At 43.8% G+C, this 136,875-nt stretch overlaps 1 protein-coding gene across 1 annotated transcript; it reads right to left on the reverse strand.

Moving 5' to 3' along the window:
* Positions 1–13,215: 13,215 nt before the first annotated feature.
* On the reverse strand, positions 13,216–57,153 carry IKBKB (inhibitor of nuclear factor kappa B kinase subunit beta). Its single transcript, XM_075207065.1, has 22 exons — positions 57,002–57,153; positions 53,916–54,015; positions 50,404–50,498; positions 44,162–44,279; positions 41,606–41,675; positions 39,093–39,181; positions 37,834–37,923; positions 36,678–36,802; positions 36,126–36,233; positions 35,398–35,527; positions 29,024–29,218; positions 27,241–27,355; positions 26,611–26,734; positions 24,726–24,877; positions 23,347–23,408; positions 22,501–22,610; positions 22,087–22,136; positions 21,897–21,996; positions 21,148–21,295; positions 20,399–20,487; positions 19,657–19,747; positions 13,216–14,004 (listed from the first exon to the last, which is right to left on the reverse strand). Exons 2-22 carry the CDS (start codon positions 54,012–54,014, stop codon positions 13,936–13,938), a joined length of 2,229 nt encoding a protein of 742 aa, XP_075063166.1. The 5' UTR covers position 54,015; positions 57,002–57,153; the 3' UTR covers positions 13,216–13,935.
* Between the last annotated feature and the right edge of the window lie 79,722 nt (positions 57,154–136,875).

The following is a 136,875-nucleotide window of genomic DNA, read 5'->3' on the forward strand; positions in this document are numbered from 1 at the left end:
AATCTAATTCTGACCCAAATGCTGTTTTAGGATACTGTCCCATCTCTGTACTCCCATGCCCCTCAAGGCTTCTTGATAGGCTTACCTGCTGTCTCCTCACACAACTTATTGGATCCTCTTCAGTCAGGATTTCGTTCAAAACATTCCACAGTTGATAAAAGTGGTCAATGATTTGATCACTGCTTAATCTAAAGGCCATTATGTCTAGTTCTCCTGGATCTCTCTGCTGCATTTGACACCGTTGACAACTCTCTTCTCATGCAAACACTACATTCCCTGGGTATTCAGAACACTGTCTTATTCTGGTTCTCATCCTACCTATCTAATCGCTCTTCCAGTGATTTCTCTGGATCCACCTCCTTTATCAGTTGGAGTACCACAAGGCTCAGTCCTAGGTCCTCTGCTATTCTCGATCTTTATCACTTCTCTTGGAAAATGAATAAGCGCCTTTGAATTTCAGTATTATGTCCAAATTCATCTATCCTCTCCGGTTCTCTCACCATCTGTACTGGTCCGTGTTACTGAATGTCTTTTTGCCATGTCCTCTTGGATGTTTTCTCGTCACCTCAAACACAATCTTTTAAAAATTCTCACCAACCAACAGGAGTTATCTACCCGTCATCTCTATGTCTGTTGGTAACACAACAACAGATACTACCTCTCAATCTTGCTGCCTACATGTGATACTTGACTCAGAACTGGCCTAAGTTCCCAACATCCTATCTGTACCCGAATCCCATTACATACATCTAATAAACATTTCCAGAATCTGCATTTATCTCACACAAGATACTGCAAAAACTTTAATTCATGCGCCCATTATCTCCCACATTGACAATTGCAATTGTATCCTTACTGGTCCTCCCCTAACCAGACTTTCCCCTCTACAATTTATTTAGAATGCAGCAGCTGGACTAATTTTCCTTGCAAAATTACTATTTCTCCACTGTGTCAGTCCATTTGATTGCACATATTTTACCAAATGCAAGATGAAATATTTCTACTAACGTAAGAGCCATAAAAAAATGCACTAACATATTTGTCTTCATTTGTTTCAAAATATCTCCCGACTCGACCCTTCCTCTGAGCATCTCATCAACACTCATTACCTGCTCCCATTCCCGGTTACAGGGCTTTTTTCGGGTTGCACCCAATCTGTGGAATCCCCTCCCTCACCTCTCATCCTCCCAAGGTTATTCTACCTGATTACCTTCCCTCTAAACAATTCACAAATTACATGTATTTTCTTTCTATACTTAAACAACCCTCTGACTCCTAACCTCCCAATTGTAAAGCGCTACAGAATAAGCTGGCATTTTTAATTCCAATTTAGATAGCTACTTTGTGTTTAGATTCTAGTTTGTGCACCAATATGGCAGCCATTTATAGATTTTAGTCGGCTCCACAAATATGGCTGTCTTCCAACTCATATCTGCAAGAAAACACGTGCAGTCACCATTGCTTTGCAAAAAAAGGGCTTCACAGACAAGGATATTGCTGCTAGTAAGATTGCACCTAAATCAACCATTTATCAGATCATCAAGAACTTGAAGGAGAGAGGTTCAATTGTTGTGAAGAAGGCTTAAGGGGCCCAAGAACATCTAGCAAGCATCAGGACCGTCTCTTAAAGTTGATTCAGCTGCGGGATCGGGGCACCACCAGTGCAGAACTTGCTCAGGAAAGGCAGCAGGCAGATGTGAGTGCATCTGTACGCACAGTGAGGTGAAGACTTTTGGAGGATGGCCTGGTGTCTTGAAGGCCAGCAAAGAAGCCACTTCTCTCCAGGAAAAACATCAGGGACAGACAGATATTCTGCAAAAGGTACAGGGATTGGACTGCTGAGGACTGATGTAAAGTAATTTTCTCTGATGAATCCCCTTTCAGATTGTTTGGGGCATCTGGAAAAACGCTTGTTCGGAGAAGGAAAGGTGAGCACTACCATCAGTCCTGTGTCATGCCAACAGTAAAGCATCCTCAGCCAATGGAGTGGACTCACTAACAATTTTGTCTAAGAACACAGCCATGAATAAAGAACGATACCAAAACATCCTCTAAGAGCAATTTCTCCCAGCCATCCAAGAACAGTTGGTGATGAACAATGCCTTTTCCAGCATGATGGAGCGCCTTGCCATAAAGCAAAAGTGATAACTAAGTGGCTCGGGGATCAAAACATCTAAATTTTGGGTCCATGGCCTGGAAACTCCTTAGACCTTAATCCCATTGAGAACTTGTGCTTAATCCTCAAGTGGCAGGTGGACAAACAAAAACCCACAAATTCTGACAATCTCCAAGCATTGATTAGGCAAGAATGGGCGGCCATCATTCAGTATGTGGCCCTGAAGTTGATTGACAGTATGCCAGGGCGAATTGCAGAGGTCTTCAAAAAGTAGGGTCAACACTGCAAATATTGACTCGTTGCATAAACCTAATGTAATTGTCAAAAAAAGCCTTTGACACTTATGAAATGCTTATAATTTTACTTCAGTATACCATAGCAACATCTGACAAAAAGGTCTAAAAACACTGAAGCAGCAAACTTTGTGAAAACCAATATTTGTGTCATTCTCAAAACTTTTGGCCATGACTGCACTTGTTTGTACATGCGCATTGTAGTTATATATTGGTTTCACATAACACTTCACAGGAGGCTAACCATGTTGCATATATAGGGGCTGGGGAGCAGGGGGGCCGTGCCGGTCCATTAGTGGGCTACCTTGGGCAGGGTCACTGGGCCACCTGCATTTTTTCCCTGAAAAATGTTCCTAATAGGCTGAGTCTTCCTCCTGAGTCAAGCCTTGCCCCCCCCCCCCAGGCTAACATTTGCCAGCCCTCCTCTATACATATGTATTTTATTTCACTATATATACCTCCTCATCCCAGATTGTTACCTCCCTGATGAAGTTTATAATATATAGATGAAATGCGTTGGGTCTATTTGGACACGTACTTGAAACAGATTTTATAGAACATGTTGTAACCTCAAGGTTTGAAAAAGGGTGTTTTACAACTGTTATATGTATGCACATTATCTTCTTTATACTATTTTTAAGACTTGCACTGAAATATACTACACTATGTGCCCGATTCATTTCTAGACATATGCCCATTTGCGTAAAGTATCTTGTGTGAATTCACATTGGGCATACCCAAAACCCAAACTTACGGAATTTATATCCGCATAAATGTGACACTTACAGCTTGAGAGGCAGGATGGGGGGAGAGAAGGGGTGGACTAACGTAGGTTATGAACAGTAAGTGCATGTTCACGCAGATGCGGTTAATTCAAATCCTGTGTTTGGCACAAGTACAGATGTTTTTAGCTGTATCCTTTGCATCTGTCACAGGGCAGGTGTAACTGCCAGATGATAGTGATGATAAACACGGCATTACCGCCACAATTCTGAACGGATGAGTGGGACAATGTTTACTCGCTGTTTACGTGGTGTGAAAAGTCTGTCTTCATTTACTACTTTTCATGCATGCGTCTCAGTAGCTAGCACAGAAAAAATGTACACATTGATGAATTATTTATTTAGTTTGTGATTTTAAATTAGTTTATTTTTATTTTTTAAATTCTCAAGTATATGGATTATATTGGAAAAATTATAGTTAAATTAGTTTTTGTTAGTTGCTGGTTATTATATTGTTACCAGTTGTTATTTTAACACCCCGTTTCCCAGTTACTATGTATGAATCAATTTGTGTGTGCGGGCTGCAAATTAATTCAGTACCTTGTATTCAGAGGTGCGCATTGCCTCCACCTTGGTCTGGTTATCGGATTGTCTTCATTGGGTCGTGTCCTGTTTGTAGCAACACTAGAGGAGACCAAGGAACCCTCTGCCCCCCTTCACTTGTCCACAAGTACATACAAATGAGTATTATTATACAGAACTGATCTTTAAATGCCACACTGGCACAGTTATTGGTGAGAAACTTCTAAAGGGATTTCTGGTATTCTTTTAGGAAAAATATATCTTGGATTTTAAACAATTTCATATAATAAATACACAATGTTATCCAACACCTATCTTGTCCTACAAATATATTCCAGCATCTCTGGTATTCTACAGCCAAGAGATAGCTCTTTTATGCTACAACATCTGTCTAACTAATACAATCTAAGGTATACACCAATTTCAATATGAGTCATTTAAACACACACATATATACACATTATATATATAATCACACGCACACATTTTATATAGAAGTACAGTTCTGATTAAGCAAACACAAATAAGACAGCTTTGTATTAAAGTGATTTCAATATCGGCCTCTCCCTCTTTCTACTCAAATGTTGAAGACATTTTTCTGACCTATTGAGGTTCTTCAATATTCCCAGTAGATTATATAATTTTTTATTACACCCACATTAAAAGGTAGTTTTCGCCTTTCACATTTCCTCATTTTGCTTTCTGTTATGAAAGTAACCATGCTATGGTATCCATATAATATGCTCCTTGTCAGTCAAATTATTGTTAGGAACTCCTCCAGCCGGTACAACAAAACCCGAAGTCTACTCCGAAAGCCTGGTGTTCACTGGAGCCCCTAGTGGTGGGTACAGACTTGGCCGCAAGCGGAGGGTCGAGAGTTGTGTACCGGCTAAGGAGAACCCAGGAATAGAGAGTAGTGGCGGACAGCAGCGTGGGGTTCAGGCAGGGTCTGTGCCGGCAGCAGACAGCGTATCCACAGGACAAACCAAGGTCAGAGGTCACAAGCACAGGTTCGGAATCCAGGGACAGACGAAAGATCAGGGGCACGAGCAGAGAATCAAAATCCGGGTTCAGGCAATTGGTCAGGGTCAGAAGCACAGGTTCAAAGTCCAGGAACAAGCAAGGGTCATACACGGGAAATCTATAATAGGTTAAACACCAAGCATGGAGGTAAAGTAGCAGACAGCAGGACTGTAAACAGGACGCTATAACCGGCAGTGATGCTCAGTCCTCACTGCCCTAAATACTACTGCTAGCCAATCAGAGGCTACCTCTGAAACTACTCACAGCCTTTGCCTGATTAATAGCCTACAGGCTGCGCTCTTGTCCGCGCATGCGCCCAGCTATTTGTTGCGCCCAGAGCGCCTAGGCACAATTCTCGGCGTCCGGCCGTTGTCCTGGCAATGGTCGGGCCGAATTACCAGAAGTGATGTCCCAGTCGTCATAGCGACGGCCGGGACGCCAGAGGAAGAAGGAACTGAGTCGTGGCAGTGCCCGTGGCCGCCGCGGCTCGTGACAGTACCCCCCCTTGAGGAGGGGTCAAGGAACCCCGACATTCAGGCTTTGTGGAAAACTTCTCGAAAAATTATTTAATGAGTCTCCCAGTGTGAAGGCGCCTCTGTGGTATCCATCGCTCCTCAGGGCCATAACCCTTCCAATGTACAAGGAATTGAATTTGGCCTTGAACCTTCCTTGAGTCAAGGATTCTTTCGACAATGTATTCGTGGTCTCCGGTCACAATCAGAGGCCAGGGCCTGTTAGAGGAAGGCTGACTGAATTTGCTGGGAGCAGCAGCTTTCTTTAGAAGAGAACAATGGAATGTAGAAGGTATTTTTAAAGAAGGTGGTAGCTTAAGCCTGAATGCTACTGGATTTATCCTTTTTACAATGGTAAATGATCCAATGTATCGGGGGCCCAACTTCTCACAGGGTTGTCTTAATTTGATGTTTCGTGTGGACAACCAGACTCGATCCCCCACCTTCAACGAACATGGAGCACGATGGCGGTCAGCAAAGGCTTTGGATTTTTGGGAGGCTTGAGTTAGTGCAGAGTGCACCTTTTTCCAAACAGACCTCAACCTGGCAGTAAAAGCAGGTGTTCCGGAATCACCACTGGGAACAGTAGAAGCAAAAGAATTAGATTTTGGGTGAAACCCGAGGTTACAGAAGAATGGGGATGTGTGTGTAGCGGAATGGCAAGAATTGTTATAGGCGAATTCCGCCCAGGGCAACAGAGATGACCAATTATCGTGAAACTTGGAGACATAGATACGTAGGAACTGTTCCAAGGACTGGTTGGTTCTTTCCGTCTGACCATTTCACTGAGGGTGATAAGCCAAGGACAGACTGATACTGATTCCAATGGAATTACAAAAAGACCTCCAAAATTGTGCAATAAACTGGGACCCTCGATCCGAGACTATGTCTTCTGGAAGAACGTGGAGACGGAAGACATGTGTAAGAAACAAGGTGGCCAAGGTCCTGGCATTAGGTAGTTTGGGTAATGAAAAGAAATGCGCCCTCTTACTGAATCGGTCCACGACTACCCAAATGATGTTATGACCCGTGGATACTGGAAGGTCAACAATAAAATCCATGGAAAGATGGGTCCAGGGCCTGCTGGGAGTAGGCAAGGGTAACAGTAGACCAGGAAAACGGTTTCTAGCAGATTTGTTTCGGGCACATTCAGGGCAAGCACGGACATAAGCTTCCACATTAACAAATAAAGTGGGCCACCAAAGCCAGCGGGAAAGAATTTCAACTGTCTTATGAATTCCAGGATGACCCGCTGAACGGTTGTCGTGACTCTCCATGAGGACGGATTTTCTTAGGTGAACCGGAACAAATAATTTGTACGCAGGGGTCTGAACTGGATCAATTTTCTGGAACTGTCGAATTGTGGCTCCCAGATCCTGGGTTAGTCCAAGATGAATAGAGCTCGAGGGGACAATAGACAGCGGGTCAGGAGACTGAGGATGACGTGCCATAAAACTTCGAGACAAAGAATCGGCTTTAGGGTTTTTTGAATCTGGGCGAAATGTGATGATGAACCTAAATCTGGTGAAGAACAGGGCCCAGCGTGCCTGCCTGGGATTCAGGGTTTTTGCAAAAACTTTCTAGAGAGGAAGGCACAAGGATGTAATTGTTTTACTCTGTGGGTCTTTCTGCGAGAGAATTGCACCACCACCAACATCCGAGGCGTCTACCTCCACAATGAACGGAAGTTCTGGGTCAGGGTGTCTAAGAACTGGTGCAGAGTATAACGGACTTACCTGATCCCCGCCGCTCCGTCCTGAAGCCGCACTTCCACATCCAGGACCACGTGACCTCACCCGGAGGCGGTCACATGACCTCAACCTAGAGGCGGGGATTCTGAATCCCTGTCAGGATAAAAACCTCACTCTGACACTCGCTGAGTGTCAGAGCAACACTTACCTGTTCCTGGCTCCTGCTCTTCGTGGATTGCTGTGTCTTCCAGTCTCCAGTGTCTTCCTGTGTGCTGATCTCTGCCTGCTTGACTACCCTGGCTCTCCTATCCCTGTGTACCGACCCGGCTTGCTCACCATTCTTCTGTTCTTGTGATCCGTGTACCGAACCTGGCTAGTTGACTCCGAATTGCCTTCTGATTCTGCCTGACTCCATTCCTGTGTACCGAACCGGCTTGTCTGACTCCGCTACCTCCGCTCCACCCCGCTGTACTACATCTTGGGGCGAACCTGAGGACCGCGACCTGCGACTCCTGGCAGCGAAGCCCACCCAGCCTTGCGGCGGTTCTTGGCGAACACCGGGGAGATCGTTAGATTCTGCACCTCAGGTAAGCCAGTGCTAATCAAGATTAGTAGTAGAAGTATCCAGAATCTGTTACACAGAGATGAATGCAGCTTTGAGAGCTGAAAAACTTGCCAATGTTTCTGGGGGCCACTCAGCTGGGTTAGCTCCTTTTTGGGTGAGAGCGGTGATAGGAGCCACCAAATGAGCCAAAAACCTTAGATAATAATTGGCGAATCCAAGGAATCTTTGGATCGCCTTCAGGTTAGAAGGGAGGACCCAATCTTGTATCGCCTGGACTTTAGCAGGATCCATTGCGAATCCTGATGAGGAGATGATGTAGCCCAGGAAGGCCACTGTGGACACCTCGAATTCACATTTCTCCCATTTTGCGTACAGGTGATGTTCCCACAATTTCAATAGAACCTGGCGGACATGCTGACGATGCTGAGATAAGGACATGGAATAGATTAGTATGTCATCCAGATAAACGACTGTTTTTCCAAGGAACTCCCGTAATACATTGTTGATTAGGTCCTGAAAGACTGCCAGAGCGTAGCATAAACCGAATGGAATTACAAGATACTCATAATGTCCCGACTGAGTGTTGAAGGCAGTCTTCCACTCATCCCCTTTTTTGATTCGGATAGGATTGTAGGCCCCTTGGAGGTCAATCTTTGAGAATATAGTGGCTGCTTTGAGCTGGTCGAACAGAACAGAAATCAACGGTAAAGGATACGTGTTCTTAAAAGTGATGTTATTCAGACCACGGAAATCGATGCAAAGCTTAAGGCTGCCATCTTTTTTAGATACAAAAAAACAACCTGTTCCTACGGGTGATTTAGAGGGGCGAATGAATCCTTTCTTCAGGTTTTCATCCACATATTGCTCCATAGCCTGAGTCTCAGGGATGGATAAGGAATATAGACGCCCTTTGGGCAACTTGGAACCTGGTACAAGATCAATCGCACAGTCATATTCTCGATGTGGTGGAAGTGAATCAGCGTTCCTTTTGCAGAATACGTCACAAAAGTCCTGATAGGGTGCAGGCAAGAAGCGGAACATTCTGGGCTCCAACGGATGATCTCCCCTCTTTTCCAATCAATAAGAGGATTATGGCTGCGATGCCAAGGATACCCCAGAATCAATGGAGCAGAGGGACAGGTAATTAGGAAGAATGAGAGCTCCTCCGCATGGAGGGCTCCTACAAACAACCGAACCATCGGAGTCTTTGCGAATATTCTACCCCCAGGCAAGGGGTTACCATCCAAACTGCAGGTGGTAATGCTTGATCCCAACTTGATATCCGGAATCTTGAGCGTCTGAGCCAAATGGATATCCAGGAAGTTACCTGCTGCACTGCTATCGAGGAAAGCTGTCACATCCGCAGATTTGTCACGGAAGACTAGACGTCCAGGGACCAACATAGTTTTCCGAAGAGACAATTTGAAGGCCTAAGCGCACCTCTTCGCCAGCGCTTAGGCTTTGGCGTTTCCCGCCTTTTTAGGACAGGAACGAACTAGGTGACCTAGTGAGCGTCTTCTGGAGCGTTCCTCCGGAGGCATTCGATAAGTACCCATCTGCATGGGTTCCGGGGAATCCGGCAAACTAACACTAGAACTGGGTGGTGAGCCAGGAGGTATTGATGACTCCGTTCAGATTTTCTCACCCTGATTCGACGGTCAATTTTAATGACAAGCTGCATCAAATCTTCAAGCGAGACGGGTACCGGATATTGAACTAAGGCGTCCTTAATTTGCTCGGTAAGGCCTAACCGGAATTGACTCCGTAGTGCCGGATCATTCCAGGCACTATCTGTTGACCAACGCCGGAATTCCGCACAATATTCCTCAGCGGAATGACGTCCTTGCCTTAATGCCTGGAGATGAGACTCAGCTGAGGCCACTCTGTCAGGGTCGTCGTATAGCAACCCGAAGGCCTGGAAGAAGGCATACACGGTTTGTAAGGCTGGACTTGTGGATGGAAGAGAGAAGGCCCAAGACTGAGGATCGCCCTTGAGTAGGGAGATAACAATTCCTACTTTTTGCTGTTCGGAACCAGAGGAGCATGGTCTCAGGCGGAAATATAACCTGCAACTCCCTTTAAAGTTGTGAAAAGCAGACCTGCTTCCTGAGAACCGGTCAGGCAAATTCAATTTTGGTTCTGGCGGCATGCCAGTGGAGGCTTGCTGAGGCTGCAGATTCCTGGAAGCCTCTTCTTGAGCTGCCAAATGCTGGGATAGACTCTGTACAACTTGTGAAATCGCCTGGATCTGGTTAGCCAGGATCTGGGCTGGAGAAAGATTCGAGTCGCTGTTGTCCATGGCAATATCTCTTCAATCTTCACTGGCCGGTTATAATGTTAGGAACTCCTCCAGCTGGTACAACAAATCCCGGAGTCTACTCTGAAAGCCTGGTGTTCACTGGAGCCCCTAGTGGTGGGGACAGACTTGGCCGTAGGCAAGCGGAGGGTCGAGAGTTGTGTACCGGCTAAGGAGAACCCAGGAATAGAGAGTAGTGGCGGACAGCAGCGTGGGGTCCAGGCAGGGTCGGTGCCGGCAGCAGACAGCGTATCCACAGGACAAACCAAAGTCAGAGGTCAGAGGCACAGGTTCAGAATCCAGGGACAGACGAAAGATTAGGGGCACGAGCAGAGAATCAAAATCCGGGTTCAGGCAATTGGTTAGGGTCAGAAGCACAGGTTCAAAGTCCAGGAACAAGCATGGGTCATACACGGGAAATCTATAATAGGTTAAACACCAAGCACAGAGGTAAAGTAGCAGGCAGCAGGACTGTAAACAGGACTCTATAACCGGCAGTGAGGCTCAGTCCTCACTGCCCTAAATACTACTGCTAGCCAATCAGAGGCTACCTCTGAAACTACTCACAGCCCTTGCCTGATTAATAGCCTACAGGCTGCGCTCTTGTCCGCGCATGTGCCCAGCTATTTGTTGCGCCCAGAGCGCCTAGGCACAATTCTCGGCGTCCGGCCGTTGCCCTGGCAACAGTCGGGCCCAATTACCGGAAGTGACGTCCCGGTCGTCATAGCGAGGAAGAAGGAACTGAGTCGCGGCGGTGCCCGCGGCCGCCGTGGCTCGTGACAATTATCTTTTTTTTCAAATATTATTTAGACAAAAGAACATTGTGATCAACTTCTCACAGATATGGTGCAGTCTCTGCTCCCAAACTGTCCCTATTCTCACCCTTGTCTATTTAATACAGTTCTGCAAAGGGTGCAATTTAACTTACTTCAGTTCTCCCCACAATAACACTAACAGAATGTAAATCAGTCCAAGTGCATAGACACTAAAATAAATATGTGTAATTGTCAACTTTTCTCTCCTTCTGTTCCTTGCTTACAGGCAGAATGATAAGGATGCTTTCTTCAAAAACACAAACAATTGTGCTCTGCTAGTTTAGTTTTCCCCCTGCTTCACTGTCACAGCCCCCGTCAGGCTGACATATGTCTAGCTCTCCTCCGTTCACCTTCAACTGCCTTCTTCCACTACTTTCTCCACCTTCGTTCTTTTGTGCACGGGCTCTCCACGCTTCCCATTCCTCTTTCAGTTCCCTGGCCTGACGGAAGATTTAGTCTCTCTCCAGCAGTTGGGGACACCACTACGCATGTGCAGATCAACATGTCCACCGGCGCTACACTATTTTAATGTATGTAAAAGTTATGTTCATTGAAAATAGGCATGTAGTAAACATAGTGCAATTGCTTCAAAAAAACTACTTTTGGATTAGAATACAGGCAGAACTAGACACAAGTTGCATGCTCTTTTTAAACACAGAAAAAATATTCTCATTTAGCATTCCAACTTGAATCAGGCGCTATGTTTGATTTATTGCTTTTTCCTGGTGTAAGGTAATTAGCCCTCCAAATAAGGGAAGGGGGCGACAAGGACCAAAATTGTGTAACACAGATTGCACCTTGTTATTATTAAGTACTTAGATGTGTTGAAATTACTACACTAGAAGACACCTACTTCACATTATCTTCTTCATACTATTTAAAGGAGCTGTCTGCTTTAGGACGTGTCCTTCTTAATTAACTGTCCCCTATATATAATAACTAGAGAAGGGGAGGCTGTCTATCCATACCACTCAGTAAAGCTCTATGACCGCTGTTCCATAGAGCTCTATGGTACCACGAGGGATTGGTGTAGTAATGATACTTTTCCCCATAGCAAAAAAAAATACAAATCTGCACTTGCTGCTTCACAAAACATGGGGAGGTTTATTTTATTCTTGTGTTGTCATTTAGAAGGGGTTGTCCAAAACTGGATAGTGTGAATGTGGGAGTAATCATCTAGGATCAAGGTGAATTTTCAGTAATGGGTGGTGTTATCCTTCATGTACAGAGGTTTATGCATCAAGGTCATACAAGTGAAAAAGCATTTGTGTCCCATTGTGCATGTTACATGGAAATAGTGTTTTACTTTCACTTTTGTAACTAATTCCAGAAAAAGAAAATAAAGCATTTTTACAATTTACATTTAAAACAGTTATATCAGTCAGGAATGAGGCTTTAAATACCTTCCTATGGTTAACAACTGAGATACAGATCTGATGAAAACAAAGTATTAAGACTATAGTATAAAGCTATTCAAATGATCAGGTACCTCATTTCTTATAGACCATAAGGATGTGCCCACAGACACTTTTAGGCCCCATGTACATGGGAAATGGGTACTGGGCACTTACAATAAAGATTTAACAGGTCTCTGACCCTCTCTCTGTTGACTGAAAGTTGGATACTCAGAAGGCCACCCCGGCTAACATGGCTCACAGGACATTGTTCCTGTGTATCTGGGAGAGTCCCCTTCCAGGAGCTGACCCTAGTAGGGGTTTAGGGGAAGGCAGACAGTACCCATCCCCTTTGGCCATCCTCCTGAAGATATCATCCAATGAGACCAAGAGCCAGGGGGACATCCTTGCAGCATCTCCCAGGGCACCAGAGATAGGACTTTTAAACCCTCAACTTTTTCCTATCCTATGGTCAGTTCCAATCTGCAGTTCTGATGTGGCAGTTGTTGGAGTAAGGAATGGCTGAGAGGGAGGCTGGCAGCTGATTGCATCCAGAGCATTGTACCCAGGGTCGGCTTGTTAAATAGACACCATATGCTGTATTGTTTCCCTGTTTGTAGAACATTGCATTGGCAGTGTAACCAACTTAATATTCATGAAAAGTGATATGTGTAGGAATAAGAACCCCAGTTTAATGATATTTGTCTAATGTTAGTACTGGGCACAGATTATTACGTACTGGGCTGGGGTCAAATAAGCCCAACAATGCTGACCTGGTGTTGGATTCTCACTTCGTTAAGTCTGAGTACATGGTTAGTATGAGTAAAGTTAGTACGGGTAAGAGAGCAACAGCGGACTCTGGTATTGTGACATTACAAGACAATCCAGTATATCGGTCTTAGGATCTACGATTGGCCTTTGTCCAAGCTGTAGACACTCGATGGCAGCTTCTTGTAGTGTATCAGTTCACACAGCGCTACCACAAAGGATTTTGCACTTTGTAAATGACATCCAGCGCAAAACAGCCATTTGTGAGTTGAACCAATATTCATGAGTTTACAGACTATAAATTTACTAGGAACCAATGACATCACTGGTTCCTAATGAATTAATAAGCTGCATTGTCCTTAATATTGGATCCACTTGCAAGGTGTATAGGTAACACGTGCACATTTACCAAATTGTTTACTGATAGTTCATACTATAAACAATGAAATACACATTTTTAATAATAAAATACATTTATTCCTAGACATATCATAAAATGTTATTTTTAACATACCATGCATATGGTATACGCACACCCTATTGTAAATTATTTGGATATTAGAAGTAACTGAGGCTTTCTGTGACCATATTAATGCTGTAGGCTGGGTGCATTTATACAGGTCACGAATAGTACAAAAAAAATCCCAGGGTAAAAATACTTATTGTTTTGTTGAAAAAAAAAAAAAAAAGGTTATGCTCATTAAAAAAAAAAAAAAAATCACAATTTGCAGTAAAACTATACTTGAATGTGAGGCATGGAAATTACATATTGTTAAAAATATTTATTTAAAAAATAATCTAATTGCAGTACCCACTAACTGCCTGCAGATGACACTATACAATTTATTAAAAATACAGTGACTGAACCTCTGCATACACCATATAAATATCATTTTCACAACACGCTGCCAGGCAGTGCTATAGGACTTACTGACAATTCATCAGTATGTTGTGAAGGTGCAACTCCCAGTAATTGGAAGTGGTTTCATTTTTCTTTTTTTAATTAAAATAAGCAAAACTTTACTTATCCTCTCTAAATGATTTATATTGCCGATGGTAGGAAAGGTCGTGTTTGGCCAAGTGTAATGTGATATTAAACACTGGGAGATTTAAAGGCACAGATTTTAGGTTGTAATTTTCCATTGATGCAGGTCAGCATCACGTTGCTGTAATCTGACAACCTCCCAGTTCCTCTTCTTGTGGGGGCAGCCAAGACCAATCAAATGACTGTAAAGAGGAGACATAAAGACAGACAGAATGGTAAGATTAATGCTGCAGTCATATTCCATGTCAGGTTTCTGCATAAAACAGCTGGGATGAGAGATATTCCATCCAGGGAGGTTTACAGACATGAACTGGCAGAAGGAAGAGAACACCATGTACCCGCCCGAAAAAAGGTAGCTGCTCTGGTTAGAATTCTGTTCATGACATTCAATGAATGTCAAATATCCTCATATAACACACAAGGAACACTAATGAACTATTGTACAAACAATGGACATTCTGTGAACAGCCGAACAGATAATTCCGCACTACAGCAAGATCACTGGTTCCTAGACAAACAACAGGCTGCATTCATCTAGATACTGGTGCGACCACAAGGATGGCTGCCTCCTAAATAACACTGAAAATAAAATATTTGGAAACGTTGTCAAGGAGGGTCTTACATTCAGCACAGCACTGTAAATGCAGAATACAACTCAGTAGTTATTCACAGAAATAATGTGCAATGAATGTCATAGTAACAATTCTTTAAAAATGGACACTGTTCCTTGAGTTCCTAGATGAGTTGCTGTGACTGATCGTGTGTTACTATTATGGGTTACTATAAAAAGGGTAACATGAATATTGTGGCCAAACATGAATAGAAACATAAGATTTTTACTCACCGTAAAATCCATTTCTCTGACTCCATTGGGGGGCACTGCGATACATTGGGGTATAGTAGTGGGCTCAGGAGTCTTGTCACTTTAACTGCTAAGTCTTTGAACTCCTCCCCTACTTAACCCCTCCTCTCCAGAGAGATCCTCAGTTTTGAATAACCAAGAGTGAACGTAAAGGAGGTAACATAACCTGGACAGGTCTTAAATTATAAAGAACCATAACCAAAGTTTTCACACACAGAACTATATACAGAGCAAGGGAGGGTGCGCAGTGCCCCCCAATGGAGTCAGAGAAATGGATTTTACGGTGAGTAAAAATCTTATTTTCTCTTCCCTGCCATTGGGGGGCACTGCGATACATTGGGGATATACCAAAGCTTCCTCAAGGGTGGGAATGCTCTGGACCAGCTGCACGCATAATCCTGCTACCAAAGCTTGCATCAGCCGATGCACAGCCTTAAAGTCTATAAAATTTAGTGAATGTGGGGACGGAAGACCAAGTCGCCGCTCTACACAACTGCATGGCCGACGCGCCGTGCCTAGCCGCCCAGGCGGCACCTACTGCCCTAGTAGAATGTGCCCTTAAAGTCTGCGGAACGGCCAGAGAAGCTGAAACATAAGCCTCACGAATCGTGGACGTAATCCACCGAGCAATTGACTGCTTTGAAGCAGGCCAGCCTCTTTTATTGACGTCATATAAAACAAACAGATCTCTGGTCTTTCTGACCTGCGCATTACGATCTACATAACTCTGTAGAGCTCGCACCACATCCAAGTACTGCATAGACCCTTCTGAAGAGTCCCTGTTTACTTTAAAAGCAGGGACAACAATTTCCTGATTTAGGTGGAATCTAGAAACCACTTTAGGAACAAAAGACGGCTTGGTCCGAAGGACTGCCCTGTCAGCGTGAAATATAAGAAAAGGAGGGTCACAGCGAAGTGCCCCAAGCTCAGATACTCTTCGTGCTGAAGCTATAGCCAACAAAAAAAAAAAAAATTGCCTTCCACGTAAGATACCTCAAGTCAACAGAATGTAAAGGCTCAAACGGAAGTTTAGAAAAAGCACAAAGAACCAAATTGAGGTCCCAGGGCTCGACAGGATGACAAAAAGGAGATTGTATGTGCAAAACTCCTTGCAAAAATGTCTTGCTATCCGCATATGCAGCAATCTCTTTCTGAAAATAGACAGAAAGGGCGGATATCTGACCCTTGAGGGAACCAGGCCGCACACCCTTCTAAATACCTTCCTGAAGAAAAAGCAGGACACGTGAAATCTTAAATCTAGAAGAATGAAATCTCCTAGACTCACACCACACAATATACGTCTTCCACACTCTGTAATAAATAGAAGATGATGCAGACTTTCTGGCCCTAATCATGGTGTTTATGACCTCTAGAGAGAAACCCTTAGCTTTAAGTATTAGGGTTTCAATAGCCAGGCCGTCAAAGCCAGCTGACCCAAACCTTGGTAAAGGAATGGACCCTGAACCAGAAGATCTGCCTGCATGGGAAGCCGGAATGGAGGAGCTCCTGCTAATAACAGCAGATCTGAGAACCACGCTCTGCGTGGCCAAAAAGGAACTATTAGGATAGCGGGAACCCTCTCCCTCTTCACCTTCTTTAGCACCCGTGCAATCATTGGAATGGGCAGGAAAATGTACACCATCCGGTACTGCCAAGGGGCCGACATGGCGTCTACTATTTCTGCCGCTGGGTCTCGAGCTCTTGCGCCGTAGCGCGGCACCTGATGGTTCAGACTGGACGCCATCATGTCTAAAACTAATGCCGGCAGTTGTGCTGGTAACGTGAGCGCGAAGCTTCACTTACCTGCGCTAGGATCCAGAGTGAGCAGAGCTAAGTCCTACTCACTCTGCTGGGTCTTGCCTGGGATCCTGCGCCGCACCTAAAGGGAATAAAAATAAAAACATGTAACCCTAAAGACTAACAGAGTATAGGCAGGAGCCTATACTCAAGTGACCTTGACTCTCCAGTCACTTACAAAAAACTGAGGATCTCTCTGGAGAGGAGGGTTTAAGTAGGGGAGGAGTTCAAAGACTTAGCAGTTAAAGTGACAAGACTCCTGAGCCCACTACTATACCCCAATGTATCGCAGTGCCCCCCAATGACAGGGAAGAGAAACATGTGACTTTAAGAGCCAATGGGCAAAAGAGGGACCGGTGCCAGTGAGCAGAGGAGGGACCTGTGCCAGGGAGCAGATGTGGGACTAGTGCCAGGGAGCAGATGTGGACCAGTGCCAGGGAGCAGATAAGGGGCCAGTGCCAGGGAGCAGATAAGGGGCCAGTGCCAGGGAGCAGATAAGGGGCCAGTGCCAGGGAGCAGATAAGGGGCCAGTGCCAGGGAGCAGAACATGGGCCAGTGCCAGGGAGCAGAACATGGGCCAGTGCCAGGGAGCAGATGTGGGACCAGTGCCAGGGAGCAGATGTGGGACCATTGCCAGGGAGCAGATGTGGGACCAGTGCCAGGGAGCAGATGTGGGACCAGTGCCAGGGAGCAGATAAGGGACCAGTGCCAGGGAGCAGATGTGGGACCAGTGCCAGGGAGCAGATGTGGGACCAGTGCCAGGGAGCAGATGTGGGACCAGTGCCAGAGAGCAGAACATGGACCAGTGCCAGGGAGCAGATGTGGGACCAGTGCCAGGGAGCAGATAAGGAGCCAGTGCCAGGGAGCAGATAAGGAGCCAGTGCCAGGGAGCAGATAAGGAGCCAGTGCCAGGGAGCAGATGTGGGACCAGTGCCAGAGAGGAGAACATTGACCAGTGCCAGGGAGCAGATAAGGAGCCAGTGCCAGGGAGCAGATGTGGGACCAGTGCCAGGGAGCAGATAAGGAGCCAGTGCCAGGGAGCAGATGTGGGACCAGTGCCAGGGAGCAGATAAGGGGCCAGTGCCAGAGAGCAGATAAGGGGCCAGTGTCAGGGAGCAGATAAGGAGCCAGTGCCAGGGAGCAGATGTGGGACCAGTGCCAGAGAGCAAAACATGGGCCAGTGCCAGGGAGCAGATGTGGGACCAGTGCCAGGGAGCAGAACATGGGCCAGTGCCAGGGAGCAGATGTGGGACCAGTGCCAGGGAGCAGATACGGAGCCTGTGCCAGGGAGCAGATGTGGGGTCAGTGCCAGGGAGCAGATAAGGGGCCAGTGCCAGGGAGCAGATACGGAGCCAGTGCCAGGGAGCAGATAAGGAGCCAGTGCCAGGGAGCAGATGTGGGACCAGTGCCAGGGAGCAGATAAGGGGCCAGTGCCAGGGAGCAGATAAGGGGCCAGTGCCAGGGAGCAGATAAGGGGCCAGTGCCAGGGAGCAGATAAGGGGCCAGTGCCAGGGAGCAGATAAGGAGCCAGTGCCAGGGAGCAGATGTGGGACCAGTGCCAGGGAGCAGATGTGGGACCAGTGCCAGGGAGCAGATGTGGGACCAGTGCCAGGGAGCAGATAAGGGGCTAGTGCCAGGGAGTAGATAAGGAGCCAGTGCCAGGGAGCAGATTTGGGACCAGTGCCAGAGAGCAGAACATGGGCCAGTGCCAGGGAGCAGATGTGGGACCAGTGCCAGGGAGCAGATAAGGAGCCAGTGCCAGGGAGCAGATGTGGGACTAGTGACAGGGAGCAGATAAGGGGCCAGCGCCAGGGAGCAGATAAGGGGCCAGTGCCAGGGAGCAGATAAGGAGCCAGTGCCAGGGAGCAGATGTGGGACCAGTGCCAGGGAGCAGATGTGGGACCAGTGCCAGGGAGCAGATAAGGGGCTAGTGCCAGGGAGTAGATGTGGGACCAGTGCCAGAGAGCAGAACATGGGCCAGTGCCAGGGAGCAGATGTGGGACCAGTGCCAGGGAGCAGATGTGGGACCAGTGCCAGGGAGCAGATAAGGAGCCAGTGCCAGGGAGCAGGTGTGGGGCCAGTGCCAGGGAGCAGATAAGGGGCCAGTGCCAGGAAGCAGATAAGGGGCCAGTGCCAGGAAGCAGACAAGGGGCCAGTGCCAGGGAGCAGATGTGGGACCAGTGCCAGGGAGCAGATGTGGGACCAGTGCCAGGGAGCAGATGTGGGACCAGTGCCAGGGAGCAGATGTGGGACCAGTGCCAGGGAGCAGATGTGGGACCAGTGCCAGGGAGCAGATAAGGGGCTAGTGCCAGGGAGCAGATAAGGAGCCAGTGCCAGGGAGCAGATGTGGGGTCAGTGCCAGGGAGCAGATAAGGGGTCAGTGCCAGGGAGCAGATAAGGGGTCAGTTCCAGGGAGCAGATAAGGGGTCAGTGCCAAGCAGCAGATAAGGGATCAGTGCCAGGGAGCAGATAAGGAGCCAGTGACAGGGAGCAGATGTGGGACCAGTGCCAGGGAGCAGATGTGGGACCAGTGCCAGGGAGCAGATAAGGGGCCAGTGCCAGGGAGCAGATAAGGAGCCAGTGCCAGGGAGCAGATAAGGAGCCAGTGCCAGGGAGCAGATGTGGGACCAGTGCCAGAGAGCAGAACATGGACCAGTGCCAGGGAGCAGATGTGGGACCAGTGCCAGGGAGCAGATGTGGGACCAGTGCCAGGGAGCAGATAAGGAGCCAGTGCCAGGGAGCAGATAAGGAGCCAGTGCCAGGGAGCAGACGTGGGACCAGTGCCAGGGAGCAGATAAGGGGCCAGTGCCAGGGAGCAGATAAGGGGTCAGTGCCAGGGAGCAGATGTGGGACCAGTGCCAGAGAGCAGAACATGGACCAGTGCCAGGGAGCAGATGTGGGACCAGTGCCAGGGAGCAGATAAGGAGCTAGTGCCAGAGAGCAGATGTGGGACCAGTGCCAGGGAGCATATAAGTGGCCAGTGCCAGGGAGCAGATAAGGGGTCAGTGCCAGGGAGCAGATAAGGGGCCAGTGCTAGGGAGCAGAAGACGGGCCAGTGCCAGGGAGCAGAAGACGGGCCAGTGCCAGGGAGCAGAAGACGGGCCAGTGCCAGGGAGCAGATAAGGGACCAGTGCCAAGGAGCAGAGAATGGAATGAGGTCACATACAATACTCACCATGAGACTAGTGTCTCGCTCTGTCAGTAAACTCTTCATAGAGGACTCGAGTTGTACACACAGACTCCGTGACTCGAACAGAAGGTCCTCACTATGAGAAGACAAATAGTTCAAGTACACTGGAACTGTTCTCTGCATACTAGCTGTCGGAGAACTACAAGTCCCAATATGTCCTGCTACCAACTGAGCGTTTGAGGGAGATGCGGATTGTCTCCTTTATTGTGTGTTATACAGCCATCTTTTCAGTCCACACAAACTGCCCACAACCCGTCAGGTCTTCTTAAACTACGTCTAATTAAACTACATTATTAACTTTTACTGCAGCTCATTCCACACACGTCAGTCCCTTTAATGGTGCATGACACTGAAATGACGTGCTGATGACACTCACAATAGTTTCTTGTTTATTACATTCTCACACAAAGTAAATAAGGATAATATGAGATGGTTTATTCAAACGATATTATCTAGAAAACCCCTGCAAGATTTCAACCAATTTTTATCAGAATTCTGCCACCGGGCGACACTGTCAAAATAAGTACATTATTATTATTATTACTACTATTATATGAGGTTTTACTACAAGTACATTCACAAAAAGCCTAATAACTGCCTCACTGTTTATTGTGTAGCTATACAACAATATTAAACTGTGATTAAATCATTTAGGTTTCCCTTGGTAACATAATCTATCTGTGTGCCCCCCCGACAATACATTCTATTCTCCGTAACGGACACTCACCTCTTCTTGGCACACTCCTGGTTTAGACTCTCTGGCAGGGCGGGAGGTTGCGGAAGAAGCGGAGCACTTACTGGACCGCGCACTTTACTCTGAGCAGAAATGACAGCAAAACATCACTATAAGGAGTAATGGACTTTTTTTTTTTTTGACAGAACTCAAGATATAGGGCATAGTGAGTAACTCACTACAAGCCATTTACTAGTTATCGGGCACTTTCTGCAGTGTACTTCAATGGTCTTACTAACAGGAAGTCTGCTGTGCATGTGACACACTCCTACGCTCAAACCTATACAAGTCTTGATAGACACATTTCCATACATTTTGTATAAAGCACCTTGAAGTTTACGTTCAGTGGTCTCTGTGTAATTTGCTTTGTTCGTCTACTATCTAAATAATAGCTTGTTAGACATTTCAGAAACTTCTTAGAGCTACAGGCTGCTAATTATGAGAGCTTTGTCTTCTATGCAGACCAGGCTTCCTCTCTATGTACCTGCTCATACTACTATTTATAGTATACAATGGAGAGTTCATGTCAACAACGCGTTTTCAGCTAAATAACAAGGGTACATACACTATCTATCCACTTCTCTTCTGTCGTTCTGTGGGGACTTGTACATGTACATGTATAAATGCTACATTAAGCATTTTAATATTGGATCATCAAGTGGTTAGGGTTACGTAGTTCTTTAAATGTCTATATGTTCATGTGAGTAGCCTACAACACAGGAGTGCTGGGATGTCCTACTTACACAAGCGATCCTCAGGAGGTCCCACAGCTCCTGTTGTCTCTTCTCTTGTCTCTTCACCACCATTCTCTCGTCTTCTCTCATAAGGCTCATGACTTCCTTCACCCGAGGGGCCAGCTCCAGGGCTTTCCTCTTGCATAGGACTGTCTTACTGTAGAATAGTGGAAATGGATATATTAATGAATAAAACATACATTATAACTGAAGGTGTCTGTCAACAATCATCTCTATGCAGCAGTTGACGGCATATGTTCCGTAAAGTGCACAATATGTAAAGGAGAGGGCGGCACAGCAGGGAAGCGTGCACACATCATAATAAGAAAGGACGAGTATGTCAAACTGTAGGGAAGAGGGAGCGTGATGCACATCAATATGAGAAAGACGAGCATGCAGCAAACTGAGAAAAGGTAAGGAGTCACATAATACTGTAGAGAAGGTGAGAGGTGTGGTAAGGAAGCACAATAAAGGAAGATAAGCGCACAGCACGGCAAGGAAGGGGATAGAGTGCAGCACTGTATGGAAAAGGGAGCATGCCACACAGCTCTGTAAGGAAGACACTAGAGTGTGCGCTCATCGCTATTGGATAGGACAAACATGCAGCACAGTAAGGAAGGGGTTGTGGACCACACAGCACAATCAGGAAGGGCGAGTGAATAGTATGGAAGCTGGAGCGTGCCGCACATCACTATACAGACGTGTAGCACAGTAAGTAAAGGGAAGTGTGCCAAGTACCACAATAAGGAAGCACCTACCTGAGCTGGTCATATATTAACGCAACTCTCTTCTCAAAGCTCTGGATAGCCTGGAGAAGGAGTCTCACCATCTCATGGCTGTCCCCTCCAGTCCTCTGATCTGCAGAGATACATGTGACGATGGGAGATGGTCGAGACATTTCTGGGGTGCAGAGAACAATTATCAAAGTATTATGGGGCCTCTACTTACCTCTGGGCCTTTCTCGTAGCTTACGATACAGATCCTTAGCCTGCTCCTCTCTGTTGATACACACAGACAGATATGTTGCAAATGAAGTAAATTACATGCAACCCGATATGATGTATGGTGAACATGGGTTTGTATAATACATAAATTTGGGGACTTACACAAGTTCTTTCTCTTTCATTCCAGTGAGCTACTAAGACTAACACAACACACTGCTGGTATACATAGTAACTGCACAATACTTACAATGTTCTAATTAGAATTCAAGAAATTGTTTTACATGTTTTATGATGTATGAGCCTTAATAAAGTTTGGGTTGTAAAAGCAATATATATGAGATTAGCCTCATATTAGGGAATTCTAGAAGACGAATAACTATTTCCAGACTGCTGACATACATGAGAGCTGATCACTTACATGTCGTCAAGGGTTCCCCGATGTCTCCTGCCCAGCGGGTTTCTCTGCAAGTCCACACTGTCTGTTTGCAAGGCCATCATCTTCTCCACTAAAAGCTGCACCTCCTGCTCCTGTACAAAGCAGTTATTAAAGGGACATTACAGTTAATAAACCAAGTATCTACGAGGGTTTTTATTAAACGTACATGGTTTTGCTTGGTAAAGCTGAAGAAGCTTTCTACTAGATAAGATTCCTGACGTCCAGTCATTCAGCTACGCTCGCTTTACTATGGAGTTATACTCAGCCTGATGGGCTTCAGCTTGTCAGTCTAGGAAACTGCTGCTTTTAATGGAAATAATATAGCAATATATTCACAAACAAGTCTAATGTGCTTTTTAACACTATAACAAAATGAAATATTTGATGATAAAGATGTGTATAAAGTTAATGCCAAAACTGATTTGATAGATAGAGGTTGTGCACAAGAATTTTTTTTATTTAAAAGCATGGACCCTATTTATCAGTTTTCCAATGTAATAACTATAATATATGCTTTCTTAGCATGTGAATTTACCTTTATTGTGCTGGCGCCTGAATTCAGCAGAATTCCCCTCCCTTCTCAAGCTATGTGTCCAGCATTCCGTGTGTCAGTACAAATATATATACCCAGCATTCCCCATGTGACAACAAGCTTATGAGAACTCAATAGGAAATGCCATGGACTGCTATAAATGTAGTCCTTTAGCACATGGTGGTGAGTGCGTCATAAAAAGCTGCTACAGCTGTCCAATCGGGTGCTACCGTTACACCAACACAGACCGCTTCATTTTAAAGTTCACCAGACACCTTTCAAAAAATCTCACTCACCCTCCCGCACAGCTCGACAGCCTGCTCCATCTCTCTCCACGTTGACAGCAGCTTTTCAGAGGCTGAAGAGAAATATTAGATCATGTCGTAATCACCATCACCTGTTATTTGCAATACACAAAACTCCAAAGCGCCAGACAGATGGCAACAAGTCATACATAAAATAAATCATCCATTAAATAAGTCATACAAACACGGTGCATATAAAGTGCATACATGGTTGTCAAAGAAGGTGCAGACATGAGACAGAGGGTAGAGAAGACCCTGCTCACCACAACTTAAGTGTAAAAGGCTAAAATATGCTAAGTAACATTTTTATTAAGTAAAAATAAATAATGTAGTGACCTATATTTATAGGAACTTCTTCTGTGACATAAACAAGGTCAATTTAGACGAGAAGTATATAACCTACGACCTTCAGCTGTAGCTAAACTGCAAAGTGTTTTCTACTTTAGATCATACACAAAATTAAGACTTTGTTTCTGTGTATATTGAGCTGCTAGATAAATGCATCTATAGTACTCCTGACTCCTACAATGGTCTCAAACCCTACGTGGTTTGTATATGTCTAGTGTAAATATTTAAAAGATAAGTGTAGGACTTTATCTAGTGTCTATGAAGATGTTGGTAAGCTCAATTCGTTGCAGTAGCCATTGTTAAGCTTCTTCCCCATATTGTGTTTCTCTCCATCTATCCTGTAAATCTTATTAAGGTATGATAATCCCCTTGCGATACAACAGTTTAGGGGTGTGACCTAGTGGCAAGGAATGGGTGTGATGTCATTATAGGCGGAGTTTGATCACACTAGGGGCGTGGTCAGGAACAGAAAGGACTAAAAATGTTACATGGACTAGGACAGGGTTTCCCAAACCCAGTCCTCAGGGCTCCCCAACAGTGCAGGTTTTCTGGATCACATGTGACATAATTAGGACCACCTGTGGATCTGTTACAATGTGTCAGTCAGTGATGAATACACCTGTGTTCCAGCAAGGAGATATGGAAAACCTGCACTGTTAGGGAGCCCTGAGGACTGGGTTTGGGAACCCTGGACTAGGAGAAGAACTTGCAGATGTAACCTTAAGTTTGGTCAGACTGCACAGAGAGATAACAAAACTATATTTAGCATATACATTTATTGTCCTAGGCAAAACTGAATAAATTACATCTTTGATGATACAGTCCTTTTAAACTGGAAAAGACACTATAATTCAGAAACGTAATCATTAAATGGCCAGAGTAACGTCAAATTGTCAGTTCTCCATCTCTGTGACTAAATCAACAAAATGGCCTATTCTTATACATCCCAAGTCCGCACCAGGATAATATACAAACCCTGTAGATAAAATAATACAGTATTATACCACAGAATGAGAACTTACTAATTCCAAACTCCATCTGTTCACTGTATTTTTCTAGATCAATCTGGATACTGCTCCGGTAGAAATCAAGTTTGGCTTTTAGCTGCTCACACTCGGAGGTCATCAGATTCTTCTTTTTGGAAAGCTCAGTGTTATATCGCAGAAGGTTCACCCTAAAATACATAATTCTTCCATTACAGCATAGTCTACGTGTCTGACTGTGTCCTTCCTGCTATAAGAACATCTAGTTCCAAACATTCTTCCACATTTATTACAAGAGTCATTTACAGTATCAGGCGTATTCGATAAATGTTACTAGTGCATTGAACAGGATGCTTGCTTGACAGGGGGGGGGGGATGCTTTTGTTTCACATCAGCTTTCCAGATTCACATAGTTTCAGTTAATAAGTACAATGGGAGGTGCAATATTTCCTAAATACAATGTAGTTGCTCATGTTCATATATATCTATACAACCAGTGAGGTGTGAGGCTGACACGCCAGGGGTGGGGACAGACATAGAAGACTGTTTTTTCTAAAAGGAGAAGCATTATTAAAATAGGACAGGTTTTCTCATGTATTTAACTAAAGAAACAAAACAATACTTCTGTTTGTTTGGTATTCTGCCCCAGCTTGCAGCTGTCACTATATGTATTTTGCAGTTGTGGGTCAGTCTTCCTGTTGTTTAAAGCCCATTTAGCTGAAGAAATTCCATCGTTTGCTGTGGACAGAACACATTTAGGGGGCGGGAGCAATTTTTCTACCAGCAAAACCATTGGATTTAATCACCAAGCAGTATTTTAGAATAAACAATGAAAGGTTTAAATGAACGAAGGGGTGGTTCTTAAGTGAAAGCAGGTTGGACTTTGAAATTATGTTTCACTCTTTCCACCACGCACAATTTTTTAGGTATATCTGCAAAGCCAGGAGGAAACTGATATTCCAAGGCACCCGGAGGACAGCAAGCGTGCGGATTCAGTGGGCCAATTGGACAAACACTTGTGCAAATAAAAGGTCCACATTGTACACAGCTCATACATGAGCCTTTATAAGTCTACAAACTCGACACTAAACACCCACATTAATAAATCTCAAAAAACCACCAGATCATCAGAGTTCCAGTAAAAGAAAAGACTTTTATGTACAAATACATTAGGGGTCAATACAGAGAACTTTCATGGGAACTTTTTGCCCCAAGGACTATACAAAGGACACGTGGTCACCCCCTAAGGTTAGAGGAGAGGAAATTTCACAACCAGCAAAGGAAGGGGTTCTTTACAGTAAGGGCAGTCAAGATATGGAATTCATTGCCAGGGAAGGTTGTGATGGCAGATTCAATAGATATGTTTAAGAAAGGGTTAGACAAATTTTTAGCGGAAAGGTGTATCCAGGGATACGACCATTAATTAAAATGTAGGATAATAGTGGATATATGGTAAAAATAGGACCGCAATATTGAGTCTGGGGGGATTTTCACAATTGAAACAGATTGGCGGTTGCTTACTCTGGATCAATTTCAAATATAAGTGCAGGATCGCAGGAAAACCAAAATAGGTTGAACTTGATGGACTGGTGTCTTTTTTCAACCTCATCAACTATGTTACTATGTTACTTTTCTCACAGAAGAACCGAGACAATGGGACGACTTCCATCTTCATCAACTACCAAACCTATAAAAACTTTCCTAAAAAAGCTCAAAAATCAATGCAGCTTTTAGCAATCAAACTATCACAAGAGCCCCTATCCATACCAATAATAGCACATAGATTAGCAGTTGGCCGAGCCTTCATTTGCCCCCAAAAATCAAAGGAAGAACGGGCAAAAGACTAAATTCACTTTGAACATGGCATAGTGGTGGATGCCCGAGGTACTGGCATGAATCAGTTGCACAATCCCTAATCTCTCACATAGTGGTACGTTGTCCCATCTGCAGCCGGGCACAGTCCTCTTTCAATGTGCGTATTGTCTGCCACATCTGTCCCCAAACTCTGCGCATCTGGACGTACGTCAGGGGATGCTTGGGGTTCTGCACTGGAGACAGAAAGATGACGGAACAGTGTCAATACCCCTCATTCTGTACCATGGGACTAATCAATCAGATTAAAATAAAATATGAATCAATACTAGCCTTTTTATTTCCACTTTCTCAAAATGCTTAGCAAACTATCACCGTAACTGATTGCAGTTTGCAAAAATAGACATGTGTTTAAATATTTTAGAATTTATTATTATAAATGGAAACTACCATGTCTTGTATAGTCAATGTAAAATGTACAGCCATAGACTGTAATAAAACACTGCCCTATTGGGCAATTTATAATGGTAAAGTGGGAGAACACTTTCTCAATACTACCAATAAACAAACATACCTTGGATAAATAAAATAAAAAACGTATTTATATATCATGAAAAGGTTAAAAATGATCGGGGCTTTCTTCTTTTTTTACACTACACAATGACTTGTCCTACTGGTGTTGTTGCCATTTCCTCCCATCCAGGATTTGGCTTGGGTGGTAAATAAATACGAGGATACTCACACACATATGCGACACCTTCGGGGTGGGGGCGATGTGATATCTGGGGTTCATACACTGTTTTCCGATTATCAAAGAGAAAGATGAGGTCATTCTCCCCGTTACGCCCATCACTGACCTGTGGTAAAAGCAAAACGGTCCAGGTTAGGGGTCTTATGCACAGTCAATAACCACACTTACATCTTGCATCCTCATCATATGCATCAGAGCTCCTTAATGTTATTTAGCAGGTTTAGCCATCTATAAAGTTGCCCTGGCTGTGGTGGATGAGGAACTCTTTCTGGGGGAGATTCCCTTCAGCTCGATGTGTGTAGAACAGTCCGCAGAGACACATCGCCTCGATGCTGACAAACCTCCGCTCATTTATCCCTCACGCTCCATAGCGGTGCGCAGAAAAACGAGAGGCGATTTCTTACAGGCATACTGGTGGAAATATGCGCATCTGACATTGAGGTGATCCACTTTGCGCTAAATTGTATCTCCCCCTATGTGTAAGAACAGCCTCACTTTGCTTTCTACAAGTTAATTGATAGATACAGAATTGCATATAAGCAAAGGTTTCTGCTGACAGTAAGGTGGTAGAGAAATGATGTAAATTATCATCGTCTTACAAGCAATGTTGTTAGCACACTGTCTGTTTGCAGTCACTGAAGGGAACAGAAAGCATACGGCAATGACCACTGAGCACAAATTTCAATTATCATCAAACAGTTTAACAGTAATAAGTCCACAAACAATCTAATGCTGGATAGAATAGTTGGTAGATTTGTGAGTAAAACAGTTCCCACCTCTATAACTGCTTCTCCCTGCATTACCTGTTTTTGCTTATAATATGACTTTTGTTACTACATAAATTCTCTTACTGCTTTTTCTGATTTAACTCATGGCAAATGTTATCTTTGGATAGATTTCTTTTGTTTATCTTGTTTCCTTCCACTGCTCATGTTGCCTCTTACAAACGAGTTATAAATCAGACTTCAGCCAGCAGGCACTATATTTGCTGGTTCGCATGTGTCTTATTTCTAAGCGTAGCACTAGGATTAGACCAGAACTAAACCAGACGGATACTGAAAACATTCTACCCACAAATATCAATGAAAGTAATTACTGCCTTCTGCTATTAATACTTATGCTGTCAGGTCCAACTATTTGATTCTTTCTGTCACATATGTGACTGCTTATCTTTATACAAACATACACAATAGGGAGGGATTCAATTCGATGCCTTCAGACATTGCTACAATGTCCGGCTACGCACACTGACGTACAATATGGTACGGAATCTCCACTCATTTTCTCCTCGCAACCTGTGGCTCTCCAAGTCCCAGCATGCTCTACCAGCAGATAGCCAGACAATAGTTGACAAGATATTGGGACTTGTAGTTTCACAGCACCTGGACAGCCATAGGTTGGAAGGATCTGTCCTCTTATCTCCCAAACTAGCAGGAGCCAGCACAAAGAGGGAGAATGGACAGAATCCCGTCCTCTTGCCAGTCCCTCAAGATAAATCCAGCCAATGAGCATCAGTCTTGGGCTAGATCCTCGCTATACCCAGAGTGCTCCAGCATAATAACCAGGGGGCCCAGGAAGATGTTTGTGATAAAGGTTGCTGGGAAATATGGCTCCTTCTAGACGGTCACTGCTGAGTAGGAAGGAAGAAGCTACCTACTGCTTTTTTAGTGTTACTGTCCCTTTAACACTACTGTTTCTTTACAAACCTCATGTTACCTAGTGTTCTATTATCACGTGTACAATGTAAAGCAGTCTGAATGCTCCATATCCTCACCATGTTATCTGACACATATTGAACGACAGGCTGGTGGGGATTCAAGGCTAGACCAGAGGCTTGTAGTAGTTCCTGCTCCTCTTCTGGGATCCCCGTATCTTGCTGCAAGCGGCTCTTTAAAGACTGCAGGTTCTCACCATCTGACACTGGATACGTGTGCAAGCGGCCAGACACCATGTTCAAAACAGATAGCAGCTGACAACAAGAACAACACATATATATACGTATGCACAGAATGAGATGGAGGTAAAGATGTAAGATGGAATAGGATCATCCTGTTAGAGAACCTGTGAGATGGGGACCAGCAAAAAGAACGGCAATGGGCAAAAAAGGAGTTTTGCTACTCACAGTAAAATCTCTTAGTCCATTGGGGGACACTGCGACAATGGGGTACAGTACATGGTCAGAAAGTGTTGGGAGTATAGCTCCACCCCTACTATGCTCCTCCTATAGGGAAAATCCTCAGGTTTTTTTTTAATAACAAAGCCCAGGAGAGAGGGCCTAACAAGGTCAAACAACAAACACCAAAACAGTTAAACAAGCAACCAACAAACAATCAAAGCAAAGGGAGGGAGCACAAAGTCCCCCAATGGACTAAGAGAAATGGATTTTACAGTGAGTAACAAAAATAATCTTTTCTCTGGCGTCCTACTGGGGAACACTGTGACAATGGGGACATTCCAAAGCTGCCCCTAAAGGAGGGACTGCTCTGAAACAGCTGAGCGTAAAACCTTGTGCTCAAAGCTGGCATACTGCAGTGCAAAGTCCTGTAACTTGTAGGATTTCAGATGTCCACATAGCAGCCTGGTACAACCGTTCGTCCAGTACCGTGGTCGAATGAGCTTTCAAGCCCACCATCACTGGCCCAGATGGCTGAACGTATGTTATGATGAAACTAGGTATTAATATTCCCTTAACCAGTCTCGTTTATCACAAAATGTGGACGTAAAAAACATATAATTTTTCTAGCCCTCTGGTTCCCCCTATTTATCAGTCAAATTTAAAGTTATATACTATATATCAGTGGTTCCCAAACTGTGCGCCTAGGCTCCCTGGGGTGCCTTGGAGATCTCACAGGGGTGCTTCGGCCAGGGCCAGTGGTAAGCAAGGCGGGGCACTACATGGTAATTATTTTGGCTTAGGGGTGCCTTGAAAACATTTTGGAGAACCTAAGGGTGCCTTGAACTGAAAGAGTTTGGAATCCACTGCTATATATTGTATTTTTAAGTGGTCATATGTCTGGCAGCATGGTTTTCCTATCTTGTGTATACCTGCAGACTACTCCACTGTTTCAGTCTAAGCGAAATTATTGATTATTGTCCACTATTCCTGTATGAATGCTAATTACACCAGGGAGATAGGGAAAAGGTCCACAGATAGAGATCTTTGTTTACTTACAGACATTGTGTATTTAAATGTAATGTGTCTGGATTGTGATTTCTCCTGTTTAAACAAGCTCTGCTGTATAGCCACAAAACAATCCCTAATTATAACAAGAGTGGCTCATCTGCTATCCCTTTGTCTGTATGTTTACCTGTGAAAATGTAAAACACAGAAAAGGACCAGGAAGGTCCTGAATCTCCTGAGAAGGTCATTTATGACTTTAAAAGAGAGCTCCCGAGAACAGCAAATGGGCATTCACTACCCAGGAAAGGGACATTCGGTCCCTGGAGTACTACCTTTGTCCTGATCTACTCTCTCTAGGTCTTGGGGAGCTGTGTGTCTGCCAAAAAGCAGAGTGACAGTGACTCAGGACCGCTGCCTTGCTGGTAGCCAGGAGACGTTTGGATAGACGGCACCCCAAATGTGGCTAGGATACGTTTGAGGTATTTTCATTATACCTTGTATGTTGACTGTGCCAGACTGTGGTGTTATTTGTTCCAGGTTATTATTTAAATATTATTATTGCTGTTTGGCGCTACCATTTTGTTAAACAAACCTGTTTATTTTATGTTGAATATTTGCCTAGGTGATTTTGAACCTTGAATAGGTACCGGGTAGGCAGGCTGTGCAGCATAGAGCGATACATTAAACCCGGTACCATCACATACGTCAACTGAATAGTCAAAGTGATCCAAAAAGCAAGAGACAGACTAAACCAGGCCTGTGCGCATCTTACAGAACAAAGAAATTGGTAGTACTGCAAACTGAAGCAGTACAGTCCACATAACACCGAAGAGCCTGGACCACATCCACAAGCAACAAGGACGTATCAGAAGACTGTGACCAAGCAGAAAAAAGTTGGAACAACAATCTCCTGGTTTAAGTGAAACCGTGAGACCACTTTAGGAACAAAAGAAGGCTTAGTGCGAATGAAACACTAAAAAGGGGGGATTACAGCACAACACAACACCCCACCCCAGGAACAGAAGAGATAGTGAGTAAGAATGCTGCCTTCCAGGTGACATAACAGAAATTCACAGACTGCAATGGCGTTTATCATGGTCTGAGCAAAAGAGTAAGAGAAACCTCTAGCCTGAAAAATCAGTGTCACAAAAGCCACACTGTCCAAGCCAGATGACCCAAATAGTGCCAATGAAGAGGGCCCTGAAAGAGAAGATCGGGGCGGAGAGGGAACCGGAATGGTTAATCTACGGCGATCCGAAGGTGTTCTGAGTATCACGCCTGGCGGTGCCAGTCTCTCTACTCTACAGCTTCTTTAGTACCCACGAAAACATGGGAATCGGAGGAACCCAGCACAACAGACGAATCTGCCATTAAAATATAATGGCATCGGTATACTCCATGGCGGGACCCCTGGACTTCGCGCAGAAAGAAGGCACCTTGAAATTCAGACGGGATGCCATGAGATCTATATCCGGCTGCACCAGCTGGGTAAACACGCCCCCGTGAAGAGACCATTCTCCAGGGTGAGGTAATCTGCGTCCCAGTTTCCAACTCCGGATAAAGATGGCTGATATCACAGGAACATGATGTTCCACCCAGGACATGATTCTTGCCGTCTCCTTGAAGGCCATTGCGCTGCTGGTTCCCCCCTGATGGTTCAGGTAGGCTACCGTTGGGGCATTTCAGGGGCTTGCTCTGAATCCTCTAAACATGTACAAGCGTCGTATAAGATCACCTTGAGTTTCAGTAAATTCAGGCGTCTGTAGTCACCAGGATCCACTCCCAAGACTGGAAGGACCGACCCATGGTAAGATGCAGCCGATTCAATCACCAGATGAGAAATTGGTGAATGGTCACAAACAACCTGATGAACTCTCTGTCCAGATGAAGAGGGGATTTTGACCACTTCCGAAGAAACTCTCTCTGGAACATCTGAGAGTGGTTGAAAGGTACCGCTTCAAACACAGATACCATAGTTCCCAGCAGCTTTATGCAGCGCAGAAGTGACATGACCATCCTTGCCAGGAGGGACCTGGTTTTGGTCAGAACCAAGAGAATCTTGTCCTCTGGAAAAAACACCCGCTGACATCTTGCGTCGTAGTCAAGGCCATGAAACAGCATTCTTTGTGCGAGGATTAAGGAAACCTTGGGAAGGTTGAGGATTCAGCCATGCGCCTCCAGAAAAGTCATTGTCAGGTGAAGATGGTGGAGCAGGACCGAATGAGACAGGGCCTTTAACAACAGGGTGTCTAGGTAAGGAACAACCGTGATGCCATGAGAACGGGGACGACCCAGTATCACCTTTGTAAAAACCCTTGGGGTGATAGCTAGACCAAGGGGTAAACCCTGGAACGGATAATGTGCCTCAAGGGATTCAAAGCGAAGAAGACACAGATACCTCTCCCAGATGGGAACATGGAGTTTAGCATCCTTTATGTCTAAAGAAGAATGGAACTCCTCACATTCCATGCCCGATGATGGAGCGCAATGACTCCATTATGAAGCTCAGAACTTTAACCCGTTTGTTGAGGGTTCTGAGGTTCAGGACCGGACGGTATGAGACGTTTGGCTTCGAAACCAGAAAGAGGTTGGAGTAAAACCCCAAACCTCTTTCTAGAGAAGAAAATTGAATAATTACTCCCAAAACCAAGAGTTTCTGGATTGCCTACCGGAGCGCCCTGCGCCGGACACTTGCGGAAAGCAGACCCGTGGTAAAGAATCTACAAGAAGGGCAATGCATACAATCGACAACATAACCCTGAGTGACAACCCCCTTGGACCCAGGCATGGGGGAACAATTGGTCCCGAAACTGAATGAGAGAGCCCCCTACCACAATCCCATTGCTGGGAGTCCAGTCATGCAGACACCGTCTTGTAGGCCTGGAATTTCCGCGGTTGGCAAATCCTCAGCCCCAATGAAAACTTCCCATTGAGGAAGTATACTGACCCCTTGCAGGAGCTCCCCCGTGATCTACTGAAGGAATGAAAGGACCGAAAACTGGGTTGTTTAGGTTTAGTGTGGCTGATCAACAAAAAAAGAGCTTTTACCATCCGTGGCCACCTGAATCATCTGGTCCAACTGGGATCTGAAGAGAATCACTCCATCAAAGAGTAAAGACTTTAGTGTACCCTTTGAGCCAGTGTCCGCTGACCACAAGCCTAGCCATAAAGAACTCCTGGCTACTATAATGAGCGCAAAGAGTTTAATGGAGAGTGAATCCAAAGATGCTTGACCTAAAAAAATCCAAAGCATCTTTAAGGTGATCAGCGAACACAAGCAAGTCAGTCCCCCGCTGAAAAGACTGCCTGCCGCCACATAAGCTTTGCGAAGTAGAAAATCCGGCATTCCGGAGTGAAGCAGTGGTTCTGGTTAGGCAGGCAATGGGGTCAACTGCATGAGAAGCACCCCATTTTGCAGACCCCTCCAATGGCAAGGGGTAAAGGGATTGAAATTTTCCCGGCATATGTAACTTCCATCCAGGTTTCTGCCAAGCTTCCAAAATGAATTCCAAAAGCCGAGGAGATGAAGGGAAACAGATCACCTGCTACTTTTGCAGCTTAAAAAGGGAGAAGCCAGTAGCATTTGAAAACTCACCATCCATTAACCCCAAAGTTTGCTGAACCCCAAAAACTAGGTCATCCATGCTCTGAGCAGTGAAGGAATCTTCAAAACTATAAGAGTCCTCCTCGCTAGACTCCCTAAGCAACTCACCTTCCTCCTCGGAAAAGAGGTTAGAATCAGAAAAATGTGTATGAAACATCTCTGGAACATGACATTTACTTGTCATCCTATGTGGGGTGTAAAGGAGGCATTCCAAAGAGGATGACGCAATTCCAAAGAGGAAAACCCTCTAGCAAGACCCGGGAGAACTCAGCAAGAGACACCACCAATCTAGCCTCAGCCTGGGACATCCCACCAGAGGACAGTGCTAGCTGTGAAGGCGGAATATATGTGATGCTGTAACAGAACGAGAAGGGTCATCTACTTTAGTTGAGACATTACCCGAGTGAGTTTGGCAATGGGTGTTGTCAAACTGGTTCTTCCACAGCCGCCGATGCAGTCGCAGGCAACCGTTGTTCAAGGAACGCCACCTCACACGTTGCACACAGGGCCTCAGGGTCTGACTGTCCACAAGCAAATTTACTATTACATTTTGCACAAGTATAATGAAGCACAGACTTTTCAGCTGAACCTTTAGTCTTGGATGTCCCTTCTCAGTCAAAATGGCAAAGAAAAAGAAAAGAAAAACAGATAATTTCGGTAAACACAGAACTTGTAAGATACAGACAGACTGGTTACTGACACCTATATAGTATTTATAAAGACAGAGATATATAGGTTGGCACTCTTATAGGAGTAGGAATATAGCAAATTGGACAGATTAGAAAGCCTATAAGTGCAGGAGAGAGGTGCAGTGTGTTGGAGGTGAGGGAAGCCCGCAGGCTACTCACCCCGGCTCAAGGACCCAAAGAGGAGGATGCCCGCAGGCTACCCACTCCTGGCGAGACATCCTTGAGTCCAACAGTTTGCAATAAAATACAATAATGAAAATAATGTGAAATAAAATAATTAAAAGTTAAAAACACAGAAATTCAGGGCAGAGCCCTAAAAGCATGCCCTATTCCAAAGGACACTTAAACTAAACTGAGGATAGTTCCCTATAGGAGGGGCATAGTAGGGAGTAGAGCTATCCTCCCAGCACTTTCAGATTGAAATGCCCCTGACTCCAGGACCACCTACTATACTCCATTGTCGCAGGGTCCCACAATAGGACGCCACAGAAAGTGCGTTTGTAGAGAAAGTGAAAAATCTCTACCCAGAAGAGAAAATATTGAAAGTAAAATGAGACAGAAATAACTCACATAGGAGCCAATGAATAAAGAGTAACATAATACAATTAAATATATATATATATATATATATATATATATATATATATATATATACACACATATATATATATATATATAGGCTCCAGTGATGACACGCCTCATCAGTCATTGTCTTGCAGCTTTTGCTCACTCACCTTGAGGCTAAGAATGGAGTCCAGAGCCTGGAAACAGCCAACTTCTGGGTTTTGTGGATCTGTGCCCCTTTGTCTTGCGTGCCACATTAACATGCACTGCAGCCAGCGTTCTAATTTACCAGCCAGAATCCTGAGGCACAGAAACCCATGTTACAATGTATCCCCCAAAAGATATCCACCTTACTATTCACCCCCCCCCCCCCACCCATGTTACTATTCCTCACACAGCTGCGCAAGCATAGGATACATACACACTAGTATGTATATCCCAAGTCACATCCACATTGCTTGTACCCAACAGAACTCCACTTTACTATGCATAGAGACATAAACATTGCTATTTAATTACCAAGAGACATCCACTTAACTATTTATTTCAGGAGAAATGTCCACATTACGATTTATAACCAGAGAGACATCCACCAAATTATTAGTCTTGGTATTATTTATGGCCTACACTAAGCTAGAGATGTAACCAGATGATAGGCAACCTTAATGAAACGGATAATAACCAAGTGGTTAGATAGAATCTTCTTGTCCAACATCTTTTTCATACAGTTACTTGTGCACCATAGTTCATACATATCCCCTTTACGTCTCTCGAATTACACAGGTAGAAATGACCATAAATGGACCCCCAGTTCCTGACAAACTCCTGAACAGATAGAAAGGGGTAACGTCAGGAGTGAGGAGAGTGTAGAGTCTCTGGCAAGGTAGCACAGTCTTACCCATTGAGGTGATTGGGCAATGGCAGGACACTGGAGAACTTCACTGATCCTGAGAGGTCTTCATACACCACAATGTGTTCATTACTTTTCTCATGTATCTTTCCATGCCTGTAGCCCAAAAAAATATACATGCAACAGGATGGTGGAAATTTAAGTTACAAGAAGGTGATACACAGTGATACGGGAGGCAAGGTAATTGAGTACAATGTAGTTGATTTATTTAAAGGTGAGTTTTAGTTGACTTTTTTTTAATTCTAAGGTGTGTCTGACTAGGTTTGAGCACTTTGTTTTTTTTAATATTTCTTTATCTGATGTTTGTCCCAGTGTGATTGCATATGTGATGGCTTGGCAGCCCATGATAGGGGCAGAGTCACCATGTGAGGAAGGGAATGGAGGTAAACATGAAACCACAAACAAGAGAGTTAGATACAGGAAGGAGCAGAGTCACCCAACTGCACAGAGTAGTGATGTGAGATGCAATGATTACTGGAGTAATCAGATTTAGTAATATAAATGTATGAAGCATTATCTATAAGTCTATAGCTGTCTCACCACTGTACAGGCTGCCATTGTGGAAGAAAAGGACGAAATCCCGTTATACACTCAAAGGCCAGAGTGCCAAAACTCCAGTAGTCTACAGTCACTGTGTACTTCTGCTGCTCCAGTAATTCCGGGGCCTGAAATACAGGAAAGACAATATAGGACAGTAAGGTAAAGGGCAAGGAACAGAGGAATCAACAGGGTGGATAGGAAGTGGATAGTGAAGATACAGTAAATGGCTAGTAATGAGACACAACAAAGAGAAGGGCAGAGACAATAGAAAAGTTAAATAGAGTACAAGGTAAAAATATAAAGACAAATAAACAGCCATAATATTTCCTAGATTGGAAGAACAACAGCACTCAGAGGATAGGTCAATGTTCGACATGGACAATGTCATAGCAGTGAAATGCAAGTCCCCACAATGATGTTGTCTAGCTAGAATGTATATAGACATAACCAGGTAAGTACTTCCATGGTGACTGAAGTAGTTGTCTATATAACATAGTGCTGTTCTAGATAATGATCTACCTTAGATACAAATGGCTGGAGACTGTAAGTGATGATTACAGCAGCCTCTTTGCATATAAAAAGTGGAGGTAGATAATTTGTGGGATGAACTGCTCTTCATAAGAATGTATCAATTCATGTGACATGACTGACCTCTACTCTGTGCCTCAGTGACGTCACTGACCTCTAGTAAATGGACCGGCTGCATTCTCATGAACATTAAGGGTCATTTAGGAGCTGCACAAGTGTAAATAGGGGGGCGGTCCAAAGTGGTAAAAGGCGGAACAATGATGCAACGTTTTTAATGTTTTCACCACTTGCATCTTCCAGAGCCTACGGAATCGGTATCGCCAGAAGGGATAAGCTTTTTTTGGATGATTTTTGTTAAATAAAGAAATATAGTTTAAACTGTAGAGAACTATAAATTATATAAAAAGTTGCATTATTATTTTCCCAACTTTCCTCCTACCAAAAGAGTATAAGAATGGTCATCTTATTAGACGCGTGTCACCTGCAGCATTCATTTGGCTAGGCCGTGGACCCTATCCAATCCTTCTACTAAGAAGCACACCACCCTTGATGAGTTGTCCAACTGTCCAACACCCCCGTTAACTGGTAGGAAAACAATACCTAATAATGATGCATTTGGGTCACTCACCAGATACTGCAAGGTGCCCACAAAAGAGGTACACATACTGCCCTGATCCAGCTCCTTGGCATATCCCAGGTCAATTATCTTATGAATCAACTGAAAATATAACAGAATGTTACGGTATACATATAACCACCCACATAACAGCAATTACCTCAATCATTAGAATACTACATTTAATTTAGTAAACCTGACACAGTGTTATCTCCCTCACCTGGTACCCAGCACTATGGATAACTAGTTTCACCAGCCTGCACATTGAGATGTCTATCACCATCTAATATCCCAGTCCCATACACGTCTAGACTCCACTCATATTCCTAACAATATGTCCATTACCATTGGACAACTATTTACATGTAGCATCCTATTTATGTTGTTCCAGGCTGCACCTATATTCCTAACACTATGTCCCCCACCAATCAATTATCAGCTCCATGTCCTTTCAGACCATATTACCAGTTTCCCAGCCATATGTACTACACCATTTCATAATTAGACCCTTGTTCTTCTAGATAGAACTGTCATGTTCCTAGCACAGTGTCTTTCATCAGCTAAAACAAAACCAGTCCAATGCCCCATTACACCTGATCCTCACATTACTATCACCATGTTCTCCATCATCTGATAATCAGTCCTATGCTATTCAAGACATACACATTTTTTCCAGCATCATGACTACGAATATCTGATGACCACACTTTAGTTTTCCCAGACTCAGCTCACTCACTCCTAGGTCCAGGATATCAAAAATCTGCTAAAAGTCGCATGATCCTGCAGACTACATGCTCACATTCCCAGCACCATTTCTTCCACACCCTGATAAACAGATCTATGTTCTTCCAGACTCTGTTCCCAGTATCATGTCCTTCACCACCTGATAGCAGGGCCCAAGACTCTACCCACGCGTTTCCAGTACAATGTCATTCACAGCAAGTAACTTGTCTTTATAGAAGCCACCCTCACATTCATAACATTAGGTCTTCATGCACTTTCATACACAGCTGTCTTAACTCATTTCACCATCTTGAACCTCTACTCTCTGATTTATGGACTATTTTCTTCAAGAAGTTAGAGAAAATTATCCCAAATTATATATTCCATAGCCACATCGTCCATGGCAGCTCCAAGACTCAACTATGCAATCACCCTTAATGTCTTCTTGGTATTTGTATCTCCTATGATAGTCTCACTCTCCACGCTGCAATGTTTCCTACATTTCATATGCTTTGTATTACAGTACCCAAGTTAATCAGGAGCTTTACCCTGCGCTCTCCCTGCTGCAGGACAATGTTCTCTGGTTTCAGGTCTCTGTGAATTATTCGGTTCTCATGGAGATAACGGAGAGCAGAGGCTGAGAGAAAAACAATAATGATCCCAGTGTCAGAGAGACGAAAGGACTACATCAAATCTATTACTTCAGCACTGTGCGGGATTAGACATCCAGAAGGGACAAACATAGGAGTCAGTAGCACTAAGCAGGCAGACAGAAAAATATACAGAAAAACACAACAATAGATAGATATATGTACAATATAATACATATTCATGCTGCCATTATACACCAATCAGCCACAACATTAAAACCACTGACAAGTGAAGTGAATAACATTGATTATTTTGTTACAGTGGCACATATTAAGGGGTGGGATGTATGATATATTAGGCAGCAAGTGAACAGTCAGTTTTTTGAAGATAATGTGTTGGAAGCAGGAAAAATAGGCAAGCATAAGGATCTGAGCGACGTTGACAAGGGTCAAATTGTGATGGCTAGACCACTGGGTCAGAGCATCTCCAAAACGGCAGATCTTGTGGGGTGTACCCGGTATTCAGTGGTTAGTACCTACCAAAAGTGGTCCAAGGAAGGACAACCGGTGATTTGGCAACAGGGTCATGAGTGCTCAAGGCTCAATGATGCGCATGGGGAGTGAAGACTAGCCCGTCTGGTCCAATCTCACAGAAGAGCTTCTGCAGCACAAGTTGCTGAAAAAGTTAATGCTGGCTATGATAGAAAAGTGTCAGAACACACAGTGCATCGCAGCTTGGTGTGTATGGGACTGTGTAGCCGCAGGCTGATCAGAAATCCCATGCTGACCCCCTGTTCACCGCAGAAAGTGCCTACAATGGGCATGTGAGCTCCAGAACTGGACAATGGAGCAATGAAAAAAGGTGGCCTGGTCTGATGAATCACGTCTTATTTTACATCATGTGGACGGCAGGGACCGTGTGCATCGTTTAACTGGGGAAGAAATGGCACCAGGATGCCCTATGGGAAGAAGTTAAGCCAGCAGAGGCAGTGTGATGCTCTGGGCAATGATCTGCTGGGAAACCTTGGGTCCTGGCATTCATGTTGGTGTTTGACACATACCACCTACCTAAACATTATTACAGACCAAGTAGACCCCTTCATGTCAACAGTATTTCCTGGTAGCAGTGGACTCTTTCAGCAGGATAATGCACCCTGCAACACTACAAAAATTGTTCAGGAATGGTTTCAGGAACATGGCAAAGAGTTCAAACTGTTGACTTGGTCTCCAAATTCCCCAGATCTCAATCCGATAGAGCAGGGTTGTCCAGCATGCCTGTAAATGTGGCCCAGAAGGAGTTTTGGTTGTGGAGAGGGGGCAGCACTGTTAATGGAAAAAAAAAATCCTGCAAAAAAAAGAAAAGAAAAAACTTACCTTGCGGTCACGTCAGCTGGTACTCCGGCTCCCTCCCTTGTCTCCTCCTCTGTGCGGCGCTCGCAGTGAATGTCGGGCGTGATGTCATCACGTCCAACATCCATTGCGGAGCGCAGCACAGAGGAGTCACCCGCGCGAGAAGAACAATCAGCAGCACAGAATTGCAGAAAAGAAGAGAAGAGGACAGGAGAACAAGCCGATTAAAAGGTAAGTTAAGGGGGATTTTTTTTTATTATTTCAAGGGATGCTGACCAGTGAATAAAAGTCACCTGGTCCTGGAGCATCATGGACCTTATCTCCCTGCTACATACTTTTACTTGTAATACTAATGGGGCATTATATATTATTCTCTTTGGCCCATTATAAGTTGTTATCCCTTAACTAACATAGTGGTGTAATTAGCAAAACAGGTCACAATTTGGGGTCACAGTGATGTACATGTCAGGTACCGCAGGCCTGGTCAGGGCACCCTGATATACAATGCCTGGCTTAAATGCACTTTATTGATATTGCATCGAAACAATCCAAAAAGTGATTATAGTATAATAACTAGAGAGGATTTTTTGAACAGGGCGATTGAAAGGTAAGTATAGGGAGATTTGAAAAAAAAGTGATATATATATATATATATATATATATATATATATCACTTTTTTTCTCATATATATATGTTAACTATGTTTTCTATGGTTTTTTTGGATGATCAGCTATCGTTATTGTTAGTGTATCTTATGTGCGGCCCAAACCAACTCGTCGTCTTCCAATGTGGCCCAGGGAAGCTAAAAGGTTGGACACCCCTGCGATAGAGCTTCTGTGGGATGTGCTGGAAAAACAAGTCAGAGCCATGGAGGCCCCACATCGTAACCTACAGAACTTAAAGGGACTGCTGCTAACATCTTGATGCCAGATACCACAGGACACCTTCAGAGGTCTTGTGGAGTCCATGCCTGAACAGGTCAGAGCTGTTTTGGTGGCACTAGAGGGACCTACACGACATTATGCAGGTGGTTTTAATGTTGTGGCTGATCGGTGTACATAGCATATATCAGCACAAGTTTATACATTTATTTGTCTTTTATGTTGAGTTTGACACTCACAGATGTCACACAGCAGGGTCAGTATCGCGCCTTCCTTCAGTCCACAGCAATTCTCATACTGATTCAGATGCTGCAAGATAAAGAAAGAAATCAGTAAGGGGAATAACAACACAAATGTGCTCATCATATTCCATCAGGTTTTATATGCATAGGCCTAAAAATGCAGTATACTAGATATATGTTTTAAACATCAGCATATCATGGCCTGTATCAGACAGCACAGCAAGTCACAGGCCTGTAGCAGACAGCACAGCAAGTCACAGGCCTGTAGCAGACAGCACAGCAACTCACAGGCCTGTAGCAGACAGCACAGCAAGTCACAGGCCTGTAGCAGACAGCACAGCAACTCACAGGCCTGTAGCAGACAGCACAGCAAGTCACAGGCCTGTAGCAGACAGCACGGCAAGTCACAGGCCTGTAGCAGACAGCACGGCAAGTCACAGGCCTATAGCAGACAGCACGGCAACTCACAGGCCTGTACCAGACAGCACAGCAAGTCACAGGCCTGTACCAGACAGCACAGCAAGTCACAGGCCTGTACCAGACAGCACAGCAAGTCACAGGCCTGTAGCAGACAGCACAGCAAGTCACAGGCCTGTAGCAAACAGCACAGCAACTCACAGGCATATAGCAGACAGCACGGCAACTCACAGGCCTGTAGCACACAACACAGCAAGGCACAGGCCTGTAGCAGACAGCACAGCAAGTCACGGACCTACACTAGACAGCACAGCAAGTCCCAGGCATGTACCAAACAGCAGAGCAAGTCTCAGGCATGTACCAAACAGCACAGCAAGTCCAAGGCATGTACCAGACAGCAAAGCAAGTCCCAGGCATGTACCAGACAGCACAGCAAGTAAAAGGCATATACCAGACAGCAAAGCAAATCAAAGGCATGTACCAGACAGCACAGCAAGTCCCAGGCATGTACCAGACAGCACAGCAAGTTACGGGCCTGTACCAGACAGCACAGCAAGTCACGGGCCTGTACCAGACAGCACAGCAAGTCACGGGCCTACACCAGACAGCACAGCAAGCCACGGGCCTGTACCAGACAGCACAGCAAGCCACGGGCCTGTACCAGACAGCACAGCAAGCCACGGGCCTGTACCAGACAGCACAGCAAGCCACGGGCCTGTACCAGACAGCACAGCAAGTCACAGGCATGTACCAGACAGCACAGCAAGTCAAAGGCATGTACCAGACAGCACAGCACATTGCAAATTTGTAAACCACAGCACAGCATGTTATGGGCCTGTATCAAACAGCAAAGCAAGTCACAGGCTGTAGCAGACAGCACAGCAAGATACAGGCATGTACAGACAGCACAGCAAGTCACAGTCATTTACCACAGCAGCACGACATGCTATTGGCCTGTAACAGACATCACAGCACACTGCAAATTTGTAAACCACAGCACAGCATGTTATGGGCCTGTACCAGGCAGCAGAGCAAGCGACGGCCCTGTACCAGGCAGCAGAGCAAGCGACGGCCCTGTACCAGGCAGCAGAGCAAGCGACGGCCCTGTACCAGGCAGCAGAGCAAGCGACGGTCCTGTACCAGGCAGCAGAGCAAGCGACGGCCCTGTACCAGGCAGCAGAGCAAGCGACGGCCCTGTACCAGGCAGCAGAGCAAGCGACGGCCCTGTACCAGGCAGCAGAGCAAGCGACGGCCCTGTACCAGGCAGCACAGCAAGTCACCGGCCTGTACCAGGCAGCAGAGCAAGCGACGGTCCTGTACCAGGCAGCAGAGCAAGCGACAGCCCTGTACCAGGCAGCAGAGCAAGCGACGGCCCTGTAGAAGGCAGCACAGCAAGTCACGGGCCTGTACCAGGCAGCACAGCAAGCGACGGGTCTGTACCAGGCAGCACAGCAAGTCACCGGCCTGTACCAGGCAGCAGAGCAAGCGACGGTCCTGTACCAGGCAGCAGAGCAAGCGACGGCCCTGTACCAGGCAGCACAGCAAGTCACGGGCCTGTACCAGGCAGCAGAGCACTTCATGATGTTGTAATGTTTGAAAATGTGTTAAGTGTCATTTCTTTTCTGTGAGCAAAATTTTCCTCGCCGACAACCTGTGGCACTTTAAACACACTAGCAACACTAGGTAGGGCTTTATATAGGAGGTGATGAGACTGGGGTACAAGACTTTAATAATAGATTCTGTGTTGAAAGCATTAACACTTCTCTTATGGCAGAGAAGTGTTCATAAGGAAGGCCTCCAAACAGCATGTACATATCTATCTACATATCTAAAGACTCTGGGGTTGTCCAAAACTATGCGTGGCCCATCACCTTTGTAGCAACCATAGTGGCCAGTGCAAGGTTCCTTAGGATCTATGGACATTGGCCAGACAATTGATGCTCATCATGCACCTTAGACGGAGAATTGCACAACAAATTATGTTCCTGCAACTTTCAGCAAAACACATCAGAAACCTACAAGTCACAGCATGTAAGAAGCCTGTAGCTCACAGCACAGCCCATCATGCCATGATCCTGAAACTCACAGGACTTTACAGTGGATATGAAATACAGAGAGAGGTGCAGTAATACACACCTTGCGCAGGTCACCTCCCAAGCAGAACTCCATGGCCAGCAGAGGAAGATCATTGGGTGACAGATTCTGCATCCCCTCAGGCACTTCCCGGGCTGATACCACATTTCTGTGATTTAACCTGCAATGTTAGACAGCAACATATGGCAAACTAATGACAGGAACCAGAGAAAAAGTGAATAGAAATACCTTGCTGTGCTTATTACTAGGCCAGAGCGGTCCAGTCATATTAAAGAAGTTTTGAAACAAACACCTGCCCATCAGAATGAATCTTTCATAAATTATAATTGCATTGATCCAGAGGGAGGCAAAGTAAAACAATGGTTTGCTCAGGGACATATGTCTCTCTTCTTAACAAGGTAATGAAGGAGTGGAAAATCAACATTAGACTGTTGAAGACAATGGGAAGGAAAAGTTCCTCACTGATAGGTGAAATTATCATTAGTAGATTACATTAACCAGGTGCCTGAAATCTTAACTTCTATCATCAACCATTTTTGGTGGGTGAAATCCACAGGGTTTAAAAAATATTTTTTGTTCTTGATGAAAGCTTCACCTATAAAAGTATAACCCAGACTTGGTATATTTGGAAGATTTTCTACTATAAAAAAAGGATTTACATACTTACGTTAAATCCTTTTCTTAGTCCATTGGGGGACACCGGATACATTGGGGGTACATTGTAGGGATCTATTTGTGCGGGCATTTTAAGACTTAACAGTTTACCATAGCTCACCCCCTTCTAAACCACTCTCCTGTTAAGCCTTCAGTTTATGTTTAACTAAGCCCAATAGAAAAGATGAAAAACAGGGACTGAAATGCACAGAAAGGCAGGAACAATATCCTCCTGAACAAAACAAAACATGTCACACAAAATGAGAACCTAAAGCATAAAGGGTGGGCGCCTGGTGTCCCCCAATGGACTAAGAGAAAAGGATTTAACATAAGAATAAACATCTTATTTTCTCCAGCATCCGTTGGAAGACACTAAGTACATTGGGGACGTCCCAGAGCTGTCATCATGGGTGGAACGCTCAAAAGAAACATTGCAAACCGTCTATGGGCACATCATACAGGGACCAAAGGATCCTCAGTCCTGCGGACAACTTGAGTCCTATGTACGCAAGTTCGCAAAGCTCTGACCACATCAAAAGAACAAAGCTCTCGTTCTCTGAACCTACTCTTGTCCAGAGCTGGAATGACAATATCCTGTTTAATATAGAATCGAATTTACTGAGTAAAAATATGACGTTGCACTGACTTCCTTATAGAGGAGTTGTCTGTAATGCTTGCTACGGATAGTAAATGTAGAATTTAGCAGATTATATGCATAAAATAAGATTCAGATTGTTTTGGTGAAAGGGAAAGTTGATTTCCACCCCTATAAAAATCATGTATTCTCCCCTATAAATTATCCTGTGCTGGCTTCTGCCAATACCTTTATGATTAAGTTCTCTCATGAGACAATGTCCTTTGATTTTCCATCTGTCTTCTCTCTGGTGCTTAGAGGGCCCGGAAGAAGGGGAAGAGGGAGGGTCATTATGGTGGTGCCAGAATCAGGAAGTGCAGGCAGGGCCGGATTAAGGGAATGGAGGCCCCTGGGCTAAGGGCGCCTCCATTCCCCCTTGAGGCCCCCAATGTGAGACACCCGCCGCCCCCCCCCCCCGTACCCCGTGAGGGCCCCCCAAGCGCTTACCTGTCACTGTAGTCCTCCGTCCCCGGCGCGCTGTAAGCTCCTTACTGAGGAGATTTCGCGAGAGTTCACTCGCGACATCTCCTCAGTAAACAGATTACTGAGCGCCGGGGACGGAGGACTACAGTGACAGTGCTCAGCAGCATTGATCGGGCTGGGGGCGCCCCCGCCCCCGGACCAATCAATAATGCTGCCGAGGACTTTGAAGGGCCCCCTGGATGCCCGAGGCCCCTGGGCTATAGCCCAGTTAGACCTCGGGTTAATCCGGCCCTGAGTGCAGGGAGAAGGATGAAACATCTCCCCCAACACCAGAACTGGATTGGAAGCTGTCCTGAGACAGCCCCCAGCACCAATCCAGTGCCTAGCAGTGGCCTACACTGGTGCTGTAACCCCCAATCGAAGCCAGCCCCCTAAGGAACCTAATGGCTGCCCCTACTAGCAGAAGTTATAATCTAGAGATGAACAGGGATTCCATAGTGCTGCAAAATACATTGGCACTTTATAAACTAACATGATGGAATAACTATAATAATCATATTATTGATTATTTGACCACAATAGTTACCAACAGTAAAAGTAGCACACTTAACTAGGTCTCTAGAATCTTTCCTATATTTTATGGAGATAAATCATATACAAAATGCACTGTGTAAAAATAAATAAAAATGGGCAGAGGACCCCCTCCCAATATCATCAACATAGGATGATTTCCACTATAACATGGAGACCACAGGACATGTGGTCTCCCTGCTATAATGATGTGACAAGAGTGGGCAAGTACCAGGCATTGTTAATCAAGGTTGAGCATGCTTAGTTCCTCCCTCAACAGGAAGAATCCTTCCTATGTTCATAAATGTCGCCATGTGGCTCCTATGTACATGTTATATTTTAAATTGTATTTCGTCATTTAAAATGCCATGAAAGAGTTATAGGCACCCTAGGAACTTTATACCCACAGAACTGTTACAGAGCTCCCTTTCACCTAAGCTCAGCAGACTTTTGCACTTTAGTTCACTGCAAACCAGGAGTGCCTGTTGGCCCAGGGCTCCAAATAGCCCTAAAATACACAAACAGTTTAACATTGGGAGAAGTCTACCATTCACATCTGTTTTGATTAAGCTCCTATGTGGGAAAAAAGTTGTTGTCTATTATGTAAACACATCTCAAAACTTCAGGGAGCCATCTTCAGCGTAGGGTACGGACCAAGCCATGAAATTATCCCCAAGAATTAAGCGCCACCAATATGAGTTGGCAGGGATCTAACTTCCTCCCTGAAACCCAGAACCCAACAGTTGCCGAGCTGCCCCCCTCCACTGGAACGACCTCCTATGTTCCATCCGATTGTCCCCTAATTTGTGCTCCTTCAAATGGGCATTTAAAACTCACCGCTTCCTCAAAGCCTACCAGCCATCCACTCAACCCTCTCTCCATACTTACTCCATGCCTCTCGCCCTCCCTGTCCCTTCTCGCTCCTCCTGATCCCTACTGGCTCCCTTTGTGCCTGCTGTCTGTTTGCCCTCCCCTTAGGATGTAAGCTCTGATGAACAGGGCCCTCTTCCTTCCTGTCTCTATACCAGTTCTTCTGCGCCAGCCTCACTTTAATTGCTATGCCTAGAGCACCGGGAGTCTTGGTAATACTCGTTTATTGTTTGGTACGGTTTTTCCACGTATGGTCTACTGTCTTGTATCTTGTGTACGGCGCTGGTGAACTGAAAGGTAACATAAAGGAAGAACTTTTTTACAGAAAGGATGATAGATCTAGGGAATAGTCTCCCAGCCATTGTGGTGGGTACACTCATACAGTAAAAGCATTCAAGTATGCACAGAGAAAGCAGCAGCTGCTGTCAAACCTAGGGAACAACCGTTATGGCTCTGTTTACAGCAGAGAGCATGATACTGAAATAAAAAGAAAACACCCGGCACACAGCTACTCAAAGCTGATGAACATCCAAAGGTGGTTGACAACAGATGACTGATTTAAGATTTATACAGTGACCGATTCATGTTTGGTATCTCCTCCTTCTGCTCTCTCCCCGTTTCAACCGCACCGAATCACTGGCAGCAGCTGGACAGAAGTGCAATCACCAGTGTCTGCTTTATTACTGCTGTACAATAACCACACGCACTTTCCCCAACAGCAATCTACAATTCTTATGCTGCTATGTCTTCTGTATCAAGAGTTCCCACACCACTTTGGTTGTGAGATCCTAACATGTCAGTGCTTTATAAATAAAAGACAATATAAATAAAAGACAATATTAATAAAAACATTGCTATTGTAGATTTTTTTAAAAAATTGTGTTGATTTGATGTCTAATGACCCAGCCCTTGTGTTACTGTAATGCTATAAAATCCCTGTATCAAAGCCCCAAAGAAAGACAAGTATAGAGAAATAGAAAATTTGAACCTTTGTGTTTTTCAATTTGTCAGAAATAAATTACCATAGAAAGAAACGCATTCAAATGTTCCAACCGTAGTAGTAGTAAATACTACTTGATTTTTTTATTTTATTTCTTAAGACCGCTTAAAACTTTATTTTATGTTACAAAACAATAACAGAATTTCTGAAATGCAACATCACTCAGTATGCCTGGCCACACACATTATCATCTGATTTTTAGGTCTGATTGTTTTACCATATATTGATTTGAGAATAAAAATAAATCTAAATGTTGGTGGGCATTAATTGATACTCTTCAGTGGAAAATCAATCGAATTGGAGCTGACCGAGGTGTATTTTTGCTTATTTATATATGGTTTCATATGTGTTGTGATTATTTGTTTGATCTTTATTACTCCAGTAGAAAGTTTATTAAAAAAAAAAAAAAGAAGAAATAAATGTGCATAGAATACGAAGGGTAGCTATACATGGAACATATGCAGACTTTGCTAAAGTCAATAGTTCTAAAGTGTCCTGGGCTAAAGTCTAAAGTGTGCTATATGGTGATCACACAGCTTAAGAGAGCAGGATAACTTGCTCTAGGAAGATTTAGGCAAAAATGTAAACTGGGCCAATAAATTGTAGATAAATGCAGGGTTAATCACCTAGGCCACGGTAATAACTATGTTACTTAGATATTAAATGGAATACAATGGGGAAAACTGAGATGCTAAAAGAACTTAGAATTACTAGTTACAGAAGGCTGAAACACAGCACTCAGTGTCAGGCAGGGGCTGCAAAGGCGAATACAATTATGGGATGCATAACAGGATATAACATAATCATCATCAATTAATAATCAATGATTAAAATTATTGTGTGAGTCTGCTATCGCCAGACTTTGTATAGCCAGCACTTACAGGTGCTCCAGGACTGAGTGTCTCTATTCAGCCGTCATGAGATAAAGACTGCCAATCGGGTAGCCAGCAAAGGTAACACCCTCACAGTACCCAAAAGCCACAAGCACCAGGATAAACAACCATGCCAAGAGACCAGAAGGGTGGAGATTGTAGTGAAAACATGACTGGCTAGGAGCTGTGGTTCCTACTGGTCTGATATGGATAGCAAGCCACAGAGAAGGAATGGGAAGACTAAAGCTCTTTTCCATTCCTCTTCGTTCCCTGCAGTCTTGTGTATGTATGTGCCTGCTGAAAGCATTGTGAGATTGAAGCAGGATCACTGCCTTGCTAGTAGCGCAAGGGAGGGAAGTCGTGTGTCCATCGGATGGTGGCTTAAAGGTAGACCGGTGAGTGCTGCGACTTGGTGTAGAAGTTGTTCTCTATTTGACAATGTGGGCAAATAACTTGTGGACGCCCTGGTATTGTAATAAATGGATTGGATGCCTTCCTTACAAGAAATGGTATCTGTAGCTATAAATAGTAAAGGGCAAAATCTGGGTAGCCAACTGGCCATTTTTAATGCATCATCATCATCACCATTTATTTATATAGCTCCACTGATTCCGCAGCGCTGTACAGAGAACTCATTCACATTATTCCCTGCCCCATTGGAGCTTACAATCTAAATTCCCTAACATACACACACAGACAGACAGACAGAGAGAGAAAGACTAGGATCTATTTTGATAGCAGCCAATTAACCTACCAGTATGTTTTTGGAGTGTGGGAGGAAACCGGAGCACCCGGAGGAAACCCACGCAAACACAGGGAGAACATACAAACTCCACACAGATAAGGCCATGGTCGGGAACTGAACTCATGACCCCAGCGCTGTGAGACAGAAGTGCTAACCACTTAGCCACCGTGCTGCCCATAAATGCAGAATTTGTTTGTCACCTGTGAAGCTAAATTGGCAACTGTATTTCCATGGATCAACACAAATAGAATTTATGAAAGGTTGAACTCGATAGACCTGTGTCTCTTTTCAACCTCATAAACTATGCAACAAAGAGTAATGTCAGTTCCAGGAATGCATAGCACATGATAATGAGAACAGATATAAGGGATCATCCATTTTGTTATTTGTACAATACTTCCTTGGTATCATGCTTAAAAAAATATAACCTTCTTTCAAATCTGAACAGAAACACAAAAATAGAGAAAAATAGGCACACAAAAGAGGAGGAGAAATAAAACAGAATAAAGTTCTCACTTCTTCATGATCTGAATTTCCAGGCACCATCTCTCCCGGTTCTTGGGACTCAACTCCTGTCGACACTGTTTAATTGCCACTTCCTCACCAGTATCCTACAGAGACAGGAGAAGATGAGAATGGAAGATGTAAACAGAGGAAGAGTGGGGGAGCGGGGTTACAGATGTGGAATAGAGGAGTATGGCAGGGGAAATAGATGTGCAGATGGTGACAGTGGATGGGGAAAAATAAGAGATGTAGATGGCGAGAGTACAGAAACAAAGATCTGGAGGGGACAGAGACATGCAGAGGATGAGAGTGGAGAGGACAGAGACATGCACAGGATGAGAGTGGAAGGGACAGAGACATTCATAGGGTGAGAGGGTGACAGTGGAGGGGACAGTGATGTGCAAAGGAAGAAAAAGGAGGGGACAGAGATATGCAAAGGAAGAGAGAGGAGGGGGAAAGACTTGGATAGGAAATAGATGTGTAGAAAATGAGACTGGAGGGACAGAGGTGTGTCAAAAGTCATAGAGGAGGTAACAGAAACAAGCAGAGTATGAGAGAAGAGGGGGAAACATGTGGAGCGGAAATAGGTGTGCAGAATGGAGAGGAAATAGGTGTGGAGGAGGCGAGATGAGGAACGGGTGACAGTTGAGGATGGACAGATAATCAGACCGTGATTGGAGGGGGAAAGATGTGCAGAAAGTCAGAGCAGAATTGTCTGTAGTGGGAGCGATATGTAAGGTGTAAGTCAGAAGGGAATAGTTTTGAAGAGGATAAGAAGGGCCTGAACAAATTTAGGAACTAGCAAAACTTCCTAATGATTGAGAGACATTGTTGTGACTATATCTATAAGCAGCATAGAATCAAAACCAGCCTGTGGGCATGAAGAGAAGGGAGCAACAAACCCCGGGAGATAAAGGCTGTCAATTGGGTGGCCAGATGAGATGGCTCCCTCCCTGTACCCATAAGCAGTGACAAGGTGATCTAGAGAGACAGGAATAGGACCCGCTAGGGATTTTGGACTACTGTGGATCCAGGAACTAGAGACAACAACTAAGAGAACTGCCTAGTTCAAATCCCTGAAATTTTCAGGTTTATGTTTCAGAATGTGCCAGCCAAAAGCAAGGTGTCATTAAGCTGGACCTCTGCCTTGCTGGCAGTTGCAATGAGCATAACCAAGTGCCCATCAGAGTGTGCCCCAGGAATTGGCTTTTGGAATATTTATTTACATCATGTGTCTTTACCCATTTAACGTTATATTACATAATTTAATATGACTTTTCTTAAAAAAGTAATAGCTCTGCGGGTGAACTTGGCTAACTAAACCCTTACGTTACCCAAGTAAAGCGCCGATATGGAGCAGTTGTCGCTGGTTAACTCTGGTGCACTCCACACTGGTCGATGAAGGCAAATAGCTCTTAGAGCCCTGGTATCATGACACCATTATCCTAGCCCAGAGACCAGTTTCAGTTAGGGGCCAACCTCAGTCCCAGTCCTGGCTTGCAGAGACGAGGATCAGATCTTCCCGACCATTTCATCTGCTTCAAGAACAACATACTTAGCAAAACTGCCCAAAAGCCAAGGTCCTTTCCTGTTGCCCGAAACAGCCCTTTCATGGATAGCCACGTCAATCTCTAGGAAATATAGGACACAGCCTGAGGATGTTGTATACCAGGTGAAAGTTGTTGAGGGAGTGGTAAGGGTTAACCCCCCAAAAATGTGGGGTCATATGTTTGGGTGTGAGGGTGGGCAAAAAGTAGGTTAAAGGACATGGGCACATTCAACCTATGTGCGCCCTGTCTTGGTTCCTATGTCCCAGGTACTACGAAATGGAAAAATCTTTGTTGCCATGGCCAGTGGCTAAGTCAAGGATATATCCATGGCTTTGGTCCATTTGATTGGGGCCACTATGAGGGTATTGTGGCAGTGGAACTACTGGAAGGTCGTCCCATGAATGTAATCCTAGGGAATGACTTGGGGCACAGCCTTGCCAGCCAATTTAATACATTGATGACATGCAGCCACCTGCCGACAAGCTGGGAGCACCTACACCAACGCCTTTGGTGGAGCCAGCCTCAAAGCCTGATCGCTCCAGTGATCAGCCATTGGTGAGTGATTCTTCCACTCACATGACTGACTCAGGGGTGGATCTGGGGTAGGGTGACCTGGCTGAATTCAGTCAAGACCAATGGACCGAACCTTCCTTAACTTGTCTCCATATTGCAGCTGACCAACCTGATACCCTAACAGATGGTAACAGAATAGTCTGAGAGGACAGATTACTGTACAGATTGATGGACATGCAGGCCTAGAGTGAGCCATAGATGGCTATCAAGCTGCTGATCGTTTCCTGACAGTGTCAGTCCCAAATGACCTGGCTCATAATAACCAGGCACCCGGACACTAGTTCAAAAAGAACTTGCGCTCGATTGCAGCAGATTCTTCTGATACAGTATCACCCATAATTAGAAGCGATTTTGCGTAGTCTGGGATGTGTGCCAGCAAACTGGGGGTCCTGAATGTCAGACCCTGCTCCAGCCCATGCCGACTTAATCAAACCCTTCTAGAGGGTGGTGATTGATATTATAGCACACACCCCAAGCACAGTCAAGCAGGAAGAAGTTCAACCTTACCCTGGTTGCATTCACCACCCACTACCGGGAGGCAGAGGCTCTGACATCCATCAATGCCGAGCACCTAGAGTTGGCCCTAATGGACAACTTTAGCCAGATAGGAATCCCGGCCAATAAGTTTTCAGTGATCAAAGGGCTCAATTTCAGGATGAATGAACGCAAACTCTTTATTTCTCACAGCTCCTGTGGCTCGAAGAGACAAGTGTCTAATCTGTAACATTGTGTGATGTACTGTTCCCTTCTTGTATTATGTCGTAACGCATAGTGTAATGTGATTCATTCTGTAAAAGCACTATAGCCATTTTGGTGATCACGGTTATACTATACACCGCTGATACTTTATTTAAAGTCCGATATATTTGTAAAATTACGCTAATCTGGCACGAGAGTTTATACTGGCTAACTCGGGGCACACGCTGTGACGGTTTATTTGGGTGACAAACGGTCCACACTGTGGTGTCCTATAAACCAGACAGTGACTTCCTTGGCAGTGTTACAGCAGTCGTAGATACTCTCACTGAGTGAAACCCTGTTCAGGACATTGCCAGATTTCCGTTAAAGAAAGATCCACAGCTCTGACTGTTTTAATGGCACAGCATATCACAATGGTCTGCCTGCGAGCTTTAATCAACTGGTACAACTGGTTCCCACCAAATGCAGATGGGGTTGTCTCTACAAACAGAAAGAAGAAAGGTGGAAAGCAGAAGGGAGGACATGATCTCGTGTTTAGTGTGGAATTTGGGGACTTGTCCAGCCTGATAGCACAGAGTGACAATAATGCAGAATAACACAGATAAAAGTGGCATAGAGATGGAACAGAACTGTTTAAAGAGTCGCTACAAGTTTAGACAAGGTGCCAACACAACCAATGTGTAGGGAAACTCTGCTCCTCACCCTGTTGAGCCAGCGTAGTACGTATCCAAATCCTCCAGTCCCCAGCCGCTCCTTCATTTCCCAAGGTCCACAGCTCTGTGTGTGTGAAGGGGGAGGCATCCTAGGGACATCATCATAAGATTATTAGGAGAGCACAACAAGCACACACTCAGAGTAACACTGGAACATAACTAGAGACAGGAAGGGAAATGGCGAGGTAAAGAAATGTGAGCAGGATCACAGAGCACTGGAATTATACAATGGACGTATGGTGAAGGGTATCAAGTGCACAATAGAAAGCCACTAACCAGATGTCTGGGGAACAAATACTGCAGTAAGGTTGATCAGTGGTATAAAGGACAACACGTGGATAAGAACTATTCACATAGTAGTTAGGCCCAAAAAACTTAAGATAATATAACATTGTGGAAGCACATTACAGTGTGACACAATAAAGTGATATGGAGAGTATATGCTGGGAGAACACATTACAGTGTGACACAATAAAGTGATATGGAGAGTATATGCCGGGAGAACACAATACAGTGTGACACAATAAAGTGATATTGAGAGTATATGCTGGGAGAGCACATTACAGTGTGACACAATACAGTGATATGGAGAGTATATGCTGGGAGAGCACATTACAGTGTGACACTATAAAGTGATATGGAGAGTATATGCTGGGAGAGCACATTACAGTGTGACACAATACAGTGATATGGAGAGTATATGCTGGGAGAGCACATTACAGTGTGACACTATAAAGTGATATGGAGAGTATACGCTGGGAGAGCACATTACAGTGTGACATAATAAAGTGATATGGAGAGTATATGCTGGGAGAACACATTACAGTGTGACACTATAAAGTGATATGGAGAGTATATGCTGGGAGAACACATTACAGTGTGACACTATAAAGTGATATGGAGAGTATATGCTGGGATAGCACATTACAGTGTGACACAATAAAGTGATATGGAGAGTATATGCTGGGATAGCACATTACAGTGTGACACAATAAAGTGATATGGAGAGTATATGCTGGGAGAGCACATTACAGTGTGACATAATAAAGTGATATGGAGAGTATATGCTGGGAGAGCACATTACAGTGTGACACTATAAAGTGATATGGAGAGTATATGCTGGGATAGCACATTACAGTGTGACACAATACAGTGATATGGAGAGTATATGCTGGGAGAGCACATTACAGTGTGACATAATAAAGTGATATGGAGAGTATATGCTGGGAGAGCACATTACAGTGTGACACTATAAAGTGATATGGAGAGTATATGCTGGGAGAGCACATTATAGTGTGACACAATAAAGTGATATGGAGAGTATATGCTGGGAGAGCACATTACAGTGTGACACAATAAAGTGATATGGAGAGTATATGCTGGGAGAACACATTACAGTGTGACACAATAAAGTGATATGGAGAGTATATGCTGGGAGAGCACATTACAGTGTGACACAATAAAGTGATATGGATAGTATATGCTGGGAGAGCACATTATAGTGTGACACAATAAAGTGATATGGGGAGTATATGCTGGGAGAACACATTACAGTGTGACACAATAAAGTGATATGGAGAGTATATGCTGGGAGAGCACATTACAGTGTGACACAATAAAGTGATATGGAGAGTATACGCTGGGAGAGCACATTACAGTGTGACACAATAATGTAGCATGTAATGTACATTATGAGGAGGTCTTTTATAGTGTGACGCAACAATGCAACATTTTGAGGAGGCTTCTTCAGTGTGACACAACAACTTGACACAGGGTGTACACTCTGAGGAGGCCTTGTTACACAACAAAGTGACAGAGAGTGCATTTTGAGTCGGTCTATTACAATGTGACACAACAAAGTAACAGTACATTCTGTGGATGTATAATACAACAATGTGACAGAGAAAGTACTTTCTGAGGCCTATTACAGAATAACAATATGACATGGAGGGTACAATCTGAGTAGGCCTATTAGAGTGTGATACAACAATTTAACGTTAGTCATTTACACAATATGTGGATGTGCAAATGTACATATTTTTTAGCTTAGCACATACTCTGCATTTGGGAACTAGGGCCTACCCCTGTAAAAACACTGCACAATCTGTTTCGTCACAATATTACGAACAACTGGGGATCCAGCTGGAAATGCCCATGGTGGAAAGAATAAAAATGTCACTTCAAAACACTGCCTACCTACAACCAGCCATTATTAATTTCAACGCTGACATTTTTCTCTTAATATACTGCTTAGTGGTCATAATCTATGTTCTCAATATATCATATGAGTGAGGGCACATCAGTATTGTCTTACTGTCTTTATCACAAATCTAACTAAATATTTCATTCCTCAGTGATTTGTGTCCATAAAAATGTAACACGAAATCCCATTTTAACATGTGGAAGTAATAGGAGGCGCTGGACTGCACCCAATGGCCAGCAAGGAATACCCCAAACCACCCATCAGAAGTAAATGTTAGCACTCAACAGTAAATCTCTGCCACATCACATTAGACCATGCGCTATAAAATGGGCACAACTGAGGTCTAAAAAAAAGGGGCATTTGTACAGCAGGGTCATACCAGGGCCGTAACTAGGGCTGTGCGACAGGGGCAACCGCCCAGGGCGCAACGCTGAAGGGGGGGGGCGCAATTTAGGAAAATTTTGGTTCATTTGGTTAAGATTGAGGGCTAGGGTGGCGGCATTTGTTTCTCGCCCCCCAGGCGATGGGATTCTAAGTTACGGCTCTGGGTCATACTATCACAGCTTCATCAATGAGCCTAAAAGAGTACGCACTCAGAGAGCACATTACAGTGTGACACAGTGGCACAATATAACCCATAAGGTGTCATTTAGTAATGTGAGTAACACAGCAGCTAATCACACGTTTGACAACTTGCTTAACAGGTCGATCATGTGTCACTGTATACAGCACTGATAGTAAATAACTCCCATAGAGGGGTATGAAGAGAGGACACAGGACAAATATAGAGAGAGAGAAGTGCACACACAGGGTTACACAATCACATCACACAATAACACCAGAATCATGCAGTCAGGGAGGGCTCTTCATACCTGGTGAGTCATGTACGAGGGCCCGGTGCTCAGGAGCTGGCTGTGCGCTGTACAGTACACGTATGTGTACAGTGTGGTGTGTAGTTGTGTTGCCGATGTGTGTTATTGTGCACAGCACTTCCTCATGCAGCTCCGGTGACGTCACCGGTGGGCGTGGCCACACGGAAAGGAACAACTCACTGCAGCCACTGAGCTCTCACTGATCCCTCACTGCAGCCACTGAGCAGTCACTGCAGCCACTGAACAGTCACTGATCCCTCACTGCAGCCACTGAGCAGTCACTGATCCCTCACTGCAGCCACTGAGCAGTCACTGATCCCTCACTGCAGCCACTGAGCAGTCACTGAGCCCTCACTGCAGCCACTGAGCAGTCACTGTAGCCACTGAGCAGTCACTGAGCCCTCAATGCAGCCACTGAGCAGTCACTGTAGCCACTGAGCCCTCAGTGCAGTCACTGAGGCCTGACTGTAGCCACTGAGCCGTCACTGAGCCCTGTCTGCAGTCACTGGGCCCTCACTGCAGTCACTGAGAGCAGCCACTGAGCTTTTACTGGGCAGTCACTGAGCCCTCACTGCAATGTTAGGTCTGATCTGATATTACAGACAGTGTAACTTAGCTGTATACTTCCTACTGCAGGCAGGCTAAGGAAGATTTCCTCTGGCATTTTGAAAGCTTGTGAAGCAATGAAACACTATTTAATAAAGCTATATGCTCAAAAGTTGCATGTTTAAATGATTAACATATTTAATTAACAGTATTTATGAGTAGTTAAATCAATTGTTTTAAAGCAGCAGTCCTACTTAGAAGTTATTTTCCCTTTTAAATAGCAAGCTAAGTACCTTTTAAGAATGCATTTTTCTTAACTACCCAACAAATCATTATCTCTTTTCAGAGTGTCTCTGGAGGAAAAACAGATATGGCTGCTAACTCAGACACTGGCTCACACAGCTTCGGGCACGTCATGTGATGGTAAGATGAGGAAGGGAGGATGTCACCTATAGAGCTCAGAGGGGCGTTCCAAAGCCTCTCTGGTCACGACATCATGTGCTCTGTGACTGTGGTTGCCATAGTAGTCCATGACTGTCTGCAGCATTATAAATCATTAGTAGCAGCCTGATATAATATACCAAGGAGAAGTGGTATATATCAAGTGTCTTCTTATAGCCTTCTATAGTTATTTATGTTTTTCATATGATTGCTGCTTTAAATGTACATTTAATTATTAAAAATTAATATCCAACGAATAGAGATTTGAGACCTATTCTACATGTGAAAACAGAATATAAGTGATAAAAATAATAGAAATTGCAAGATGAACCATCTTAGGTTTGAATTAAATGACTGTGGATACTTTCTGTTCCGTTTATCTCTTTCTCTCAGTTTGCTATGATCATTGTATATTGTATTTATATAGACAGAAATTTAAATTTCACACTTATAACTGATAACCAGACATGACACCAGGGTTGCGGGCAAACACATATTTTAATTTATGACATAGTGCATAGGGGAATTTGAAAAAAACATGCAGATTCTCTGCAAAGTGTACACATCATCGTCTGCAAAAAGTGAAAGCAGAAGTTTTGTGGGCTGAACAAATATACAACTTATCAATTTATTAGGAACTTGAGCTATAATAAAGGCATGAGGCAAAGTCTGATATCACCAAGTCCTAGTGAATTGTTTGGTAGCATTCTTGTGAGTATTACTTGAGCTTATAAAACTGCTGCCTCCATTGTGTGTGTGCCATAGATACACCTAAATACTGATGTTTTATTTGTATTGCAACAATTTTCTTTTAATAATGGTATAAAATTCTCTGCTTAAAGTTTTGTCAGAATATTTTTTCGGTGATATTATTTATTTTTATGGGCGCACAAGAGGTTCCAGTAATCGCGCATCTTCCTATACTTTCTGTGGCTTTTTTTTAATTATCAAGGCACATGAAAAGCAGGTCAGCTCATTTACAAGTGTACAAATAATCGAGAAACAAAAATGTGACACTTAATAAAAACAGTTCTTTCACTTTGGTTATTAATTTAAGGCATAAATAAGGCTACAATGAGCAGTATTTTAGCATATTAATTGCAAAGTTGAAGGCATACTTGCCAACTCTCCCTGAATGTCAGGGAGACTCCCTGAAATAGGGGTGATCTCCCTCACTTCCTGAAGAGTCTGGCATTCTCTCTGATGCTGAGCCAGTACAAGACGTGGTTGGCTTCGCCATCTGTGGCATGATGACACAGTTCAGAAATTGTGTCCTATGTCCATGTATTGATGCCTATGGAGGTGGCCATTTTTATGGAGACCAAGATTTCATAAAAGACTGACAGGTAAGACAACATGACTTCAGTAATGGAGACAGAAATATAAAAGACACTTCAGTCTCTAGAGATTCATTGGCTGCTATTCTTTAACGCGTAGTTGCCTACTCGCCCGGAATGTCTGGGAGACTTCCGCATTTCTGGGACACTTCCCGAGAGAACAGGGCAACCTCCCGGTTCTTGCCCCCACTATAGATAAGTGACAGACGGGGCTTAATGACGCAAATATCGCATCATCTTAGTTCCGCCCCCTGCTGTAATTGCACAAAATTGTGACAATCGTTTTGGGGGCGGTGCCAAAATGATGTGATTCATCACATCACGCCCACCTTCCCCGGGATCTCCCTGAACATAGTTGCCAATTCCGCTTCTTTTTTTTTTCAGCTTTTTTTTTTATTAGAAAAAGCTTTATTGATTTGTTCTGTGTTGGACGCTGCTGGCCTATTCTTAAGTGGGCGTGACTTTGTTGGCAGGTGTGTGTTAGCAGGAGCTCTCAGCAAGGAAGCAGTAGAACTAGGAAGAGGTGAGAGAAGCCTGGGGATTTAAGAAATTCAGATCTCCATGTGTGGTTTAGTGCGGAACCTGTGCAGGAACGCACAGGGTGGGTATAGCAGTAACCAGGGGGATGTAAAATGGAGAAAGGAGTCTCTTGTGTCAGTACATCTATCTGTAGCAGGGCCGGACTGGGACTAAAAATCAGCCCTGGCGTTTAAGGTACATAGGCCCACCTCAGTTCCAGCAGGAAAGAAAACATGTGCCGCCTCTCACATCGGCGGCGGCGAATAGGGCGTGACCTCATTGTGTTTTGGGTGTGGCCAACATGGGGCATTGATACATACATTATAAAGATACATTACATTTATCATTTTAGACAAATACACAGGCACTACTGTTAGAAGCACACAGCTCTGCCTTCACAAGCAGTACGTTGTGAAGCGGGACATACCTCCCAACTGTCCTTGCAGTCGTACCAAATCCTGACTAAGGGAGACATTCACCCAAATTCAGGACTGCCCCACCAGATTCAGGACAGTTTGCAGACTGTCCTGCTCTCTCCTACCTGTCTTGGTCACTTTCACCACTTGTAGCAGCTGGTTTCTTTAGTTCAGTCTTGATCCTGGAATATTGGATGCCCTATTTTGAAAAAAAAATGGGTACATGAGATTTTGAAAACTCCCCTGTGTTAAAACCATAGCACTCACGTTTTATAATCAGGCCTCCCTCCAGTCCCCACAATAATAATATTCACATTTAATAACTAGACCTATTTCCCTCCAACCAGCCCCAACATTAAATTAACAGTATACCCATTTACTCAAAACATATTTCCCTCCCTCCAAACAGTCCCAGCAATAAATTAAATAGCATTAAAGTTTAATAAATATAGCCATTTTTTCCACAACCATTCCCGACAATAAATAATTCATATTCACATGTAATAATCAGGCCACCTCCCCAAAATCAGCCCCTTATTTAACTGATAGCCCTAAACCACCCCAGCATTAAATTAAAGGTTCCTTCTCCTCACCTTAAATAATTAGCCCCCACCTACACTCCACCATTAAATAGCATACCTCCCTCACTTTATTAAGATCCTCCCTTCCCTCACATATTATATTAAAATACTGCACGCACGCACACTATATGAACATGGTCAAATGCACACTATAGCAACATGGAAGAGAAATTCTCAGGCGCTTGATGTGATTGAAAATATACAGTGGATATAAGTTGGCTGAAAGCCTGATTTATTTTACACAGTGATGATGATAAATAGTGCTACTGTCCCTGACGAAGCCCCACGTGGGCAAAACGCGTAGGATCGACATTCAGCACATATTTCTAGCTCATGAGCCACATTTCATCATATTTCATATCATTATCGATAACGCGCCTCTGCGCATGCTCATCACCTGTGGCAACTGCGAGAGACGCGGGTATCCAGCTGCACAGAGAGGAGGGGCGGATGGCCGGGAACTCCTCATCGCTCTGTTGCAGGACTCGGGAGAGCTTGTCCAGCTGCACGTGGAGACCGCAACACCGGACCAGGATCGTTCTGGGAAGCATCTCCGGATTTAGGTCAGTGCCTGTTCAGCTCGCGCTGATTGTCACGCTATGTGTATGAACTCACTGTTTTTGACCACACATAGTGTTCATTTTTCTGCATGGTAAGTGCACACACTCCAGGATCGTTAACTCCTGGTGGACAGTTTCCTTCTTCAGCAAGGACTTTCTGGACTTATTAGCCTCCAGCACTGGACTTATTGGACTCTCTGTTGCCACATGTTTGGTAAAGGCAGCCAGTAAGCCATCTGTTCTGTACATCTTGTATGACAGTTGTATATTATTGTCCTTTCCAATACACAAGTTTATTGTGGAACTGTGTTTATTGTGATTGTTTTTATGTGTGCCGGCACACTATTTATCATCATCACTGTGTAAAATAAATCAGGCTTTCAGCCAACTTATATCCACTGTATATTTTCAATCACATCAAGCGCCTGGGAATTTCTCTTCCAATTTATGTAACCTTGGGGATTAGGACTACCCCATCCACATCCCATTGGCTGCTCATACATAGGTATAGAAGCGCGGACCCCATCTTTGTATATCTCTGTACTATAGCAACATGGGGCCACACAGAAACACTATTAGCCACACTATTAGCCACACACACTTTTTGCCACACTATTAGCCACACAGCCACACTATTAGCCACACACACTATTTGCCACACAGACTAATTACACAAACACACACAGACACTTATCTTACTTCCAGCAGCAGCACTCAGCGCACTGCCCGGCAGAAGGAGAATCAGTGACAGCCGCCTATGCAAGAAATCACATGGGACGGCACCTGTCACGTGGTGCTGCGCAGAGTGTTGCTGCTTGGCGGACATGGGGACCAGCCCCTTTGGTCATCGGCCCTTCTGGCATTTGCCAGAAGTGCCAGATGGCCAGTCCGGCCCTGATCTGTAGTATGTATCTTGTACCGAATATTCTCTATGTACACTGTATATTATATTTATCTGTGCTCTGTCTGTATGTAGAATATTAGTATCACTGAGCCTGGCAGATGTAGGGCACAGTCGGGACCATTCCAGGATTTAAGATGTGACACTGTTTAAGGGTTAACATTAATACATTAATTGCCTAAGGTGAGACTGCATGTCCTCTGACTGCATGAAAACCGAGTATTATTCTAATTTCATTCACTTTTAATCTTGTATTTGTCCCTGACTGGTCACCATTCATAGTAGATGAATAAAGTATTGGAGTTATTAACTCTCATTCAATGCATTTTAATAGCAGTGGGAACACAATTGGTCAATGTTTTACTGTACCAGATACTGTATGAAACATGGTATAGTATTTGATTTGTATTTTATACAATGTTCTATTGAGGAAACATTGAAGACAGATTGTAGAATATGTATATATGTATTTATTTAATAATGAACAATAAACGTTGTGGTTTTCAGTACACTAACACCCCTGTCCCCTGTAAGATGGGCTTTTTAAGATTGGTTTGGGCTTGTTTTTCACTTAGTGGTTGCTTGTTTTTCATTTCAGAGTTGGGCCTTAAGTGAAAGTAAAAGAACATGGGAACAGAAGGGCAGCCTCTAGCACAGTAATTCATGTTCATTTTGAGAAAGAAAGAGAATATAGCTGGAGGAAGTACAAGCACCTCACTGATCAACTGGAGCCAATTGGGGCAAATAGGCACTAGCTTCACTTCAGTTCGCTAGAGAGCAGGAGGCGGGCGTGATGCTGGCGTCCTTGTGGAAACCCCAGGCAGGAAACATGGCAAGACATGATAGGTAATTAAAATGCAAAGTGTTTCAGAGCTTCAGCTTTGTCAGAGGGTGATCTCAGTCCATTTAATCCATTAAGAATGAAGTGACATGATTGCAGCAACATAACATAATACAACAATATAATCTATAATCTATAATCCAATACGCATTATTTATATAGCGCCACTAATTCCGCAGTGCTGTACAGAGAACTCACTCACTTCAGTCCCTGTCCCATTGGAGCTTACAGTCTAAATTCTCTAACACATACACACACAGACTAAGGTCAATTTGTTAGCAGCCAGACATTGTGTTATGTCCAAAATTACTAGGTATGTTGATTTTATGTGTGTGTATGTTATTAAGTTGATTTACTTGGATACATAGCATCGTAAAAAGTTCATATTATTTTTCCAATATTTTGAGATGTTAATATACCATTTATTTGCGTAATGTGTTTGACCAAACTATGATGTTTTTTTTATTGTCTTACTATTTACATTAAATGTTTCTTTTATTTCTTTTGGCACCAGTTGCTCTATATAAGTTTGTGTGTACTACAGTAGCATTGTTGTTGACCACAAACATGAACACAGTGACTGGAAAGCGTGGTTAGCAATTCTCTGCATACTTTGGAAATCACCCTCTTGCTAACATTGTTTAGGATAGGAGAATGAAAAGATTGCCTGTGCTCCTCATTTCAGCAATTCATGCTGGCTCTACTCACCTGAAAAGAGACTATCTTCGGAGACACTGGCAACATAGGGCCAGGTTCTTCTTGCAATGTCTGCAGCTAGAACCTCTTCCCCAGGTTAGTGAGTGATGTGTTTTGGCTAGATAGAGATGTGACCAGAGCAGAATGCCGTGCTACCAGAACGCAGGTTAAGCCTGCTTGGCATACCGTCATACCAATATATATGTCATATGTATTACTATGATTACATGTTCCTAAATGTCACCTTATTAGGCACTGCAATACTATACACAAATTCCCCAAAAAGTTGAGCTATCACCCGGGCAAACTCAGGACCCAGGCTGACCAATACCATACCGTGCCACTGCCCCGTCTGCTAACCTTAGCGGTTGGCCATACGTCACAGGAAGACACTCTGGAGCATTTTTATAGCCCAAAAAGACAATAAGGGGTTAAATTGGGAGGCAGTCCCCAATGTAAGGGTGACCATGTTCCATTTTATAGACAAGTGGGAGCCTATTGTTCAATATTAATCAGAACTGCACAGCGGCCAGTGCCTATGTGTGCAATGAGGAAAGATTGGTGTCAGCTCTTTTGGTAAGTGGGTGCCAAAAAAGTCCAGGCTATCTAGCCCCCTCCCAGCGACACCACTGTGGGAATTTGACCAGCCATTAAAGGATGCTCATCTCCCAGTAACGACAGACTTTGACTCTGACAGTATCATTGCATTGGGTTTAACCAGGGGCAGGCTGAGCTGGGGAGCAGGCAGGCATCTGACCCCCGAGCCAGTCCCACTGGGCACCTACACTTTTTTCCTTTAAAATAGGCTGCTAAGTCGAGTCTTGCCCCCCAGGCCAAAATTTACCAGCCCTCCCCTGGGTAGATCCTGCATCAAAAACATGTGGGCATAACTCAAGACTCTGCAGTCTTTATTTCTTTGTGTACCCAAAAAAGTAGGATGATATTGGGCTTGGTTGCTGCCTTGCTGGAGGGGAATGAAGATTGGAGGTTGGTTCAGTTGGAACAGCGCCCAGGGATTGGTGAATATAGCTCTTCCCGATATAAGATTATGTGTAGTGGTATGGTGCTGTGAACCCTGGCACATTTAATTTAAATACACTATAGTCTTCCAATGTGTTTCGTGTTACAATAAAAGTGTTTTTACTTTTATCTAGATACTTGCTTAGGTGGGATTTGTACCCACTTGCACTACTGAATGTGCTCTGTTGGTGCTAAGCCTGTCTCTGGTCCTGAGGCACCTCATCCACCAGCACAATAAAAGAGCTATCTATAAACCCGGTATTTAGGTAAGATTTTATTTAGCTCTATACCATGCTAGCACCCAACCTTCACTCACCTAACTTGAGCGACATGGCCAGATTAATGTTGGCAGTGTAGCAGGTCTGTCCCAACAAACTTTGAGCCTTGACTTGGAAGTCCTTGTGGAACTGGAGCGTATAAGGTCTAAACTTGTGTTTATTCACAAAGATAAAGCATAACTGGTTACAATTACTTTACAGTAACAAATCATTTTCCTTCAGTTGTTGGTACAATAGATTGTACTCATAGAGTCCACGGGTACCACGTGGACTGTATCATAAATATTGAAATCAAAACATGTTTACCTACATAAATGTTTTGGTATTTGTTAAATTTTATGTTAAGCTAAATGTATAAAATGTAGCTTGTAAAGTTTTTATTTATTTATTTTATTTTTAAATAGATAACAATGTTACAATGCGGAAATTGTAAAATATGCAATTTATGCAACATGCAGAGCTGCAAATATCTTACTATACCTGGGAATCTGCTTAGTACGTAAAATGTATGGTGGAGTGAGATACACATATAAAACATATATGGTGCATGTAACAATGTTATTTGTATTGATAGTACAGGTGACAAAGGATATCCAATGAAAAAAATATTTTTTGCACTCTCCATAGACCTTTACTCTTTTTAATTTATATAATTTTTTTTATCTCTGTTTCAGGAACTTTAGTTTTGCACCTACCATGCTATAGGGATTTTCTTATTTGAATGCATTTCCTTTATGCAGTCAACAGGTGACACTGTTGCGTTGGTGCTGTAGACGTGGTCTACTATAAGTTATTATTGTAAAGGATGGGTGTTAATCAGAGATGTTCACCGACCCCTGTGTTTTGGTTTTGGATCTGGATTAACTTTGTGTTTTGGTTTTGGCAAAACCGCCCTTGTGTGTTTTGGTTTTGGATCCCTATTTTTTTTCTAAAATCACAATTTTTTGCTAAAATCACATAATTTGGCTCTTTTTTTTTCTACATTATTATTAACCTCAATAACATTAATTTCCTGTCATTTCTAGTCAATTTTTGTCAAGTGACAAAAACACTGCTCCCCCTCCTGTTTCTGCATGATTAATGGCACTGGAGACTGGAGAGTGACAAGAACACTGCTATCCCTGTTTCTGTGTGAGCAATGTGACTGGAGAATGACAAGAACACTGCTACCGCCGTTTCTGTGTGAGCAATGGCACTGAGCAATGTCACTGGAGAATGGAGAGTGACAAGAACACTGCTACCTCTCTTTCTGTGTGCGCAATAGCACTGAGCAATGTCACTGGAGAATGGAGAGTGACAAGAACACTGCTACCTCTCTTTCTGTGTGAGCAATGGCACTGAGCAATGTCACTGGAGAATGGAGAGTGACAAGAACACTGCTACCTCTCTTTCTGTGTGCGCAATAGCACTGAGCAATGTCACTGGAGAATGGAGAGTGACAAGAACACTGCTACCCCTGTTTCTCTGTAAACAATGGCGCTGGATCTCCTGGGGAGGTAATTATGGAATCCAAAAACCTGCGAGATCCAACAACGCAACAATGATGTTTTGCCTCGATTCAGATCCGAGGAAGCGCGAATGTAACGAGCCAGCTCGCGAGCCTACTTAAATCCCCTAAGTTTAGGTGGGTTTGGTTTTCAGAAAACTGAGCCTGAGCATCTCTAGTGTTAATAGGAAGCTGATAAAAATAAACTGATCTGTCATGACCCTTCCTGGAAATGATTGCTATGAACAAATGACTGATCATGAAGATGGGAGGTGTTTATATGCACCTGCCAACAGCATTACAGTACTCCTTTATAACACAAGTCATAGCCAGGGCAGTGTTATGAAGAGGGTGATGTACAATGGAATTAATACACTTTGTGCAGAGAATACACCATGGTTTGCAACATTTTAAAGAAAGTTGTAGGGACACGTCGCTGAACAAGTACCTCTCAGTGAGCTCTATGTGGTTCTGTATAGGTAGGCATATGTGGACTACAATCTCCAACATACTACGTGACCAGAACTTTGTTATAATGTGTACATTATTTATGTTTTCAATGCTATTCAATAAATGTTAATTTATAAATGTGAGGGAATGACAAAGGTAAGTGATCATGGTATTTATTACACAAAGTAAAGGAATTGTCCTTTGTATATGGTCAATATTAAAAACCAAGGACATTTTCACAGACAAAAATATCCAGAGACAAATCTTTTAAAATCTGTTAATGTCCGTGGAAATTAAGGACATTTGTCAGCTATATTGTCAGATTATAGCTGGTGGTAAGGGAGGGTGGCATTATAAGAGTAGGCATATAAAGAGAAGGCACTTAATGAAATGTTGGCAGTTATGTTAACCATACCGCTAGAATCTATCAATATCACACCTATTTCCCTGTGAGGCTACATCCCCCCATTACCATTGACTGGTTAAACTTGATTCTGTCCCATCAAAATTGAGATTGTCACTGTCCCTGCAAGATCAAGACTGTAGGGATTTTAGCAAACAGGATGGTGGGATACTCAACATTAGTTCTAAAATATGAAACCCTTCCTGCAGCCACTCTGAGGACACAATATATAGCCCTTTAGAACACAATGAGCCATATTCGCAAAATAAGTGGCAAGAATATATTTATGTTCCAAAATCTGTTTACTCTACCCCTAGTATTATTTATGTATACTTACCACCAGTTTTAACAACATATGCAAAATTTACAGAAAATAATTTTTTTTGTAAGTGTGCCCAAATATTACATTTTTCAAACAAAACAGTTGGCTAAAGCCAATTTCTCAATAATTGTATATGTAGTTTTGTAATCCAATCTATTTTTTTAACCATCTACAACCACCTTTCTGTTTGACATTAAAATAATTAAACTAATAAAGTTTCCAGAAGGTAATTGGTCTTTCCAGTCCACATTAGCGACAAGCAACCAGCAAAATTCAAGATAGATTTTTGCATGAATTGGATTGGAAGATTTATTTATTTTCAGTCACATTTCACTACAATAATAAAACTTGTGAATACAGCTTCATGTTAGTTTCTCCACCTGGCGGACAAGGATGTTATGCCGGGGAATTAACCACCCAGGACGCAGATATGGGGGACAACTCATAGAATTCTTCACTCGAAGTGTGTCCATGCAACAATCTCCTTCTCTACACTGAATAGCCCCTACAGCAGTGATGGCTAACCTGTGACACTCCAGGTGTTGTGAGACTACAAGTCCCAGTTTGCTTTGCCAATATATAGCAGCTTATTGCTGGAAGAGTATGCTGGGACTTGTAGTTTCACAACACCTGGAGTGTCACAGGTTAGCCAACACTGCCCTACAGTATGCAACGGCTATCTTTTATGTCCGCAAGGCCCTCCGGATGGCCACAAATGCCCAGAGAATACACTTACCCATTGTAAACATAGGGTCTGACTTGCAAATCTTAGCCTGGTGGGAATGTACATAGCATTGTCCTATCCATCCTTCAAAATTGGTTTTAGGTATAGAGGATAGGGATTGGTTTTACAAACGGTGCAGATCTCTTTTTGCTGGAGAAAATGTTTTTTTTGCCAGTGAAAGGCCTTGTCCCCCCTCCCCCCTATATTAACGGGTTTGTTGCCGGCGATAATCCCCCTTGGGAGAGCTTATTTAACAAGCATTGAGGAGATGCACACTGTTCTGGTAATACCTCTCAGTTGTTTTGGTGAGTGGGCATACTGTGAATGGAAGGGATTATGTGTATGGGGGTCACACTTTGTGGAATGTGCCTAAATAATGACAGCTGGATCTGGGAAAAAAGGTGTTTAAATTGCATGCAGCGAAATGAGAAAAGGCAAGTGTATAGTGATGTCTGACCTGTGAGGTCACAGGCAATATTATATTATAGTATAACAGCTTCAGCAGCAACCAAAGCAAATATTAAATGTTAGTATTTAGCAATTAAGTCTAAGAATGTAATTATAAAATTCCCTTTCTTTCAAGAGCCACTGACAGTTTCACATTATTAAATTATGCATATGTAGCACTCTGCTCTTCCTTAGAAATTCCGGTATACTCCCTAACAACAGACAGCTGGTCTATGCTGTACTCTAACAGGACATTGCACAGCATTGCTTTATGACTGGGTTAACTCTTTCAGCTCCCAACATGTGTATAAGGTAGAATATGTTCTATAGTGTATTTATGTGTGTCTGCAAGTTTCCTGTACAAGTGTCTTGGTGTGTACCAATAGGCACTGTGTGAATGATTTTGGTGTTGTGTATATGACTGTTTTCAGGAACTACTGATAATGAACTACTGATAATTTGCTTGTGTGTATTGGTATGAGGGAGTCTAGTTTAATGGCTAGTCAATTAAGAATGAAGTGCCGACTTTTATTGGGTTGTCATCATAGAGGTAACAGTCAGGATACCAGGGTACCTACAGGCAATCAAACCCAAATTACTGGCGGAGAGTATACCTGGAGTTGACAACTCACCATGTCAACATTTACCTGACAGACACCTTTCAGCCTCCACCTGTACCATTTACGTTGGGAAGTATTTTCACACCCATGCAAATATCTGAATAAAGAAATATGCAATTTATTTAACACGTTTACTTAATGAGCTAAAGCACTTTTAAGAAAGTTTTACCAATCATACTTTCAAACTACAATACAATATAAAGGGAAACAATACTTTACAAATACCAGTTTCTTTAAGCCAAACCCTGGAGTAGCACAGTCAAATTTTCTCACTGGTACTACTGCCAAGGCAGCAGTCCTGCTCATTGGTCACCCTGCTTTTGGTGCACACACACCATCACAAGACTAACGGAGATCTGGGGAGAATGGAGTGGATGACCTGTCCTCACAGTCCTTCTATGTATCTTCCGATCCCTGACAGTCTAGCAGGAGCTGTAATCCCTGTTCTTCACGTCTCCTCACAGATCTCATCTACCGTCTCCCTCCAGGGATGGGACTTTTAGACTCTCATTTTCCCGCGCTCCAGTCCCTTTTGGAGAAGGTCTAGGTATGCCCTTTGCTTTTGGTCCCATTGGCTGGTCTAGCATCTGCAGTTAGAGCTGACAATATGGTAACAAGCCTATGGTGCTGGGTTCATATCTGACAGCTGCGTAAACAAAATTCTCCCTATATCCTACTTATTATCTGACATTATCTGGGTAACGTATTCTCCCACAGTGATACTTTCAGAGTTTTTCTGGCACACTATGGTTTACAGAGAAAGATGGCCATGCTCGCAGAGGAGCAACACTTTGCACAGGCAGAGGGGAGTAATTGGGTGGAATAAAAACATACTGGAGTATGGTATAGGCACATGGAGTATCTGCATAAACAACCTTTCATTTCGCGGAACGTAATTATTGTATGGAGATATAGGATGTCTGTGAAGAGGATGCATTTTCAGGGGTGTTTCTTAGTGTGTATGGAGAAGCACAACGATTTCTACTCCATAAAAGACTTTTACTATGCTAATACCATTACAATAATAGTCTTTATTTTGCTTCTATGTTACTCTTTGAGCAGAGAAGCTAATTTCCAAGTGCACGCAGAACAATATAGTAAAAACTTCACACACTCTCACAAGTTCCACCTGTAATAACAATAATCCTTGTGTCTCCTATTAAAGTAATTTTATCGTTTTCAAATAAGCATTGCATAGGCGATTTGTATTGTGTTTCCAAGGCACAAAGTAATTTATTTTAGCAGATGCAAAGTTTAACAATTCAATACATGATTATAATACAGTACAGCCAATACCAAAAGATAAATTCCAACTGCTGCATTCGCATGCGCTCGCTGCGCTCCCACGGGTACCAGTGCATAGTATATCACTTTAGAATACTGTGGTCAGAGTAGACTGAGGCTAGTGGGAGCACAGCTATGATTATATACATTCAGTGTTACAGTGAGAACAATGCAGATGACGTGGCTTGCTTCTATAGGTCCAGACTTCAGATGGGTCCAGTGTAAACAGGTCATAGGCTAGTTCAAATAACCCCCTCAAAGGCTGAGGGTCAACATTCCAGATTATTCTCCCGCCCAGAAACCAGTTACAACTAGTGTATTAGCATTTTACAGTTTGGTATCACTCTGACTATTTATTCCCTAACATCAATAACTAGAGTATGCAATATGCGATCTCTTCGGCGAATGAACCGGACAGCTGCTGATGAATGGGGGTTTAAAATGATATCAGACATGACACATTTCCTATAACCTGAACCTTAAATAACACTGAAGTGTACATATAATTATAATATATAAACTAATAATAAACTAAATGCTATCTGCTCATAAATCACTGTGGATTGGAATCAATATAAATATGAAATATATAAATTACTAAATGTTAGAGTGCGTGTGCGTGCGTGCGCATTTTACCGTGCGATCGCGTTATGCCACTTGCAGCGTGGCGTACTGAGTGCAATCGCACGATAAAACAATATTAACCAATATACTTTCGTTCATCCAGTTATACGACTTTGACACTCCACAGTCTTCACAATATCACAATGAATATAAGCTGTACCTAGGGCTAAGCTGAGGAGTATTTTAGGAGAGAAACTGAAAAGAGGTGTAACTAGAGCGGTAGGAAGTTTTGACGTCACGCTTACACTTTTGGACAGTGCTCCCCTTAGATTTTATTTCACCTATTCGCACACCTTGGTGCACTTCTAGTCTCCAATGTGTCTCCACAGAGCAGAGAGAAGGTAGAAGTGCGCTGGAAGCCCTTCTAGGCACAGCAAGGCAAGGCTCGTGCTCTGCACAACCAGTGTGTTTGTAACTGAGGTCTAGTCCCTGCTTCATCCCTCTCAAGAATCCAAGACTTCTCCCAGGCTGCCCCCCCCCCTCCCCCGTCCACTGGAATGACCTCCCACGCTCCATCCCACTGTCCCCTAATTTGTGCATCTTCAAACGGGCGCTTAAAATGCATCTGTTCCTCAAAGCCTAACAGCCATCCACCTAACCATCTCCATGCTTGATCTCCTCGCCTCTCCTCCCCTGTTCTCGCTCCTCTTGTGATTGCTTACCTTATGCCTACTGTCTGTTTGCCCTCCCTTTAGGATGTAAGCTCTTACGAGCAGGTTCCTCTCCCCTCCTGTCTCTCTACCTATTACTTCTGCTCCAACTCCACTGAGCAGGCTTAGTTTGGAGCTATTGAAGTATTGGTACTTTTTGTTTATTGTTCTGTACTGTTTTACCCTGTATGGTCCACTGTTTGTTTTCTGTAGGGCGCTGTGGACATCTTGTGGCACCTTATAAATAAAGATTAATAATAATAATAATAATAATACTAGTGTGACTACATTGGGGTTAATGCAGAGTTGCAAAATGGGAGTAAATTACTCTAAAAAAAAATACCTAATTTGTGCTCCTTGAGCATATCCTCCACCTCCTTGCACAATATGTCACAACATACAGCATATAGGTGATCGGCGTGCATGCCATATTTGATACACTATTGAAAGCACCTGGTTTGCACTTCTTCATAAAATATAATTTTTTTGTGTGTTATTCCAACGTTTCCTTTTTTCATTTTTTTGAGGTCAAAATAATAAATAACTGGGGCGGCATATTTTTTCTTGTCAACATTTCATAGAATATTAGGATGGACTAACAAACACGAATTTGAACATTGTTTTATGGACATTATTGGAGTTGTTGGTTTTTACTTTTATTGTCACCAAACCACTCATGTTGAGGGTATAGTTGTGAGAGCGGCAATCACCTGTATGTTGTTTTCATAGCATACGATTGGCGGTTTATGACAAGTTGTTATCATCAGGGAGTAGTTGAGCCTGATCTATAGCAGGTGCACAGGATATGCCTCCTTACAGCCGTTTCCACAGGTCTGCATGGGCTGCATTTGCATAAACTTTCTGTTAATGTACTTGGCCAACATTAGAACGCCCCTTTCTCTCATCCTCCCGCCTCACCAGGTGTAAGTGGGCACTGGTGTCATAATCGCGCAAGTCTGTACATGAGCATTCATGTGCTTTCTCTTTCTGTGTATATGCATAATGATTTCACGCAAGATGTGCTATGCAAACTGGAACGTGCATCCCAGATTTTTCTAATATATTTTATTAGGAATTTTTTATTAATAATGTTTTTTGTGGGGGGAGGAAGGAAACATAAATACATTTGGTAACAATTACAAACAGCTGGAAATTATTTTTTTTTCCAATCACCCCCAAACAGATTGTCTAACTTTGAATAAGTAATGACAAACAGTAGTGTGAAGAGGGGAAGTGAGTGGGTATGTTAGTGATGGGAAACAGGGGAGGAGGATCGACTTCTCCAAACTCATGTGTCTTTGGTTAGAGTTAGTGCAGGCATGCAGATACAATGAAATAATCAGAGGCCTAGCAGTAGGTAAGCCAGTCTGACCATATGTTATGGAATTTGATAGGGAAATCGTTGGAGAATACTCTAAATGTATTCAATATAGTAAACCGTCCAAACACTGTTAATTATAGCTGTCAGGGAAATCAGTTCTGTGTTTTTTCCAGTTATAAACAATTCAGCGTTTTGCTGCATTACAAATGTGACCAATAAGAGGCGCTAAGTGTTTGGGGGTCTCTGGGGGGGGGGCCAAGATGTAAAGTGAATAGGAAAGGCAGGTTGGGAGTGCAATTCTTATTGGACCTGAGTCATTAAGGAGACTAAAGCAAAAAAAAGGAGTAAGTTTGATCCTGGACAAACCATGTTACAATGCAAAGGGGTGCAAATTAGTTTATTATTTTGCATGTAAGTTAAATACTGGCTTTTTTTGTAATGTGGGACACAATTACTTGATAGCTTAATTTTACATTGAAATTTGAAAGTTGATCTAGGGCATGCCCTATCCCAACTATAAATCTGTCCCCGTATTTTAAATTTACCTCCCCCTCCAATGCAAAATGGTTTTGTCCAGGTGCAAAGTTACTCCTTTTCTTTGCTTTACTTTCCTTAAAGATTCAGGCCCGTTATCTCTAGAATAAGATCATGGATGCCATGACAAAATCTTGGAATCTTGGGACAATGCCACCAAACATGGAACAGAGTGCCCTCAGATCTGTATTCTCTGAAATATCTGAAAGTATATAAATCAAAGAGCTATAATAAAATACAATGCAGCACCATCTGTTTTCATAGGAAAGCCTAATTAGAGAATTCTATACAATTCAGAGAGTATTTTAGTAACTTCTATAAAATACAGAGAACATTCTATTGACCTCTAAACAATTTAAAGGACATTCTAATGACCAATATATAATACAAAGAGCATTCTTGCGGCCCTTATATAAAACAGAAAGTATTTAAATCACAATTATACAGTATAGATTGCAAAACTCTAGTGGGTACTTGGTGGCTATACAGGCCCTCAAATCTCTGGCGCTTATGCAGATTTCCAATTATCTGGTGACTTTAGAGTTACTATACATTTCTGGTGTCTCTGCAGACCCCAAAATCTCTCATAGCTATCCAGACTCACAAATTTCTAGTGCCTTTATAATGCCAAATTCTAAATCTCTGATGGTGAAACAATGAACACCCTTGATCACTGGTGGCAATATAATGAATGGAGACTCCTGGGGGTAAATGTATCAAGCTGAGAGTTTTACGGCGGGTTTGAAAAGTGGAGATGTTGCCTATAGCGACCAATCAGATTCTAGCTTTCATTTTGTAGAATGTACTAAATAAATAATAGCTAGAATCTGATTGGTTTTTCAGTCCCACCGGAAAACTCTCAGCTTGATACATTTATCCCCTGGTCTCTGACAGGGGCGGATCTAGACATTTGTCCTACCCGGGGCGATTTTAGGGGGGTGGGGGGCGATTTAGGCCCCGCCCCCTTTCTTACTAATGCTGCCGGCGGCTGCACAGTATGTGAAGGTCCGCTCGGCAGTGACAGTGTGCTGCCCGGCTGCTCTGATTGTGTTTAAAACACAATCAGAGCATCCGGGCAGCACACTGTCACTGCTGAACGGACCTGCACAGTGTGCAGCTGTCGGCAGCAAGCCCCTGGTAGGGGGGGCGATCACCCCTCCCTGGATCCGCCACTGGTCTCTGATGGTGACCTAAGACAGACCCCCAAATCTCTGGAGGCTAAAATGACTTAAGGCCTCCAAATCTCTGATTGTGATACAAAGAAGACCCCAGATTTCTGCTGGCAATACAATGCAGACCTATAGAACCCCAAATCTCTGGGGGTGATACAATGCAGACCCCAGATCTCTGATTCTGACAGGTCCTTTCCCCATGCTCTCTGCACAATATTCTCAGAACCACCAGACAGCTCCAAGCACTCTGTTTGGTGAATAGCGTCAGTCATCCACCAATTATAGTCTCAGGAGCACCCAGTACTCTGCCTGGTCTGTGCTGGTGCTTATTCCTGGCACAGCCAGAGTAATCATCAGCAGGGAAGTACAGAGCAGCGTCTGCTGTGCCGATCTGTGTTTCCTCTCAACCGACCTCTGAAGGCTGTGGCCCACCACCAACAATGGACATGGCTGTGCTTCCACGTGTCCAACTTCTGAAAGTCAGGCCTTACAATTCTTAGCACCAGCTTTTTCTTTCCTGGAGTCCAAGTCCTAAAGTTAGGTCTGTTGGTTGTACTGGACGAATTTCCCTCGAACATTTTCTTTTGTTTTTTTTTTTGTTTTACAAGACCAGATACTATGGAAGAGACCGAATGCATCTACCGACTCTTTCACGGTCTACAAAATTATTTATTTTGGCTGCGGTTGGCTGTCCCCAGACACTTGATACATCTAGGGCAGATGAATAGACTGTGCTCATACCAATGAACTGATGAGACATCTTATCTTGCCACTTTATTGCACAGTCTGTGCATCATTGTCCACTAATTGTTTAAAACTGTATAAATAAAAAAAATTAAAAAAAGATATTGGCTTGTAGCACATAGGGGAATAGATGTGGCAGATGTTTTTTGATAAAGATCCTGTGTAACGATTACATCCTTTAATGTGATCAGTATCTTATTCAACAGTGTCAACAAACCGAGATTGGATTATAATGCGTCATCTTTGGTCATACACAAATCATTTCCTATTAATCCAAAGTGAAATCAACCACAAATATTAAACACCGCTCTTCCTGGTGCTCTGAGACACAACATTACACTGTGCACCCTCTGTCCCAGTTGGATCCTTGGGGATATCAATCCTACTCCCTGAACGTTTGGCCAGTGTTCCAACAGAAATCAATTATACAACAGGTATTTGTACTGTCACTAATAAAGAGGAATTATTACTATTTTTCTCTAATCTGTACATGAGCTAGACATACTTGTCACGCATGTGAGCCCTCTCTAATCTTGAGCATTTCAGTCACAGATATTTTTATACTTTAATAATCCCTTATCTTCCCTCTTTTCCTGTTCTGAAAGATTTGTCTGCGCCACCAAAATGACCATTGTTACAATTGTGTTGCATTGGGCTACAGAGACAGATTTACTGCATACTGTATTCAGGCGTTGTATAGGATAATAGGGCGTCTTAAATAGTTTTTTTATATATTTTTTTTATAATAGTTTTTTTTATCCCATATATTGTTCCTAGATAATCTCGTTACCTACTGCAGTACTTCAGTCCTTTCACCACATTAAACAACACACATCTCTCATAAGGTTCTTCGCAAATTAGTTACTGTATCAATGCAGTATTACACAGTATACACATATACCTGTAAATACCACATGTACCATGAGGATATGTTTTGTGTTAAAACTAAGGGTGTGCACCGGGCACTTTTAGTGTTTTGGGTTCTGATTAGCTTGAGGTTTTGGGTTCTGATTTGTTTTGCCAAAACACCTGACGAAAGGTTTTGGTTCTGATTTCGGGTTTTGGGTTCTGATTTATATTTAAAAAGCAAAAAAAGCACTAAAATCCAGTTTTTGGTTTTTTTTCCATTCCTACGCTATTATTAACCTCAATAACAATCATTTCCACTAATTTCCAGTCTATTCTGAACACCTCACACCTCACATAATTGTTTTTAGTCCAAAACGTTGCACCGAGGTAGCTTTCTGGACTGCGTAGTGGAGGGGCCCCGGTACCCAATTTGGTACCGGGGCCACAATACCTCCTCCAACTGGTCTAAATTCCACTGCACATATGGCTACTCCTACATCCTCTGCAGCATATAGAGGGTGTAGTTCGAGCGCGTCACTACCTCTTGTTTTCGACGACCATGGTACAGAGCATTCATCATTGAGATCCCATCAAGTATGTCAAAGACAGACAGCGTCGAAGTGTTATTTGCTGACTTTGGGAACAACAAAACTGTCCCTGTTGCAAATCTTCGTGCAATGAAGAGTGACTTTTTCATTTAAAGGCTCAAGCTTTCAAGTCTAGTGTTTATAACATCATTACACCAACAGGTAAAAATCCTTTTAATTGGGATAATGGAGCCACAAAGGAAATTGCCCATATGTAATGCCCGCACAATGTTACTGGCGTTGTCTGACACCACAAATCCCCAGGAGAGTCTAAGTGGGGTAAGCCATCAACCGTCTAAATTCCACTCCACTGATGGCGGACACCGGACGCACGTCTAACACCAACACAGCTGTTAAGGCCGCAGTTATCCGCTTTGCCATAGGATGACTACTGTCGTACTTTGTACTCATGGCAAACGACTGTTGGACGGTCACATAATGCCAAAAAAAGAGGTGCAAGATGGAATTGTCCTTGGGCCCTCCCACCCACCCTTATGTTGTTGAAATAGGACATGCACACTTTAACAAACCAATCATTTCAGCGACAGGGCCTACCAAACAACTGTGGCTGAAATGATTGGTTTGTTTGGGCCCCCACACCAAAAAAGCTATTCATCTCTCCCTGTACAAACTAAACTGGCTCTACTGAGGCAAGATGTCGTCCTCATCCTCAACCTCTGATTCCTCTCCCCCTTCAGTGTGTACTTCCTCCTCCTCACACATTATCAATTCGTCCCCGCTGGACTCCACAACCACAGGTCCCTCTGTAGGATCTGGAGGCCAGTGCTGTATTTGATTGAGGAATTGATAATTCATTTTTATGAACATCATTTTTTCAACGTTCTGCGGAAGCAACCTCCTTCGCCGCTCACTGACCAGGTTCCCCGCTGCACTAAAAACTCTTTCCGAGTACACACTAGAGGGGGGACAACTCAGGTAAAATAGAGCCAGTTTGTACAGGGGCTTCCAAACTGCCTTTTTTTTCCTGCCAGTAACAATATGGACTGTCTGACATGTCTACTTGGATGGTGTCAGAAAAATAATCCTCCACCATTTTTTCTATTGTGACAGCATCCAATGCAGCGACAGTAGACATGTCTGCAATGGTTGGCAGGTCCTTCAGTCCGGACCAGATGTTGTCTGCATCCCCGCTAGTGGGTCTTTTAGGAAAACTGAGCTTTTTCCTCGCAGCCTTAGGTGTGGAAGAAAATGAAGATGGAGCTGTTGGCATGTCACGGTCCTCTTCAGAGGACAATCTCCTGACCAGCAGGTCTTTGCACCTCTGTAGACTTGTGTCCGCCGGAAACAGAGACACAACATACGCTTTAAACCGAGGATCGAGCACGGTGGCCAGAATGTATTCCTCTGACTTTAAAAAAGTGACCACCCTCGGATCCTGGCAAAGCGTACGAAGGGCTTCATCCACAAGAGCTACATGCTTGGTGTAATCGCAATGGCTTACCAGCTCCTCCCTCACTTTCTCTTGTAATATAGATTGCAGTACCTATTATCTGGAACTGCTTAAAAAATCAACGTAGTAAATATAATATAGATTGCAGTACCTATTCTCTGGAACTGCTTAAAAATTGAACGTAGTAAATGTAATATAGATTGCAGTACCTATTCTTTAGAACTGCTTAAATATATATTTTTTATTAATTTTGTAAAATTTTTAAAATAATTTTTTTTTAGTAATTTTTAAGAGATTTTAATAATTATAACATTTGTATGGACTTAGCACAACAAAGCACAGGACTAAAGCAACACTGGACTCAGCAGGACAGACACTGGCCAAAGCACCACTGGACTCAGCAGGACAGAGCACAGGACAAAAGCACCACTGTACTCAGCAAGGACAGAGCACTGGACACAGGTAAAAAGCACCACTGGACTCAGCAAGGACAGAGCACTGATCACGCAGGAGCACCACTACCCTACACACCCTCCCTCTTCCCTGATGTCAGGCGAAATGAAGATGGCGGCCGCAAGGTGAGTATTTATGACATCCGAGTATCGCGAGATCCGACGCGAGACTTGGATGTCGTAGCCTCGTTTCGGATTCCTTTGGCGGCCAAAAGTACCCGAACAGTGCTCGGATCCCGTCGGAAGTATTTCTCTTTTTTTACTTGTTAATGTGCGTCATCTGAAGCTGGCGCCATCTGCAGCTGGCGTACATTAACATAAGTGAAACATTACACTGAAAACAGCGCTGCTCTGACGAGCAGAGCTGCACAGCGCATGTGTGGAGGGATCACATGATCCCTCCATCACATGCTTCAGGTTCCTGCAGACACGGATCTCTGTGTGCATGCCCGAGTTTACCGGTCGGCGCATGTGCACAGGGATTGAAAGAGGGACGATCGGCACCACAGAGGGAGGAAAAGAGAAGAATCCAGTGTTAGGTAAGTGTAAGACTTCACAGGAGCAGCCATTTTTCGGAACGGCTGTTCCTGTGTTGATTTTTAATACATATGAGAAACTTTTCAATCCGCATCTATGCGATGAGGATTGAAAAGTTTCTACAGAAAAAAACGAAGGGTCATAAATAGACCCCTTAGAGTTGTTCCTGGACAAGCCATGTTAAAAGATAAGGGGTGTAAATGCATTTTATTTGCTTGCAAAGAAAATTCTGCATGTAACAAATACCATATCTCTCAACATTTGGAATCCTGCATCAGGGCATTGGGCATGATGGAAGCTTGGCCATGTAACAATGGGGGGCATGCCTCACGCTTTGGAAGTGCTAGGCTGCCCGTATGCTTCTCCCCTCCAAGCCATGCAGACAAGCAGTGGATGAGACATACCAATCACATTTCTCAAACGTGGGACAAAGCTGTCCGATCGGGATGGCAGCACAGAGCCCTCAAATACTGGACAGATTTATTTGTACACTGCAGTTTAGAGTTGCACTAGGACACACCCCCCTCCCAACCCTAAATCTGTCTGCACATTTTATTTTGCCTCCCTTGCAGCAGAACTGGATTTGCCAATAGCTTTGCTCTTAACTCTAAATGAGAACCTTATTCTGCTGATTTACTATGTTAATGAAATGAGATGACCTATTTACATGTGGTTGTTCTCACGTTTTTAATTTGTGAATCTAAGCCTGTGGAAAGGGAGTTTACCCTGAAACAAGTAGCATAAAAGCTCAAGTGTTCTCTGGCTAACCTGCAAGTGTCTCTTGTGATGCACAGCCTATAAATGCAATTTTTAAGTGCATATCTTGCATGATTTTGCATTATTTTTAGGCTGAAGGCTATTAGATAAGCTTTTAGAACCAGGCTTATAGAGGTCTTCACCTTTAGCAGCCGCCTTTCCCGTAGAACTGAAGTTGTTCGGAGGTACTCAGATGTCCCCAAGGCTAAACTCTAAAATAGTAAAAACTTATCAGAATAACCGTAGCGCAGGGTGGAGGATAACCAGAATACAGAAAGCAGATACCAGAGACAGGTCAAAGGTCGTGGGTCAGCAGCAGGCGGGGTAACCAGGAGACAGGCTAAAGGTCAGAGCAGGTTGCAGACAGGGGTAATCCAATAAACAGGCAGAGGTCAAGGGCAATTAGTGTTTAAGCAGGATCAAGGTCACAACTGGAATTAAGTCAGAAACAGAGTATCCACAGAAAAGCAGAGGATGGAGCTAGTCAGCAATTGTGCAGTACACGGACGCTATAACCAGCAGGGAGGCTATGCTTAAAGTAGAGATGGGCGGGCTCGGTTCCCCGAGATCCCAATCCATCCGAATTTAGCCTATCCGACTTGGTACTCTCCCGCCCATTCGGAATTGAAATCGAGGCAAAACGTCATAGTGACGTATTCATATTTCTGCGCTCGGTTCTCGCGCGATTTGAAAAGCATTAATACCAGCCTTCACAGCAATCCATCGCCATTTGACAGAGGGAGAGAGCAGGGTTAGGTCACAGGCTATATTAGCGCAGGGACAGAGCAATTAGTGTTCACCTACCTGTTTCTATACTAATCTCTACAATTCTAATATTAATACCATTTGCAATTATTAGAGCAGTAATAGAGGAGGATAGAGGAGGTTTTTTTTTCTTTTTTGGGCACTAAATTTTCTGGCTTTCAAAAAAACTCATTTGTCAGCAGTATCTCAAACAATATTTTGCACTCCAAGTGCTTTTGGGGTGTGCAATATTCCCCAGTGTTTTACACTAATTTTTCTGGCTGTCAAAAAAAGTCATCTTTGTCAGCAATATCTATCTAATACAATATTTTTCACTACAAGTGATTTGGGCTCATTAAAATGGATTCAAAGCAGTCCACATATGAGCAGAATCAGCAACCAGGTTCTGTCACCAGTCCTGATGGTAGTATTCCCAGTACGTCATCTGGGAAAGGTGATGTAAAAGTACAAAAAATATTTACTGTGTTCAAGCGAAAAGAAGTGTAACTGAGGAAAAGTTAAGTGCTGATAAAAAAAAAATTGCCAACATGCTATTCTGCACACGCAGTGGCAAAGAAAGAATGAGGCCTTCACCTTTCTCTATTAGTGGCAGATCCAAAAATGTTACCGAGCCTTCTTCTTGTATGGTCACTCGTGACCAACAAAGACCAAGTAGTTTGGAGTCTGAAAGTGGTGCACAACTACTGTTACGCATCAAAGCCGAGCTGCAAGAAAACAGTAAGGCATTAGAGGATAATGTATGCTCTTTAATCAGAAATGACACCAATCCCTGTGGAGAGTCCATCCACCAGTGGTATGTGTAATTGTGAGCATTCTGATAATGTACCCATAAAGAAGGGCCCTTTCAGCAGTTCTGATGATGTGTGCCTGAACAGCCCGAGTGTAGCCGGTGATACACCAAGTGAGGATGCCACTTTGGAATTAGAAGAGGATGAGGAGGAGATTTGTGTAGGCGACGAGGGGGCTAATGATGATGTTGATGATTATGATGCAGACAGATACCAAATTGCCTTTCTCAATTTCTATTTATATTCTAGATTATATAACGGCTGAATAGTTTTCTATTTTACTCCTAGTGGAGAGGGGATCTGATGCAGACAGATACCAAACTGCCTTTGTCCATTTCTTTTTATATTCTAATTCTACAATCTATGCAGGCTGCTTCTTTTCTATTTTACTACAAGAGGATGGGGGGGGGCTGATGCAGACAGATACCAAACTGCCTTTGTCCATTTCTTTTTATATTCTAATTCTACAATCTATGCAGGCTGCTTTTTTTCTATTTTACTACAAGTGGATGGGGGGGGGCTGATGCAGACAGATACTAAACTGCCTTTGTCCATTTCTTTTTATTTTCTAATTCTACAGTCTATGCAGGCTGCTTCTTTTCTATTTTACTACATCAGACAGATGGGGGGTCATAGAAAGCCACCAAACTACCTTGGTCTATTTATTTTTTATATTGCTCAGTCTATGCAGGCTGCTTTTTTTCTATTCAACTACAAGTGGAGGTTGGGGGGGGGGGGTTTGGGTCATAGACAGCCACCAAACTACCTTGGTCCATTTATTTTTTATATTGTTCAGTCTATGCAGGCTGCTTTTTTCTATTCAACTACAAGTGGAGGGCCGGGGGACGGACGGACGGACGGACGGTCATAGACAGCCACCAAACTACCTTGGTCCATTTATTTTTTATATTGTTCAGTCTATGCAGGCTGCTTTTTTTCTATTCAACTACAAGTGGAGGGTGGGGGGGAGGGGGGGTTTGGGTCATAGACAGCCACCAAACTACCTTGGATGGAGAGGAAGACAATCAGATTTGTGTGCAGAATTAAGGACGGCCTACCAGGGATTAAATTGTTTTCTTCCTAATTTATTAGCTTTAGAATTACCTTACCTATCCAAGGAACAGGTGGAGCACTAAATTTGGTTAGTTTATGCCCAAAAACATTGATTTTTCAACAAAATAGCAAAACAAAACCAAAACACGCAATGGCGGTTTGGCAAAACCAAAACACGACGGTAATCCAATCCAAAAACAAAACCAAAACACTCTTCCACTCGTACTGCTATTTTAAAATCTTCTGTCACCTGGCTGACATGATGACTTAAATAGTCTCTTCCAACACTCATTTTCTCTAGCAGAAGTTATACTTAAAACTACCTAGTAGGGATGGGTGCAGTCCATGGGCTGGTGCAGTATACTTGCCCTCCAGGCTAAAATTTGCCAGCCAGCACCTGATAATTGAACACATTAACAATACTGTGCAAGGTTCATTGTGTGTCCCTTAGAGTTATATGGCCAGTTCTGTAGAAACATTGTTAATAAGCAGAGTTACTGTAATCACTTTAAGTGGTGATCACAAGGCAGGGAGGACTATGTTCTTAAAAGGCTTCACCAATACCTCAGGTTGTCCATCTAAAATCCCAGCATCCCTTGTGAGCCTGAACACGCGATCCTCTATGCCGCAAGAAACTCTACCTCTTCCTTTTCGCACTGCGCATGCTCAGAAAGTGAACATACGCAAATGCGGCATTTCAGACCTGCAACTTTTTGGCACTTAGGACTCTATTAAAGTAATTCTATCGTTTTCAAATAAGCATTGCCTAAGCGATTTGTGTTTTGTTTCGAAAGCACAAAGTAATTTATTTAGCAAAAGCAATTTGTTTAGCAGTAAAATAAATAAGTACAATACTGTACAATTTAGCCGATACATGTTACCTATTAAAGATGTTACATTTAAGCAGGAAAGTACACAAAATACATTACATCTTCCTTATAGGGTTCACTCAGGTTCAATGAATGCAGCCATGCGGTCACATTTTCAGCTTCAAAAGAAGGGGAGAACAAAAGCCAGCATGCTTGTATATACTTGTCCAGCTAACACTTCATTGGTCCAGGCTTAATGGCATTCCAGTTCCTTGCAAGTTATAGGTCAGTTCATTTGATCCTTACAAAGGGTGAGGGGAATATCCCCCACCCTATTGTTCCCATGATTTGACCTTGAATGACCAGTTCAAACTGACCCACACAAAAGTATTTTTTTTTTGGATTAATCTCATATTGCTTGTATCTTGCGATCGCTAGATGCGATCGCTATTCCGTCCACACCGGGTTAATGCTGGTGAAATAAGCTTTAATATGAGACTAAACTCTTTAACTTTTAAAACGCCTGAACCATAAAAACCTTTACTACAGTATTATATATGAATAAATATACAATCTAATACATTTTACTAATAAATGAATGTTGATTGGAACCTTAATAAATATGAAATATATAAATAACTAAATGTTGTAGTGCGAGTGTGTGTGTGTGTTTTTTACAGCGTGATAGCGCCATGCCCCGTGTAGCATGGCATACTGAGTGCAATCACACGATAAAACAATATTAACAAATATACTTTTGTTCATCCAATTATACGACTTCGACAACTCCTATGCCTGAAAAGGTGTGACGGAGCAGTGAAGGGTTGCTGTAACGTAGGCAATGTACAGTGAGGGCTTGTACCAGCAAATGTGTGCAGATTCAGACTGGGACATAGGGCTATATTTACTAAACTGCGGTTTGAAAAAGTGGAGATGTTGCCTATAGCAACCATTCAGATTCTAGCTTTCATTTATTTAGTGCATGCTACAAAATGACAGCTAGAATCTGATTGGTTGCTATAGGCAACATCTCCACTTTTTGAAACCCGCGGTTTAGTAAATTTACCCCATAGTCTCAAATGAGACTGAAAAGGTTATTTTATTTGCAGGGGCTGCATGAAAGCAGACGAGGACCTAAGAGGGGGTAACAGATTGCTTGACCTCTTGTACCTCCTGTACCTATAGCCACCGTGCACCTGTACCCCCTATTATTATGCCCCTGATCCAACGTGTTAAATTTTATTCTGGCTACACAAATGATAGTTTTTCTAAATGTCACCATGCGTGTTTGGCACTGATTGATTTGATACTAACATCTACATTTAGAAGATCTGCTCCGTGCTCTCTGATTTCAGTTGTTCCACATGAGACACAGATACGAAAAGTGCATGGCTTTCCCACAGGATAATGTGGGGGAATAAAGCAGATAATTTGTGGTAGTTAGATTGTTATATTTTATCTGTCATACGCAGATGACTTAACTTGTTCTGTATCCTGGACCAGATGACCTAACCTGTTCTGTATCCTGGCTACCGATGCTGCAGGAAGTTACAGAGGTGTAGATAAAATCTCCTGCTTGGATGAGTGCATGCCAGGAATTTCGAGAATCCCTTATTGTAGTTCTCTCCCACATAATGCCAGGCACTGCCACCTAGCAACAGCAATCTGCTGACAGCACGCAGCCATGAGGCACCTGACTTGACTATGTCATACTTGCTTCACTATTCAGAAATTCTCCAAGTGATCTCATGCAGCAACTTGAGTCATTCAGCCGTTGGGCCGGTCTCGTGTACTAGAAAAGTGATCTAATGCTGCATGTTTAATGCCTCGAAGTAAATGCAGTGAGAGTGAATTACTCGTGTTCTTTATTGTGTTACTTATTTATAATTTCCTCTAAACTTTCCCCTTTTTCCTTGTTGTTAAAGAAAGTATAATTATGCGAGGAATGTAATAAAGGATTCCTGCAATTGCTATAAAGAAATTTTTGTCAAGGAATTAGTATATACTTTACTAACCCTTAAACCCCCTTTAGGCAGTTTATTTTAGAATCCTTCAAATCAGTAAGTCTTTAGGGGTTTTGAGGTAGATTTACTAAAGCTTCTAAAAAAGAAAAGTGGAGGTGTTGCCTATAGCAACCAATCAGATTCTAGCTATCATTTTCTAGAATGTGCTAGAAAAATGATAGCAAGAATCTGATTGGTTGCTATAGGCAACATCTCCACTTTTCCAAACCCGCAATTTAGTAAATCTAGCCCCAGGTCTCTTTAAAATCAATAGGGCTATTTCCCCTCCACTCAGTAATTATTGTTTTTGGGTTGGAAAACAAAGAAAGCACCACATATAATACCACATATGCTATTGGTTCCTGTGTTTTTTTATGCACAAAAGTTTTGTTTTTTATTTTTAGTTCCATTGCAAATGCACAAGCCAGAAAGCGGGCGATAGAGACCAGCCCAATAAAGTGATTAGTAACTGTTACCTCTCTGGGGCTCTATCACCGAGACTTTTGACTAAAACCCAGCTGTCTTGGTGATTAAGGGGTCTATTTATGTCCCCTGCTGGTAACCCTCAGCATGTACTGTTACAAATTGCAGCAGTACATAAAGAAGCACTGATGCAATTTACTATGCAGGGGCTGCCCTGGCTCTGGTTGAACTTCTTCCTCCATTATGTTTTGTCCCTATCCACATCTCCTGCTTAAGAAATGGAGTGACCCCAAATAAAAAGCCAGAAAGCATATTTGTAAGCAGTGCCGGTGCTAGGGTCCATGGCGCCCTAGGCATTTTGTCAAAATCGGCGCCCTCCTCCCTCCTCCCTCCTCACCCCGTCTTTCCTTACCTTGCTTCACCACCACCGCCTCTCTGCTCCGTCTCCTCCCCTCCACTCACTGACACTGTCGGGCCGTGATAATGATGTCACGGCCCGACAGTCAGTGAGTGGAGAGGAGGAGACGGAGCAGAGAGGTGGAGGTGGTGAGCAATAGCCTCTACCCCCCTCCCTGTGGATGTATCTGAATGCTGTGCGGTGGCCGTGACAGGTATGGTCAGCGGTCGCCGCACAGTTTTAAAGTAATTTTAATTCTGTGGCGCCCTCCAGGCACCCTCCAGAGCCCGGTGCCCTAGGCAAGTGCCTAACCTTGCCTAATGGGAGCGCCGGGCCTGTTTGTAAGCACTTATAAATATTTATACATTCTTGCCAACTCTCCCTGAATGTCAAGGAGACTCCCTGAAATAGGGGTGATCTCCCTCACTCCCTGAAGAGTCTGGCATTCTCCCTGATGCTGAGCCAGTACAAGATGTGGTTGGCTTTGCCATCTGTGGCATGATAACACGGTTCAGAAATTGTGTGTTATGTCCATGTATTGATGGATATGGAAGTGGCCATTTTCATGGAGACCAAGATTTAATTAACGACTGACAGGTAAGACAACATGACTTCAGTAATGGAGACAGAAATGTAAAAGACACTTCAGTCTCTAGAGATTCATTTGCTACTTTTCTTTAACGTATAGTTGCCTACTCTCCCGGAATGTCCGGGAGACTCCTGCATTTCTGGGAGAGCAGAGCAACCTCCCTGTTCTCGCCCCTCAATAGATAAGTGGTAGGGGTGGGGCTTAATGACGCAAATATTGAGTCAACTTAGCCCCACCCCCTGCCACAATTGGCCAAAATTGTGACAATCGTTTATGGGGCGGTTCATCAAGCCCCGCCCCCGCACACCCACCTCCCCCGGGATCTCCCTGAGGTCAATGACAAAAAGTTGACAAGTATGTATTTATAGTTTGCAAGACCTTGTTAAAATAGTTTCACCTGTGATGGAAGGTGGATGTTTTAAAGGGCATTTATGGTTAAACATGGGGGGTCTGGGTCTTAAAGTAAATATGAACAAAAGGCTGGTGCATTTCCTTAGTGTCCTCCATATGTACCCCCTCTTTCATTCTATTAGGCTGTCCACTGGTGGAGTTGAGGTGGAGCTGCAGCCAGGGGCGGGCTGAGTAGGGGGGCACCCGGGCCGCTCACTCTAGCGGCTGTTCGGGCCGGCCGCCTCCCCATCCCCCGCCGTGGATAAAAAAAAATTATATTACAGTCGGCCGCATCGCGTATTACGCAATAAGCAGTCCCTTAACGAGATAAACATAGTAAAGAGAAAATCCTGCCCTACACCGGTGAAACAGGGGGAACATGAACAGGATGCCAGTGAGGTACAATGATAGTGTGTTTCTACCTTTTCAATCACCAATGTGCAGAAAAAGTACAAAACCAAAAACAGTATTTAGCATGCAGTCTTTGGGATCCTCCTTCCCCAACCCACCTCTCTGCTATAACACTCACATAGAGGCAGGAATCGTCAGACACCCCTGGGGGGGAGGGGGCTACCCTGTGTATTTTTTTAAAATACTTGTGTATTTCTTTTTATACTCCACAGCATAACGTGCCAACTTTTAGGACTTCTCCTGGGGGAGAAGTCATGTGACATGGGGGGGGGGGGGGGGTAGGAGGAGGGCGTGGTGACATTGTCGCATCACTATAGCCCCCTTAATGATGTGATTAAGCCCTGCCCTCTATATTCACTACTGGGAATGTAAATTCGGGAGTTTTGCCCGCTTCGTGAGCCTACCGGGAAGTAGGCAGGTACGAGTTACAGTTTTGGTATAAATTTACCTTTCCAAAACAGCCAAATCAGGATTACATACACAAGTTTTCACAATCAAAATAGAGCTTGAAAATGAAAAGGCATTTTTATTAATACACATATTGCATCTTATGTGTATGGATTATATGGCCCTGTAGACTCATCAGTTAAAAAACAAGATTGTACTGCATCAAATTAGAGGTACGTTAACTTTATAACCGTAGACTGGAATGCAAAGTATTTTGCAGAAGGTGGCACAATATCATGTTTTTGATAAATTTACCATATGAAATTTGAAACTATTTTTACATCACAGGAATCCCCATAGCGGACAGTGCGTTGTTACTGGATGCTGGGTCCCAACCTCAGAACAGCCGGATAACGTGTTAGATTTGGTCTAATCTGCAGGTCACAGGAATTGCAACAGGTAAGTAGGCGTCAAAGCAGGTTCCTTAAGCAGTGACGTTTATAAGCTCATGAAGTCCTAAAAACAAAGATCTGCTCTGTGCTCTCTGATTTCATTTGTTCCACATGAGACACAGATACGATAAGCGCATGGTTTTCCCAGAGGATAATATGTTGGGAATAAAGCAGATAATTTGTGGTAGTTAGATTGTTATAGTTTATCTGTCATACGCAGATGGCTTAACTTGTTCTGTATCCTCGGCCAGATGACCTAACCTGTTCTCTATCCTGTCTGCCGATGCTGCAGGAAGTTACAGAAGTGTAGATAAAATCTCTTGGTTGGATGAGTGCATATTGTCCTTCTTTGGTCTAATCTGTGGTCACAGGAATTGCAGCAGGTAGGTAGGCATCAAAGCAGGTTCCTTAAGCAGTGATGTTTGTTAGCTCAGGAAGTCCTAAAAAGAACAGTTACACACTAGCTAGTTTGAGGTACTAGTGATATCCAGTAAGAACAGATGGAATAATACTATAATACTATTACATGGTCAAACAGTCCGGTTTTTATACAGATTTACACAGATACCCATGTATGAGGTAATTCAGCCTCCTGCCGCTCTAACCAATCCAGGTGCTTCATGCAGCCTCCCCATAAATCAGCCTAGAGCGGTTTAACAGCTTTTCACATTGCTACTAGCGGCACCACTACGTCTGAGGTTTTTTATTCAATGCTTACCATCAGGATATAACATTTCTCTAATCTTGCTTTGATATGTAATTATGTCCTCCTTTCTTTCAGGCTCAACAGACGTTTTGGTCAGTCAGCAATGAAAAGGTCTAATTAACATGAGATTACCTGTCTCTAGCCAGTTGCAAAATCGAAACATGACATACTATCTCAGAAATCCATACATTTCCATACAAAACACATGCCAATATAAAAAGATAAGTACATTTGCAATGCTATGCAGAGGTGCATTGCACTCCTAATTAAAATAAATATCTACAATAAGTTATTTCTACGTGATCCAGCCACAAATAAGTTATTTATAAGTGATCCAACCACAAATGGTAATATATTTTTATTTTTTGTATGCACTTTTTATGGTTTATTCTCTGTTATTTTCTGTTCTAACTTGAGTTCTATGGGGCAACGTTGTTTGAAAATAGGGTATTCCCATGCCAGCAGGAGCAAGCATGGGGGAGATCTTTAGATTAAGAGTTTTATCCTATTCCTACGTCCTTTGTTACTTTGTCTAATCACAAGTGATCAACAGAAAATACCTAGTAAGGGGAATCCTCATTTAAAAGCCCACTCCTGGGTTGTTTCTTATCTTCTTACTTTTTGTGGCTGGCATGTATTTCTTCAAGAACCCTGACCCTGTGCGCTGCTGGGAAAAGTGGGATTCAGCTTTCTGAGTCATAGGGTATATCCAGATTTTGAGTCCAACAGGTCCTTAACAGTAAATGTGTTCAATAAAAAGCGTCATGTATATGGCCCGAGTCTTTATCTGGAATCTAAAGATTTTTCTGGCCAGGCAGAAGGCCATGACAGACTAAAGTGTGTGCCGAAAAATTCTCAAGTGCGATACAAAGTGCTTCACTTGTTTATGTGGGTCACCACTTCCTGGTGATTTTCGGAGATATCCGGGTCATCTCTTCACGATCAAACCGCATCTCTGGCTTTTTGCTGCAGACTCTTCACTCGGAGGTAATGTCCATAATCAAGGGGTCACCAGTTCCTCATAGGACAGTACCACTCTTAAACTTAGTCACAAGGCTGAAGACTGCATCTGTCATAAAGTGACTTTGTTGAGGAGTGTTAGGGTAGAGACAACTTTTGAGCTCACCAAATACACCTGTTTGTTCTTATATTCTCTACTCACTTGTGTCAGTCAAATTTAAATATTTACTACTCATTAATGGTACATGCAGTACAGTTATTTTGAATTTGCACTTTATTTTATGGTACTTATAGGTACAAATAGCTTACTATTCCGTACAACAACTCCAGGAATCATCAGCTAACAAGCTTTACAACATTTTTGGCAATCAAACACATAGGAATTGCAAAAGTGATAAAGATCTGATCACAGCACATTGTACTGTTCCATTTCCACCTTGCCCCCCATTAATTTAAACGTTTCCTGGATCTCACAATGCATGGCTCACACGCTTAGCTATTACATAACTCAGGAAAGTAACTGGACATTGGGGCTACATTTGTCATGTTTATGGGTTTTCAGCGTTTGAGTACACCATGCTCTCCTGCTCATGTGCTTGTCTTATGCTATGCATATTGCCAAATAGCCCATATTTCACAGGTCAGGGCTGATTTTGTAGTACAGAGGGGTGGGGTCTGTTTATGACCAGGGCTTTTACTAATTGGAGTTGTGTTGAGGTTGATCTGGGTGTGATCTGGCTAGATGAGGGCATGGGCTGGGCATTTCTAAAGCATACTTGGCTACTTTGTCAATTGGTCTTCCAGGAGGCCCGGGGGAAGGTGGGTGTGTGGGGGCGGGGCTTGAAGAATCACATAACTAAGCCCCGTTCCCTAAGCTCTCATCACCATTTGCCCTATACCAACAGGGGACGGGTCCACAATAACGCGTGAATTACTAAGCTCTGTCCCCTCTTTTTAACTTAGCCAACTGGCCGGGATTTTGCCCTACTCTCCTGGGAATCTGGGAGGACTCCAAAAAAATTGGGAGTCTCTCTGACATTCCTGGAGAGTAGGCAACTGAGGTCTAAAGTGTCCTGATTTTTGTCATTTGAAATGTTGGGAAGCATGCAATGTGTGTCTAGACCACTGATGTACAGCAAAACCATTTTTTTGCAAGCTGTTAGAAGCCAAATAGATACAGATAGATACTCGGAGACAGGTGAGAAATGTGCATGAAAAAGTGTTGCTCAGGGTGGATGGGTAGGGGGGAAATGTGTTAATACAGGGATTAAGATTTGTGAAATGAGGAAAAAATAAGTCCTGCCACAGACCCACCCATACGCTCCCAAACCCTCTAGTAATGCCCATTTTTTGATGAAACGCCACTCACTTTCATGCAAACCCTTGCCCCTTTTGAGGTCCTCCAATCGTGACTGTCTTGCAAAACTGGAAGGTATGACATAAGTGAGGGGTGGGGGGTGTTACTGGCAGGTCAGTGGGGAATGTGTTGATATAGGGTTGAGGGAGGCCAAATATGTTACAGGGAAGGGGCGTGGCTAATCCCTATGTGATTTGAACACACCCACTACATGGAATGTCTATGCCCCCCTCGTGGCACACCACCATTTTGCAGATGTGCACACACTTGTCGCCTCAAGTGGACAGAGTCAGACTCACCGCTGAGTAGGAATCGGTGCAGAAACCAGCAAGGTAGCTGGTGTCCACAGCGTACGCTCCAATAGCTATGTCCCTGCTCCTCCTTTCCTCTTACACTCCTAGATAAAAACGTGGGATTACAAATCACGAACTATCTCTTGTGTATTGGTCCACCTGGTCACATACACCCCTATGCCGCCATTTATACATGCTTAGCTACATTGACATGCTAATTCTGCAATACAGAAGCAGAAGAGTCCTAGATAACCCAGCTGCACATAGCAGCCCCTGGGGCTGTAGCTGGCAGGAAGCTGACAGACAAGGTTTTCAAAGATTTTCTGTTCTTTACTGAGTTATACTACAGAAAAGGCATCTGTTGAATGTTTGTCTTAAAAGGTGAACTGTTGGATTACTGATATAAAGCCAAACGGCTCTTTAGCTAGAAATTAGCAGTAAATTAACAGCACAGAAAAAATGTAATATAACCAAAACTTATGCAACACCCACGTTTTCCGTACACTCAAAGCTCAACTGCTGTTATTTCACAGAACTCTCAATTTTATCTTCCAAATCCGTGGCTATGGCGTAAATCCACGGGCAACGGGCCCAAAAACAACAGTCTTGTGACATCACAGCGGTACAACAGCTTTTATACTGCGCCACATTATTCTTTCAGCCACAGTGTTTCATAACAAACCTCGATATGAAGATTACATCATATATAAACAATTTATTTTTCCATTCTTAAAGTACTACATTACCCCCTGTGTCTCCCGACTGGTTTCCTAACATATTAACCGGAACAGTTAGTGACAATGCTCTGAGAAAACAAATCATGCTAAGCTAGAGAAACCAAGCGAATATGACCCCAGGGCAGGTGTCATGGTGTTTTCCAGGGAATTTTTTCACATGCAAATTCTTTTTCTTCTTTAAACTCATAAAAATGTTCCTGGGAAACTGTACAGCTTGGCGTAATCCCTGCTTAAGTTTTGTTTTCACTTTGTTTGAGAAAAGATTTCTCATAGAAGATATTGGGTTAAATGGGTCTATTTGTGACCGCAGCACGGTAGACCTCAATATGTACCTCTGCAAATCACAGCCGTACATAAAGAAGCACCACTGCAATTTACTATACCGATTCTGCTCTAGGAGCCCTGGCGTTGACCCCCCTTCTCAATGAAAACTTATTTGTTCACCGGCAGCCCAATGCTGCTGGCGAATGGAGAGAGTGTTATGCGCATATATCGCCTTTTTCCAGGAGAGATCCTGCGAAGCCAGAGAGGCTGCCACTGGATCCCATTCAAATAGACCAGCAACACCTGAGACAACGTTACTTTTTTGTGAAAAGCTTTGCTGTCGCCATAAAGGTCTGCTGGCATTAGGCTAATGCCAGAGAAATGTATAATTTCTCCACCATTAACCCTTTGATAAATAAGAATAAATGATTAAATAACCTCTTGACGGTGTTTACGCTAACATTTTGGCACTTCACCACTTGTTAAACAGCCCCCGAAATGTCCTTAATATTTTTTTCCATTTACGGAACTGATGCTTGCAGGATATTTCATAGAAATGTTGAAGTTTAATAATTGGATGAAAGTGGTAATCAGCAATTTCTGTACACTAATATTGGTTGCGATGTGATTAGTACACAATTGAACAACTATCTTAACAAATAACAACTTGAAAATAAGTTTAGTCTATTTATTTTGGTTAATATAAAATATAATGTGGTAAACAAGGTAATTAATGTTTCCAACATATTAATTGCATCGAGTTTCGTCTTATTCTGTTTACAATTACATAAGAACGTTTTGGTATTATTTATGAAGTGTTCGTACATTGCAAATGCTAGGCTTAACTAATATTAGTTTTCATACACCAAATAGCAACTCCAGAGATGCCATAAAAGGACCAGTTTATACAGGTCCAGGGGTGAGTGCCTGAGGAAGGACACCTACCACACATGGAAAGATGACCCCACCACAAGGAACAATGACCAGAGGAATCTGCCAATAGGGCTTTGAGTTCTTGAGAGGTCATGACCCATCGACCTATGAATGTGGACCTTAAAACTGTAACTGTGTATCTTTGTGATGTCACTGCTTTTTATGACATATATACATAAAGGCAAGAGGGGACTGCAAGTGTGCTTAACCTTTACTCTGACAGCCCAGCACCCTGCTTGTTAAGGAATCTTTAATTTTTCCTTTGTACCTAGTCTCTTATCTGAACACACACCCTTCATTTCCATATCAGAAGGGCTGGTTACAATTACAGATCTGTCATCTGGATACTATTCTGCTAAGCTAATTTATTTTGTCTACGGTATACTGCTTTTATTCAGTGTTATAATTACAGTTGTTTTATTGAGTTATACTATTTTGTGGTTTTTTTTCACATTTCAGTACATCCACCAGTAAGTTTATGTGACACGTGTGTCCACTACCCTCTGATTCAGAGGGTAGAGATTGTGACTCAAGATGCTGAAAGAAATCATCACTGAGAGATAGTGGTTACTGATATGGTTTAGAGATAAGCCGATTTGATATATTTATTCTCTAAATGGGCAATTTACTATACCAGTACACCTTACCTTTAGCTACATTACTACCTCATATGGACTCCATGGGGCAGATTCAATTAGAGGAATATCGCGGCTGCGCATTTTACCCATTTATACCGTAAAAAGTACTGCTCACTTTTGTTATCCCCTCTATGGGCCGCGAGCAAAAGTGAGCAGAACTTCACTAAAAAAAAATCACTGTGCAGTGTCTCGCGGGCGTTCCGGGACACTGCGCAGCAATTTTTTTTAGAATTGAAAATTGAATCTGCCCCCGTATATTCCATCTTTGACACATATAGTTGCACGCTACGTAGTTCTGGCAGCAGTGGCTGTTGCTACCTTCAGGCATCCTACAGCAAATACCGTAACAATAAGATTAATGCTGGAGATCAATGATCCCAGGCACCCTGCTCTGTGCCTGCAGCATACCATCCTCTCGGTCCTCCCTTTAAATTAAGAGTTACTCCGATATATCTACATCAGGCCTTTATATAAACTATAGTCAGTACAGTACTCCCTTTTTATTCTTTACCTTCTAACGCCTATGCTGTATACAATTTATCAGTATCAGATGTGTCTTTTATATCCTTTTTATTTTAAGTAAATATTTGATCTAATACATTCACCAAGCATTGCACTATGACACTTGCACCATGCTTTCTACACTCCCATACACTCATTATTAATATAAACAATCTTATTCATTCACTCAGTATATTCTCCATAGATCTCTGTCACTTCCCATCTAAAATCCAACTGATTCTTCTTAACTCTAAATTCCCTGAACTGGCAATATTCCATAGTTACTAGGACAACCCAGAATGGACCAGCATCCCAAAAAATATTAACATGATATTAAGTGTAACTAAACATATGCACATACTATAAACACAAACCTCTTAAACAAAGATGTACATACATGTATAAATTTAAAATCAAAACAAGTGCAGTATGTAACATGTGTAATATATTGCATCCCTCCCTTATTAATCATTCATCATGTCCTTGCATATATTTTCAGGTAAATACATTTTATAAGTATATCATACACATAACATTCAAGCAGACATTCTGGACTCACAGAAAGTCACAACATGTGGCGAAACGCGTTTGTTAGGAACAAATACTGCAGACTAACATTTTAATAGTTTGTATACTTTATCTTATCTATCTCATTATTTCTTATTCATAATTTAATTATTATTGATGTAGATTGTTGTTATCCTATGTTTTCATTATAATTTATTTGCTATATTTGCTTTATTTCATTATTTACATTGTGGGATAACCATCACAGAGTATTTAACATATTTCATTATTTCATTTTGACTGTTGATACTGATTTATTTCTTAATTTATTTATTTAATTGCTTTATTTCCAATATTATAATCTTATATACAATTATTTATTTACCACCACCAGCTTCCAAACAACGTTTTGGAGCCTGTAGTTTATAACCACTAAGAAAATATCCCACCTTACTAATTTAAATGTGTTATTCATTGATCTCATTATTCTATTATTTATTAATTTCCTTCAAGTTTGCACTTTCATATTTTTTTTTACAATTCTTTAAAGCTCCCCTTTTTTTCAAATTACACCTCATAATGTATTTTTCATTAGCTAGTAAGCTATTTTCATTATCATTTAATTTATATAATATATCATTTGTATTTAATCAATATTTTTACTATCAATTACTGTATTCATCCACCAGCTTCTAAAACACTCTTTGGGACAAGTGTTTTGTCTTTTTATTCTATATATGTAAATGAAGGAAATTGAAAACCCCAAGAGTCTACAAACAGCACTTCACAGCAACCAACAGTTTAGGTCTGTAACATGCAAAGGACTAATTCTATGTCATTACTTATCCTTTGTGACCTCCTTACCATCTCTCTAATCTCATTAGTCTCCACATTTGCATTAACACTCTCGTTTGGAGGTGCCATGTGGACAAAGGATATCACTTATGTTTTAAAAAGTTGCAAAGTATCTTGCAGATCCTTCCCATTTTCCTCACCATCAGCTTCTACATCTTTTGGACGTTCATCCTCCAAATTGCGTAAATTCAATAAATTCCTATGAACCAGTATCCCCCTTTCTGAACCCGGTAAGCAGGATTTTCTTCACTGGGGATTTTTAGAATTACATAAGAGTCATTCTTTCACCTAGAAGTTAATTTAAGACACAGTGCGGTATCCTATCACCAAACTTTAATGAATTAGCTGTTGCCTTGGTGTTAGAATGTTTTTCTTGGTATCTGTGAGGATACTAGGTTAATGGTTAACTCATTTGCAGCACCAAGTTGTTGATTTGCTTCTCAGCAGCCTTATACACCAGTCTAACACACCAAGCATATCTGTGGGTACGAAATCACATAGGCAAGTAACTGGTAAAACTAATTTATTGTACAAAGCACAACTCACTGGAGTGATTATTATACTTTCACATGAATAAGTACCAAGGGGTTCACCGCACCAAATCGCACACACAACCCTATCCTAGTGGAGTTGTAGCAAGCATTCCCAGAGTGCTGATCACGCTGATGGGTACCGATTCTCCTCACTACTCTGCCAGCAAGGCAGAGACCAAGTACAATGTCATCCTGCTTTCGGCAGGCACACAGTTTAGCAAAGTCTGTGAAGACCTGCAGTCATGATTCACAATTCATTTCAGCAATTCTAGACAAGACAGACAGGAGCAGTAACCCATCATCATCACTGTTCAAATAGAAGACCCCTATTCTTAAGAGGAGACCCCCTTTTATTATTGTTTTGGTTCCCACAGTGTAGGGATTCTCACAAAGAGGGTTCTTAGATAACAAAGTCTGCCGGGATTGGCGTCTGCTCACAGGAGGGTCTGTCACCAGCTCTCCCTTATTCCCCACATAGTCAGCAGGCTCCCTGCACTTATTCAAACAATGAACCCCTCTATCTTGACATCTAGGGCTTCCTTTTGATTTAACCCTTTACAGTCTTTTTGAGTGAAATCATGCTTCCAGCTGACCGGCACTTCCTGTGAATATGGCTGACTGCCATCGGAACAGAGGAAGTACAGCAAGAATAATGCCAGCCATAAGTGCTAACAGTCTGTGTGGTACTGCTAGAGTGGGGTCCTTACTGTGCCCAAGTGACAATAGCTCTTTGGAGGGCATGATACACAATACAACCAATATTGTCCACCTGGTGACATTGAAGAACAAGTACAATATTAAAGCATGTCATCCAATTCAGTTTATACTGGCGAGAGGGGGTGCAAAGCAGGATTAACCTTTATTTTCAGTTAGACTGGCACTCTGCTCTCAGCATAATGCAATTCTGTCATTTACAATGTCATTGGCTTCCTGCAGTCTGGATCCCTTTTAGCTCTTCTAGGAGGGATATCCAGAACCATCCCAATAAGGCGTCTTCATTAATGCCCAAACATAAAATAGAATGGTGTGTATACTGTAAAGTAGTTCACAGTGTTGTTGTAAATACACTCATACAGCACATATGGGCAACCTTCTGTTTTACTGTGGCAGTGATCTCTGCATGTCAATTAATGTTCCATTCTTTCAGAGAGGTCATTTGTTTGTGGGTGACAGGCTGTAGTGTGCATCTTTGTACACCATACAGTGTACACAATTGCTGGATCAGTTGACACTCAAATACAGGACCTCAGTCTGTCAGGATTCTCTCTGGATACAAATTCGCTCCAAAGCACTTCAGCTGGTCATATCATTAACTGGTGAAGCTACCATAAATTTGGAATAGTGATGTACAACAGTTAACTCATAAGTGATTTCACTTTAAGGGGATTTCAAATGGCACTTTACAATTATCTGACCCCGGGTGTATAGCCTCCCACATGCTTTTTAATAGAATTGCTTTCAGATGTGACCTTGGTTTTTTTGGATTCCAAAGAATGCATAATGATCATGCTTGGCAGGTCTTACACTTATAATCAGATTTTGCCGAGGAAACGCTCCTAATTGTATGTCAGTTTCCCAGTAACCAGAAAGTGGCACTTCTGTCTTGTTACTGGCAATGATCTGTATACACTGATAAAGCAAATGTAACATCTGGGGGTAAATGTATGAATCTCCGAATTCTTCATCTCCGGCGTGTTCAGCCTCTTCAGGGCTTAAATTTAAAGCGGCGCTGCTTGTAAAGGGAAACTTCCCTTTACAATGCAGCGCCGCTTTAAATTTAAGCGCTGAAGAGGCTGAACACGCCGGAGATGAAGAATCCGGAGATTCATACATTTACCCCCTGGACTGTGTTTTCTAATTGTAAAAAGAATCTTCAATAAATGGTAGTAATTTGAACCTGCTTCCAATAATGCAAAACAGTTATTTCTCATTAGTCATATCGGTATCATTCAAATACAGACAGATTCTCTCTGTCCAGTTTCACTTGGTCTGAACAACAACTGAACCTCTTGATCATGTCTGCATGCTTTTATGTATTGAGTTGCTGCTATTTAGATATTTGCAGTAAAGAGCAGGTGTACAGGTGTCCCTAATAAAGTGGGCACGTATACAAATGTGTGATCATGAGACACAGCCCTGGGATATCAGGTGTGTCCTTGTGCCAGCAATGTGATCAGTTTTCATAGAACAGCAAAATGCCCATAGGAGAATATTCTGCATAATCCTCCAAATTAAGCCTGAATCCAATGGTAACCCCTATTGTACTCCGTTACACTTTATGAATTAGATTTGGTATCTTATAAAACTTTAGGTTTAATTCAGTTGTTAAGATAGGAGGTAAGACTAAGAATTTCCTAAGAATACACAGAAATTCTGGGGTCAATGCGTTAAAGGCTGATGATTAATACAGCAGTATATTAAGAAATGTCAAACACCTTTAATAATAAATGTATTGTATGCATACATTCTTACACGTGACTTTTCACATAGATATTAGGTGTAACTACTTTAGGCGAGTAAGTGACCAAGCTGAGTGTACAGAAATTCCAGCCACCACATGTGTAAGTGGACAGACAATTCATCGTGATGTACATCTACAGGTCTCCTTATCAGATTTGTAGACACACCCGGTAATGTCTGTTGAAACATGCAGCTTCTTTATAAATGCTGAATTTGACTTTTTTGGAACATATCATGGGCTTTCTAGGCTGACATTGTATTTTGTGTAAACTTCAACATTATTGCAATTGTACAAATCCAGTAGGAGTTTCAGATAAGAAAAAAGATGATAACGAGGGTAAGAGACCAGATTTAGACCTCACCATTACCCTGCGTTATACTCCATATGCCTTGATGTCACAGTCTTGTAAGAAATTTTGTCTGCAAGAAAAGGAATGGCTTTGTTGTGCATTCAGTACATAGGAGGTGATAAAGTAACATTTAAAACTCTAATTCTAGGCTTATTCTCAATACTGAATGCCTCAACATAATATTAATTTATGGTAGCCTCCCGAGTTGAATGTAAAAGATTCCTGCTTGTATATGCGCAGATATGCATCTGCACACTTACGTTTCCTTGTGTGTGCTTTAAGTTACATGCATCATACGATATGTGTAGCCCTAAATCTAACATATAGATGTTATATCAAACATACGTGTAACCCAAAATGAGACGCCTCGCAAAGCTTCATTACTTTTCTGCACCTGCACATGAACGTGCCTGATCTGCCTCTCACAGCACAAGGGGACTCGGTGTAAGATACGTGTCTCTCAAAGTACTGTTGACAGTTATGCAAATTTTACTTGACGCGTTTCATAATACAGAGGCATGAAACCTCATGAACCTCAGGAACCTCATGCTAGTTACTAGAACCAACCAGTGGAGAGTGTTCTCAGGCACAACTCTAATCCCAAGTTAACACAGGGATATTTATCAGCCCAAAACCGTTGGTGAGGGAAGTATTTTTACACCCAGGCAAATATCCGATTAAAATAATTTACTTAACCAAAAATTGTTCACCAGCAAAGCTATAACTCTTTTATGAACATTTACTTAATCACTCAATACAATTAGAACATAGAGAGTAAACAGATAAACATATATACATATAACATTGAGCCAATCCATGGGGCATCTCCAGCTGAGTACAATCCAACAGTCCTCGGCTGCTTGCCTTAATGTCAGCAAGGCAGTGATCCAGTTCTAGTGTCATCAGGCACTTGGAGGTCACACACACCATCACAGGATACACAGAGTTTGGGTAACAGGTGGAAAATGATGGCTGGTCTTGTAAAGCCTGTATTTGCAGCATCTGATCCTCTACAGTTCAGCCGGAATCATATGAGCCATTGTCACCATCACCATCATCATCATCATCATCATCTATTTATTTATATAGCGCCACTCATTCCACAACATGGATAGCAGTGTCTCTTTGTCAGTCTCCCGGAACCCAAAAGTTTGCAACATTTAAGAAACATCAGCGAAAAGATTCAATTGCACCATTCCTGATGAGATGGGGGGGGGAGGACAAAGCAGTTCATCATCATCACCATTTATTTATATAGCGCCACTGATTCCGTAGCGCTGTACAGAGAACTCATCCACATCAGTCCCTGCCCCACTGGAGCTTACAGTCTAAATTCCCTAATATATACACACAGACAGAAAGACAGACAGACAGAGAGAGAGGGAGAGAGAGACTAGGGTCAATTTTGATAACGGACAATTAACCTACCAGCATGTTTTTGAAATGTGGGAGAAAACCGGAGCACCCGGAGGAAACCCACGCAAACACAGGGAGAACATACAAACTCCACACAGATAAGGCCATGGTCAGGAATTTTAAACTTTATTGAAAGTACCTAGTACTCTGCTATTGTCAATATATACAGAATTATCAAATGCACCTGCATATTTAAATCACTCCTCAGTATTTATTATTTGATTAGTGCAAAAATATTTATTAGGATAAGTAGTAAAAAAATCATATGAATCCTTAAGTAACAAAATTCTTCTACACAAACTAAACAGTTTTCAGGAGTTATTTGTAGGGATGTGCACCGGCGACTTTTGAGGTCTCGTGTTTTGTGTTTTGGATCCGGATTTTCATTATTTTTGGGGTTCGGATTTGTCTCGCAAAACACTTGACGAAAGGTCTCGGTTCGGATTTAAGGTTTTGGATTCTGATTTTTTTTGAAAAAAACATAAAAAGTTTAAAAATCAAGTTTTTGGGCTTATTTTCACTCCTGCGCTATTATTAACCTCAATAACATTCAATAACAAGCATTTCCACTAATTTACAGTGTATTCTGAACACCTCAAAATATAGTTATTAGTCCAAAACGTTGCAACGAGGTATCTTTCTGGACTGCGTAGTGGAGTGGTCCCCACAATATAATAAGAAAACCATCAACTGGTATAAATCGCACCGAATAAAATACCTGGACTGCGTAGAGGAGTGGGTCACCACAATATATATTAAAAACCCTGAACTTGTATGATTCGCACCAATAAATGTATCTGGACTGCGTAGAGGAGTGGGTCACCACAATATATATAATAAGATAACCATCAACTTGTATGACTCGCACCAATAAATGTACCTGGACTGCGTAGAGGAGTGGGTCACCACTGTTACGAGCCGCGGCAGTGCCCAGCCGCCGCGACTCACTCACCCGCGTCCCGGCCGTCGCCATGGCGACCGGGACGTCATTTCCGGCCATAACCCGGCCGTTGCCGGGGCAACCAGCAGACGCTTCAGAGCTGCGTCCCGGCAATAGGAGGAAGCCGGGCGCAGCGATTCTACAGCCTGTGGGCTAATTAAATAGGGGCAGATCATAGGAGGCAATTACAGGCATTAGCCTGCAACTGTGCAGGCCAGGGACAAGCCCTGATTGGCTCTATTAGTGACTGCTCTATTAACCTGCAGGAGTGTGTTCAACCTGTGATTGGTTCAGCTGGGTATTTAAGGCAATGAGGTCTGCTGCCTCATTGCCGGTTATAGCTTCTGTGCTCCAGTCTGCTGACCTGCTTGTTCCAGTTCCTGTATCCTGTATCTACGTTTGACTTCCCGTGTATGACCCTTGGCTTCGTATTGGACTTCGCTTGTGTTTCCTGTGACCCTGATCCTTGGCTTGTTTACCCGTTCTGCTACTTTGCCTGTGACCTCTGACCTCAGCTTGTTCATCATTACTGTTACCTGCTGCCGGCCTTTGACCTCTGCGTGGACCTGACTCTTCTTGCCTGGGTTCTCCCCAGCCGGTACACACTTCACGACCCTCTGTCAGTCTGCAGCCCAGTCTGTCCCCACCATCAGGGGCTCCAGTGAACACCTGACTGGCAGAGTAGACTCCGGGTTGTGTTGTGCCAGCTGGAGGGGTTCCTAACAACCACAATATATATTAAAAACCCTGAACTTGTTTGATTCGCACCAATAAATGTCCCTGGACTGCGTAGAGGAGTGGGTCACCACAATATATATTAAAAACCCTGAACTTGTATGATTCGCAGCAATAAATGTATCTGGACTGCGTAGAGGAGTGGGTCACCACAATATATATAATAAGAAAAGACTCAAGATTTCAAGTGTAGTGTTTATAAAATATAAACAACAATACAGTAGTTTTAGAGCACGTCAATACCTCTTGTTTTAAATTATGACAGGGCATTTTACTTTTGGTTTAATTTCTTGAATTTGTTTAAATTTGGTTTTACTTTTTGAACATGGCAAACGACTGTTGATTGGTCACATAATGCAAAAAAAAAAGTTCCAAGATAGAATTGTCCTTGGGCCCTCACACCCACCCTTATGTTGTTGAAATAGGACATGCACACTTTAACAAACCAATCATTTCAGCGACAGGGCCTACCAAACAACTTTGGCTGAAATGATTGGTTTGTTTGGGCCCCCACACCAAAAAAGCTATTCATCTCTCCCTGTACAGACTAAACAGGCTCTACTGAGGCAAGATGTCGTCCTTATCCTCAACCTCTGATTCCTCTCCCCCTACAGTGTGTACTTCCTCCTCATCACACATTATCAATTCGTCCCCGCTGGACTCCACAACCACAGGTCCCTCTGTAGTATCTGGAGGGCAGTGCTGTACTTCATTGAGGAATTGATTATTCATTTTTATAAACATCATTATTTCAACGTTTTGAGGAAGCAACCTCCTTCGCCGCTCACTGACCAGGTTCCCCGCTGCACTAAAAACTCTTTCCGAGTACACACTGGAGGGGGGACAACTCAGTTAAAAAATAGAGCCAGTTTGTACAGGGGCTTCCAAACTGCCTTTTGGAGTTCTACCACGTCACTACCTCTAGTTAATTTAGATTGCAAGGCTTGTAAATATAAATACTTTGAAGATAAAAAAAGCAGGCTGCACAGACTGTGGAGCTAGAAAGTGAAATTAAATGGACCACGTTACTTTGGTATCTATAGGGCTATCTATGCCCCCCCCCCTCCGCCCTACACTTGTAGTTGAATATAAATAAAGCAGCCTGCATAGACTGTAGAACTAGAAATTCAAATATACAAAGAAATGGACAAAGGCAGTTTGGTATCTGTCTGCATCAGATCCCCTCTCCACTAGGAGTAAAACAGAAAACTTTTCAGCCGTTATATAATCTAGAATATAAATAGAAATTGAGAAAGGCTATTTGGTATCTGTCTGCATCATAATCATCAACATCCTCCTCAGCGCCAGCTACATCAATATCCTCCTCCCAGTGTACAACATTCACACCTTCATTAGCCAAATCTGTAACTGGACTGTGGGTGATCCTTCCAGCATATGCAGAGGGCGTGCTGCAAATGCTGGATGGAGTCACCTCTTCCCGTACAGTGATGGGAAGGTCAGGGTTCACAACCAACAACACCCTTTGACTCGCCTTGGGGATTTGTGATGTCATCTGTTTAGAAGGCAGAGTTCTTTGCTGTTGCTGACAGCATAACTCTCTTAAATTTTTTGTAGGGGGGGGGAGGAGGGCTTAGATCCTTGGGTGAAGCTGGACCACTAGTCATGAACACGGGCCAGGGCCTAAGCCGTTCCTTGCCACTACGTGTCGTAAATGGCATATTGCCAACTTTACGTTTCTCCTCAGATGATTTTAAGTTTCTCTTTTTGCTATTTTTTGAGAACTTGGGCTTTTTGGATTTTACATGCCCTGTACTAGGAGATTGGGCATCGGGCTTGCCAGACGACGTTGATGGCATTTCATCGTCTATGTCATGACTAGTGGCAGCAGCTTCAGCATTAGGAGGAAGTGGGTCTTGATCTTTCCCTACTTTATCCTCCAAATTTTGGTTTTCCATTATATGTAGCACAAGAGAGCGTACCCCTAAGCCACACACACTCGGCATAGCCTTTAAAAATTATATGCGGCACAGGAGAGTAGCACTGGACTTATACTGCTGAATCAGTGAACTTTGTAATAGCAGTACCACTGGACTTATACAGTGCTGAATCAGGGAACTGTGTAATAGCAGTACCACTGGACTTATACACTGCTGAATCAGTGAACTTTGTAATAGCCGTACCACTGAACTTATACACTGCTGAATCAGTGAACTTTGTAATAGCAGTACCACTGGACTTATACACTGCTGAATCAGGGAACTGTGTAATAGCAGTACCACTGGACTTATACACTGCTGAATCAGGGAACTGTGTAATAGCAGTACCACTGGACTTTTACTGCTGAATGTGTGAACTTGGTAATATTGCAGTACCAATGGGCTTATATACTGCTGGATTGGCTTTGCAAATTTGGTTATAATTATTTTTTTTTTTAATTTTTTATTTTAATTTTTTTTATAACTTTTTTTTTATTTTTTAAAAACTTGGGAATAATGGGGAAATAACTATGCCCTTAGAAGCACAGAGCACAGGACACAGCACCACTGGACTGAACAGGACACAGCGCAGGACCCAGCAGCACTACTGAACTCAGCAGGACAGAGCACAGGACACAGCACCACTGGGCTGATACTGCAGAATGTGTGAACTTTGTAATATTGCAGAAGCACTGGACTTTTACTGCTGAATGTGTGAACTTGGTAATATTGCAGTACCAATGGGCTTATACTGAAGGATTGGTTGTGTAAATTTTGTTGTAATTAAAAAAAAATGTAATTAGTTTTTTGTATTTTTTTTAAATAACTTTTTTTTTTTTTTTTAAACACTTTGGAATATTGGGGAAATAACTATGCCCTTAGAAGCACAGAGCACAGGACACAGCACCACTGGACTGAACAGGACACAGCACAGGACCCAGCAGCACCACTGACCTCAGAAGGACAGAGCACAGGACACAGCACCACTGGACTGAGCACAGCACAGCACAGCACAGAACTTAACTGAACAGCACAGAACTTAACTGAACAGCACGAGATATAGCAGGACAGAGGACCACCTAACACACCCTCCCTCTACCCTGATCAATGCCCGAGTGAAGATGGCGGCGACTAGCGGGGAATTTATAGGATCCGAGTATCGCGAGATCCGACAACGGGATTATGAGTCAGAGCCTCAGTTTCAGGTTTGAATTTGGCGACAATACCCGGATCTGTCTCGGATCCGACTCGGATTGGCAACGTTCGGGTGGGCTCGGATTTCATAAATCCGAGTGCGCTCATCTCTAGTTATTTGGTCAGTGAGTTTAAGGGGAACAAGGTTAATTTTTTTCTAATATATTGTTAAATCTGAATGTTTTCCTTCATGAAGTAAGTAACGTGGTAGCAGGAGCTGCACTTATTATAGCTCATGCAGCTGCAGGGGTCACCTGTCAGCAGTGTGCATGTGGGGAGGGGGGTCTCTTTTTCAGTCACAAAATTGGGGTCTAGGTGAAATTTCAGTACTGTCTATGGCTGCAGACAATTTCTTACCTCCTCCGTGTCACATATCGGGCTGTTACTTCTCAATACTGCCGTCCGACGCGCCCCCTCTACTCTTCTCTCTGCTTCAGACGCAGAACCCTTTGCCACAATCATACTCTGTACAACAGAAGGTGCATAGTCCGTTAAGAACCGCTCTGAACCAGTAGTCATGTGTTCTGACCTGAGACCCGCCCCATTTATCAGCTCAGCTATTTAAACCTGTTCTGTACACAGGCCTGTGCTAGAGTATTAGGCTCCAAACCTTTACGCCAGCGTTCCTCTGCATATTGTGGCTGATTCTTGTGTATTCAGACCCGGACCACTCCTGACTTCTCTTCAGCCTGTCATTTGGTTTATACTTAATTGTGGCTGACCCAGCTTGTTCTGAAACTTCTTCCATTCACTGATGTGGCACCCTGCAGTCTGTTTGTGTACCAGTCCTGGCTACGTTGACTAGACCCTTCTTGCTGTTGACACCTACTCGTCACACCAGAAGGCAGCGCAGAGGACTGTGACCTGCGAACCTACCACCAGCAAAGCCCAAACCTCATTGCGGAGGGCCCTGGCGAAAACCGGAGGTTCGTTAGACTCCTCTGTTACTGTCAACGCTAATTCAAATTGGCAAAAGTAAATCCACTGTATCTGCTAGATTTGTATCACTCTGGCTAATTAGAGCTCCCTCTGGTGACCAAGCCATGGCTGCTGTCATAGTAACCGATAGGTTAATTGGTGAACACACTGCATCCTATTGGTTACTATAACAGCAGCCATAGTCTGATCAATACAGGGAGCTTCAATAGAAGAGGTGACAAATTGTTTACTTTATGTACATGTAGGCTCTTACAAAATTTTGCCATGGCCAACTAATGCTGCCCCTGTTTCCCATATTCATTACCCACTTCAAGCAGCACAGACCAAGGTGACCCAACTAAAGGGGCACATTATCTGCATATAGTGATATATTATTTTCACTCAGATCACCCTGAAGAACTCAATCTCAGCATTACCCCAAATTAGCTCTGCCAGGAACTCAAATGCCAATGCAAAGAGAGAAGCAGAGAACAAGCCTCCCTTTTTGTATTGAGACCATTTTCAGACAAGGAACTATTTCTTCTAATGCATGTTAGCTGTTGATGAATATAATAGTTGTATCCACTTAATAAAGTTTGGACCGAATCCAAATTTCCACAACACTCAAAGAAATCCCAATAAACAGTCCTTGATAACCAAATATTTTATTTCTCTTGGGAAGTTTAAAAGTGCGAGGTACCCCATACCTTCCAGAACCTGAGATAACACAACCCACAAACCTACGTCAGAAGCATTCTTTTGGACAATAAACAACTGTGAAACATCAGGACTCTGCAAGGCGAGAGTCCTGATGACAAGGCGAGGGTCCTGATGACAAGGCGAGAGTCCTGATGACAAGGCGAGGGTCCTGATGACAAGGCGAGAGTCCTGATGACAAGGCGAGGGTCCTGATGACAAGGCGAGAGTCCTGATGACAAGGCGAGGGTCCTGATGACAAGGCGAGAGTCCTGATGACAAGGCGAGGGTCCTGATGACAAGGCGAGGGTCCTGATGACAAGGCGAGAGTCCTGATGACAAGGCGAGGGTCCTGATGACAAGGCGAGAGTTTTGACTCTAAAAATTCAAAAGAACCCTGACAGCCAAATATAGCAAATTAGTTTTTTTCTTCCTTAAATGAGGCATAAAGAGGCAATAATGCCTGGCTATGTCTATGTTCCTTTTTGTTTTTGGAACTAGGGTCTTGGTTAATTCATCCACTTTTCCAACAAGTGTCCCCCAAATATTTTGCTTCTCTCTTTGCAAAGGCTAACTTATTTATGATGACTGTCACCCATGCCTTACGGACCAAAGCACCTCCCTCAGCCTACTTAAATGGCATTTCCAGTGTGTACTAAAAATAATAATATCATTCAAATAGGCTGCAGCTTAATTTTTTAAGTTTCCATAAAAGTAGCTCATCAGTCTCTGACAAGTGGCTTGTACTCTGTAAAGGCAAAGCTGTTGTTGTTAAATTGAAACTGCACAAAAGGAGTAGAAGTAGTAAAAGCAGGTTTTGAGGTCTCCTGTAATCCAGGCTGACAATATTCCTTTTTTATTGTCAATAAACTCAAAAATCGACGCAGAAATCATCCTACTTTCAGGCTTAGTAATAAACGCAACAAGGTTACACCACTCACTTTCGGACTTCTCAATAACCCCCAAGAGCATTTTTTCAATTTATTTTAGAACAGATTCTCTTTTATAATCAGACAGTCTCTATGGTCTAGACCAGGGCCATCTGACCCTTCTGACATTTGCCAGCTGGATGGGCCGGCCCGACTCCTCCTGTCTACCTGGTGGCTGGTTCCTCCCCGGGAACCTCTGTTGCACGGTCCTAAACTCCCTCCCCCATTATACTGTGACAATGGTGAGTTTCCTGTTTTTTTTTTTTACTGAAGGGGGGGGTCGCGGAGGTGCCACGATTTTCGGGGGGGGGGGGGGGTGCCACGATTTCGGGGGGGGGAAGGGGGTCAAGAGTGTGAGAGAGCCAGGTGTTAAGGGTGCTGGGGAAGGGGTGCTGTGAGGGGTGAGAGAGCCAGGGCTTAGGGGGTGCTGGGAGAGGGGGTGAGAGAGCCGAAGGGGAAGGGGGCACTGGAAGAGGGGGTGAGAGAGCCGAAGGGGAAGGGGGCGCTGGGAGAGGGGGTGAGAGAGCCGAAGGGGAAGGGGGCACTGGAAGAGAGGGTGAGAGAGCTGAAGGGGAAGGGGGCACTGGGAGAGGGGGTGAGAGAGCCAGGGTGGTAGGGTGTGCAGGAAGACATTTGAGTGCCAGGAGGGTAGACGGTGCAGGAAGACGTGTGAGAGAGCCAGGGGAAAAGGGGGTGCAGGAAGATGTTTGAGAGCCACTGGGAGAGGGTGTGAGAGAGCCAAAGGGGAAGGGGGTGCTGGGAGAGGGGGTGAGAGAGCCAAAGGGGAAGGGGCGCTGGGAAAGGGGGTGAGAGAGTCAAAGGGGAAGGGGGTCGCTGGGAGAGGGGGTGAGAGAGCCAAAGGGGAAGGGGGCGAGAGAGCCAAAGGGGAAGGGGGCACTGGGAGAGGGAGCGAGAGAGCCGAAGGGGAAGGGGGCGCTGGGAGAGGTGGCGAGAGAGCCGAAGGGGAAGGGGGCGCTGGGAGAGGGGGCGAGAGAGCCAAAGGGGAAGGGGACGCTGGGAGAGGGGGCAAGAGAGCCGTAGGGGAATGGGGCGCTGGGAGAGGGGGCGAGAGAGCTGAAGGGGAAGGGGGCGCTGGGAGAGGGGGTGAGAGAGCCAGGGTGGTGGGGTGTGCAGGAAGACATTTGAGTGCCAGGAGGGTAGACGGTGCAGGAAGACGTGTGAGAGAGCCAGGGGAAAAGGGGGTGCAGGAAGATGTTTGAGAGCCAGGGGGGAAGGGGGTGCAGGGAGTAAAGTGAGAGGGACAAAGGAGAAGATGGTGCAGGGGCATAGGTAAAAGAAAGTGTAAAGGGAGAGACATCTTAAGAATGGGAATGTCAGGGAAGCAGCCATCATAAAACACAAGTAGTAGTGAAGAATGGAAATGCACAGAGGGGACAAGTGTTAAATAAAATAAAAAATCAAGCCTTCATACTCTATTCACTTATATTTTCTATACTCCCACTTCTAAATTTCTGCTTCAACCACTGCCCTCTGTTCCTGCTCCCGACTGCATGTGTGAGCTGACAGCACAGATCCCTCCTCGCCCAGTGCCCAGTAGGAGAACAGAAAACAGCATTCCATAATCAGGTAAGTTCATATATTTTCTCGTGTGCAATGTGTTTTTAACCATCCTTTCTTGAACTGGGGACACTACAGCATCACCCCCCACATTACATATGAACTTCTGGCAAAGGCAAGTTTTTCATTGTTGAATATGATGGGAGCCAAGAGAAGTTGCTGTATCGGGGCCCAAAATTCCTCTTGTCAGCCCTGCCTGTGAGTCAAGGGGGTAGACCTCTCCAGGTAAATAATCTAAATGTTTCCTATCTAATCAAACTGATACTTTTAATGCGGCCGTGTGGGTTCAAATGATCATTCAATAGTTTTGTTTTTTCTGATATATTTGTTAGAGTTTTATTTCATGTGGAATGATTCATGAAAATTCTGCCATTTCTATTTAATTGAGGAAAAAGGGCAGAGCCGTAACGACGGCGGTGCGGGCGGTGCGACCGCCCAGGGCGCGAGCCCAAGGGTGGCGCAGCCGCCCGTTACCTGCCTATGTGCCCAGAAGAAACCACGCTCTAATCCAAGCAACAATTCATTCAGGGCATCAGAAGCAGTTCAGTGGAACGCATGTGCGTTCCACCGAAAGCAGGAAGTTCGGCATTTGGAACGCATTTGCGTTCCAAATGCCGAACTTCCTGTTTTCGGTGGAACGCACATGCGTTTCCACTGCTTCTGATGCCCTGAATGAATTGTAACCTCCCGGATACACAACTTACTGACAATTCCCAGATACACAACTTACCAAAGTGTCCCCTGTATATCCTGCACGTAAGGTTGTGACTTTTGTAGATCTTTGTTACAGATCAGTGATAGGAAACGGAGGGTAGTGGAGGGGGCTGTATGTGCCTGGGATCTCCCCTCCAGACAGGATTTAGTGAGAATAATATGAAGTTGCACTGACTTTCTTATAGAGAATTTATCTCTAATGCTTGCTACTGATAGTAAATGTAGAATTTAGCAGATTATATACATCCAATATGATTCAGATTGTTTTGGTGAAAGGGAAAGTTGATTTCCACCTCTATAAAAATCATGTATTCTCCCCTATAAAATATCCTGTTTTTGCTTCTGTCAGTGCCTTTATGATTAAGATCTCTCATGAGACAATGTCCCTTTGATTTTCCGGCTGTCTTCTAATATCAATAATTTGGTTTGTACTTTAATATAGAACCAGTGCCATATATCTATATAGATATAAATATATATACAAGCATTTAGTTTTCATGCATTTGCAAATATGTGTAACAGAATTTTTTCAGTAAAGTGCTAACCACACCCCCCACATTAGGCTGGCCACACCCACTCGGTAAATGTCACGCCCACTTAGATGGGGGCGCCGGTGCCCTGTCTCGCCCAGGGCACTAAAATGTCTAGTTACGGCACTGAAAAAGGGTACCTGTTACCTATATGTGTGTAAGTATTCTGTTCGTTGTTGCTATTTTGTGGGAGATTTGAAAAAAGCAAAACATTGGTTTTCTGCAGTGGCGCCTGTATAATTGGTGGTAATGCTGTAGTATGGGGTGGCGTGGTGGTGGAAATGTTGTAGTGTGTTTGGGGCTTAGTATTGCTAATAAGTAGTCGAGGGTATTGCTATAATGTGGGGGGGTGACGCTGGACGCTGTAATGTGGGGGTGATGTCGGTTGCTGTAATGTGGGGGGTGATGCTGGAAGCTGTAATGTGGGGGGTGATGCTGGACGCTGTAATGTGGGGGGTGATGCTGGACGCTGTAATGTGGTGGGGTGATGCTGGATGCTGTAATGTGGGGGGTGATGCCGGTTGCTGTAATGTGGAGGGTGATGCTGGACGCTGTAATGTGGGGGGTGATGCTGGACGCTGTAATGTGGGGGGTGATGCTGGACGCTGTAATGTGGGGGGGGGGGGGGGTGATGCTGGATGCTGTAATGTGGGGGGGTGATGCTGGACGCTGTAATGTGGGGGGTGATGCCGGTTGCTGTAATGTGGAGGGTGATGCCGATTGCTGTAATGTGGGGGTGATGCTGGTTGCTGTAATGTGGGGGTGATGCCGGTTGCTATAATGTGGGGGGTGATGCCGATTGCTGTAATGTGGGGGTGATGCTGGTTGCTGTAATGTGGGGGGTGATGCTGGACGCTGTAATGTGGGGGGTGATGCTGGACGCTGTAATGTGGGGGTGATGCTGGTTGCTATAATGTGGGGGGTGATGCCGATTGCTGTAATGTGGGGGTGATGCTGGTTGCTGTAATGTGGGGGGTGATGCTGGACGCTGTAATGTGGGGGGGTGATGCTGGACGCTGTAATGTGGGGGGTGATGCTGGACGCTGTAATGTGGGGGGGGGGGTGATGCTGGATGCTGTAATGTGGGGGGTGATGCCGGTTGCTGTAATGTGGAGGGTGATGCCGATTGCTGTAATGTGGGGGTGATGCCGGTTGCTATAATGTGGGGGGTGATGCCGATTGCTGTAATGTGGGGGGTGATGCTGGTTGCTATAATGTGGGGGGTGATGCCGATTGCTGTAATGTGGGGGTGATGCTGGTTGCTGTAATGTGGGGGGTGATGCTGGACGCTGTAATGTGGGGGGGTGATGCTGGACGCTGTAATGTGGGGGGTGATGCTGGACGCTGTAATGTGGGGGGGTGATGCTGGACGCTGTAATGTGGGGGGGGGGGGTGATGCTGGATGCCCTAATGTGGGGAGTGATGCCAGTTGCTGTAATGTGGAGGGTGATGCTGGATGCTGTAATGTGGGGGGTGATGCTGGACGCTGTAATGTGGGGGGGGGTGATGCTGGACACTGCAATGTGGGGGGGTGATGCTGGATGCTGTAATGTGGGGGGTGATGCTGGTCGCTGTAATGTGGGGGTGATGCTGGATGCTGTAATGTGGGAGTGATGCTGGTTGCTGTAATGTGGGGGGTGATGCCGATTGCTGTAATGTGGGGGTGACGCTGGACGCTGTAATGTAGGAGGTGATGCTGGACGCTGTAATGTGGGGGGTGATGCTGGATGCTGTAATGTGGAGGTTGATGCCGATTGCTGTAATGTGGGGGTGATGCTGGATGCTGTAATGTGGGGGGGTGATGCTGGACGCTGTAATGTGGGGGGTGATGCCGGTTGCTGTAATGTGGAGGGTGATGCCGATTGCTGTAATGTGGGGGTGATGCCGGTTGCTGTAATGTGGGGGGTGATGCCGATTGCTGTAATGTGGGGGTGATGCTGGTTGCTATAATGTGGGGGGTGATGCTGGACGCTGTAATGTGGGGGGTGATGCTGGACGCTGTAATGTGGAGGTTGATGCCGATTGCTGTAATGTGGGGGTGATGCTGGATGCTGTAATGTGGGGGGGTGATGCTGGACGCTGTAATGTGGGGGGTGATGCCGGTTGCTGTAATGTGGAGGGTGATGCCGATTGCTGTAATGTGGGGGTGATGCCGGTTGCTGTAATGTGGGGGGTGATGCCGATTGCTGTAATGTGGGGGTGATGCTGGTTGCTGTAATGTGGGGGGTGATGCTGGACGCTGTAATGTGGGGGGTGATGCTGGACGCTGTAATGTGGGGGGGTGATGCTGGATGCTGTAATGTGGGGGGTGATGCCGGTTGTTGTAATGTGGAGGGTGATGCTGGACGCTGTAATGTGGGGGGTGATGCTGGACGCTGTAATGTGGGGGGGTGATGCTGGACGCTGTAATGTGGGGGGCTGATGCTGGATGCTGTAATGTGGGGGGGTGATGTTGGATGCTGTAATGTGGGGGGTGATGCTGGACGCTGTAATGTGGGGGGTGATGCTGGACGCTGTAATGTGGGGGGGGGTGATGCTGGACGCTGTAATGTGGGGGGGGGGTGATGCTGGATGCCCTAATGTGGGGGGTGATGCCAGTTGCTGTAATGTGGAGGGTGATGCTGGACGCTGTAATGTGGGGGGTGATGCCGGTTGCTGTAATGTGGGGGGGTGATGCTGGACGCTGTAATGTGGGGGGGTGATGCTGGACGCTGCAATGTGGGGGGGTGATGCTGGATGCTGTAATGTGGGGGGTGATGCTGGTCACTGTAATGTGGGGGTGATGCTGGATGCTGTAATGTGGGGGGTGATGCTGGATGCTGTAATGTGGGAGTCAGGGCCGGACAGGCCATCTGGCACTTCTGGCATTTGCCAGAAGGGCCGATGGTCAGTTGGGCCGGTCCGGTCCCCTGCGCAGCGATCATGTGAGTATTTGTACACTCACACGATCGCGTCCAGGGCAGTCAGTGTAGTACAGCCTGTCACTGACAGGCTTCCTGGTGGCTGGCTCCTCCCCAGGAACCAGCCACTAGAGGAAATGTGCCGCGCGCAGCGCTGCATATCCTGGCCGGGTCCTGCAGCTGTCAGAGGAGCGGACAGCAGAAAAAGGCAGATGACAGCAGAAACGAGTAGAGACATGCAGGTGAGTACAATAAAGGGGGGGAGGAGGATTGTATAGAAAACTGGGAGAAGTGAAAGGATGCCACGGGGGGGAAATAATAAGAAACAGTATGCCAATGGGGGGGGGGGATAAGAGACAAGACAGTATGCCACTTGGGGGGGATAATAAGAAACAGTATGCCACTGGGGGGGGGGAATAAGAGACAAGACATTATGCCACTGGGGGGGGGGTGAGAAACGTAATTCCACTGGGGGGGGGATAAGAAACAGTATGCCACTCGGGGGGGGGGGGGGGAATAAGAGACAGGATGCCACTCAGGAGATGGGGGGGGGGGATAAGAGACAGGATGCCACTCGGGGGGAGAAGAGATAGGAGAATGCCACTCAGAGGGGGGGAGAAGAGCCAGGATGCCACACGGGATTTGGGAGCACTACTGTATGGCATAATATGATTTGGGGGTACTATTGTGGCATAATATCAACTGGGGGCAGTATTGTGGTATAATATCATTTGGGCGTACTATTGTACGAACTGGGGCACTATTGTGGCATAATATGATTTGGGGGCTATTAATTGAAAGTGGGGCTGTTTGGGAAAAAATAACGTCTATTTATTAAATGTGAATAGGAATTAGTTAATGGCAGTGAAGGTTGTGGGAAATAGGTATATTTCTTAAACGTAAATGCGATTTAATTTATTGTTGGGGTTGTTTGGAGGGAGGTATATAAGTTTATTAAACGTGAATACTAGTATTTTAATGTTTAGACTGGAGGGAGGCCTAATTATAAAACATGGGTTGCATTGATTAAACACCGGGGGGTAAATGTATCATACCCCGGTTTTCTCAACTCGTGGGAGATCGGCGCCTTCACAGCTTAAATTTAAAGCAGCGCTGCCTTGTAAAGGGAAACCTCCCTTTACAAGGCAGCGCCGCTTTAAATTTAAGCTGCGAAGACGCCGATCTCCCGCGAGTTGAGAAAACCGGGGTATGATACATTTACCCCCAGGGCTGGTTGGAGGTTTCTAAATTACATGTACTCATTTTTTTTTCCAAAATAGGGCCTCCAGCATTCGAGGATCCAGACAAGCAGCTACTAAAGACACCAGCAGCCACAGGTGGTGAAAGTGACAAGAACACTGGTGGGGAATTCCCGAGTTTTGGTGACTGTCTCGTTTAGTGAGATTTGGTCCGACTACAAGGACAGTTGGGAGGTAAGTCCCACTTCACACTGTACTGCTTGTGAAGGCAGAGCTGCGTGCAACTAACAATATTGCACACAGTATTGCCTGTGTATTTGTCTAACATTTTGTCTAATATGATAACCATGTTACATAATAGGGGCCCCCTGTCTTAAATACCCCGTGCCCCCAGGCATTAATCCAGCTCTGGTAAGCAGGAGGGAGCGGATAGCTGCTCCCAGTCCCTGGATAGGACACAGCCTGCAGAGCAAGCCGAGCAAGTCTCACAAGATGTGGTAATCTCGTGAGACTAAGAGCTTCCCTGCTCACTCTATAGGAAGTTCCCACCCTGATGGATGTCAGCAGCACCAGAAGCATAGATAAGTACAGTGGGCTGGGGGTGTCATAATGTGCCTGGGGGGATGGCGTGATGTGGATGGGAGGGCGTGATAAATGTAATGTTTTATTATAATGTATGTATCAATGCCCCATGTTGGCCACACCCACAACACAATGTGGCCACGCCCTTTTCGGCGCCGCCGCTGAGCGGCGGCACACAATTTCTTTCCTACTGGGCCTCAGGTGGGCCTGTGTAATTTAAATGCCAGGGCTGATTTTTAGACCCAGTCCGGCCCTGGTGGGAGTGATGCTGGTTGCTGTAATGTGGGGGGTGATGCCGATTGCTGTAATGTGGGGGTGACGCTGGACGCTGTAATGTAGGGGGTGATGCTGGACGCTGTAATGTGGGGGGTGATGCTGGACGCTGTAATGTGGGGGGGTGATGCTGGATGCTGTAATGTGGGGGGTGATGCCGGTTGCTGTAATGTGGAGGGTGATGCTGGATGCTGTAATGTGGGGGGTGATGCTGGACGCTGTAATGTGGGGGGGTGATGCTGGATGCTGTAATGTGGGGGGTGATGCTGGTAGCTGTAATGTGGGGGTGATGCTGGTTGCTGTAATGTGGGGGGTGATGCCGATTGCTGTAATGTGGGGGTGATGCTGGTTGCTGTAATGTTGGGGGTGATGCCGATTGCTGTAATGTGGGGGTGATGCTGGTTGCTGTAATGTGGGTGGGTATCGATGTAGTATGAGTGTGTGTGGGGGGTTATTTATTGCTGTAAATTGGGTACTAATAATGTATTGTCATGGTATTTATTGATGTAATTGGGGTGCTAGCAATGTAATGTTGAGGGTCATTAGGAGAAATAAATACCCCCCCCACACACACACACTCATACTACATCATGTTGTACTGCACCAGCAACGTGCACTGTGCCAGCATAGAGCCCACGTGGGCCTGTGTGCTTTAAATGCCAGGGCTGATTTTTAGTCCCAGTCCGGCCCTGGTCTAGACCATATCACTACCCCAGGGGAAGTGTCACACATGTTTTATTATATTGGCAGTACCTTGTACCTTTTGAAACATGTATATAAACTTTGAGACCACTTCATGTAAACGTACTCTTTGTGATTCAGCTCAGGGCTGGGGCATGCTTTCTGGGCACCCTAGGAGACTTTCCTCCCCCCTCTCAGAAGTCACACCCCACCTTGAGTATTGTTACCCTACCCACCCTGAGAGATGTGGGGGCTGCATTCACTGCTCCTCAGACTAGGGGTGAGGAGAAGGGCTGTGAAACCATTGACAAGTAACACACTTCCAACTGGAACACTGACATTGAGGGGCAGCCAATAGCTTCAAAGAGAAGAACCTGTTGGTTGCTTCTTCTCATGTCAGAGGCCTGGCATTCTGTGGGGGGATTTATAAACAGTGGATGAGTGATATTATGTCACTCATTCAGTATTCTAGGTGTCCCCTAAGCTTTGGCCACCTAGGCGGCCGTCTAGGTTCCTCTATTGGTGTCGCCGGATCTGATTCAGAGAAAGATACTTCTAAAGCCTGTTCCCAAATATTCACTTGCTCTGGCTGAGGACCTAGTATTGTCCTATCCCAATGGATGTCATGCACAACCACAGGTTTCACATGAAAAAGCTGTTTTACCCCTCTGCAGTCCAGGTAGCTCTATATCATTTTTTACTTAATCCACTCTGCAAATAAATTGAAAAGGGTCCATCCACTAGACCAGCTGTTTGGATTCCAAAGTAAGGTGCAGCAGCATCATCTGGTCACCATGAGAAAGAACCCTCAAAGGGTGTTATGGTTATAGAACCTCTAATGAGACTGTTGGCTCTTTTTTAATTCCTGGCTACCATTCCTAACACGTCAACTATGTTTCTCATACAGCATCTAGTATGTATTGGAGAACATTTTTACTTGTAGCGTGTAACTTTCTGAAACCCTCAAACATTTTACAGGAGGTCGAGAACTCACCAGAGTTTTCTCCCACAGGCTACTCGTCTCACCACCTTTCCAGAAGTATCCAAACCTGCAACCCGCAGGCTACTCTTCTCTCCACCTTTCCAGAGGTATCCAACCCTGCAACCCGCAGGCTACGTGTCTCGCCACCTTTCCAGAGTTATCCAATACTACATCCCGCAGTCCACTCATCTCACCACCTTTCCAGAGGTATCCAACCTTGCAACCCGCAGGCTACTCATCTCTCCACCTTTCCAGAGGTATTCAATCCTGCAACCCGCAGGCTACCCATCTCTCCAACTTTCCAGAGGTATCTAACCCTGCAATCTGCAGGCTACTTATCTCCTCCTCTTCCAGAGGTATCTACCCTGCAACCCGCTGATTACTGCTTTTCACCATTGCTTTACAGTATTGCTTATTCCGCTGTTAAGATCTGTGGTTATATTACTGCCTTACCAGTTATTGCATCCTGAACCTGTATTACCTGTGTATCTAATAAAACCACTTAGTTCACCTTCTTTCTCTTCGTGGTCCTACTTTGGGAACCCTGACACTTAGCTTGGTATTAGAACGTTACATAGTTGAAACAGAGGAGGTCATTTGGTTTATGGTAACTCTGAGTCAGGGGGATCATTTGATTTATATGATATATTATATTTAGTTAACTCTGCAAGTAAATTGTGATAGATTAGAGTTTAAAGAGAGAACTGAAGGCTTCCTGAGTTTGTCAGCTTTTCGCAAAAAAACTTGGTGTTGACATAATTGGTAATGCAAAGTGAGTGTGTGAGATAGACAGGGAATATTTTAACCATTTAATTTTTAAACAGACAAAGGGGTAAATGTATCAAGCTGAGAGTTTTCCGGCGAGTTTGGAAAGTGGAGATGTTGCCTACAGCAACCAATCAGATTCTAGCTATCATTTTGTAGAATGTACTAACCAAATGATAGCTAGAATCTGATTGGTTTTTCAAACCCACCGGAAAACTCTCAGCTTGATACATTTACCCCCAGGTGTTTGTTTTTGATTAACCCTTTGTCACATAAAAGTCACAAAGGCTCAGATTACTGTTATCAGATATTAAGCAATCCTTTCCCACATCAGCCATCACAGGGCCACAGAGAGGCTGGAGAGTGAGGCCCGTTAATGCATCATCCTGGTGCAGTAGATGTTTTCGGATAGTTACCACTTTCACTGTAGGGGCACAGCTCACAAAGTTGTATTGCTGTGATTTCCTCCTTAGCCCTGTCAATGTGGTCACTTGGCATCGATCCAGCCCTTCACAGACAGGACTCGCTCTTGTCTCCACCTGGTAGCAGGCCTGGGTCTCTTACTCTCTTTTTCATACAAACACATGGCTGTCCTGATCTCCTGGCTGGTTGTATCCACGTCTCTTGTCCGTCTCCAACAGGTCCTCTGTCTCAGACCTTCCTTCCTCCAGTAGAAAACTCAAACTCCTCAATGAGCTGCTGCTGGGCGTGGCACACACCTTTCAATCTTGGGTGGGTGAATCCCAAAATCCAACAGGTTGCAAACTAGCGCCAGCTGGTGCCCATAGCAAAATTTGGGGGTGGGGGGACTGGTGCTGCTCCCAGTCATACCTGTTCATAGAAGAACAATGCGTGTGCTCTTCAAAGCATGCCCAAGCTGGAGCGATACAATGCCATATTCAGCCCACGCTGCAGTTCCCATAGTGGCTCTGTCAGCTGTGGTTATTAGTGTCCGGCATCATACAGCAATTACCGAAACAATGAAGAGAAGATCCTAGGCAACTATGCTCCATGCCTGCAGCACGTTGTCCTCTGCTATTTAAATCAGGAGTTTCTCAGATTTATCAACATCAAGGCTTTAAATTAATTGGGATTACTTGTTTCTGGTCTGTCCTTTATTTCCTGTCTATGTAAAATAAATATATCTTCTTGGACATTTACCCAGAGTTGCAGCTATGACACAATGCTTCCTACACTGCTAGAGACTGATTATTAATGCAATCTTATTCATCCACTCAGCTCTCCATACATCTCACTCACTTCCCATCTAAACTCCAACTGACTTTAACTCTCATCTGCCCGACCTCAGGAGTTAACATTCCAAACTTCCATGACAACCCAGAATGCATCAGCATCCCAATACTAAATAATGTAACTAAACAAATGTATATACACATGTAAATATTATACATAAGATAAATCTAAATTGCACTATACATATATTAATATAAAGTAAATACATAAATAAATCTAAAATAGAGAAATGCAATACAGCATACCTCCCAGCTGTCCAGATTTAGACAGGAGAGTCCCAATTTGAGGGCTCTGACCCGCTGTCCCAATTGGGAAAGCTTTGTATTTTATCTCATATATTGCGCAGGGGTCTTTTGCAATGAGACTAATAATAGCCACTGCACGACATCTACTACTACTACTGCATAGATTTACAACAGTGATGTTTTCATAATAATCAAATAAAATGGCAGATTAATAAATATAATTCCAGGCTGAATTTTCATTCACAGAATAGTCTATACTTACCTACTTTCTCAAAGTTTTTTTCGGGAGAGGGGTGTGACTGGAGGGCGGGAGGGGGTGGGGCGCGGCAAAACGTGTAATTTTTGCCCTGCCCCTCGACAAAACTGCACGGTGGGCGGGGCCAAAATGACACGATTTACTGCAAATTGCGTCATTTAGTGGTGGCAGCAGTGGGATGCGGGAAATTTGCCAGCTCTCCCGGGAGTCCGTGAGACTGACCCGAATTTTGGGAGTCTCCCAGACATTCCGGGAGAGTTGGCAAGTATGGAATAGTCTGCTGGAGTACATAACTAGGGTCATATAACACAGAATAGTTTGCTGGGGTATACAAATAGGGTCATATAAGACAGAATAGTCTGCTGCTGGGGCCCATAAGCAGGGACATATACATGAGATAGTTGCAGTTCTTTTTGTGTGGAAGAGCAACAAAAGCACTTTTCACCCTGGGCTCCATTTGGATTAGAACAGCCCCTGCTTTCTATATTCATAAACAAATTATATCTGCTGGAGAAATAAAATATAATATTCTTTATTCGGATATTTGCATACTTGTCAACTCTTCCGGAATGTCCGGGAGACTCCCGGATTCTGGGTGGGTCTCCCGGACTCCCAGAAGAGTGTGGCAGCCTCCCGCATCTGCCTGCTTTGTAGTGAAGTGGGCAGAATCAAATCCAAAATGCCACGATTCCCGCTGTAAAATGACTCGTTTACGTCATTACATCACAGGGCGGGGCCAAAATGACGTGATTTTTCTGAGCCCCGTCCCCCACATGCCCACCTCCCCCCGGCAGTTCCCGGACGCCGACTACCATAAGTTGGCAAGTATGGATATTTGCCTGGGTGTGAGAATACAGCCAAGTCCACATTACTGGGGCGAACAATAAGCTGCTGCATTCTCCAATAAGGGCTGACTTGGTGGCAGTCATTACTGGTCACCTCTGCGTACACCCTTCATCGGTGGCTAGGTAGCCTGAGGTTTTCCTGGTAACACCATTTTATTACCAATTAAGCTCATTTCTCCTACAGATGCATGTGAGAATTTCCCCTTTAAAATGATTAGTAACATCACACAGATGTACTTAGATGATACCAAGGTTGTAACAGAGAAGGAAACGGCTTCTGACGTGATATTAGAGGACAATCTATTTTGATAGAAAAGATAACTATCAGAAACTATTATTTCCTGATATTTCCAAGTCTTCCTTGGAAGTGTGAATGATGCATAGGGTGGTTCACAGTGTGACCAATGGCATAATTATTACAGCACACGGGGAGGATAGGAATCAGGGATCTGACATGATGCGTTGCCCAGTCCTGCGTCACTAGAGGGGGGGAAGCAGATTAGGACTGTTTGACCTTTTCAATGATGTCATCAGTAGTAGCAACTAAGAAGTCAGGAAAAATTAGTAGCGAAGCAGGGAGTGATGATATAATGTAATCACAGGAAAGATGTTAGACAGGAAGCAAGTGTAGGATGTAATGCATGGAAAAAGCTCAGAAAAAGGAAGAGAAAGAAATGAATTGTGTGAATTCTTTCTCACTCCCAGCTGTACGCTGAAAGATACGGTTCTTAAAATAGAGGTCGGAACTAATCAGGAAATATTGAAAGTTGCTGTCTGCATTCTCCCATATTTCTGTAAAATTCCATCCAAAACACCATGCCACTGACAGAGCAATACATTAACTATACCTGTTAACACTAATCATCATCATCATTTATATAGCGCAACTAATTCCGCAGCGCTGTACAGAGAACTCATTCACATCAGTCCCTGCCCCATTGGAGCTTACAGTCTAAATTCCCTAATATAGACATACACAGACAGAAAGAGAGAGACTATGGCCAATTTTGATAGCAGCCAATTAACCTACCAGTATGTTTTTGGAGTGTGGGAGGAAACTGGAGCAGCCGGAGGAAACCCACGCAAACACAGGGAGGACATGCAAACTCCACACAGATAAGGCCATGGTCAGGAATGGAACTCATGGCCCCAGTGCTGTGAGGCAGAAGTGCTAACCACTAGGCCACCGTGCTGCACTCATGTATTATTCAGCAGACTTATTTTTACCTACATCACCTATGTGTTTACATATTACATTATAAAAACATTCAGAGCAAACAATATTCAAAATAAAAAAGCTTTCTTTGTTCTCAGCCAGTACAGAATGCTTCCTATGGAATAAGAATCTATTATATGATGTAAGTGTGATGCAATAAAAAAGAGGAGTGTCAAAATTTGTGGGTGTGGTTTTAATAATTAATTTTTTTGCATATAATGTTTCTGAGCAATGCATGTGAATCAATTAGTTAATAATTCCAAATCCAAATATGTGATGAAAAAAATTCCAAAAAAGTACTAATACTACATTGATTTATATATTATTAATAATAAAAATGCCATAGAAACAGATATTTCTTTTTTATATTCATCCATACTTAAAAATGTACTGTTTGGGATAACTTTTAGATGGGCGCACAATCATTTTGGTTTGCTGTTTTGATTTGCTATTTATGCTATCATACAGCAAGGAATTAGTATGGTTAGATTGAGGGGACTAAATTGTGTCCCAAAGCACTCTATTGCAAATCAACGACAGTAGATGTCTTAGGGATATATTTACTAAAGGGAAGTTTGAAGAACCCACCAGTTTTCACGCGTTTTTCCGTCATTTTTAAAACCGTCAGATTTACAAAAGTGCAAACAGCCAAAACAAAACAGGTGGTTGTGAGAGGCGTGTTTGCTCAAACTCAATTCTGGCCATTCAGAACATAAGACGAGGTACCATTGACATTTTGGGGGCAGTCATTATTTATTGATTAAGGGACAAAATTAATTTATAATTAACTTATGGGGGTACATTTTATTTTTAATTAAATTAAGGGCACAATATTATTGTATCATATTATATTATGGGAAAATATGAATATATAATTATATTAACTGGGAAATACTAGTTGATTGCTAATATGGGCAGGCATGTGGCACTACATAGTGCCCTCATGATATAATAATACAATAATATTGTCCTCTTAATATAATTAAAAGTAAAATAAATTTTGCCTTTTAATCCATAAATAATGATTGCCCCCATAATGTTTATGTCATTAGTGCCTTCTCTTATCCTAAATCGCAAGATAGCTCAAACATGCTGTTTGAGCTATCCAGCCAATCAGAAGCAGGTATAGAAAAACCTTTATCCTGGCGGCTTTGATCGTGGTTTCGGCCAATGCACTGGTAGTTTAACTGGTTTTCAATCCGCCGCACATCGCCAGGCATTTTACATAGCAGCCTCAAACCTCCCTGCAGTAAATGCAGCGTTTTGGAGCACTAAACCACCAATGATGTGGGGAGATTTAAAACTACCACCAAACACGATTCTTAGAAAATTTACTCCGTAGTGTTACAAATTATATTCTTTAGAAGTCATTATTTCACCTGTTATACTGCTGTGACCGGTAATTTTATTGTGGGTATACTTGGAAACCATAGTGAGATCAACCCACTCATCACTGCTGTGTATCAGAAACCGCAGCCAAACTATATACATTTAGAAACTACAGATCAGTTAGGAGAAATATATTGAAGTATCATCTCTGCTAAGCTCCTCATGCAACCGAGGAGGGTAACTATTATTTCATTGCTGGTGCATTATGCAGGCCGTGCATCAGTTATATTACCTAACATTATAAGACCTGCACCATCTCAACAGGGAATATTTTAAAGATACAGCGCCTTATTCATCTTTGAATGCAACCTGCACACAACGAGCACAGAACTTGAGTGTACGTGTCCCTGTATTCAAATCCAAGTGGATCTCAAGCAGGCGCGGGTTGGCAGATATCAGCCCGGGGGGCTGACGCGGCTGTATCACGTATATTGCGATGAGGCCGACGGTGAAAATAGACTATATTGCATCCGGGGGGGCGGCCGACCGGCCTACCCCCGGCCCTAACACCGGTAAGACTGAGCGGCCAGCCCGCCCCTGATCTCAAGATATGTTTCTATTTGAATCTGGGTATAAGTACTCTTCCTAAACAGTGTTTGTCGCATGTTAACAGAGAGAACAGACTGCAGGATATGCACATGAGCAATATCAAGTCCTATCAGAATGCATGCAACAACATAAAATTAAAAAAGAATTATGAAAGAAATTGCCAACTCATAATACTATAGCCCTTAATAAAAATATGTTTTAAAATATACTATATATATTTTTATTTTTTTGTATTTACATTAAATACATACATTAGGATGTTCTTAATGCGTACTGTACATACAATGCGTTATTATAGTCAATCTTCCTTGAATCCTGTGGAATGTATCACCTTGACAACTGCATTCCTTTCCTAGCAGGGGGTCTTTTGTTGGTTTGTGTGTCCTGTGGATATGTCTCAGTGATGAAGCTTACAGTTGCTTGTTAAGATACATATTACTATATATTGTGTTTAAATCCCCATTTTAGATAACTCGTTGCTCCCTGTGACCAGAGCTATTCCCTGATGCTAAATATTATTATGTAAAAATTATGTTGTAAGCTCATCTAGCTCAAGTGAGGTCTAATTTTATCCAATCCCAAATGGATAAACGAGTTGGGCAAGGGCATGCTCATAAAGTCCTTGTCAATTGGCTCAGTCACATCTAGTACTGATTGGTTGGCTCAGTGCAATCTACCCCTCTACCAGATATCCACATTGCTCAAACATCCACTACAATTGGTGCAATATTTCAAGTGTTTATTTGAATTTATAGTTGTGGTGGAGACTGGATTTGGCTCCTTATAAAGAGCACCTGCCCATTTTGTTGCTGTATTCTGTGTGTACATTCTTGCACTCAATGTCACAGAGGGATGTGTATCGGTCCATGTAAGGACTACTGTGAGCAATAAACACCATTCTACTTCCAAGATACTGCATGACGCCTATAACCTGCTGTAATTCTGTGACCCCGCCACACCCCCACCCACGCCCCCAAAAAAAGAAGAAGAAAAGTAGTTGCTTATTTGGATAGTGATTAGCACTTCTGCCTTACAGCACTGGGGTCATAAGTTCAATTGCCAACCATGGTCTTATCTGTGAGGAGTTTGTATGTGTTTGCGTGGATTTCCTCCAAGTGTTCCGGTTTCCTCCCACACTCCAAAAACATACTGGTAGGTTAATTGGCTGCTAACAAATTGACCCTAGTCTCTGTGTGTGTGTGTGTGTGTGTGTGTGTGTGTGTGTGTGTGTGTGTGTGTGTGTGTGTGTGTGTGTGTGTGTGTGTGTGTGTGTGTGTGTGTGTGTGTGTGTGTTAGGGAATTTAGACTGTAAGCCCCAATGGGGCAGGGACTATTGTGAGTGAGTTCTCTGTACAGCGCTGCGGAATTAGTGGCGCTATATAAATAAATGGTTAATAATAATTTATGGTACACACACTTTTTATTTATATTTCATTCAAACAATATTGCATTATTTTTAATTAAACAGCAAAACATTAAAAACAAAAATAAAGATATGAGTGAAAAATGAGAATGTTGAGAATAACAATGGCAAATGCATAGAACTGAGATTACCATCTTTAATATTTGCTCTATGTCAGGACTATAATATCCTAACGGTGGACGCTGATATTAAGTCTGTTTAGATTCTCTATAGTTTCAATTGTGAAGGTGCATGTTTCTAACACTGTCCGATGCTACATGCTAGCAGACAAACTACCAATGTCAATTATGGAAATTTACTGAATGAGATTAAATAAAACGTGTAACCTTTATATAGTACCTTGATCAAACTGAACAATATGTAGCAGGCGTATGCAACAAGTGGCGAGTGGCTTTATATGGCAGATATAACAGATCACATCTTTAGACTTAAAGAGCAGCTGTGCAGGAGAGATCATAGTATGTATATATATATATATATATATATATATATATATATACAAGTTAACCCGTGCATGATACTCATGCATTCTAGTCAAATCAAGCTACTTAAGGTCTTAAAAAAGTTCTTGTCATGCATTTGGGCCTAGCCCAGGCCTCCTCAGGGGAAGAGCGTTACTTCCTGACGCAAGCGGCCTTTTTAATGTGTGTTCATGAGGTAAAATTACCTCACGAAAATGAGTTTGACCCCTCAACTCGTAAATTTAGCCTTTACTACCCCTCCCACGGGGGGAAGGGGGGATGATGGAAGTTAACTGACTTGACTATTCTAATTTTTTTGTCAAATAATGTCAGTATACCAAATTTCAGGTCAATTGGATGAGCCCTTTCTGAGAAAATAGTTTTTTCCACACACACACACACACACTAACGCACGCCTCTACACATGTGTGTTCATGAGGTAAAATTACCTCATGAAAATGAGTTTGAGCCCTACCAAATTTCAGCCCTTTTTGAATTTTTTTCCCCACACACACTAAGAATTTAGTAGGTCAGTGTATAACTCCACCCATTAGGTGGCGCTGCAACTTGGTTTTTTTTTTTCACACACACACAGACAGACAGACGCCACTAAGCATTTATATATTAGATATATATATGTAATGGAGCCAATAGAAGACCCGATATTGTGACACATCTCCTATAGTTCTGCCAACCAAACATTGCCTGGTTGGCACCTGCTAAGTGAATAATATACAGTCATGTGACGGGCAGCCACACTCCTAACCCTGGCTTAGAAAATATATATTTTTAATTTTTTTTATTTACATTAAATACATACATTAGGATGTTCTTAATGCGTACTGTACATACAAAGCGTTATTATAGTCAATCTTCCTTGAATCCTGTGGAATGTATCACCTTGACAACTGCATTCCTTTCCTAGCAGGGGGTCTTTTGTTGGTTTGTGTGTCCTGTGGATATGTCTCAGTGAGGAAGCTTACAGTTGCTTGTTAAGATACATATTACTATATATTGTGTTTAAATCCCCATTTTAGATAACTCGTTGCTCCCTGTGACCAGAGCTATTCCCTGATGCTAAATATTATTATGTAAAAATTATGTTGTAAGCTCATCTAGCTCAAGTGAGGTCTAATTTTATCCAATCCCAAATGGATAAACGAGTTGGGCAAGGGCATGCTCATAAAGGCCTTGTCAACTGGCTCAGTCTTATCTAGTACTGATTGGTTGGCTCAGTGCAATCTACCCCTCTACCAGATATCCACATTGCTCAAACATCCACTACAATTGGTGCAATATTTCAAGTGTTTATTTGAATTTATAGTTGTGGTGGAGACTGGATTTGGCTCCTTATAAAGAGCACCTGCCCATTTTGTTGCTGTATTCTGTGTGTACATTCTTGCACTCAATGTCACAGAGGGATGTGTATCGGTCCATGTAAGGACTACTGTGAGCAATAAACACCATTCTACTTCCAAGATACTGCATGACGCCTATAACCTGCTGTAATTCTGTGACCCCGCCACACCCCCACCCACGCCCCAAAAAAAGAAGAAGAAAAGTAGTTGCTTATTTGGATAGTGATTAGCACTTCTGCCTTACAGCACTGGGGTCATAAGTTCAATTGCCAACCATGGCCTTATCTGTGAGGAGTTTGTATGTGTTTGCGTGGTACAGCGCTGCGGAATTAGTGGCGCTATATAAATAAATGGTTAATAATAATTTATGGTACACACACTTTTTATTTATATTTCATTAAAACAATATTGCATTATTTTTAATTAAACAGCAAAACATTAAAAACAAAAATAAAGATATGAGTGAAAGATGAGAATGTTGAGAATAACAATGGCAAATGCATAGAACTGAGATTACCATCTTTAATATTTGCTCTATGTCAGGGCTATAATATCCTAACGGTGGATGCTGATATTAAGTCTGTTTAGATTCTCTATAGTTTCAATTGTGAAGGTGCATGTTTCTAACACTGTCCGATGCTACATGCTAGCAGACAAACTACCAATGTCAATTATGGAAATTTACTGAATGAGATTAAATAAAACGTGTAACCTTTATATAGTACCTTGATCAAACTGAACAATATGTAGCAGGCGTATACAACAAGTGGCGAGTGGCTTTATATGGCAGATATAACAGATCGCATCTTCAGACTTAAAGAGCAGCTGTGTAGGAGAGATCATAGTATATATATATACACAAGTTAACCCGTGCATGATACTCATGCATTCTAGTCAAATTAAGCTACTTAAGGTCTTAAAAAGATTCTTGTCATGCATTTGGGCCTAGCCCAGGCCTCCTCAGGGGAAGAGCATTACTTCCCGACGCAAGCGGCCTTTTTAATGTGTGTTCATGAGGTAAAATTACCTCACGAAAATGAGTTTGACCCCTCAACTCATAAATTTAGCCTTTACTACCCCTCCCACGGGGGAAAGGGGTTATGATGGAAGTTAACTGACTTGACTATTCTAATTTTTTTGTCAAATAATGTCAGTATACCAAATTTCAGGTCAATTGGATGAGCCCTTTCTGAGAAAATAGTTTTTTCCACACACACTAACGCACGCCTCTACACATGTGTGTTCATGAGGTAAAATTACCTCACGAAAATGAGTTTGAGCCCTACCAAATTTCAGCCCTTTTTGAATTTTTTTTCCCACACACACTAAGAATTTAGTAGGTCAGTGTATAACTCCGCCCAGCAGGTGGCGCTGCAACTTGTTTGTTTTTTTTCACACACAGACAGACAGACGCCACTAAGCATTTATATATTATATATATATATCTATATATATATATATATATATATATATATAAAAGAAAGAAAAAAAATCTAAATCGAATCAATATTTGGTGTGACCACCCTTTGCCTTTAAAACAGCATCAGTTCCTCTCGGTACACTTGCACATAGTCAGGGATTTTGTAGGATTACAGCATAGTTGCCTATTATCCCCGAATTTCTGTGCCGCTCTCGACTTTCGGGGAATCCTCCAGGACTTCCAGAAGAGTAGGCAACCTCCCAGACACTTGTGGAGGCAGGACTTAATGATGCTATTGTGCCATTAAGCCCCAACCTGGCCACGCAATGTTGCATTTTTTTTCGTGGGGGGGAAGGGGGGCTAAAATAGGGGGCAGGACTATGGTGATGGGACAGCATCACCATACTTTGTCACATTACCTCAAAATTTGGCAGGTATGGATTATCTCCTGTGAACCTATAAATTGATTGAGCAACTTCCACTTCTGTATGTCAGTAGTTGAGGGGGAGTGCTAGCGCTGTATTGCCATTTGGAGGCTTCTGGGGTACCTCTTGGTAAGTTAGCTCTCAATTTAAAAACACATATATGTATGGCCCAAATATATGGGACTCTCACTGTTTAGAGTTAGGACCACCCTATTAGCAAAAGCGCCGTGGAGTGGCGGGTGGCTTAACATACATTTGCAAATGTGTGCAACTGAGACTTTTGCATTTATATGTACAAGTAGAAATGGCACCTCCTTAACTGGTTATAGCAGTGTGCTGGGGGATTTTCTCTGTGTTTGTTCCTTTCAGGATAACCCCACCCTTTCAAGCACCTGCTATGAGCCTATAAATTGATTGAGCAACTTCCACTTCTGCAAAATATGGATTATAGTCAGGTGTATGATTAACCAATCATACTAAACAGATGATAATGATCATATTGTATTACATATTACACTATGTTTGGCAAATCATCATGTTCATCATGGGCAGCACAGTGGCTAAGTGGTTAGCACTTCTGCCTCACAGCGCTGTGGTCATGAGTACAATTCCGGTCCATGGCCTTATCTGTGTGAAGTTTGTATGTTCTCCCTGTGTTTGCGTGGGTTTCCTCCGGGTGCTCCGGTTTCCTCAAACACTGCAAAAAAAAACATACTAGTAGGTTGATTGGCTGCTATCAAAATTGACCCTAGTCTCTGTTTGCCTGTGTGTGTATATGTTAGGGAATTTAGACTGTAAGCAGGGACTGAGGCAGGGACTGATGTGAGTGAGTTCTCTGTACAGCGCTGCGGATTTAGTTGGGCTATATAAATAAATGGTGATGATGATCATCATCATCATCATTTATTTATATAGCCCAACTAAATCCGCAGCGCTGTACAGAGAACTGTGCAAGAATAGTCTTCATATTTTAGGCGTTTTTATGTCCCATAATTCCTTTTCTTTATTTTTTTAAAGAATTCCTGTAAAAGTGCTAGAATAACAACACTACAGTGGGAAATGTTACTGGGTGTGCCAAGTTTAAGTACAATAACTTTTGTCTACTCATAATTAGAAGCAAAACAAAAACAAACACGGATAATTTGAGATATGAATGGGAAAATCACTCTGCCTGAGAGCAGAGCGGAATGGGACTATTACAGGCATCAGTGACTCCACCCAAAGGCTATTTTATAGTTTTCAGTGGAATTCTTTTCTAAGCCAGGGTTTATTGTGTGCAGCTGCAAAGTTGAGGAGTGTGGCTGCCCGTCACATGACTGTATATTATTCACTTAGCAGGTGCCAACCAGGCAACGTTTGGTTGGCAGAACTATAGGAGATGTGTCACAATATTGGGTCTTCTATTGGCTCCATTACCCATGAGTAATGTGCCCAGATTTAACCGAGAAGGAATATAATACTGGAGCAATGCCACTAGTTTTATCCTGCTGCTTTTTTCCCCTTTACTCGATACTGCTGGCGTAGGTACAAGATTCACAGCTAAGCAAATATCTTGACCCGTAATGTTCTTTTTTGTTATTCAACAAAAACCAATCACCAAATGGCTATAGCGCTTTAAAGAATATTTATTACAAATACAGTGTACATCAAGATCACATTTATGGGAAAAAATACAATGAACATACTCAACGAGCCACTCTGGGTATCCATGCTATAGCAAAGGAGGTCTGGAATGTGCAGTTCTTCTACTTCTGTATCGTATAATTCTAAACTCCATCCAGCTTTCGGTGGGCACACACAAGGAGAAAGTTCTATGGAGATATTATGGTCTTGTCAGCTATTCTGATTCACTATGAAGGCACTTGCTGTATGTCACGTCTTTCACTAGGTATATCACTGACTGGTATTGGCGCTACTAAACTGGGAGGCGCGGAGTCTAACGCACAACTGGTGTACACCAGGGACCCCCGCAAGGAGGTATGGGCTTTGCTGCGTGTGATGCGCAGGTCGCAGTTCTCCCATATAGTTACCAGAGCAATGAATGCAGAGTAGTCAGACAGGCCGAGTCAAAACCAGAGAAGCGCAGTACCATGGAGAGAAGACAAAGAGTAATCAGGAACGGTCCAAGGGTCAATACCAGTGCGGCAGCGAAGTACAAGGGAGATCCGGAAGAGTAGTCAGGCAGGCCAAGGAATCAAAACACAGGAGACAATCTAGAAGCAGGGTAAACGCTGGAGCAGGGAATGAACCAATACTCTGGCACCCTAATGGTGCCAGAGTGGGGTTAAAATAGAGGACAAGAGGAAGTCATAGGCAGGAGGATTTCCGGTGATCAGTCTCAGCTGATCGCCGGGTAGCGTCTGTGTTGCTTGGCAACAAAAGTGGCGCATCACGCATGCGCGAGCGCCACAATCATGTGACTGCGTCCCGTTGCCTAGCAGACTGACAGTATCCTCCCATTCTTTGTTGTGGGTAGCATAGGAATCCTGCAAGGATTTTGCCAACAAACGTGGGGCATGAATTTCCTCCTCAAAGACCCAGGACCTCTCTTCAGGGCCGTAACCCTTCCAGTGAATTAGAAATTGGTGTTTCCCTCGAGAGACTCAGGATTCTAAGATTCGTTCCAACAGAAATTCCTCACCCCTTATGGTGCTAGGCAACGGGACGTGAGCTGCGGGCAGAGGGCGTCCGTCCCCTGGCATCCAACGGAGGTGCGGAGATGGCGCCTGACACTGTATTCATTCCAGATAGTCCAGTGAAGCTGTAACCCCCAGCTAGTCCTGTCAACCTCCTACAGTGCTCCTGAGCACTGTCTGTTGTACCCCTCTGGTTCTTAGGATGTGGGTTGCTGGGTATCCAGTGGTCAGGTTTGCTGGGGTGAAAAAGGACCAAGACTCTGCCTCCTGGTCCTCCAGGACCAACTACATGGCTCCACACATGGGTCTTTTAAAGTCCCGAGCTGTCAGGCATTTCTGGTCCATGGTTCCATGTAATTCTTGAACAGGAAGAAATTCTCGAGGGTAGCCATAGCTCTTTCTTGGTAGAAGTACATATTTAAACATTGTACATTAACATTTAACAATCCCACATGACAACACTTAAGAACACGTAGGGAAGTGCCACCAGCATTGGGGGAGGGCTTATTTTGTCAATATTCTGCATGTCCCAAAATATTGGGAGCTGTACATTTTGGTGCCCATTTTTATATTCTGTGTGATACTGATGCTGAGATCATTAGAAGATACAAGAACCCTTTAAGCCAATGCTAATTAACAGACAGATTAACCCCTATACCAAGTTCATTGTATGCATGAAAATACAGGCAAAGTTTGCATGTGTCTATATCAATACTGTTCAGGGGACAGCATACACATTGCAGTAAATTGATTTTATTTACCTTTTTTTCTTTTAATATACATTGATTTTTTTTTCCACATGCTCATTACCAACCACCGATCTCAATGCATGCAGAATATATTTATAAAAAAAGAGTGTTGTGTGGTGGGTTGTACAGATACTAATATATGGCATATTCACTTATTATTATCATAATCCTTTATTTGTTAGGCGCCACAAGGTATCCGCAGCGGCGTACATAGTACACACAGTAGACCATACAGGGTGAAACAGTACAGAACAGTAAACACAAAGTACCAATGCTTCAGAAACTCCGGGCAGACAAATGGAGTAAATACAGAGCAGAAGAATGGGTATGGAGACAGGAGGGGAGAGGGGCCCTGCTCATTCGAGCTTACATCCTAAGGGAGGGTGGACGAAACAGGCACGAAAGGGAGGCAGTGATGCAAGGGGAGAGAGAAAGGAACCAGGTGAGAGAGGGGAGAACGGGTGGAGGAGATGAGGGGGCTAGAGAGAGAGGCAGTGATGCAAGGGGAGAGAGAAAGGGACCAGGTGAGAGAGGGGAGAACGGGTGGAGGAGATGAGGGGGCTAGAGAGAGAGGCAGTGATGCAAGGGGAGAGAGAAAGGGACCAGGTGAGAGAGGGGAGAACGGGTGGAGGAGATAAGGGGGCTAGAGAGAGATGCAGTGATGCAAGGGGAGAGAGAAAGGGACCAGGTGAGAGAGGGGAGAACGGGTGGAGGAGATGAGGGGGCTAGAGAGAGAGGCAGTGATGCAAGGGGAGAGAGAAAGGGACCAGGTGAGAGAGGGGAGAACGGGTGGAGGAGATGAGGGGGTTAGAGAGAGAGGCAGTGATGCAAGGGGAGAGAGAAAGGGACCAGGTGAGAGAGGGGAGAATGGGTGGAGGAGATGAGGGGGCTAGAGAGAGAGGCAGTGATGCAAGGGGAGAGAGAAAGGAACCAGGTGAGAGAGGGGAGAACGGGTGGAGGAGATGAGGGGGCTAGAGAGAGATGCAGTGATGCAAGGGGAGAGAGAAAGGGACCAGGTGAGAGAGGGGAGAACGGGTGGAGGAGATGAGGGGGCTAGAGAGAGAGGCAGTGATGCAAGGGGAGAGAGAAAGGGACCAGGTGAGAGAGGGGAGAACGGGTGGAGGAGATGAGGGGGTTAGAGAGAGAGGCAGTGATGCAAGGGGAGAGAGAAAGGGACCAGGTGAGAGAGGGGAGAACGGGTGGAGGAGATGAGGGGGTTAGAGAGAGAGAGGCAGTGATGCAAGGGGAGAGAGAAAGGGACCAGGTGAGAGAGGGGAGAACGGGTGGAGGAGATGAGGGGGTTAGAGAGAGAGGCAGTGATGCAAGGGGAGAGAGAAAGGTACCAGGTGAGAGAGGGGAGAACGGGTGGAGGAGATGAGGGGGCTAGAGAGAGAGGCAGTGATGCAAGGGGAGAGAGAAAGGGACCAGGTGAGAGAGGGGAGAATGGGTGGAGGAGATGAGGGGGCTAGAGAGAGAGGCAGTGATGCAAGGGGAGAGAGAAAGGGACCAGGTGAGAGAGGGGAGAACGGGTGGAGGAGATGAGGGGGTTAGAGAGAGAGGCAGTGATGCAAGGGGAGAGAGAAAGGGACCAGGTGAGAGAGGGGAGAACGGGTGGAGGAGATGAGGGGGTTAGAGAGAGAGAGGCAGTGATGCAAGGGGAGAGAGAAAGGGACCAGGTGAGAGAGGGGAGAACGGGTGGAGGAGATGAGGGGGTTAGAGAGAGAGGCAGTGATGCAAGGGGAGAGAGAAAGGGACCAGGTGAGAGAGGGGAGAACGGGTGGAGGAGATGAGGGGGCTAGAGAGAGAGGCAGTGATGCAAGGGGAGAGGGAAAGGTACAAGGTGAGAGAGGGGAGAACGGGTGGAGGAGATGAGGGGGTTAGAGAGAGAGAGACAGTGATGCAAGGGGAGAGAGAAAGGGACCAGGTGAGAGAGGGGAGAACGGGTGGAGGAGATGAGGGGGTTAGAGAGAGAGGCAGTGATGCAAGGGGAGAGAGAAAGGAACCAGGTGAGAGAGGGGAGAACGGGTGGAGGAGATGAGGGGGCTAGAGAGAGAGGCAGTGATGCAAGGGGAGAGAGAAAGGGACCAGGTGAGAGAGGGGAGAATGGGTGGAGGAGATGAGGGGGCTAGAGAGAGAGGCAGTGATGCAAGGGGAGAGAGAAAGGGACCAGGTGAGAGAGGGGAGAATGGGTGGAGGAGATGAGGGGGTTAGAGAGAGAGGCAGTGATGCAAGGGGAGAGAGAAAGGGACCAGGTGAGAGAGGGGAGAACGGGTGGAGGAGATGAGGGGGTTAGAGAGAGAGAGGCAGTGATGCAAGGGGAGAGAGAAAGGGACCAGGTGAGAGAGGGGAGAATGGGTGGAGGAGATGAGGGGGCTAGAGAGAGAGGCAGTGATGCAAGGGGAGAGAGAAAGGGACCAGGTGAGAGAGGGGAGAATGGGTGGAGGAGATGAGGGGGCTAGAGAGAGAGGCAGTGATGCAAGGGGAGAGAGAAAGGGACCAGGTGAGAGAGGGGAGAACGGGTGGAGGAGATGAGGGGGCTAGAGAGAGAGGCAGTGATGCAAGGGGAGAGAGAAAGGGACCAGGTGAGAGAGGGGAGAACGGGTGGAGGAGATGAGGGGGTTAGAGAGAGAGGCAGTGATGCAAGGGGAGAGAGAAAGGGACCAGGTGAGAGAGGGGAGAACGGGTGGAGGAGATGAGGGGGCTAGAGAGAGAGGCAGTGATGCAAGGGGACAGGGAAAGGTACAAGGTGAGAGAGGGGAGAACGGGTGGAGGAGATGAGGGGGCTAGAGAGAGAGGCAGTGATGCAAGGGGAGAGAGAAAGGTACCAGGTGAGAGAGGGGAGAACGGGTGGAGGAGATGAGGGGGTTAGAGAGAGAGGCAGTGATGCAAGGGGAGAGAGAAAGGGACCAGGTGAGAGAGGGGAGAATGGGTGGAGGAGATGAGGGGGCTAGAGAGAGAGGCAGTGATGCAAGGGGAGAGAGAAAGGGACCAGGTGAGAGAGGGGAGAACGGGTGGAGGAGATGAGGGGGCTAGAGAGAGAGGCAGTGATGCAAGGGGAGAGAGAAAGGGACCAGGTGAGAGAGGGGAGAATGGGTGGAGGAGATGAGGGGGCTAGAGAGAGAGGCAGTGATGCAAGGGGAGAGAGAAAGGGACCAGGTGAGAGAGGGGAGAACGGGTGGAGGAGATGAGGGGGCTAGAGAGAGAGGCAGTGATGCAAGGGGAGAGAGAAAGGGACCAGGTGAGAGAGGGGAGAACGGGTGGAGGAGATGAGGGGGTTAGAGAGAGAGGCAGTGATGCAAGGGGAGAGAGAAAGGGACCAGGTGAGAGAGGGGAGAACGGGTGGAGGAGATGAGGGGGCTAGAGAGAGAGGCAGTGATGCAAGGGGACAGGGAAAGGTACAAGGTGAGAGAGGGGAGAACGGGTGGAGGAGATGAGGGGGCTAGAGAGAGAGGCAGTGATGCAAGGGGAGAGAGAAAGGTACCAGGTGAGAGAGGGGAGAATGGGTGGAGGAGATGAGGGGGCTAGAGAGAGAGGCAGTGATGCAAGGGGAGAGAGAAAGGGACCAGGTGAGAGAGGGGAGAATGGGTGGAGGAGATGAGGGGGCTAGAG

Source organism: Mixophyes fleayi, chromosome 4, assembly GCF_038048845.1.
Source record: "Mixophyes fleayi isolate aMixFle1 chromosome 4, aMixFle1.hap1, whole genome shotgun sequence".
NCBI classification, from domain to species: Eukaryota; Metazoa; Chordata; class Amphibia; order Anura; family Limnodynastidae; genus Mixophyes; species Mixophyes fleayi.

Coding starts and splice junctions, on each gene's coding strand:
- IKBKB (XM_075207065.1), bottom strand. CDS start 54,014: ATGCCTCCCCCTTCACACACACAGAGCTGTGGACCTTGGGAAATGAAG. Junction 22,611..23,346: donor CTGTCGAGCTGTGCGGGAGG/GTGAGTGAGATT, acceptor TGCTTTGTACAG/GAGCAGGAGGTGCAGCTTTT. Junction 19,748..20,398: donor CAGGAGTGTGCCAAGAAGAG/GTGAGTGTCCGT, acceptor GTCTTCTCATAG/TGAGGACCTTCTGTTCGAGT.